General features: G+C 46.8%; 2 protein-coding genes across 3 annotated transcripts; both read left to right on the top strand.

The window, feature by feature from the left end:
* The first annotated feature begins 16,750 nt into the window (after positions 1-16,750).
* On the top strand, positions 16,751-45,406 carry PTDSS2 (phosphatidylserine synthase 2). Of its 2 annotated transcripts, XM_075280825.1 has the most exons (13): positions 16,871-16,981; positions 31,429-31,459; positions 32,725-32,826; positions 36,386-36,468; positions 36,681-36,748; positions 37,618-37,752; positions 38,627-38,677; positions 39,257-39,370; positions 40,620-40,738; positions 41,209-41,323; positions 41,785-41,930; positions 43,473-43,658; positions 43,947-45,406. In XM_075280825.1, the coding sequence occupies exons 1-13, from the start codon at positions 16,957-16,959 to the stop codon at positions 44,074-44,076; spliced, it is 1,305 nt and encodes a 434-aa protein (XP_075136926.1). In that variant the 5' UTR covers positions 16,871-16,956; the 3' UTR covers positions 44,077-45,406. The 2 variants fall into 2 exon arrangements, with proteins under 2 accessions (XP_075136925.1, XP_075136926.1); XM_075280824.1 differs by lacking the exon at positions 31,429-31,459 and having other exon boundaries at positions 16,751-16,981; positions 43,947-45,405.
* Positions 45,407-59,948: 14,542 nt separating this feature from the next.
* KCNQ1 (potassium voltage-gated channel subfamily Q member 1) lies at positions 59,949-104,852 on the top strand. Its single transcript, XM_075280831.1, has 16 exons — positions 59,949-60,468; positions 90,534-90,624; positions 93,973-94,099; positions 94,452-94,530; positions 96,372-96,468; positions 96,559-96,699; positions 98,223-98,333; positions 98,858-98,953; positions 99,322-99,444; positions 99,974-100,112; positions 100,547-100,670; positions 100,769-100,844; positions 101,505-101,599; positions 102,398-102,444; positions 102,957-103,018; positions 104,418-104,852. The coding sequence occupies exons 1-16, from the start codon at positions 60,086-60,088 to the stop codon at positions 104,619-104,621; spliced, it is 1,995 nt and encodes a 664-aa protein (XP_075136932.1). The 5' UTR covers positions 59,949-60,085; the 3' UTR covers positions 104,622-104,852.
* Positions 104,853-144,179: the final 39,327 nt, after the last annotated feature.

A 144,179-nucleotide genomic window follows, 5' to 3' on the forward strand; every position in this document is an offset into this window, starting at 1 on the left:
TAATGCAATATCTCACACCTTATATTATCAACCTCACATTCTGTGATCCGATCAATCATCAGTGGGGTTGAGCCGATCTTGAGATTTCAGGATCATTTTTAAAATCCGATTTTCCAGCCGATCCCGATCGTGATTGTAAAATTTACTCAATCGCGATCAGAATCCGATCTTTTCTGATCCCGATCACTCAACCCTAATCATCAGTTCTCTGCTAAATCTACTCTTGGCAACATCCAAAACCAGGAGTGGATTCAGGAGAAGGTAGAAGTATAAGAACAGTTAGGCTAGACGACCTCCTTAAGGATACTTTACAGAGAAGACAAGTATCTGCGGCCTGTAATAAGTCGCCACATTTCAATAAACCTCACAGCGTCGGCACAAACACATTATTGGCTGAAGGTTGATATAAATATTTGTTTCATCTTCTATCCAGCTGAGGCCTCATTACTGAAGATCCTGCACGTGTCTCTTGGGGTATAAGGAGCCTTGAGGTTTTCCTACAATGTTTCCAGAAGGCTATTGTTTACTCTGTAGGTAAGGTAAGGTAAGGTGCGGAGCGCCAAGGGCTTGTCCCATTAATTACATGATATTGTACTAACGGGATAAATCTGGGATTGCCGGGGGCCTGATGGCTGAGCCGGGGTCAGATCCAGGATTTGGCGGGTCCTTGAGTGATAGAGCACAACTTATATATGGTGACAGTGTGCGCCCCACAACATTGTATAAAGACCCCACATGATATAATAGGTCTCTTATGCCCCCCCACAGTATTATAGGCCTCTATGGCCAAATGCAGAATATTAACACCCTTACACCATATTAAGGCCTCTTACACCCTTCACGCAGTATAATAGGCCTCTTATACCCCATTTCAGTATAATAGGCCTCTTATGCCCCATTTCAGTATAATAGGCCTCTTACACCCTTCACGCAGTATAATAGGCCTCTTATGCCCCCATTGCAGTATAATAGGCCTCTTATGCCCCATTGCAGTATAATAGGTCTCTTATGCCCCCATTGCAGTATAATAGGCCTCTTATGCCCCATTGTAGTATAATAGGTCTCTTATGCCCCATTGCAGTATAATAGGCCTCTTATGCCCCATTGCATTATAATAGGTCTCTTATACCCCATTGCAGTATAATAGGCCTCTTATGCCCCATTGCATTATAATAGGTCTCTTATACCCCATTGTAGTATAATAGGCCTCTTATACCCCATTGTAGTATAATAGGCCTCTTATGCCCCATTGCAGTATAATAGGCCTCTTATGCCCCATTGTAGTATAATAGGCCTCTTATGCCCCATTGCAGTATAATAGGTCTCTTATACCCCATTGCAGTATAATAGGCCTCTTATGCCCCATTGTAGTATAATAGGTCTCTTATGCCCCATTGCAGTATAATAGGTCTCTTATACCCCATTGTAGTATAATAGGCCTCTTATGCCCCATTGCAGTATAATAGGCCTCTTACACCCTTCACGCAGTATAATAGGTCTCTTATACCCCATTGCAGTATAATAGGCCTCTTATACCCCATTGCATTATAATAGGCCTCTTATGCCCCATTGCAGTATAATAGGCCTCTTATACCCCATTGCATTATAATAGGTCTCTTATGCCCCATTGTAGTATAATAGGCCTCTTATACCCCATTGCAGTATAATAGGCCTCTTATGCCCCATTGCATTATAATAGGTCTCTTATACCCCATTGCAGTATAATAGGTCTCTTATACCCCATTGCAGTATAATAGGTCTCTTATGCCCCATTGCATTATAATAGGTCTCTTATACCCCATTGCAGTATAATAGGTCTCTTATACCCCATTGCAGTATAATAGGTCTCTTATGCCCCATTGCAGTATAATAGGCCTCTTATGCCCCATTGCATTATAATAGGTCTCTTATACCCCATTGCAGTATAATAGGTCTCTTATACCCCATTGCAGTATAATAGGCCTCTTATGCCCCATTGCAGTATAATAGGCCTCTTACACCCTTCACGCAGTATAATAGGTCTCTTATACCCCATTGCAGTATAATAGGCCTCTTATACCCCATTGCATTATAATAGGTCTCTTATGCCCCATTGTAGTATAATAGGCCTCTTATACCCCATTGCAGTATAATAGGCTTCTTATACCCCATTGCAGTATAATAGGTCTCTTATACCCCATTGCATTATAATAGGCCTCTTATGCCCCATTGTAGTATAATAGGCCTCTTATACCCCATTGCAGTATAATAGGTCTCTTATGCCCCATTGCAGTATAATAGGTCTCTTATGCCCCATTGCAGTATAATAGGTCTCTTATGCCCCATTGCAGTATAATAGGCCTCTTATGCCCCATTGCAGTATAATAGGCCTCTTATAACCCATTGCAGTATAATAGGTCTCTTATGCCCCATTGCAGTATAATAGGCCTCTTATGCCCCATTGCAGTATAATAGGTCTCTTATACCCCATTGCAGTATAATAGGTCTCTTATACCCCATTGCATTATAATAGGTCTCTTATGCCCCATTGTAGTATAATAGGCCTCTTATACCCCATTGCAGTATAATAGGTCTCTTATACCCCATTGCATTATAATAGGTCTCTTATGCCCCATTGTAGTATAATAGGCATCTTACACCCCATTGCATTATAATAGGCCTCTTATGCCCCATTGCATTATAATAGGTCTCTTATGCCCCATTGCAGTATAATAGGTCTCTTATACCCCATTGCAGTATAATAGGTCTCTTATGCCCCATTGTAGTATAATAGGTCTCTTATGCCCCATTGTAGTATAATAGGTCTCTTATGCCCCATTGTAGTATAATAGGTCTCTTATACCCCATTGCATTATAATAGGTCTCTTATGCCCCATTGCAGTATAATAGGCCTCTTATACCCCATTGCAGTATAATAGGTTTCTTATACCCCATTGTATTATAATAGGCCTCTTATGCCCCATTGCATTATAATAGGCCTCTTATGCCCCATTGCAGTATAATAGGCTTCTTATACCCCATTGCAGTATAATAGGCCTCTTATACCCCATTGTAGTATAATAGGCCTCTTATGCCCCATAGCAGTATAATAGGCCTCTTATGCCCCATTGCATTATAATAGGCCTCTTATGCCCCATTGCAGTATAACAGGCCTCTCATACCCCATTGCAGTATAATAGGCTTCTTATACCCCATTGCAGTATAATAGGCCTCTTATGCCCCATTGCAGTATAATAGGCCTCTTATACCCCATTGCAGTATAATAGGTTTCTTATACCCCATTGCATTATAATAGGCCTCTTATGCCCCATTGCATTATAATAGGCCTCTTATGCCCCATTGCAGTATAATAGGCCTCTTATACCCCATTGCAGTATAATAGGCCTCTTATACCCCATTGCAATATAATAGGCCTCTTATACCCCATTGCAGTATAATAGGCCTCTTATGCCCCATTGCAGTATAATAGGCCTCTTATGCCCCATTGCAGTATAATAGGCCTCTTATGCCCCATTGCAGTATAATAGTCTTCTTATACCCCATTGCAGTATAATAGGCCTCTTATGCCCCATTGCAGTATAATAGGCCTCTTATGCCCCATTGCAGTATAATAGGCCTCTTATGCCCCATTGCAGTATAATAGGCCTCTTATGCCTCACGCACTATAATGCTCACTTTCACCCTTCATTATAATGTTGTCTAGGCCCCGGCCAGCTAACCAGTAGTACCTATATCACCAGTGCCTGCTCACCGCCCTCAGCTTGTCCTATTTCATACCCATTCTCTCCTCTGTGGTATCCACAAATATCACCGTCAGTGCTGGAAGAGCTAAAATCAGTGAATAATAATGAAGTCTGTTACCACTCACATCCAATAACCAATGTGATAACCATTGTCATCGGTATTGATGGAACACCCATTGGATGCTCAGTAGCTGGTCCCCTCCAGCCGCTCTGAGCCCTGGCACTTGCCCGGGAGTTACGGGTGCTGACACTGAGCCTGGCCAGGCCTACGAAAGCCCAAGAAGAATGAGATTGGAAAGTTCCCTATGTGGCCACAGCTCCATTCACTTCTATGCCATTGTCTTGTTGCTGATCTCCACTAGCCCCATAGAAGTAAATGGATCAATGACCAAGCAATCACGGAGCACTGGGTGGAAGTTTCACATGGGGGGGCTATCGGAGAGCCAGGGGCCTTAGACTGGATTATTTTTGCAGGTGAGAAGGATCAGGGGAATGGACCATAATAGACGTCAATAGAAAGGATTGTACATTTTACACTTTTATGATGATTTCAGGGCAAAATGGTCCCAGGATTGTGTATTCAGACCCCTATTTGTGCCGCTTGTGCTTTAGCGTGGCGGTATTATACCGTACACGGGCTGTAAATGAATATATTCATCTCTAATAATACGGCTCCATTATTCCTTCTTCATTTTCAAAGCTTTAGTGATTTTACCTTGGAAAACCTTGTCAGATGAATTACGTGGCCTTCAGCTGACTGACTCCCACGCAGAGACCTGTCTGCACATCATCCTCAAAGAGAACACGATTATTCCTGGAACCTTCCGCCAATCGCTGCAGAGCATCTCGCAGGCAACAGAAAAATAAAAAAAAAATCCTCCTTTCTGGATTCTGCATTTTGCATGGATGTCATCTATCTGCAATTATTTAGATTCTGCAATTATAGCTTTTAGGATCTGATTCTATTGTGAAAAATCCCACTGGTAGAAAATGCAGCAGGCTCTGGAATGGGGTTTTCTTAAAGGGGCAATACATGATTTTTTTTCTCCCCACCATGAAGTTTTGGAAAATTTGGCTCAAATGTGACGCTAATATAGATTGCCCTATAGACTGATTCCAATGATCTGCCGTTCTGTGTTTACAGCTCCCATGCAGAGCTATGTACTCGCTGGTTACAAACCAACTTGGGATGAGACAACTGATCTGTCTGATGTTGTCTCATCCCAAGTTGGTTTGTAACCAGCGAGTACATAGCTCTGCATGGGAGCTGTAAACACAGAACGGCAGGTCATTGGAATCAGTCTATAGGGCAATCTATATTAGCGTTACAGTCCGATCTGTATCACAACTACCTGCAGCTTCTCCTCTAGGTCTCGGATCTTCCTACCCCTCATTCCTCTGCCTGTCAGACGTCAGCACAACTTCCATTTGTTTCTTATCCCAGACGATACAATAGAGCCGTCATCCTGACACCATTCCTCTGCTTACCAGCCGTAATGAGGCGATGACATTCAGCTTGTCTGTAAGTGCACCCGCTGCTTATCCGCCACATGTCAGCAGTTCTGAAAACACAATATTTCATATATTTATGGGAATCAACATGTCACAACGAAAGAATAAGCAATGTCAAAAAGAAAAACACAAGAGAAATGATACATAAATAATAACAATATCCCTGGTAATATTCCTATACTCATAACTATCATATCAGGGGGGCACAACAGGAACACAACCAGACCAGAAACAGGTGACTCTCCTTCCTCCTTACCTTGGCTGGACATGTCTTATAATATGTGTCACCGTATGACTTATATTGTGCTACAAGACACCGAATGTACATGAACCTACGTGCATTGCAGCAGTCAAGGGTTTTCTTAGGCTACAATCATCCTAATGTTATTAATGTCCATTGCTGTCACCTGTCATAGCATAACAGCAACGGACATTAATGGTGGCAGAGTAATAGACACAGACGGAGTCCCCCCACCTGTGTCCGGTCCCATTAACTCTATTGCAAACTACATTATGTCAGTCCAGTAAGAAACAGACTCTCCTTATACTCACTGTGAGTGCTGAGCAGTTGCAATCTCCTGTCTGAACAGCGCAGAGTCTGGGAGCACAGGGAAGCCGATCTATGTGCAAACATGCTGAGGCTGTGACAGGAGACCCATCACTCACTTTCTGTAGTCCATCTTGAGCCTCTTGGTTTCTAAAGACGGACCTTCCCTAGTAACATAGTGAAAAGAATGGAGACACCTAATGGCAGGAACACTAGTGAGGTTTTTAAAAGGATTCTACTATTAAAATACATTTTTTTCTAGTTAACACGTCGGAATAGCCTTAAGAAAGGTTATTCTTCTCCTACCTTTATAAGTCGTCTCCGGCCCGCCGTTCGGTAGAAATACCAGTTTTTATCGGTATGCAAATGAGTTCTCTCGCAGCACTGGGGGCGCACCTCAGCGCTCAAACAGTACTGGGGGCAGTACGCTCCTGTAGTTCTATGGAGAACAGGAGCGTACTGCACATGTGCGCATAAGCGGCCTTCAAAAAATGGCCACCAGACGGCCTGTGCACTCAGCTCTTGCCTGGGTCCTGATGGCAGAGCCGACTGCACAGGCGCCGGAGTGTGACCCCCAGTTGGAAGAAGACGGCAGAAGAGGCGGTTGCAGAAGAAGATGGAGGCGTCGCTGGAGAGAGTTCTCTGGCAGCATTGGGGACGCCCCCAGTGCTGTTTGAGTGCTGGGGCCCGCCCCCAGTGCTGCAACAGAACTCATTTGCATTCCGGTAAAAAACGGTATTTCTACTGAATGGCGACTGATAAAGGTATGAGACGAATAGGCTTTCTTAAGGCTATTCCAATGTGTTAACTAGAAAAAAACGTATTTTAATGGTACAATCCCTTTAAGGCAGAGATCAGAAACATGTCAAAATGAAGTATATGATATTGTGGCCCAAAATCACACGCTTTGTTAACCCTAAGACAGACCTAACCCCAGACTATAATTATTCAGTTTTTAAAGCTTTGTGGTCAGGCAGGAGAAGGTGACTTTAGAACTGCAAACTACTTAAAGGGCAGGCTCTTTGGCCCTTTAAGTAGCAGGATTGTGTATAATCCTACCCGACTGTCAGACTTGTCAGCAGTAGCCAAGGACGAGGATATATAGCAGAGGGGAGGAAGATGGTGGGAACAAGGATGAGTGGGGGAGGGGGCAGAGACCACCAGTATTACTTTAGGCTCCATTAAAGGTTTTTGCGAAAAAAGGAACGTACAGACATACTGGACATGCAGATATATTGTTGGTTCTGTATTGGAGGCGCTCCTAGTACTGGCTAAAATCTAAAGTCATACTATGTGATATATGCTGATAATATTATATTACAAGACGTAGCCTGGAGGTGCAAAAGTTATATATGAACATGAGTATTGGAAAAGGAATATTTGTTTTATATCAGAATATTCAGCGCATCTTCTAGGACAGAGGTTCTCATTCAACCCCTGAGGATACGCACCGCGGTAAGAAGCATCGCCCCCCACAAGTACAGATACGCACACCCTGCTGCAGGCGCTATCCTTACCTTACAAGCACAGTTCAGTACTTATCCAATCTGCTCCGGACCCCGAGTGCTGATGTCACAGCGAGACCCCCAGAGAAAGCATGGAGCAGGGTGCTGAGTATAGAATACTGCTCAGCACTCACTCCTTCATCATGGAGTGTGGCGGCACTGCGGGGGGCCATATCTTACATGTGGGGGCGTTGTGGAGGGCCATTTTATTACATGTAGGAGTGTGGTGGGGAACCATTATATTATATGTGGGGGCACAGATCTGACAAAGACATTATACTGAATATGGGGGCACTAAGGGGGCCATTACATAACTGTTGATCCCAAACAAAGGTTTCCTTTCTTAACATTTATAAGAGGGGCTTCTCGGTTGTGACATTTTCTGACACTAAAGCAGTTTCATCTGGGACATGAAAAACGGCCATAAATCTCTGTTTTTGATGATCGCCTTTACTGTGGTATGAATGAGTTCTGTCTCCCACCCCGGTCAGCTGGTTAAAGGGGCCATGGATCTCCTTTGCTGTCTACATCATCGCTCTGTGCTGAACGTACCGCAATACTATGCACAGCTGTTACTAAGGGTCCTGCACGGTGCACTAAAAGCAGGAGGTCACTGCACTCACAGGAGACTTATAGATTAACTTTGCAGTATCTTAAAGATTTTTCTCTAGCCATCTTAGTGGTGACCGTCTTTGGTCTTGATCAGTTGCCAACGGATATGACCATTAATTCATGAACTTTCTATAGTCTGGCACTTGCAGGAAACCCAGCCATGAAGTTCCGGAAGACTCCTTTAATGTTGATAAACCCCACTGATTTAATTGGGTCCATGGAACGTGTATGAGCGCCTCCTGACTCTTCTCCTACAGCCAATGTAAATAAAGGAAAGGATTGGGCAGATCAACTTAAACCTGCCTGATCCGTTTCTTCTCAGGAAGATGAGCCGCCATTGAATTTCGGACTGGACCACCAGAGTTCCCAGGGATCCTCTATTATGGTTTCATGTCTATGGGGGCATCTGATCCATTCTGTTCCTGATATCATCTGATACCTGATAATCGGATATAATCATCCATCTGGGGGTCTCCATGGACGTGAGCGGATAACAGAATGACCTTGGATGTCCCTCTGAGTGTCATTGAGTACATTCTGCTGCAAACTCGTCCCCACACCCGCTCATGTGCCTGGGGCCTCAGAACAATATTGTACAACATCACTTCACCTGTAATAACCTGCACTTTCTACCTGTAATCCATATGGCCTGAGTTGCAGATCTTGATATTGTCCAAGTCTTTATCTGATCTTTCTGTTCTGCACTGCCTGACCTGTATGTACCATATATCTATATGTATGTCTATCTATCTATATGTCTATCTATGTATATGTATATCTATATGTATGTATATCTATATAACTATATCTTTTATGTAAACTACCTGTAACAATCTCAGAACAGTAGCACATAGGAGATCATTGGTAGTCATCATTATATACAACGTGATCAGATCACCCCATCCTAAGTTATGAAGAAACTGATTGTTGGCGTCTAAAGTACACAATGATAAATCTTATCGTAAGGTCAATAGGGGAAGACAGTGAGATGACAAATGTCCTGATTTACAAGCTAAATGACGGTGATAAAACTACTTTATTACTCCATTATCAAGGTAAAAGCAAATAAATGTGGCACTTGGCATATCATGGACTGAGCTGATACAGCTGTAGGTAACACAGACACAGCGCTGCCCGGATCAGTACCAATACCCGGACCAATACCAGTGCCCGGACCAATACCAGTGCCCGGGTCAATATCAATGCCCGGACCTATACCAGTACCCGGTCGTGTCTTTTAACATGCAGATGGTGCCTGGACATATAATGTTAGCCTGAAGTGGCCTCATATCGTGTGGGATAATATGGGAACGAGAACAGAGGAGGGTTCATTTTAGGGATTTTAAATACAGTTCAGAAGGGGTTACATTAGGACATGTGATCGGCCGGTCTGATAAGATGTGTCTTTAGTTTGTACTTGAAGCTGTAGACATTGGGAGTTAATCTGATGGTAATATTAGTGACCTATCTTAAAGGGGTTTTCCAGGCTTTAGTACAAACTCATGGTGTATCAGGGTTTGCCAGTGCTTTGTTGTCCAGACCTGTTCCCCTTATTCCTTCTATATTGTAACTGAGGCCAGTGATCGGTCTTAGCAGTCATGTGACCCTCTATGAGTTTGGAGCAGCGATTTCCATCATGGAAGGGAAAGAGGGCCAGGAACTGGACAATGGAGAGCGGGGGCTGAACCTGATCTAAATGGCACGATAGGTGGAGCCCTGTTGTAAGATTTTGCACTGGAGTTTCACTTTACGCCTCTGAATGGAAGTCATCACACTGTTGTGCACAGAGCCTAAGCCTAGATTCACACAACTGAGTTTCAACAATGCAACCGAACGCAACTGCAAGCGATGTGCCATAGACTATAATGGGGTCCGTGTGCTTGCAGATCTCCGCAGGGATCATGTGGACAGGAAAGTAGTTCAACATCTAATTTGTTATCCGCATGATTTGTGTGGGCAGCGCGTGGCAAGCGCACGGACACCATTATAGTCGATGGGGTCCGTGTGCTTTTACTGTACAGCGCTTACAATTGCGTTCGGTATTCCTTTTGGGGGGTCCCCATGCAGCCTGCCGAACGCAGATGTGAACGAAGGGTAAAACCAAATCCTTATGATATGATATAATCTAGGGGCAACTGGAGAGGGACATTATACTGTGGGGACAGCTGGAGGGGACATTATACTGTGGGGACAGATGGAGGGGGACATTATACTGTGGGGGCAACTGGAGAGGGACATTATACTGTGGGGGCAGCTGGAGGGGGACATTATACTGTGGGGGCAGCTGGAGGGGGACATTATACTGTGGGGGCAGATAGAGGGGGACATTATACTGTGGGGACAGCTGGAGGGGACATTATACTGTGGGGGCAGATAGAGGGGGACATTATACTGTGGGGGCAGATAGAGGGGGACATTATACTGTGGGGGCAGCTGGAGGGGACATTATACTGTGGGGGCAGCTGGAGGGGACATTATACTGTGGGGGCAGCTGGAGGGGACATTATACTGTGGGGGCAGCTGGAGGGGGACATTATACTGTGGGGGCAGCTGGAGGGGGACATTATACTGTGGGGGCAGATAGAGGGGGACATTATACTGTGGGGGCAGATGGAGGGGGACATTATAATGTGGGGGCAGCTGGAGGGGACATTATACTGTGGGGGCAGATGGAGGGGACATTATACTGTGGGGACAGATAGAGGGGGATATTATACTGTGGGGGCAGATGGAGGGGGACATTATAATGTGGGGGCAGATGGAGGGGGACATTATACTGTGGGGGCAGATAGAGGGGGACATTATACTGTGGGGGCAGCTGGAGGGGACATTATACTGTGGGGGCAGATAGAGGGGGACATTATACTGTGGGGGCAGCTGGAGGGGACATTATACTGTGGGGGCAGATAGAGGGGGACATTATACTGTGGGGGCAGCTGGAGGGGACATTATACTGTGGGGGCAGCTGGAGGGGACATTATACTGTGGAGGCAGCTGGAGGGGACATTATACTGTGGGGACAGATAGAGGGGGACATTATACTGTGGGGGCAGATAGAGGGGGATATTATACTGTGGGGGCAGATAGAGGGGGACATTATACTGTGGGGGCAGCTGGAGGGGGACATTATACTGTGGGGGCAGATAGAGGGGGACATTATACTGTGGGGGCAGATGGAGGGGGACATTATACTGTGGGGGCAGCTGGAGGGGGACATTATACTGTGGGGGCAGATGGAGGGGGACATTATACTGTGGGGGCAGCTGGAGGGGGACATTATACTGTGGGGGCAGATAGAGGGGGACATTATACTGTGGGGGCAGATGGAGGGGGACATTATACTGTGGGGGCAGCTGGAGGGGACATTATACTGTGGGGGCAGATGGAGGGGGACATTATACTGTGGGGGCAGCTGGAGGGGACATTATACTGTGGGGGCAGCTGGAGGGGACATTATACTGTGGGGGCAGATAGAGGGGGATATTATACTGTGGGGGCAGCTGGAGGGGACATTATACTGTGGAGGCAGCTGGAGGGGACATTATACTGTGGGGACAGATAGAGGGGGACATTATACTGTGGGGGCAGATAGAGGGGGATATTATACTGTGGGGACAGATAGAGGGGGGCATTATACTGTGGGGACAGATAGAGGGGGACATTATAATGTGGGGACAGCTGGAGGGGACATTATACTGTGGGGGCAGATAGAGAGGGGACATTATAATGTGGGGACAGCTGGAGGGGACATTATACTGTGGGGGCAGATAGAGGGGGACATTATACTGTGGGGACAGATAGAGGGGGACATTATAATGTGGGGACAGCTGGAGGGGACATTATACTGTGGGGCAGCTGGAGGGGACATTATACTGTGGGGGCAGATAGAGGGGGACATTATACTGTGGGGGCAGATAGAGGGGGACATTATACTGTGGGGGCAGATAGAGGGGGACATTATACTGTGGGGGCAGATAGAGGGGGACATTATAATGTGGGGACAGCTGGAGGGGACATTATACTGTGGGGCAGCTGGAGGGGACATTATACTGTGGGGGCAGATAGAGGGGGACATTATACTGTGGGGGCAGATAGAGGGGGACATTATACTGTGGGGGCAGATAGAGGGGGACATTATACTGTGGGGACAGATAGAGGGGGACATTATAATGTGGGGACAGCTGGAGGGGGACATTATACTGTGGGGGCAGATAGAGAGGGGACATTATAATGTGGGGACAGCTGGAGGGGACATTATACTGTGGGGGCAGATAGAGGGGGACATTATACTGTGGGGCAGATAGAGGGGGACATTATACTGGGGGGCAGCTGGAGGGGACATTATACTGTGGGGGCAGCTGGAGGGGGACATTATACTGTGGGGGCAGCTGGAGGGGGGCATTATACTGTGGGAGCAGATAGAGGGGGACATTATACTGTGGGGACAGCCGGAGGGGACATTATACTGTGGGGGCAGATAGAGGGGTACATTATACTGTGGGGGCAGATAGAGGGGACATTATACTGTGGGGGCAACTGGAGGGGACATTATACTGTGGGGGCAGATAGAGGGGTACATTATACTGTGGGGGCAGATAGAGGGGACATTATACTGTGGGGGCAACTGGAGGGGACATTATACTGTGGGGGCAGCTGGAGGGGACATTATACTGTGGGGGCAGATAGAGAGGGGACATTATACTGTGGGGACAGCTGGAGGAGGGCATTATACTGTGGGAGCAGATAGAGGGGTACATTATACTGTGGGGGCAGATAGAGGGGGACATTATACTGTGGGGGCAGATAGAGAGGGGACATTATACTGTGGGGGCAGATAGAGGGGGACATTATACTGTGGGGGCAGATAGAGGGGGACATTATACTGTGGGGGCAGATAGAGAGGGGACATTATAATGTGGGGACAGCTGGAGGGGACATTATACTGTGGGGACAGCTGGAGGGGACATTATACTGTGGGGACAGCTGGAGGGGACATTATACTGTGGGGACAGCTGGAGGGGACATTATACTGTGGGGGCAGATAGAGGAGGACATTATACTGTGGGGGCAGCTGGAGGGGACATTATACTGTGGGGTCAGATAGAGGGGGACATTATACTGTGGGGACAGTTAGAGGGGGACATTATACTGTGGGGGCAGATAGAGGGGGACATTATACTGTGGGGACAGATAGAGGGGGACATTATACTGTGGGGACAGCTGGAGGGGACATTATACTGTGGGGACAGCTGGAGGGGACATTATACTGTGGGGGCAGATAGAGGGGGACATTATACTGTGGGGGCAGATGGAGGGGGACATTATACTGTGGGGACAGATAGAGGGGGACATTATAATGTGGGGACAGCTGGAGGGGACATTATACTGTGGGGGCAGATAGAGGGGGACATTATACTGTGGGGGCAGATGGAGGGGGACATTATACTGTGGGGACAGATAGAGGGGGACATTATAATGTGGGGACAGCCGGAGGGGACATTATACTGTGGGGGCAGATAGAGGGGACATTATACTGTGGGGACAGCTGGAGGGGACATTATAATGTGGGGGCAGATAAAGGGGGACATTATACTGTGGGGACAGATAGAGGAGGACATTATACTGTGGGGGCAGCTGGAGGGGACATTATACTGTGGGGACAGATAGAGGAGGACATTATACTGTGGGGGCAGCTGGAGGGGACATTATACTGTGGGGGCAGATAGAGGGGGACATTATACTGTGGGGGCAGATAGAGAGGGGACATTATACTGTGGGGGCAGATAGAGGGGGACATTATACTGTGGGGACAGCTGGAGGGGACATTATACTGTGGGGGCAGAGAGAGGGGGACATTATACTGTGGGGGCAGCTGGAGGGGACATTATACTGTGGGGGCAGATAGAGGGGGACATTATACTGTGGGGGCAGCTGGAGGGGACATTATACTGTGGGGACAGATAGAGGAGGACATTATACTGTGGGGGCAGCTGGAGGGGACATTATACTGTGGGGGCAGATAGAGGGGGACATTATACTGTGGGGGCAGATAGAGGGGGACATTATAATGTGGGGACAGCTGGAGGGGACATTATACTGTGGGGACAGCTGGAGGGGACATTATACTGTGGGGACAGCTGGAGGGGACATTATACTGTGGGGACAGCTGGAGGGGACATTATACTGTGGGGGCAGATAGAGGAGGACATTATACTGTGGGGGCAGCTGGAGGGGACATTATACTGTGGGGGCAGATAGAGGGGGACATTATACTGTGGGGACAGATAGAGGGGGACATTATACTGTGGGGGCAGATAGAGGGGGACATTATACTGTGGGGACAGATAGAGGGGGACATTATACTGTGGGGACAGCTGGAGGGGACATTATACTGTGGGGACAGCTGGAGGGGACATTATACTGTGGGGGCAGATAGAGGGGGACATTATACTGTGGGGACAGCTGGAGGGGACATTATACTGTGGGGACAGATAGAGGGGGACATTATAATGTGGGGACAGCTGGAGGGGACATTATACTGTGGGGACAGCTGGAGGGGACATTATACTGTGGGGGCAGATGGAGGGGGACATTATACTGTGGGGACAGATAGAGGGGGACATTATAATGTGGGGACAGCCGGAGGGGACATTATACTGTGGGGGCAGATAGAGGGGACATTATACTGTGGGGACAGCTGGAGGGGACATTATAATGTGGGGGCAGATAAAGGGGGACATTATACTGTGGGGACAGATAGAGGAGGACATTATACTGTGGGGGCAGCTGGAGGGGACATTATACTGTGGGGACAGATAGAGGAGGACATTATACTGTGGGGGCAGCTGGAGGGGACATTATACTGTGGGGGCAGATAGAGGGGGACATTATACTGTGGGGGCAGATAGAGAGGGGACATTATACTGTGGGGGCAGATAGAGGGGGACATTATACTGTGGGGACAGCTGGAGGGGACATTATCCTGTGGGGGCAGATAGAGGGGGACATTATACTGTGGGGGCAGCTGGAGGGGACATTATACTGTGGGGGCAGATAGAGGGGGACATTATACTGTGGGGGCAGCTGGAGGGGACATTATACTGTGGGGACAGATAGAGGAGGACATTATACTGTGGGGGCAGCTGGAGGGGACATTATACTGTGGGGGCAGATAGAGAGGGGACATTATACTGTGGGGGCAGATAGAGGGGGACATTATACTGTGGGGACAGCTGGAGGGGACATTATACTGTGGGGGCAGCTGGAGGGGACATTATACTGTGGGGGCAGATAGAGGGGGACATTATACTGTGGGGGCAGCTGGAGGGGACATTATACTGTGGGGACAGCTGGAGGGGACATTATACTGTGGGGACAGATAGAGGAGGACATTATACTGTGGGGACAGCTGGAGGGGACATTATACTGTGGGGGCAGATAGAGGGGGACATTATACTGTGGGGGCAGATAGAGGGGGACATTATACTGTGGGGGCAGCTGGAGGGGACATTATACTGTGGGGGCAGATGGAGGGGACATTATACTGTGGGGGCAGATAGAGGGGTACATTATACTGTGGGGGCAGATAGAGGGGGACATTATACTGTGGGGGCAGATAGAGGGGGACATTATAATGTGGGGACAGCTGGAGGGGACATTATACTGTGGGGACAGATAGAGGGGGACATTATACTGTGGGGGCAGCTGGAGGGGACATTATACTGTGGGGGCAGATAGAGGGGGACATTATACTGTGGGGGCAGCTGGAGGGGACATTATAATGTGGGGGCAGATAGAGGGGGACATTATACTGTGGGGGCAGCTGGAGGGGACATTATACTGTGGGGGCAGATAGAGGGGGACATTATACTGTGGGGACAGATAGAGGGGGACATTATAATGTGGGGACAGCTGGAGGGGGACATTATACTGTGGGGGCAGATAGAGAGGGGACATTATAATGTGGGGACAGCTGGAGGGGACATTATACTGTGGGGGCAGATAGAGGGGGACATTATACTGTGGGGCAGATAGAGGGGGACATTATACTGGGGGGGCAGCTGGAGGGGGACATTATACTGTGGGGGCAGCTGGAGGGGGGCATTATACTGTGGGGGCAGCTGGAGGGGACATTATACTGTGGGGGCAGATAGAGGGGGACATTATACTGTGGGGGCAGCTGGAGGGGACATTATAATGTGGGGGCAGATAGAGGGGGACATTATACTGTGGGGGCAGCTGGAGGGGACATTATACTGTGGGGGCAGATAGAGGGGGACATTATACTGTGGGGGCAGCTGGAGGGGACATTATACTGTGGGGGCAGATAGAGGGGGACATTATACTGTGGGGGGAATAGTCACCACATTCAGGTCCATGATTTGGGGTGACTGGAGGGGACACCCCACGACCTCTGGCCTTGTGACCTGTGTTGTAGCCAGGTCTAAGGTAACTTTCCTTTCTAATAAGCTCACAGTGGTGATTTGCAGTCACGTGGCCCCCTGGGCTGGCAGAGCTGTACTATGACCTGTGACCTCCTGTTTCCTGGTTACAGTCAGTGACCTCTGACCCCGTTCCTCAGAGGTCAGCTATCACTATCAGCCGCTTCAGCACCGCGGACAGCGCATGCGTGCCGGCCTCTCAGTCGCGCCTGGCGTGATCCCCCCCGAGCTCCGCCCCTTAGCAACGACTGAGCGGCCTCGTCCAGCCGCGGCTGTCAGGAGCGGTGACGTCGGGCAGTCACGTGAGGCCGACCCACGTGGTGAGGTGAGCGCGTGCGCCGCTGGCTCCTCCCCCTCCCCTCCTCCTCCTCCTCCTCCCGGGCACTGGCGGCTGAGGCGGACCGAGCTGCACATGACTAGTGGCGGCTGCTGCTGAGCCATGTCACGCCATGAAGGCAGGAAGGGAGCCGCGCACAGGAAGTCCTCCCTGGACGGACAGTGCTGGGAGGAGGAGGGCGCCAGGACCAGGATCGTGGCCGGCAAGTCCCTGCACCGGGGGGAGAGCAGCCGCGGCACCACCGAGTCCGAAGTCTTTGATGACGGCACCAACACTTTCTTCTGGTGAGCCCTGCTGAGTGCGCACCACAAGTCCCAGCACTGCTTAGGGGGAGGGGGCACTGCAGCCTGTTGCTTTGTCCTGGGTGGGGAACTACAACTCCCAGCATGCTCTAGACCAGGGTGCACTTCAGCCCTGCCCCTGGTCCTCTCCATTAGTGAGGGAACTACAACTCCCAGCATGCTCTAGACCAGGGTGCACTTCAGCCCTACACCCTGATCCTCTCCATTAGTGGGGGGAACTACAACTCCCAGCATGCTCTAGACCAGGGTGCACTTCAGCCCTGCCCCTGGTCCTCTCCATTAGTGAGGGAACTACAACTCCCAGCATGCTCTAGACCAGGGTGCACTTCAGCCCTACACCCTGATCCTCTCCATTAGTGGGGGGAACTACAACTCCCAGCATGCTCTAGACCAGGGTGCACTTCAGCCCTGCCCCTGGTCCTCTCCATTAGTGAGGGAACTACAACTCCCAGCATGCTCTAGACCAGGGTGCACTTCAGCCCTACACCCTGATCCTCTCCATTAGTGGGGGGAACTACAACTCCCAGCATGCTCTAGACCAGGGTGCACTTCAGCCCTGCCCCTGGTCCTCTCCATTAGTGAGGGAACTACAACTCCCAGCATGCTCTAGACCAGGGTGCACTTCAGCCCTATACCCTGATCCTCTCCATTAGTGGGGGGAACTACAACTCCCAGCATGCTCTAGACCAGGGTGCACTTCAGCCCTATACCCTGATCCTCTCCATTAGTGGGGGGAACTACAACTCCCAGCATGCTCTAGACCAGGGTGCACTTCAGCCCTATACCCTGATCCTCTCCATTAGTGGGGGGAACTACAACTCCCAGCATGCTCTAGACCAGGCAGCACTTCAGCCCTGGTCCTCTCCATTAGCCGGGGACTACAACTCCCAGCATGCTCTAGACCAGGCAGCACTTCAGCCCTGGTCCTCTCCATTAGCCGGGGACTACAACTCCCAGCATGCTCTAGACCAGGGTGCACTTCAGCCCTCTCCCTGTTCCTCTCCATTAGTGAGGGAACTACAACTCCCAGCATGCTCTAGACCAGGGTGCACTTCAGCCCTGCCACCTGGTCCTCTCCATTAGTGGGGGAACTACAAGTCCCAGCATTGCTTAGAGGGTTAGTCCTATTGGGCTGATGGATCGTGCAGGCACAGTCAGTGACTAAACCTATATTACATGGCTGCTTCCCAACCTTTCGCTTGTCGTGCTGGGAGTTGTAGTGCGGGCGAGGTTTAGGCTGAAGGGGACGCCATTTAACCCTTCACCCTGCTGCTTTGCAACCATTGGCTCTTCATTAGTCGGGGAACTACAACTCCCAGCGTGCTGAACGTCCGGTAATGCTCGGCGTTATAGTATCACTGTTGGCGGTGACCAGCTTGTTACCATAGCATCACACATCCTATACACAGGGGCTGGTGCTCGGGGCGGTCATCGGTATTTGTGGAGGGTCATTGTGTTACCCCGTCCCTCGGACGTCTTCTATATGGAGGGTCACTTGTGGTTTGGGCGGTCATTGTGACCCATTTATAGGGCGACATGGTGTCTACAAGTATACAGCAGAACTGAACATCCCCTTTAACTAAGACCAGTCTCCTGTCCTGCCTGTCAGTAAATACTCACATTCCTTCTATTCTGACAACTTTACGTTGTATTGCTCCTCTGTTATTCCTCCTGGAAATCCAGGAATAAATTGACAACTGGGTGTGACGTGTCCCTGCCCGCTCTGACGCTGTCCAATCAGGACTGACTGTCGGATCCATTTGACAAGGGGGACGGTAACACCCAGTTGTCAATAAATTTCCCGGAGGATTAATAGAGGAACAGTACAATGCAGAATGATGAACCCCATAATTGTCAGTGAGATCCGTCAGTCATTGTTAGTTTGGTCTGTGTGTCCGTTGTTCTGGTCTTCTGATGGGCACCTGGGTGCAGATGTGAATGTAGCCTGTAATGGCGGTATAATGGTTGTGTGTGTATATCCAGCTGTATACATTGTAGCAGGTCAGTAATCCATATGGCGGTTGGATCGGCGATACCCTTCCCTATAGCATTGTGCATACAGAGAGCGCTGTCAGTCATTGCCAGTGAGGGGCATTGTGTGCTGCCATATCGTGCACGCCTCCTTCTATATAGTGGTCTGACCTGGAGCCTTTCCCATCATCCGATGGGCGTCCTCTTGTGGTTCGCTCCCTGTACTTGCAGGGTCATCACTTTGCTGACATGGGATTGATCCGGCGTCCTCTGTAGCCTGCGGTTATTGCAGTAGCGCTCCGCCCGCCACGTGCAGCACTTTACTGACTGGTAATGGAACTCGCTGATAACATTGTATGACTGCAAATACAAGTGAGATAAACCCGCACCTTGAGGTCATCCATCGTGTCCTCCGGCCATGGCAGAATCTGCAAGGTCATGGGGTGGCGAGAAGGTGGCGTTCACGTGTGTGTGCTGAAATCGAGGGACGAATAAGTCCTGCCCACTTGACACTTTCATCGGCTGCTTTCAGTTAAAAAACAATGGACACCATTATAATCGTTGGGGTACATCGCCCTGCGCCCGTGACTGCTGCGCCCGTGACCACTTTCTTTTTAGTAGTCTGCTTGTCCTGCCAAAAATTGTACCGTAATTGTCTTCGTAACCTGTTTAACTATTCATTACATATTGTGGTTTGGTTTCTTGAGGCCTTCCTGCCAGGAGTGTAAGAAGCCTCCTTTATATTCAGCATTCCAAAATTTGCAACAAATCTGCAGCTGTTGTGCAATGTGTGACCACAGCCTAAAGCCATATATTGGAGGATAAGTTTATCTACTGCAGTGGTGGTGACTGTGACATTACTGGGACCCACACCTGTTACTAGAATGGGGGGTCTGGTCAGGGGGCACAGTATATGCTACTAGATGCACTTGTTGGATTTCATATTACACCTGTCTGAGACCCCCGGGTGCCCCTTGTTCGCCCCCATAGACATTACACACAGGTGATGATTCGCACCCGTCAGCTGGAGCAGATCTTCTCAATTCCATCAGCTACAAGTCCTTTGATTGCTGTGACTGATGGGCATTGTCAGCGGATTGTCTAGGAAGCTTCCGCCGTTCCCTGGGGATCGGTGTGTTGTATTATTCATGTGCACCATATACAGTAAATGCTCCGACCTGTGGGAATACGTTCTCCTAATGACAATGGATGCCTGTGTTCTCCTGCACATCGGGCGTCGCGCTATTGGGCTCTGTTTACCCTGCGGTCATGGATCCATGATGGGGCTGTCATCGTTTGTGGTCACCGTTGACATTTGGTTAAGTAGTTCTGCATGCTCTGCCCCTGTATACATAGTTGTATCCTATATACCTGAACATGTGGGCATGCTGTATCTCCTCTCTATTCTGACTATTGGAGGACTATTGGGGTATATGGCTAGGTGATGACTTTGTAAAATTGTATTATACCCACACTGTCAGGGTCAAGGGTTATACAGTGATAGAAAAACATGGCCGCTTTTATTTCCCAAATACAGCGCCACCCCATATGACAGGTTGCGTGTGGTATTGCAGCCCGTCCCCATCCGGTTTGATAGAGCTGATTGCAGTATCGGGCACAGTCCATGGACATATTTAGTGCCAATACTTCTCCTATCACGGACACCCCTCTCCCCGTCCACCCATTGTGACTTATGCAGAACGTCCGTTACCTCCACACAACAGACATTAGGGCTGATTTATTATACTTTTTATATAGGATAGACAATTTGGGGAACGTTTGTTTTATAGTCAAAATTTGCAAAAGTTTGCACCCCTATCTAGGCCAGAAATCAAGGTGTTTGGAGGTCAGAGGATGCACCTTAATGTATGTAACGGCAGGAGACGCCAGTGGAAAGAAAAGTCCTGCACGGAGGTCAGTTGTCTCCACCGCTTTCAGTTTTCAAATGTTGGACACCCAGCTGATCCCATAATAGTCCCCTGGTGGACCCGAGCGATGGAGACCACGGCACATCTGTGCTTTCCAGGGACCCATACACTTGCGCTAGTGAGCCTGGACAGGAATAGAACCTGCTGTGAGTTTTGTGACCCCCCTCCCCCCATTCAAACTCAATAGTCAATGGCCCTGCACACAAGGGCTTTATCTAGGTGAGGTAGAAGGTCATTCACACTTGAAGGTGTTGTGTATCTGTAATGGGCTCACACCTAGTGCGCAGGCCACTTCCAATGATCTGCTCCTGTAATACAGCCCTTGATACAGTCGAGATATCTTGGGGACATCTACGCTGCAAAACCTAAACTGGCAGACTCCCTGCACCCTCCCTGCCCGGGCCAAGTCTTGCAGAGAACGTGTGAATACTATCACCTTCTGCAGAACGCGCTGCGGCGCCGAGCCTCGCCAAACTTGTTCATATTCATGGTTAAAAATACCTTCACAGCTTCTTCTCGTCTTCACACAATTTTACTTTTTCTCAGGAACATAAAATTAGCTCCTCGTCTTTTTCTCCTTCTTCTTCCGCCAGTCACATGTTGTGGTTTCTTGCGCCTTGTAATTGCCTTCAGCTTCTCACTGTAGGTCCCCTCACCACTTTGTAGTTCTCCGTGGGGAATCCGCGCCTGGCGTGTCTCTGCTTCTCCCGGGAGATCTCACGACTGTTTTTAAAGATGACGTGGAATCGCGGGGTTAAAACTGCTTCCTAAAGGGGGCCACAAATTATATGTAAGTAGGTCAAGACTATAGAGAAGGAACCTGTAGAGCGGCCACCATGGCAGGTCATCTTGAAGATGGACGCTGAACTTCTGAGGCAGATTTAGCAACGATTTACACCCATTTTGTCGTGTTAGAAAGTTTCGGGTTTGCAACTTTCCAGTTGGCACTTGCGACAATTTTGTTGCAAGTTCTGTTTTGACGCTTCCACTTGGGCCGGTGGTCTGTGGGGCTCGGGGTCATCGTAGTCATGGACATACCTGTAATCTTGGCTAGCTATGAGCTGGCGTAGAGGTCAGTTGGGCGCACGACCCGTTGGTGGATGTGGCCGGCACTTCGTCATAGATCAGGCTCCTCCTCCAGCGGCACGGGGATCATCAACACCATTGACCCATGGCCAACAAGTGATCCTTTATAGTGTAATGGTAGACGCCTCCCCATAGCCCGCCATTTTATCCAGATCAGACCGTCATCTCCCCCATAATTTCTCCTCACCGGCCGTCATCTTGGAGTCGCCATCCCCTGAGGAGGTGTCAGTTTTGGGTGGTCGTCTTAGAAGTTTTACAGTCATTGGTAACTGGAAGGCTCACAAATCCCTTACACGCAGATTATCCCACAAAAGTTGCATTCTTGGCATCTACTTGAACAGTTCAGTGAACCCGATGAGGAAGGAACTGGCAGTCCTCACAAGTATCCCATGTGAACGCTGTCCAGATCTTAAGATATCGTGGCGTGTTTACTAGCTGAGCATTCAGATTGAGCCTGTAAGTATGTGAACCCCAGAGTATTGTATCTACTGTAGTGTTTGTGATACTGCTCAGTCTCCCGCTCCACCATGACACCAGCCGCACCACGTTCGATCGGGTAAATGTGGGCGATATACGTTCCGGTTTCTCGATGTCTCAGTTCGGTTAAAGCCTCCATCATCAAAGTCTTCTCTCCTCCCCGCCGGTTCATTAAGATCACTTTCCTCCTCAGGAAACCTACTCATAAATGAATTAGTAGGATGAGCGCATTGCTTTCAATAGCCTGGATTAAGTGGATTGAGATTAATGTTCTGGATAAACCCCATCATGTTAACATGCTGCGTCCTGCAGACGACCGTATTAGAGCAGCTCATAAACCCCCCACCCTAATATAATCTTACCTGCCGCACAGCGTGCGCGGTCTACAAACCGTACGTGGGCTTCTTACCCTATTGTATTGCTATTAATGCAGATACAGGCACAAGTAAAGGGGCTGAGCTCCCATGAGACGGCTTTATGTCTAATCCTTTCTATCTAGGGTGACCTGTAAGAGTCCTTGGGGGGTCTGACACCTGGGACCCCTGATGAATAGCTGTTTGTAGGGGCTGCATTCTTATTGCAAGTGGGTCTGGGTGTTGCACTCCAATGATCTTATTGATGACCTTTCCCGAATTGCCGACCCCTTGGGCTGGTCCTAAGTGAGCCCGTCCAATTGTGTAATGTATATAAGGTCTAAGAATCGGGCAGGGTGACCTCAGCATTGTCCACCATGTTATTCCAGAGCAGCCTCCTTATGTATAGCCAGCAGGTGAGCCCGCCCACTGGACTCCTGAGGGTCCGGTTATGTTCAGTCTTGTCCGTCTAGTAGATGCTGACTGCCAAGACAGACTTATAGAAGTGGGTAAAGCATACACGCTGGTGGGATGGATCATACAACAGGTCAGGCCTAAAACGTGCACACCGCTGGTCATTGTGTCACCCTACTGAACTAATGGTGACGTCTTAGGAACGTCAACGTCCCACAAAACCCTTTGTATAAGGGGTTTCCATCATGGGAAAATTTGGGACAATGGACTTGGAAGGGGTTAAAACAATGAAAGTAGTGATTGTCCCCTTATTGATCCCCCACCGCTCCCATTTTGACATTTCCCAGGTCCCTGCTGGTCTCTACTTCACCTGTCCAGTCACTGGAGAGGGGAATGGCTGCCGGTCAGTGGCTGGGCATGCATGTCCTGGTAATCCCTGCCGGGCAAAAATGGGACCCCAAAGAGCCCAGAATGGACCCATTAAGCATTGGAATGGCATGTAATGGGTGTATTCAATTTCTATTTTTTTTTTTTTTTTTTAACCCTTCCTGAATCCTGAAATGTTTTCTCCCCCGTAAACCCCTTTAATGGCGCCCTCCAGTCTCCGCTATTATCCGCCACTCCCAGTGATTTTCGTCCATCTTTGTCCCACTTTCCGCAGCTCTTATGACTTGTCCTATTTTTCTCCACGACACATCGATCCTCGCTGCGGCTTTCACAACGTTCCGTCACAGTGTGTCGGCGTCTTTTGTGGCTGCGTCCTCGCCGGCGCCCCATGCTGTTGGCTTGAGGAACGGCTTATTCATATTTAATGCGTCTTATTATGGCCACAGAGGACACGGAGCTCAGGGCAGGAGTGAATCCTAATAACCCCGGATTACGCCCGTCACTATCTTTAGACGACGATGTGCCAACGCTTATTTACGGTTATTGGTTTAGTTTTTTATTTCTTTGCTCAGCCGCATTGGGGTGAATAACCCCTTGGTGGATTCCCCTGTTAAAATTTCCACATGGACTTTGTCGTGACTTGTGTTCTTGCAGTCGGGTGCAGAATATTTTAGGATCCGTCCAGTTGTTCCATCCAACAGTGGAAATTTCCAGACCCGGGAGATGGAGTCAGGAGGAAAAAAAAGTTCAAAGTGAAATTGTTACTTTGTAATTGTTTTATATAATTTGTTACATAGTTACTGTCATAGGAATCGATCCCTGGATTATTAGTAATACATTGGGGGGTCTTTACTGTTTATGAAGGAGTCAGAGCCGGTATCTTTGGCCTAGAAAATGTTGTGCCCTTATGGGGGCAGCGTGGGGTTCCCTTTACCCGGGGGTCACATCAAATCCCCATTTGGTTGTCCATTCCCCCAATAGTACTAGATGCGGAGCTGCTTGTCCATCCTCAGTAGCCGGCAGCAGAATACTTCTTCACTTCTAGCTATTCCTTTCACTCGCACCATACACATGCATGCTTGGCTTCATCTCACTTGCATATGTTTCCATGGAAGGAGGAGATGAATAGCTGCAGACTTGTCTAGAAGCTGCTTATCTTTGGGAACAAGGAATAGAACATGTCCAGTCCTGGATCTTTTAGTGGGGAAGAGCCAGGAGCCCCCCATACCCCCCCCCCCCATACAATCAGGCGATTCCCCTGAAATCGTCAGGTTCTAACCTTTCCCTTATGTGTATGGGGGGGACCTCTATAATCTCGTCACCCTGTAGTAACCTCTTTGTTTTGTAATGCTTTTTGCGGTTTGCAAGGTAAAATTTAACCCCGGAGTGTTTCCAGCTGTATTATAAGACGGGCGCCACTTTCCCTGAACCGGTTCTGCCAGTTGTACTGGGCCCGGCCGTACAGGTCAGAGAACAGCAACGCAGGATCCGGAACGCAGATTGTAATTGACCTGCTTATCTGTTGTGAAATGTAAAGAATGCAATGAGTGTGTATATATGCAAATGTGTGTGTATATATAGGTGTGTGTGTGTGTATATGTATATAATATAGAATAAAATCACAGGTGGTCGTGAGCCTGTCTGTCCCCTTTAACCAGAGCGTTCCCCATTTCCAGGTCACAGACCTTTCTCTGGCCGCTGATTGCAAAATAAAGGTTCCCCCTCCCCTCCTCCATTACTACCGATCTGTTTGCAATATGAAAACAGCAAATAAACCCCGCCCCTCATGCCCCGCCCACTCATTCAGCTGAAAATGGAAGGGATCAGCCGGCAGGTTCCCTGTGTTCCCTGCAGGACTCTTACCAGACTGGTTATCCTAGGAGCATGCAGTGCACCCTGCAGACTGACTCGCACTCTGGGCAAGTTCTTCTCCTTTATCCTTTTATGTTGTCTCTATGTCGCGCTCCTTAAAGGCGCAGCTTCGCTGTTAGATAGGACGGTGACTTGTTTTGGAAGTTTTCTGATTGGCTGGAATAACTGACCAATGAAAACTGCCAAGACTGTATTTAAAGGGACCCTTGGCTGAGTCTCGTCTGCCGCTACGTATCTGGCGTTTACGCTTGTTTTTCGCATTGGTGGTTTATATTCATATACAGAGAATGGAGCAGGAATCAGACAGGGCTGTTTTCTCTGTAGTGGCCACACCTGGTATGGAAGCTAAGCTGCAGTGACTCAATCCAGCCACTAGGCAGAGAGCAGCGCTGTCTGCCTCCTGCTCCATTCTCTGTGTATTAGCTAATGGGTATGGCTGAAATTTATGATCTATCTGTAGGAAAAGTCATCAATGGTTTCAGCTTCAGAAATCCCCTTTGTTGTTGGGCTCCGGGCAATCCAGATTGAAAAATTCAGTCCATACATCGGCCCAATTTTTTGGCCCAAACCCAGTCTAGAGAGTGGGACCCCTTCCGTCAATGTGATCTATGGTGGTGGATCCTGTCTGTGTATAGTATGGACCGTGAAGGTGCGAGCGGGATCCTAGATCATTATGGTGCAGGGAGTCGCCATCTCCTGACCAGGGACAGACTGGAAAATCTGGCCGATATACGGAGTCCCAAATGAGTTTGGCCTAATTGATAAGACCTCATGCACACAACCCAATGTACAGGCTGGGGGGAGGGGAGTTGTACAAGTGTATGCTACTAAAAATTTGGGTCCCCCTTGTCTCACACAGCTCAGCTTCTCTCCTCTATCATATAACCCTATATATCACACAGCTCAGCTTCTCTCCTCTATCCTATACTCCTATATATCACACAGCTCAGCTTCTCCCCTCTATCCTATACCCCTATATATCACACAGCTCAGCTTCTCTCCTCTATCCTATACCCCTATATATCACACAGCTCAGCTTCTCTCCTCTATCATATACCCCTATATATCACACAGCTCAGCTTCTCTCCTCTATCCTATACCCCTATATATCACACAGCTCAGCTTCTCTCCTCTATCCTATACCCCTATATATCACACAGCTCAGCTTCTCTCCTCTATCCTATACCCCTATATCTCACACAGCTCAGCTTCTCTCCTCTATCCTATACCCCTATATATCACACAGCTCAGCTTCTCTCCTCTATCCTATACCCCTATATATCACACAGCTCAGCTCCTCTCCTCTATCCTATACCCCTATATCTCACACAGCTCAGCTTCTCTCCTCTATCCTATACTCCTATATATCACACAGCTCAGCTTCTCTCCTCTATCCTATACTCCTATATATCACACAGCTCAGCTTCTCTCCTCTATCCTATACCCCTATATATCACACAGCTCAGCTTCTCTCCTCTATCCTATACCCCTATATATCACACAGCTCAGCTTCTCTCCTCTATCCTATATATCACACAGCTCAGCTTCTCTCCTCTATCCTATACTCCTATATATCACACAGCTCAGCTTCTCTCCTCTATCCTATACTCCTATATATCACACAGCTCAGCTTCTCTCCTCTATCCTATACCCCTATATATCACACAGCTCAGCTTCTCTCCTCTATCCTATACCCCTATATATCCCACAGCTCAGCTTCTCTCCTCTATCCTATACCCCTATATATCACACAGCTCAGCTCCTCTCCTCTATCCTATACCCCTATATATCACACAGCTCAGCTTCTCTCCTCTATCCTATACCCCTATATATCACACAGCTCAGCTTCTCTCCTCTATCCTATACCCCTATATATCACACAGCTCAGCTTCTCTCCTCTATCCTATACCCCTATATATCACACAGCTCAGCTCCTCTCCTCTATCCTATACCCCTATATATCACACAGCTCAGCTTCTCTCCTCTATCATATATATCACACAGCTCAGCTTCTCTCCTCTATCCTATACCCCTATATATCACACAGCTCAGCTTCTCTCCTCTATCCTATACCCCTATATATTACACAGCTCAGCTTCTCTCCTCTATCCTATACTCCTATATATCACACAGCTCAGCTTCTCTCCTCTATCCTATATATCACACAGCTCAGCTTCTCTGCTCTATCCTATACCCCTATATATCACACAGCTCAGCTTCTCTCCTCCATCATATAACCCTATATATCACACAGCTCAGCTTCTCTCCTCTATCCTATACCCCTATATATCACACAGCTCAGCTTCTCTCCTCTATCCTATACCCCTATATATTACACAGCTCAGCTTCTCTCCTCTATCCTATACTCCTATATATCACACAGCTCAGCTTCTCTCCTCTATCCTATATATCACACAGCTCAGCTTCTCTGCTCTATCCTATACCCCTATATATCACACAGATCAGCTTCTCTCCTCTATCCTATACCCCTATATATCACACAGCTCAGCTTCTCTCCATTTCTGCTCCGGTTTCTCCTTATAGGTTCAGTGCTTCTCCCCTTATTACCTGTTTCTGTACTGACGAGGGGTAATAGTCAGTCTAGGTCAGTAATCTCTATTCCTTCTCTGTAAGTGCCCGGTTTCTGACTACACCTATAAGTCGCCTTATTTTGCAGGATTTTATCTGTAACCTAAAGGTAGGTGAGGAGTGGCCATAAGATAAGGTATATACATCTGGCCCGGTGACATGCCGCACTCCTTGTCCAGAGATCTAATCCTAATTTCTATAATATTTGTCTGTGACCTCTTTTCGCTGCAGTTTTCTCTTTGGCATAGACTTTTTGCCCAGTGCTTGTTTTTTGTGGGCCGCGTTGTATCTTTCAATGGCGCCCTATCCCGGGACTACAATTATGCGAGCGTTGATCCTCCCCTTGCTATAACATCACCCATCCTATATGAGCAGGAAAAGCTGTGCTGAAGGCCCGCCCCCACGGCTGAAGGCCCGCCCCCAGTGCACCAACTTCCTCATTTGCATAATACTTGTTGTTTTTCTCCAAATTTACAGAGGTTCCATAGACTTCACATGAGACAATGTCATTCTTTATAATGACCGTTCTCAGTCTGTAAAGCGACGCCAGCGAGGTGGGGGCGGGGCCGGACGTGAAATTAATGTCTTCATAGACCTCATTACTTATTGATGCTTGTTGGTTCCGGCCATGATGGATGACTTCTATCCCCTTGTAATACCGAGTGGCCTCGTCTCAAACCTTCTCTGTCCTCGTCGGTCAAACTCCATGGCTCATTGGGCTGGAGAAGGTTTACTCTACTGTTCCTTAATGTCCGTTGCTCTCCTCCGTCACAGGGCTGGGGAACATTGATTGCAGAGAGTGTGGAGCTCTGCACGTGACGGGGCCCCTCCTGGTCATCCACAAGGGCTACACCTGGGGTATTTCTCAATCACTGACCGGTTGGTGAAGGCTCAGCAATGACCTGCAGATCTGTCTGAGCTTAGTCCAGGCTGTAGCCCTGGATCCGTACTCTGCACTTACACGATGCTTTAGCTTTCTCTGTAGTTTTCCCAGAGTCGGTCAAGCAGGTACATTATGGGCTCGGGCTCCATGGTGATTGGGGCTTTTGCACAACCAAAGATCGCAGTACGATGGCCCTGACGCTCCTTCACTCATACTAGTGAATAGAGCTGCGTTACGAGCAGTGGTTTGACTTTGTTGCGACTAGAAGTCGCCATCAGAGTTGTAGTGTGACTCTATTCACTAACATGAATGTGTACGTTGCAAGGTGACACAGCTTGTGCAATGGGTTCATGGACAAAATTGTCCCATGCACCCTCCTGCTGACAACACCCTCCTCCTCCCCGCACACATGCACCCTCCTGCTGACAACACCCTCCTCCTCCCCGCACACATGCACCCTCCTGCAGACAACACCCTCCTCCCCGCACACATGCACCTTCCTGCAGACAACGCCCTCCTCCTCCCCGCACACATGCACCTTCCTGCAGACAACGCCCTCCTCCTCCCCGCACACATGCACCTTCCTGCAGACAACGCCCTCCTCCTCCCCGCACACATGCACCTTCCTGCAGACAACGCCCTCCTCCTCCCCGCACACATGCACCTTCCTGCAGACAACGCCCTCCTCCTCCCCGCACACATGCACCTTCCTGCAGACAACGCCCTCCTCCTCCCCGCACACATGCACCTTCCTGCAGACAACGCCCTCCTCCTCCCCGCACACATGCACCTTCCTGCAGACAACGCCCTCCTCCTCCCCGCACACATGCACCTTCCTGCAGACAACGCCCTCCTCCTCCCCGCACACATGCACCTTCCTGCAGACAACGCCCTCCTCCTCCCCGCACACATGCACCTTCCTGCAGACAACGCCCTCCTCCTCCCCGCACACATGCACCTTCCTGCAGACAACGCCCTCCTCCTCCCCGCACACATGCACCTTCCTGCAGACAACGCCCTCCTCCTCCCCGCACACATGCACCTTCCTGCAGACAACGCCCTCCTCCTCCCCGCACACATGCACCTTCCTGCAGACAACGCCCTCCTCCTCCCCGCACACATGCACCTTCCTGCAGACAACGCCCTCCTCCTCCCCGCACACATGCACCTTCCTGCAGACAACGCCCTCCTCCTCCCCGCACACATGCACCCTCCTGCAGACAACACCCTCCTCCCCGCACACATGCACCTTCCTGCAGACAACGCCCTCCTCCTCCCCGCACACATGCACCCTCTGTCCGCCAGTGCATGCAATGCAGTTCAATCCGCTGTCAGACGGCTCTTATATTCCAAGGGAACAGCAAAACGTACATGGGTCACTGTGCCCTCTCCACTACCCCTATAGTCATGTAGTCTGCTGGTCCGCAGTATGCGCTGGGTACGGCTGACTTTCCTATAATATGAGCGGAGCCCTGTCCGCCGGCCTTCTGCTGCTTGGACATTTCAGTTTCTGCACCTTATCAGCTGGAGTTCAGGATCAGGTTGTGCACCGGGGGCCGGGCGGTTATCTCTGGCTGTTTCTGGTTACGCTTGTCCGCTGCAGCTTTTCCGTTCAGGTTCATGTTCCTTAGATAACTTCTCTATCCCCCTCCTCCCATTACCTCCGGTTTAATAGCCATTTTGCCTCAAGATATTGCAGTTTCATTCAGTGGCTTCTCCTGTGTCAGGTCTCATAAAACTGGATCCGGCTCTGTATTCTGCTGCCAGCACTGCAGGGTTTGCCAAACCGTCCGTTGCAAGGGCACCTTGTAAGTGTTTGCAAGTCATACAGGTGAAGGCGGAAAGCGAGTATTATACGTGAAAACCGCTGCGTCCACATAAGCTACAGATATGAGCGGGGTATAGGAGCCTGATGTTGGGTAGAGTCAGTCCTGATATATGAATTACATTTGGAGGTGCAGCGCCATAGACGCTGCTGCAGGACCACCAGAGATGGACGAGCCCTGTCCAGCAGCCCCATAGACACAAAGGGATGGGCCACACGACTGCTGCTCCACTATAGCGCGGTATAAGGCAGCCTTGTTCTCGTGTGCGGCGGGGCTCCGACCTGTTGCTACAAGAGCAAACCCCTTTAAGCACGTGGCTGCACATAATGTGCATTGCAGAGAAAATAACTTTAATCACTCTGTAAATTAAATTCCTAGCGCCCCGAGGATATTTCCAATCTCTACAAGTCCTCCTGCTCTTGTCAGTACACCCTGCCCGACGCCTGGGGTGCATTCACATCTGCATCGCAGGAACACAGGTATGGGTTAAAGAATAAAGATGGATCTGCTTAGTGACAACTTGCTTAGTCCTACTTGTACTCCCCCCTCCCCCAAATGTCACATTTCTTCATTGTCTCTTGTCACCCCCAACTCACATTTTTCTCCCCCTGTATTATTTGATCCTGTAACGCTGCCATACTAGGAGCAGAGATTGGGAAATATAACCCTCCTAGGTAAGACTCTTCAGCGCTATATGCTAGATACTGCTGCATTAGATACCAGAGGCTATATGGCCTAGTCTGGCTGTATGGCGGTAGAAGGCTTTAGTTTGCTTTTCTCCTATGACGTTTGGGCACTGACACCCAATCTGGATGCTAAACTGAAGGGACAGGAGTCTTGCGCCCCTTTTTTTTCGGTTCAGCTCTGCCTGGGTCTCTGAGCAGCCGGTATATAGATTCATAGACTCTCTCAATCCGTATACACCTTGCCTGTGGGTGAATGGGGTGCAGCACTCCGGAGTGCTTCTATCCCTTTGGGTTGTGATCACTAATGGTCTCACCACCCAGACCTTCGCCAGCCCAAACTGATGACGTGTCGGAGATTAGTGGTGGGGGTGCTTTATTGGTGAGGAAGGTCAGAGCTGAGCGCAGTATATAGTGACTGGGGATATAGCGGTGCGCGAGGGCTCTGCACTATAGTTCCAGGCTGTGAAGGTGAGGAAATGTTGCAATGAACAAGGAGCGAATGTAATATTCTGCTGCAGATTTCATTCCCGGGGTTCTGTTCCTTTTCTTGGATTAGTGTGGAATATTTGTTTATGGTGTTATAATTGGTGTGTGTATTAAAGGGGAGGTCTAACTGCGTACAACCCCTCTGACATGGCTACTCCGGTGGTCACCGCCATCAGTGACTCAGTTGTACGGTAGTATAAGACGCAGCCTTGCAGATGAATGGCGGACCGTGTCATGTACGGTCAGGAGAGGTCCAGGCCTGTAGAGTCACAAGACCAAACCTCCGATGACTCCATTATTTTCCTATAGCCCTACTCCAACTCTTTCATAAATGACTCCACATTGGGGTGATGCAGACGGTCACCAAATGGGGCGGGGGCTCTATCTGCATCTCTCATTTAAGGTCCATTGCTGTCACCTTGTGACGGATGAGAGCAACAAACATCAAGTAACAGTAGTATGAACCTTGCCAAACTGATTTCCTGGGGGTCCTACTGCTGGGACCTCGCTGGCCGTGTGAATGACGACATCCAGATCCCCCGTATGAATGGTGTGGTAGCGTTCCTTCGCTCCTACAACTCAGTCCCCGGGATGTGACTGTAGCCCTGGTCACACGGGCACTAATGTCACATGGGGACCCTGGCGGACGTCTGAACAGTCAGACCCCAATAATGACCCTTCTATATCAGCAGGAGATTTGTTGACTTGTCCTATCACTTGCACATTGTAATCTGACTTCTCTTCTCCCCTCTGTGTCCTGTCTATAGGAGAGCGCACACGCTAACCGTTCTGTTCATCCTGACGTGTTCCTTGGTCTATGTCACGTTACTCGAAGAGACACCACAAGACACCGCCTATAACACCAAAAGGTAAAGTCAGAGCATCATGTATACCGTATATACTTGTCCTGTGTGTGTTCACACCAGGGTCACTGTTTTTATTATTTTTGATGGTAACAAAGTATCACACACTATTAAAATGACTGAAACCTGACCAGACCCAATTATATCATTGGTCATATTGGAAGCCATAAAACCAGCAGGGATTGTGTTTGTTTGCAGGCGATGTATTCCTTATCTATAGGATGGGGAGATCATTTGTGGATCGGTGCACATACTCCCTGACCCCCGCTCACTCACGAGCGCTGGACTTGGGCCCTTTATATCTTCAGCGCTCCCTTTGCGAAGATTGGAGGGGTTTTGTGCCTGACCACGGCTCCATTAAAGTTGCACTCATTGATCTGTAAGTTACCCTCTGCCCCCGCCACTATTGCCCCTTGTTTCAGAGGGTGCCCTCGTTATAATACACCTGCCCTATGGGCGGCGATACCTCTGGTATCTGTTCTCAAAGAGGCGAGGGGACACATTTGGGGGCAGATTATCTCCCATAGGAAGGAAGGATCGAGATTGTTTAAATACAACATGTCTGATCCTTCTTTGGGCTAGTTCACATGTGGGCAAAGGGGAGGTTTTTGACAGCGGAATTCGCTTCAAAAACCTCTCCTTTAACATGGTGGTCTATGTAGACCACTAGCTTTTTTTTTCCTCCTAGCGTTTTCCGCCTGAAGAAGCGACATGACCTTTCTTCAGGCGGAAAACGCCTGAAGAATTGCATAGAAGTGAATGGGAGGCGAAAACCGCGCGGTAAAAAACCGCGCGGTTTTTTGCACACAAAACCGCGCGGTTTTCGCCTGCAGTTTCTATAGCACATATAGGAAAAAAAAAAACCCTAGCGAAAACCGCTAGCGAAAACCGCGTCAAAAACCTCGTCAAAAACCGCGTGGAATGCAAAAAACAGCGTCAAAAAAACTCCCCGAGGTTTTTTACCTCGCACAAATAAGCTAGGCGGTTTTCACGTGTGAACTGACCCTTTCCCTTCCTTTCGAACCTTTGACTCTCCAGCTTTTGCAGAACTACAACTCCCAGCATGCATACTTGCTCTGCTGTTCTTGGAACTGTCGTGGAAGTGAATGGAGCATGCTGGGAGTTGTAGTTTCACAGCAGCTGGAGAGCCGGAGGTTCCCTACCCCTGATCTAGGGAGAGTCTGGCACCTCTGTACATGTTAGACGGTCCACCTGTCCTTCCTATATTATTGTAATGTGTAGGGTAAGATCTGTGTATTGGACTATAGGGGGCTCACCCTGCCATAGGTCCAGCCGAGGTCTCCCATAGTGTATACCCAGCAGTAGTGTGATGTCCCATTGTATAGAACAAATTCTTCATCGTATATGTGGTATATGCATGAACACACGCCTTTAGGCCGAGTGTGTGGGTCATGTGCATGCCATCCGGATGCCCGCCGTGCTACATGAATTTCTACGAGGGTCCGTCCTGATCCGATTCCACAGAGCAGGAAAGGACTTGCTCTATAATGATTGAGTAACCCATCACAGCGCTCCTCGGACAGCGCCCCCAATTGTGTGGGGCCTTCTACGCCGGGATCTGCCTCCACCTCTATTTGCTTACAAGGGAAGGAGTTCATATACAGCTGAAGGCGATGTCTAGCACCTCGGCAGGAGGGCCCAAGGACTTTCCTAGACTAGAGGCGAGGACCTCACGTGGTGGATTCAGATCCTGAGCCTCCGGTCTCGTCGCTAGGAGGTCACTTGCTCAAGGGCAGGAGCTCGGGGATTAGCTGTAACCTGGAATGTGGCCGGGCCGGGCGCCATCGCCATCACTTTGGATTGTCAGGTGTAGCCGTAGTTAACGTTCCGTTCTGAGGAGGCAACACCTGATAGCGATCACTACGGACAGCCGCTGTTTGTGACTCCTTACACTATGCACTATTACATTACTCACACTTGTGCACGGTATTATAGATTATAGGCAGGTGGGGTAATAGTCTGCAGCGAGGGTAGCGCGGTCTGCAGACTCACAGGTGACACAAAGGCTTTCTCTCAGACCTTGTCTGAATCTTCCTCCGATGGCTCCTACGGGAAATGACAGTCATTGTATTTTTAACTCCTTTGTGCCCGAGGAGCGCGCTGTGTCCCTCCGGTTCTCCTCAGATCTGCTTCACTTGTTCTTACCTTCCCCTGGCACAGATTTGTGAGATCAGTGTGAACACGTACGTGTGTGTGTCGGCTATTAATAACTCTATCACACTTGGATCTGGAGGTTTCCTGTTTATTCCTGGTGTTCGGGGAACAGGAGGAAGTTTTTGCTGGTGTCCCCTGCCAACCCTTCCTGACCCGTCGCTTGCTAGTCTTGTATCTGACAAGTTCACATGAATTGTGCAGCAAATACATTAATACTACAAGCCCGTCTCTTATCAAACATGGCCACCTTTGTTTGTGCCTATAACACATCACCCTAGACACTCGGTAATTCCCGGGTCCATATTGCAGTCGCTGTATTCCTCAGCCCTTTCTCCCCCGCGGGCTCGCTGTATTGTGACGGTTTTGTTGCGACACAAGCCGTCTCTTATTCTGACAGCCGCTCATTGTCCGTAACTTTTTTTGCGTTGTATGTCAATAAGAGCGGCCTAAACGCCGCCAGGATAGAAGGGACCGGACTTTCCAGTTTGTTACGTCAGAATATGGGATAAAAACAAAATAGGTAGACAAAAAGTTCAACCAAGGGGACCGGGGACTGCCATAACATTAAAACCAGGTCACGTGAACTTTCAGTCACACGGACGCCTGCCAAAGGGTGAGGGAAATATATCGGGGAACAAGCGGCCGTTTGTTCTTGACGTTAATGTGTTGTAAACAGGAAAAAACGGGCAAGTGAGGGGGACAAGGGCTAGACAACCGGGTCAGAACAAGATGTCAGGGCTTGTGAGATGTCCCTGGTGTGTAGTGGTTAGTATTTACTAAAAGTGGACTGGCTGCAGGGTCCTGGTGGCCGGGGGGGCTCAGGGTGTGTAAGTAGTGGAGATGGGTCCGTCTGATCCAGTCTCGGGGTGCCGAAAACCAGGTTATGTTGTATAAGGTGCTGGGACAGGGCATTGCAACTGGCAGGTATGGAGCTGCAACACTACAGACTAGTCGGGGGGCTCGTACTGACTCCTGTCCCCCACCGAAAGAGTCTTCCAGTGCCCTATGGCCTATAGGGTGTGCGCACCCCTTATGGCATCTGTATTCCCCAATGGCAGTCGCCTCTTTCAGCAGGTTATTGAAGGCGCCGGCCCGGTCCCCAAATTTCCAGATCTCAATCTGATTATCAAGGAAAGCCGGTCTGATCCATGGAGGCGACACCTCGCACCTTCTAAGGGACTGCTAACAATTTGGTGCAAGAGATCACTGAGGTTGTCGGGTCCTTGACTGTGGGTCAGAGCAGATTTGGTGCAGGAGGGGCTGTATTGGAGTGTATAATATATATGTGTATATAGAGATGAGATAGTAAAATAGAATGTATTTATATAACCTAGATACAATGTATCCAATAAATCTATATCCTGTATTGTCCTCCATTGTGTCTTTTCAGAGGGATTGTGGCCAGTATTCTGGTTTTCCTGTGTTTCGGGGTGACACAAGCTAAAGATGGACCATTCTCCAGACCTCATCCAGGTATTTTGGTGGGTTTTGGGTGTTTTAGGATTCCATTATTGTTAGCAATTTATTTTTATAATTTCACAAGTATTGTGGGAAACCAAAGAACGACGATCTGTTCTAAAAGCCAAAGTCACCGTCCTCTCTGTAATGTGTCCGTCCTATGGACATGCCCTCTAAGTGCAGTAAAGCAGCCGCACGTTAATATACAACGTATTGGTGTCTTTCAGCTTACTGGCGGTTCTGGCTGTGTGTCAGCGTGGTCTACGAGCTCTTCCTCATCTTCATCCTCTTTCAGGTAAGGAGCCTTATAAGACGTCTCATATCATGGGCATAACAACTATTATAAATTTCCCAGGTCAGGCCTTAAAGGGGTTTCTCAGACTAGTTGGGCTATAATCACATTGTGTTGTAGGGTCCATTAACCTCGTAGTCTATGGGGTTCTTCAGGCTACAATGATGTCCGTCATTCTTTCCCAGCTTGTATTCGGCTTTTCTCTTCCTATAAGGGAATGCCTGACTGATCCAGTATGGTGGTGATGTTCACGGTTTGCACCGCACCCTGCTGATCAGATTATGAAGGGTTAACGGCAATTCATTCATTAATACGAATGACTTATTTATATCAGTGAGAGTCCAATGCAGGACCCCTCACCAATCCTGTAACCTCTCGCACCAGGGGATGGAGTCCTCTATATACCGGCCATACTGGAGTATTGCAGCTCCTCCACGAGTTACCGCGCTCCAGCCTGGCTGCTGTACAGTGGACAGAGGCTTCTGCTCCATGATAGGTTTTGGCGACGCGTTTGGTGTCAGGTTCCAATGTTGGACCCCGATCGATCAGATACTTATGACCTAAACTAAGGATAGATCATTCGTTTAAAAAATAAAAACTACCCCCAACCCAGAAAACCCCTGTAACGTGTAGTGTATGGTCTCAGGGGTTAGTGGGATCAGCGGCTGCTTTTCTCCCTTGGCACCGCTTATCTTCTGTTCACTTTCTGTATTGCCTGACGGCCCCTATAGACATTAGATTGTTGGATTCTTCTGTAATTTGCAAGCCGCTAGGCTCCCATTATAATAGCCCCAGAACATGTAAGGTAAAGGGGCACTGACCCCTCTGTATGCCTGTGTCAATACTACATGATGTATTGGGTTTTTTTGCAGACTGTACATGATGGAAGACAATTCATGAAGTTTATTGACCCCAAATTGGGCGTTCCTTTACCCGAAAGAGATTATGGCGGAAACTGCCTTATATATGATCCGAACAACAAAACTGACCCTTACCACAACTTATGGGTAAGACTCTGCAACAAGAACCGCAGCTTTTCTGCATTTGGTCTAATACTGGAGCTTGAGGAGCCCTGATATTTTGCCACAGCCTACATTGTACCAGGCCTGTGATTACTTTGGATCCCGCACAGGCTGCTGTCATGTCCTCTGTATGCTTCTCCCCACTCGTGCAGCTATGTCTGCCCCCGGAGCTGGAATGTGCGTTGCTATTGCGTTGCTTCCTCGCTGTAGCATTCTTCTGACACTACAGCAGCGACCCTTCCCCCACTTATCTATTGTGCGTGCCCGCAGCCACTTAAGACACACAAATGACAGCGCCGATAGCCCGTGTGTGACATTCCACATCTGGAACCCGTAGCAGACAGTCCAAGCCCAGATTAGAAGGGATTGCAAAGGATTTGTCATCTCTCTGTCTAAACCACAGTAACAAAATGACAAGCAAAAAGTAGGGGAGGCAATTACCGTAAGCGGCATGTCCGTGCCGTGCGGTCAGAAGGCGGCGCTGCAGGACCCTCCGCTCACAACCTTTTCTTGCTGAAGCGGTTTAGACTCTGCTACCTCTGTCAGTTTACAGATTACCTGGCGTCGGACATTGTGTTCCCGACCTGTCTCAGATTATCAGATTAAAGCTCCGAAATGACACAGTGACTGCTAAACAGGGACCAGGGCCACAGATTGGGACAGCAGGAATACGGGTCCGTGTGGGAGATGTGACCTAATACTGTCGGCCCCCTGCGTACCAGAACGGCACAGACCCCTAATGTCATGGACAAGACTTGTGACGTGTCCTGTTCTCTCCCATGAAGAATAAGTGTCCTCACCCTGATATAACAATGTTGCACCCGGCCGCTCTGCTACTTGTAATGTTTTGCTTTTTTAGGACAAGATGGACGGCTTTGTACCTGCGCACTTCCTCGGCTGGTATATCAAAGTAAGTTGTGGCTTGCGGTTTGTGTTCCTGCACACGGCACCGTCACTGTGTCTCGGGTACATCAAAAAATAACCAAACCGACCGTCCATCCGGATACTCGTCAGACCCCAAAGTATAATAAGCAGAGGCCTATGGGAGGGGAGCAAACCTAAAAAACAGTGTCACTCCCCTCTGTGACCTGGGGTGCTGGTCTGTGTCCTCTTCTGGCCTCCTGAATTATATCGGGGACCGCTGAGACCTTCTGACCTTATTCAGGGGGTCTGAAGAGGATCCGGAGCCCAGGAGAGGTGAGTAACGCTGTGGGTTTTCTTTAGATTTGCTCCTCTCCATAGGCCGCCACTCATTATACTTTGGGATCTTCCAGTTTGGGCGTTTGGTCCACATATCCCCTAAATTTTACCCTACAAAAGCTCTGACTTCTACCTTTCGATAATTCCTATTAGTCATAATAAAGTGTCTGATTAATTGTGACCTTGGCTCGGGACGTAATCGCGCAGCCCTGATGTCGGGGTACGTTTCGGCACTGTGTAAGTCTTGTATCTCTGTCTGACCCCTCACCCCTGTCCTCTCGCCCCGCAGACACTAATGATAAGAGACTGGTGGATGTGTATGATCATCAGCGTCATGTTCGAGTTTCTGGAGTACAGCCTGGAGCACCAGCTGCCCAACTTCAGCGAATGCTGGTGGGATCACGTAAGTTTGGGCCCAGGAATCACATGATGGTATCTTTGGGATTTTCCACTGACCTTTGATCAGTTTAGGGTTTTAATGGCCAAGTCTGATTATTGCTTCACTTTATCCTCCCCCTGCTGCTGTACTCCTTGTGCTGGTGCAGTCCAAAGGCTTTCACCTCGGCATCAGTGCCCATGTGTCAGTGCTCTGGAACATGCACAGTGAAGTCGGGGTGCACGTCCTCGGCATCAGTGCCCATGTGTCAGTCCTCTGGAACATGCACAGTGAAGTCGGGGTGCACGTCCTCGGCATCAGTGCCCATGTGTCAGTCCTCTGGAACATGCACAGTGAAGTCGGGGTGCACGTCCTCGGCATCAGTGCCCATGTGTCAGTGCTCTGGATCATGGACAGTGAAGTCTGTGTGTACATCCTCCGCATCAGTGTCCATGTGTCAGTCCTCTGGTACATGCACAGTGAAGTTGGGGTGTACGTCCTCAGCATCAGTGCCCATGCGTCATTGCTCTGGAACATGCACAATGAATTCGGGGTGTACGTCCTTGGCATCAGTACCCATGCGTCAGTGCTCTGGATCATGGACATTGAAGTCGGGATGTACGTCCTCGGCATCAGTGCCCATGCGTCATTGCTCTGGATCATGCACAATGAATTTGAGGTGTACGTCCTTGGCATCAGTGCCCATGCGTCAGTGCTCTGGAACTTGCACAGTGAAGTCGGGGTGTACGTCCTCGGCCTCAGTGAGGATCGGCACCAGCACAAGGAACAACAAACAGGAGTCTGATGAGATAAGTAGCGCTTAGGACTATAAAACAGGGCAATCCGGGACACTAAACCCTCTGCCTGTACAGACCCGAGGACCCTTCTCTTTAACCTGAGAACTTGCTTGTATAGATGAATTGCATATCCTTATCCATAGTGTGCAGCCTGTATCCTGCGCATGGAGCTGCTGCTGCAGAACATCTTGTGTCTTACCAGGAAATGTCTGCGTTTCCTACATCTCCTCTGCACTATTTTTGGGCTGCTTTTCCTATACAGGAAGCTTAAATTAAGATAAGGGACTGTCCATGCAAAGTACTAGCAGGGAGGGGCAGGATCACCTGTACCCAAAATAAGGGTTCTGTCCGTCCCGGGCTCTTGGTCATCCTTGGCGTCCATCGTCAGCTATAAGACAAGATGTAGGACTACAGCCTGGAGAACCCATTGACATATAGTAAGAGGTTTAGTATTGATTCTCCGTTTTTGCGCTTTTTAGTGGATCATGGACGTGCTGCTGTGCAACGGATTTGGGATTTATTGTGGTATGAAGACCTTAAAGTGGCTCTCCATGAAACCGTACAAATGGCAGGGCCTGTGGAACATTCCTACATACAGGTAGGTACGAGCGACAGCCTGTGATAAGGTGACCCAGTGATGACCGGAATAGTGAAAACTTGTCATATGATGTGTGCAAAACCAATCCTCAGATCCAGTGAGTGACGGCCGTGGATCGGGCTCTACTCCATACTTTGTGTAAGGGCTATTAATGGTATGACACTTAAAGGGGATGTCTAGTCCCTCCTCTTTAATACTGCAGCTGCATGGCATATTACATTACACGCCGTGTATCAGCAATACCAAGCAATACAAATAGGAACGGGACCACCCCTTTAAATGGTAAGAAGCTGCAGTACTGCTTACAGCCACTACACCATGGACAGAGCTGTCCTCTTTCTGCAGACTTGTCAGTCAGCTGATCAGCAGGGGTCCCGGTAGTATTGTCCCCCTGGGATATTGGTGACTTATGCAAAGACCGTGGTACATACGTGATCCAAACCATGACCCGGACTCTTCTCCACTTCTAGAGGTAAAATGAAGCGAATCGCCTTCCAGTTCACTCCGTACAGCTGGGTGAAGTTCGAGTGGAAGCCGGCGTCCAATCTCCGCAGATGGTTAGCAGTGTGTGGCATTATATTTGTAGTAAGTATCTCCGCTATATACAGAGGGGTTATAGCTTAGAACAGCGCCACTCCTGTCCGCAGGTTGGTTATGGTATTGCAGCTCAATGCAATTTACTTCAATATCAGATTCAACCCAAGGACAGGACGGAGACTATTGGTAAGGAGGTGGCCATGTCTTGCTCATCCTGTGCCGTCATGTTCACACCTTCACTTTTGACCCCTGCTCCATTCACTTCTATGTGGCACTGGTGGAGATTACAGCCCGGGCAGCCCCATAGAAGTGAATAGAGTGTTGGTCTTACAAGTGCCCCAATCACAAGGCTTTAGGGGAACACTCGCTCCCCGTCCTCCTGATTCCTGGGGAACCCAGCCGTGATCGGACACTTATCCCCATTAATGACTTTTTTGGGGTCTTTTCTCGGTTCTTGTCCCTGTTTATTTGTGTCTTCCTGTGTAATGATCCCTGTTTTCCTCTTGCAGTTCTTACTGGCAGAACTCAACACCTTTTACCTCAAGTTCGTCCTGTGGATGCCCCCGGAGCATTACCTGGTGTTGCTGCGGTTGGTGTTTTTCGTAAACGTGGGCGGCGTGGCCATGAGGGAGATCTACGACTTCATGGACGACTTGTAAGTACATCCTCTGCTCAGGGGTCCCCGACTAATCCTCACAATGCCCCAATCTTGCTGCATTACTTATAGCTGACGTCTCCATTCGGGGTCACTATAAGGGCGAGGACCTCCTTCCCCCGACTCTACATCTTGCATTGCATATAGTAACCCTTTCCTGTGCAGACTACAGTGTTGCAGCCACAATTTTCCTGAGTATCCTGGACATGTAATCTGGATGTGTCAGTCCTCTTCTGTGCATTGTACTGGCACGACTATCTAGAGCAACAGGTTTGTGGGGGACTGTAAGACCGTGCTGGAGAGCTGTGCACCGTGCGCCGCCTTGTACCGCCATTGTAATGCTTGACCGTGATGATAGCAAAACCAATGCAAGATGCAAAGGATGGTTGTGGCTGCAGATTGAGCTAGAACATTGTAGCTGTATACTGTATACATACTATAGCCAACTTTGCCTCTGAGGCAGGAAGGGGTTAATTCTGCAGGAAGATCAGCACCATCTGCGCCCCTCTCCTGCCCCCACTTACTGGAGATGGCGCCCAGGCAGGAGAGCGAGGTATAGGGAAGGGGGACACCTAGTGGCCGGTGAGGTCATCGGTTATATGAGCACAGCAGCGACCGCTTATTATAATCCCCACCTTGTCATATTCATTTCATTGTAACTAGCGAACCCCCCCGACCTACGGCGCTGCTAAACATCATGGAAGGGGCCTATGCGGCGAGCAAGATTTATAATGGCCCAAAAAGGAACCTCAGATGACTTCTATGGCCTCGGAGTGCGGGACGTGGACTCTGCAGACTCTGATAACCTTCTTGTACTTCACTTGAGCGTCACTAGGTGGCAGAATTGAGCTTTGTATTTCGATGCCTGGGATCTCTGCCTGGGATCTCGCGCCTTCCCTTTGCATTTTGTGCAAACCTTTTTTCAAGACCCAATAGTGAAAAAGGAATCGCAACAAGGGCAGGGACACCTTCGTAATTGTTCCCTAAAGACCTCGGGGGAGGGGGGTTAATCTATGTTAACCCTATGAATACCGGTGTTCTGTACCGCAGACATTGATGCCTTTATAAAACTTTACATAGCGTAGCTTTAACCCCTTCCCGCCTGCTCTATATGCACACAGGGCGGGCAGTGAGCGGCTGCGGCTCTTCAGTATTTGTCACGGACTAGCGAGCACATATTATAGTGTCTTGCTATTGCAGCTCAGCCCCTTTCACTTGAATGAGACTGAGCTTCTGCTGTATTATGCCACCTATGATCGTGACCTCATTTGCACAGGGGGAGGCGCTTGTGAGCACTGCAGCTTCATCAAATAGCCAGTCAGCGGGGGTCCCAGGGGTCACACCCCATCCACGACCCATGACCTGTCTTAAGTATTTATTATTCCGAGGAACAAGCCTTTAATCTGCAGCTTCACCTCCCTCCTACCCCCAGCTCTGCTCTTGAATTGATGGATTACCAGGTGGTGACTGAGTTTGCAGTTAAGTTCATGTTTAGAATGTTGACCCCAACAAAACCTAATTTGTTCCCATTTTACTTTCCAGGAAGTTCCACAAGAAGTTGGGCCAGCAGGCGTGGATGGTGGCCGCCATCACCGTGACGGAGTTCCTCATTGTTGTAAAATACGACCCTTTAACTATAACACTACCGTTACCGTTCTATGTCACACAGTGCTGGTTTCTGGCAATTATCCTGGGCTTGGTGTGGACGGCGTGGCGATTCTTTATCAGGTGAGCGGACTCAGCCGGCGCCGGCTTTACCTGCCTATGAGGCCGGGATCCTAAAACTTGGGATCCTGCACAGAACAGCAGTCTGGTTCACCAGCTAGTGGCATCACATTCATGCAGCTAGTGTTTTGTTGGCAGCTCAGTCCCATTCAAGTGATGGGGCTGAACTTCGGAACTTTGCTCTCTCTGTTGTATGGGGGACCCCCACCGATCAGCTATGTAACACCCCAAAACCCCATTAATGTCCTATAGATTGACAATGTTGCTATTTTTCTTCTCCTCCCCCTACAGAGACATCACATTACGCTACAAAGAAATCCGCCGCCAGAAACAAGAATACAGCCGACCCGAGGACGACGCGTTACAAGTCAACGGGGGAACAAATTCCGACAGGAACTTAACCAAACAAAAAAACCTCTGAGCTTCTTCTCCGGAAGCTTCTGCTCCTTCCCGCCCGGCCCACCGCTACTGAACACGAATTGTACTTTTTTATATTTTAATGTATTGGATACTGTTCTGCTATTTAATAATGAAACCCATAAACCTCATGGCTCACTTTTTACTTTTTTGGAACGAGAACTGGAATTTTTGAAGGTCAAACCTGCTGATTTTGGCACCAGGGACAGACGCAAAAAAATAAAATCCCAATAACCTGCATCTTATGATTTGCAGCTTTGGCAGTGAAGAAAGCGATTGTTTTACATGTAGCAAATGATTCAGACGCGGCGTCACTTGTGGGATTCTGTCATTTATTTTGTTCCTAATTTTTTTTGCTTTTTTATATAATACTGGTGATCGATAGTTTGAGGATTTGCGTCACTAAGCGATTCATGTTTTACTAAGTGATCTGAACAAAAAAAAAGATTCAGTGTTTGTAAAGGAAACCATTTTAATGTCTGTAAAGATGGATAAATTTTCTAAAACCACGTTTGTTGCTTTGTATGGACTGAACCATTGGGGGTTGGGGGGTCCCTACCGCAGGGGTCCCCGCCTAGATCATTGGATCCTATACTGAATGGGTCAGGAGAAGACCTTGGAGCCCGGAGGTCAGACCAGGACCCTGTTTTTGTATAGTGAAGGGTTTTAAGGGGGTTATTACAGCAGATGTTCTCTTAAAGGGGTGTCCCATCATCGTACATTGTGTGATAAGAGTCTGGGGGTCTTGCTACATGGACACCGACCGATCATGACATGACTAATAGGAATGAATTGTAGTATGGCCGTGTTGTCCATCAGGTCAGCAGTTGGAGATCAGTGGGGCGTTTGACGCTCGGGAACCATCTTGCCTGAGGTTTTCCTCTGCTCTGTTAACAGCATTTAGTGATCTGCTTTACAGCGTGGTCATGCCCCTAGAGAGCAATAGTCTGGAGCCAAGTCATTGAGAGATTTGTCAGGGAAGGGGGAGAGAATTGTCATGTCTCAGTCTAGTATTAGGCTTGGTGGTCAGGATTAAGTGCTTTCTTAAAATACAGATGCAAATCTAGGGGCAGTGCAAGGTGACTGGTCCAATGGCCCATCATGCTAAACCCTGGTCAGCAGCCGTCCGGAAATATCCAACGTGAGCAGTCTACGTTTGGTTTGTTGCATTGATGTGACCATTCATCAGCCAAAACGGTAAAAGTCACACAATAAGGTCCAGCAGAAGATGCCAAATTTCGAGGGTTCAATGGTCTGTTTCCTTGGTGGTGCTGGAGGACCCCAAAAACCTCCACCTGACACTGTACAGTCAATCCTATGGGGATGATACGGAAAGAGGGTGTATAATAAAAGTTGCCTGATGGTGTATAGTGTTACATTGTTACATTGTGTTCCATTCTATTAACTCTTTGTTATATTTCCTAATCTTTGCTCCTCCTCCCCTTTACATCGGTCCATCATCCTTGTGAGTAACCGCCACAATAATCTGCGTTCGCCATGTAGCACGCGCTCACAGGAAACCTTACGCCATGTAATTTGTATCGAGATGAAAGGCGGGACATGCGGCTTTAATATTTTACGAGATACAACAAGACTCTAACAATGGCGATACGCCAGCGGCTCCAGAATTCCTAGCACGTCTATTATTACCTAACGGACTCTTCTAGGATTTCGTGTTGACGTCATGGCCGGCAGCCATCTTCCTGGCACTTGGGACGTCGGGGGGGCTCATCCTATGGAGTCAGTCAAGGAAAACAAGTAGAAATCAGTAGAAATGATCCTCAGCCATTAGGACAGGTTGTCGATATTGTTCAAGGGATTACCCAGTACTATGATATTAATTTCTATGGCCACTTCACGACATAGCACCACAGCGCCACCCATTGGATAGTGGTCAGGCTTGATATTGCAGTTTGGCCCCAATCATTTGAATGAGACTGAGCTGTAACATGTGACCAATGGATGTGATGTCATTGGCCTTAGAAAACAAAGTTGAGATGAATCCTCTAGTCCTTCATGGGCTGCTGTACAGATCGTAATGGGCGCAGTTTGTAAGCATCTTATGGAGCAGGCCAAAGAAAACTTAATCTTCCGTATGAATCCCCTTCAATGATAAGTTTGTATTTGTTTCGGGTGTCTGTATACAGAAGTGGTCTCGCCCGCCAATGGAAAGGGAACAAGTGGTCTGAGGTCTGTCTGCAGAGGGTTGTGCAGTCACGCGAGATGAATTTGTGCGGGTTCGGGGGCATCTTACAAAAGCTTTGTGCAAGGTCCCGACATCTTATGCGCCATTTATAGCTCCAGTGTCTGCAGACAGTATGTGGCCCCTAAAGGTCTAGGTGCGACTACTAAAACTACGCCCTGGCTTGTGGAGATCGCCGCGTCCAACCCCCGATCCTATACGGCCATGAATGCGACTAGAACATAAACCATGAGATTGTTTTTGTGATTCTCTGCTGCCGTCACATAAGATACAGGCGTATGTTCTCGCTATTTATACACCATAGATTTCGCCATTTGTACGGCTTCCGTTTTGTTATTTTCCGAGCTCGGTATTTCTAAACTTCGACGCCTCTCACGTAGGTGCTGGTGGATATCAGGAAAATTATTGTAACTAACTTTTTTTTTTCCTTGTCCGCGTTCCTTAGGGTTTGTGTATTTAATGGACGGCCTGAGACAAGTCTCCCAATGTGGCCCAGAGATCCCAAAGTCTGGACCCCCCTATTGTGCAGTCACCCTACATCAACCATCTTACTAGTCACCTGCTCAGGGCTAAAGAGTTTGTAGGGTGGCCATGAAGACATCATGACATTTGGCCATACAACGTGTTGTCGCAGCCAAAGACGCCATAGTCTATCCCGATAACAAGGTGATGCGGCCGCACCTGCTCCGTCATGGCCACTCGCTCGCATCGCTGAGAGTGTCCTAAATTATGTATGGCAAATCTATAAAGTAACTGTGACTTGTGTCCATGTAAGTGTAACCCTGCAGAGCTCTCAGAAGTCTCGTCCTATAATTACCCTCCAGCTTCAATATTTATCTCCGTGCCGGACTCCTAAAGCCCTTCCAGGCGGCCGATTGTGATCTGGTGTTAATGGGCGCTGGAAAGTCACGGAAATACCAATAACATTTATTCATGTTGATCCTCAATATTCATATAAAATAATTTAGATATCACAATGTTACCGAGGGTACGTAGTACAGTATATACACAGGTATCACAATGTTACCAAGGGTGTTGTATATACAGGTAACAAAATGGTACCACAGATATGTAGTATATGCAGGTATCACAACGTTCCCGGGGGTACTTGGTATATACAGGTATTGCAATGTTACCCAGGATACATAGTATATACAGGTATCACAACATCACTGAGTATACGTAGTATATAACATTTTTGTGTGCTTATACTTATAGACAGATATTTATATGAAAAATTGAAACTCTATGAGAAAGCCGAAGCCTCTCCATGAATCAGCCGAGTCCTGTCCCTCGTATTGTCCAAACATCAGTCCTAAAATATCTGCCCCATTATATTCAATAGGACACATTTAGTAACAGAGTCCGAGACATTGCAAACCTGGAGCCAAGTGAATGGGCCTAGTCGGGAGGGAGTGTCTTCAGGAGGACGTCTCGTGGCTGAATCGGCTGCGACATCCGCCTGAAGTATGAGCGTGTTGCTTCTTTCTTCCAGGAGCCGGAATAGAGCACTCGCGGTAAAAAGAACTGACCGGCTCCCATTGATTTCGGATTCCGCCTCGAAATCCTGACCAAAATACCCCGTGTGAACTCAGCCTAGGCCTCACGTTGCAGAAACGTTGCAGCTTTTTTGTTGTTGCAGATTTTGCTGCAGTTTCTTGAGCCAAAGCCCGGAGGAGTGGACTGAGCAGGAGGGAGGAGAATAAGAAGCTTCCTAAATAGTTTGGCTTTAGTTCAAAAACACACAACAAAATCTGCAACAAAAAAAAGCTGTGTTTCTGCAACGTGAGGCCTCTGCCTATAACCTCCCCCGCTGTGCGCTCACAATGGCCGTCCCAGGATGATTTTCCCCTTCATGTGAATCGTGCTTAAAGGGATTCTACCACTAAAACACTTTTTTTTCTAGTTACCACGTCGGAATATATTCGTCTCTTACCTGTGGAAGTGCTCTCCGCCGCGCCGTTCGTTCAAAATACCGGTTTGTACCGGTATGCTAATGAGTTCTCTCGCAGCGATGGGGGCGTCCCCATTGCAGCTCAAAAACTCACCGCAGCGCCGCCTCTCTGGTCTTCGGTGTCCTCCCCTTGCTTCTTCAGCGTCTGTCGGACGCCTGCGCAGTATGCTCTCTGTTCGGCGAAGATTGCCGAACGTACTGCGCATGCGCGAAATTGCGGTCCCAGCCATAGTGCGGGCACTGGACTTTTGCGCATGCGCAGTACGTTCGGCAATCTTCGCCGAACAGAGAGCATACTGCGCAGGCGTCCGACAGACGCTGAAGAAGCAAGGGGAGGACACCGAAGACCAGAGAGGCGGCGCTGCGGTGAGTTTTCGAGCTGCAATGGGGACGCCCCCATCGCTGCGAGAGAACTCATTAGCATACCGGTACAAACCGGTATTTTGAACGAACGGCGCGGCGGAGAGCACTTCCACAGGTAAGAGACGAATAGCCTTTTTAAAGGCTATTCCGACGTGGTAACTAGAAAAAAAAGTGTTTTAGTGGTAGAATCCCTTTAAATGAACAAATTGTCAAATTCCAATCTGTACTTCGTCTACTGAAGAATTGACAAGACTCTGAAGACTCCAGAACTAAAATCTCCTCACATTTCCTATAATATAAAGACCCAAAGGAGCCAATCAGTGACCGGACACCCACCAGCACCACCAGTAGAGGGCAGCACAGCTCAGTACAGTGCAGTAGCACCAGGGACAGGTGAGTGATCGATGGCCTCATAAGGGGCAGCTGGTTCACTGCTTACTAGAATACAATAGGGGTAATATATTACTTTCTGAAGGCCTGGTATTATATAGCAGACATTGTATCCTAGGGGAGTGGCCTACGTGCCCCAGGTGGGGGCTATATGGCTACATGTGAGGCTATAAACTTGGCATCCTGGGCCCTGTATTGTGCTGTAGGGGACAGGTCTGATAATATACATACATAGACATAATATGATGGTAACTGTATAGTACCCTGGAATCTGTATATACTATTATCCATATGTGCGGTAAACTGTGCACTGAGCAATGTATGTATTATGTGTCTGGGCGCTGCACAAAGCCCATGTATATATGTGTTGTAAGTGTATTGAGGGTGTTTGATGAACATTTTTTCACTATTCTTCATTAACCTATCTAACTTCCTTTGTAATAGAAAACAGACAGTCACATTCTCATTATAAGTCTGCAGACCTTTGTATCACCGGTACATATTTCCCCTCCTGCACTGAGCTCAGGTGCACGGCCGTAGTCTCCTGGCATTGCTTAGTTACATCATTACTAATGCGATCTTCACAGCCTGATTTCCATGAGCAGGAAGTTAGATAGGTTAATAAAGTAGATTACAAAAATGTTCATTTCCCTATTGACCTATTTCTTAAACAAAGTTTCAGAATTAAATATATGTAGATTTTTTTTTTTAATTTTCCATGTCACTATCTAAATGGAAAAAAAAAAAAAAAAACCTGCAACTTTCACTCTGACCACTAAGCCCAATAATGCACTGCTACTAATTCTGTAGGATTTTTCATTGGATCAGTCGCAGCTTACGTACTTCTCCCTTCACTGGGCTTGTCTAGAACATTCTTTGATAGACCCCAATGAGTCGGCTCCAGACTATTGCCGCCTATGGCAGGACTGTGCTGTAAAGCAGATCACTAAATGCTGTTAACAGAGCAGAGGAGGAGCCCAGACAAGATGGCCGCCCCCAGAATCCGGCACAGAAAACAGAATAAAAAAATCTACATTTGGAACAAATTTTTTTTTTTGAAAAACCTGCTAGATTTAATCTGGTTTTAATACATTTTTTTAAAAAAATGGATGGAAATCTGTTTTCTTTAATAGGGGTTTTGGGAGGCTGCAATATCCTTAGGATATCAGTTTAGGGGGTCTGGTTCTCCGCACCCCCGCTGATCAGCTTCTTTAAGGGCACTTGGTATTCCTAGTCGCATTCAGTTGCCCAGCGCCAATGTTTGGGTCTGAAAAAAACAAAATAAAAAAATCTGAAAAATTCCCATAGCGCTCTTAGCTCGGCCACATGGGGGCGCCATTTAGAGACCATGCTCATATACAGACATGTATACTGTCAGATTCCGAATTAAAGGGAATGTATCGCTTGTATTGTTACTAAGTTACTCAGAATTTGGATACTTTATTGCTGAGATTCTGAAGGAGCGCTGAGATCTCCAACAATCCCTGAACTTGCTGCCTCCAGGTCGGTAACTACAAGGCGGGGATTATTGGGTTAACAATGCAGTGAAGACAAGAAGTTGGGGAGGTTTTTTAACAAGAAGTCTCAGGTTACACTAATGTTAATGGCTGCCAGCAGCGGAGTCCTCTTGGTGTGAATGGGCAGCTTTCCTGGGTCAGTCCTCGCTCGCCAGTCTCAGTTTTAGACTCAAATTCCAGTTTGGAAGATTTTTTTTATTTTTATTTTTTCCTGCATTGAAACCAACGAGGAAGTGAAGCTCCAAGTAACTGGCATCAGAAAGTTTACAAGCTGCAGCAGCAGCAGCAGGCGTGAGATCCTGGAGGAAACCTCAGCACTTCCTCGATCTCTTTCCTCTTCTCTGCTCTGTGATCTTCAGGCAACATCTGCAGCAATGCTGGGAAAATAGGTAAGAACAATGTGAATGGGGCTGGGGTAGGAGAGACCCTCGGCCGGGCTCGCAACGCCGGCACATGCAAATCCTTCAGATCTGGGACAAGTCTTAGAATCTTTCTATGGATAGTTACTATTGTGCACCAGGAGGCTCCGCCGGCTGCTTTACTATGGACTTTGGGTAAGTTCATTGATGTTGCTGGGGCTGGCGGAGGTGGCGGCACGTTATGCACAGTCTGATTTATGCAACTTTATGGTTCTATTCCTATACTTGGACATACAGTGCTGTGGCTGCAATAGATGGCGGCACATTATGTACAGTCTATTATATGCAGCCTTATGGTTCTATTCCTATACTTGGACATACAGTGCTGTGGCTGCAATAGATGGCGGCACATTATGTACAATCTATTATATGCAGCCTTATGGTTCTATTCCTATACCTGGCCATACAGTGCTGAGGTTGCTATAGGTGGCGGCACATTATGCACAGTCTATTATATGCAGCCTTATGGTTCTATTCCTATACCTGGCCATACAGTGCTGTGGCTGCAATAGATGGCGGCACATTATGTACAGTCTATTATATGCAGCCTTATGGTTCTATTCCTATACTTGGACATACAGTGCTGTGGCTGCAATAGATGGTGGCACATTATGTACAGTCTATTATAAGCAGCCTTATGGTTCTATTCCTATACCTGGCCATACAGTGCTGAGGCCGTGCTGGGGTTCCTATAGTTGGCAGCACTTGGCTTATTTTGCATATTTTAAACATAATATTGTATTTTCTGCAACTAAAAATCTGTTCTGTGCAAATCTCTTCTTTGCATTTTCTCCCCCACACTCGGCCCCACAGCTCCGGGGGTGTCAGAGGTGACTGTACAGGACATAGTTTGCACATTTTCAGCATCAAATGATATTTCCTGCATCTAAAAAAACTGTTTTATAAGGCCCCAGGTAGCGAAGTTCGGTGAGACCCAGGTCACATCTGCGTTCAGGTTTTTGTTCCAATTGGGGACCCCCCAAACAGAAACCTATACACATTAAAAAGCAGGTACCTGGGAAACCCGCGGACACTATAGACCAGGGATAGGGAACCTTCGGCTCTCCAGCTGCTGTGAAACTACAACTCCCAGCATGCTCCATTCACTTCCATGGGAGTTCCAAGAACAGCAGAGCAAGTATGCATGCTGGGAGTTGTAGTTTTGCAACAGCTGGAGAGTCGTACGTTCCCTACCCCTGCTATAGACTATATTGGGGTCCGTGTGGTTTCCGCTCGGTTTCCTGCAAGCAGCACTATTCTCTCCGCATGTCTGTGCGGAAACCACAAGGACCCCATTATAGTCTATGTAATTTGCTTAGGTAGCTGCTTTTTTTTTCCGGAACGCAGATGTGAGCCGGGCCTCAGGCTGAGTTTGCACCATGTTGTGGAAATGTCGATCTTCTTTTTTTTTTGCATTTTTTTGAGCCAAAGTCAAAAATGGCTACAAAAGGAATAAGAAATATCTAGGACGCTTCTTCTATGTCTCCCTCCTGCTCAATCTCAAAAATCTGCAACAAAAACACTGCTTTTCCGTAACGTGGGGTCTTAGCCTGATGATGTGCTGCGTTTTTCACGGTATTTTTTTCTCCATATTAAATATTGGCGGCTAATTTGTAAATTTTCTGTTTTCAGACACGTAGATATTCCGCCGCACTTCTTTTCATGTTGAATTCTTATCTGACTGTTCTCCCATATTGATCTCTGCAGTCGGTCATTTTTGCCTAATTTCCCAGATTTTTTCTGGCTCCAGATTAGCGCCGGGGACTTGGCGTCTTTGGCCTCGCTCACATCTGCGTCGGTAATCCGTTCGGGAAAGCACTTTTTAGCTAATTTGCATACAAATAAAGTGTTGTCATTTGTTACAATGTAGCTTCAGTGCAGACTAATAAGAAGGGCAGAAGGCGCTCTACAAGGTGCAGCCCGTTAGTCTGATCCTGCATTACATGCTGACAGTCTCCCTGTATAGAGCTGGGGCCGCCTGTAATGCTGACTGTTTCCCTTTATGAATAGTCTTCTGGCATCGTGTGCAGATCCAGTCTGAGACTTGTCACACGTCACTATGGCATCTCCCAAATATGCCTAGAATGTAACCCCTTGTAGCCTGGAGCCAGCACTATAGTGACTGTGACTATACATTGGTTCCTATAAATCGATGGCCAAGATGAAACAAACGCCTTCTAGTAAACCTATTGTATGACCTTGGGTCACTGGCGCCCCCCATGGGTAGAGAGTTGGATGTTACTCGTGTAATACAGATTTTCTGTTCTCAATTCTTTTCTGCAGATGTTGTCATCGTTCACATTAGGTTTTCTCCCAGATCGGGGACATATGCGAACAATTAAAGGGATTGTGCCATCCATAGGACTGGGAATAAGTGTCTCATCCTAAACCTCACATCTACATAAAGGATCGGGCACTTGTCCTGTGTATAGAGAATAAACCCCATAACTGCACAAGCCCTTTATGTCACCTCAATGGCCTTGTATGGCCAACAATATGAGATCGGTGGTCCAGCTTTCAGTATCCCCCATGGTCATCTTATTGAAGGGGCTGCAGCTAGATAGGTTACTGTCACCAGACCCAGCATATCACCCCAGCCCTGCAGATAGATAGGTTACTGTCACCAGAACCAGCATATCACCCCAGCCCTGCAGATAGATAGGTTACTGTCACCAGACCCAGCATATCACCCCAGCCCTGCAGATAGATAGGTTACTGTCACCAGAACCAGCATATCACCCCAGCCCTGCAGATAGATAGGTTACTGTCACCAGAACCAGCATATCACCCCAGCCCTGCAGATAGATAGGTTACTGTCACCAGACCCAGCATATCACCCCAGCCCTGCAGATAGATAGGTTACTGTCACCAGAACCAGCATATCACCCCAGCCCTGCAGATAGATAGGTTACTGTCACCAGACCCAGCATATCACCCCAGCCCTGCAGATAGATAGGTTACTGTCACCAGAACCAGTATATCACCCCAGCCCTGCAGATAGATAGGTTACTGTCACCAGAACCAGCATATCACCCCAGCCCTGCAGATAGATAGGTTACTGTCACCAGAACCAGCATATCACCCCAGCCCTGCAGATAGATAGGTTACTGTCACCAGAACCAGCATATCACCCCAGCCCTGCAGATAGATAGGTTAGTGTCACCAGAACCAGTATATCACCCCAGCCCTGCAGATAGATAGGTTACTGTCACCAGAACCAGCATATCACCCCAACCCTTCAGATAGATAGGTTACTGTCACCAGAACCGGCTTATGATATTTAGTACACACATCAAAATCTTGATGCATTTTTGCTGCAGTTTTTTTTTAGCTGATTTTTGCTATGCGGAGCTGAAACCTAAAAGTAGAATAATAAAGTGATGTAATGATAAGCAGTACTAGGTATTAGGTTGTGCTATAAATTTGAAAAGCCATAACAAGCCCCTAAAATGTTATTACATCGAAGAAGGTTTTAGGAGACATAAAATACACAAAACATAAAGAACCTGCAGCATTTGTTAGGAGAAGCCGCCGCCTGATAATCCTCCTCCGCCTTATTACTGTAAGTCACTTCTGACTATTGTGGTTCCCTATGTAATAAAACAAAAAATCCCAAAAACCCACATCAATGGGACATGTGAGAACCTTCAGACAATAGTCCGACCGTATCACTTAGCATTGTGTCCGCTGATGTAGCAGAGCCGACTGTGCAGGGGACGCTGAACTCTGCTCCGCACAGACCAGTTTTATAGGAAACCTCTGAATGTTTTTGGATTGTTGGCGGAAACTGCAGGGAAGGAGGAAGCGAATAGAGGACGTCTATAAGGTACATTCTAGGTCAGACGCACAAACACAAAGTATCAAGGACAGTAAAACAAGGCTGCCCATTGAGTGGTCATACGGGTGCTGGACACGGGGGAGAAGACCCTCCAATGGGACCCATACTGCATGATTTAAGGGGGGGGGGGGGGTTATATAGGCCATCGGTATCAGATTGGTGGAGGTCACCCACTAAAACCACTTAAGACTGGTGTTGGGGTGAATTCACACATGGGGTGGGTGGGATTTATGAAGACTGGCGATTCTTACACCAGTCTTAATTCATTCCCAAGAGGTCCAAACGATCCAGAATTACTCCAAGGCTCTTACACATGTCGGTGCACCTGGACTCAAATCCAACCCACTCAGGAACTTGGTGTTATAACTCCTTACTGTCAGTCTGGCAGACCAAGGTGTTCACATGTGGCCGCCCAGATTCCCACCCAGCTCCACCCGCTGTCAAAAAAGTTGGCAAGTGGTACAGAAGCTGGAATTTGCCAAAAATTGTTCCAAGTTAAGACATATATATATATATATATATATATATATATATATATATATTTTTTTTTTTTTTTGCCCACTTTCAAGGGAGTTCCAGGTTGTAGATCTGGGTGACAATGTTTTTGATGTAGTTTTTGATCCAGAAGAAGTCATTGTATCTACCCCTCCTTTGCTCTTGAGACCTTTTTGATTTTGGCTGCATTACATGTCCTGTTCTTCCCATAAACCTTGCATGTGAAACTTTTTGTTTTTGTTACAATTCCCCCATCCGGACCGGTGAGTTCTGTAGGGATCTCCATATTGTGGTCCGTCCAGTTTACCTGCAGTGTAGTCTTCTCTCCTGTGCAGACAGATAATCCCTCCATTGTTCCTCGGTGCCATGTCCTGGGGCACTCTCAATGTTAGCTCTGTTTCTGCTGCTTAACACAATGTCTGTTCATCCTCAAACATTAAAGGGAATCTTCCAGGACAGACCCCTTTAAACGAGGCCGTCTGGACCGTGTCTGTGTAATGGCATCCATTTATTAGAAGTTTTTGTGTTGCCTCTTGATGTGCAGGATATTCCCGCTCATTGTTACCCAGAATCCATGACTGTGGGTCTGCAGTCCGGGAACTCGACAAATGTCTAATGCTGATTTGAAACAATGTCCATGAATGAGCAGGTTCACGTGTCTGGATTGTTTGAAACAGATTATTAAAAAAAACGGAACGTTCAATGGATTTGTCCAAGGCACGAACCCAATACAAACCAATGGGGCCAATAACATCTGAGATATGTCTGTAACATTGTAGTAACATTGTATCACTTGGTTTGGCCACAAATACCTCAATGAATTCCATCCACTTTTGTAGCCCTCTTGGTCAGTCCGTCGTGCCTGGTGGTCCTATGACCGGACCCTTCTGGTGTTGCTTTTTGTCCTATAAGTATTTGTGTTTTCTTTTTTTTTTTTTTTGCATTGGGTCAATGATACCCCCCTGCCCCGGAGAATGTAACGCACTTGTTTGAATAAGAGGAATAATCTCGATGACTTTGTAATGAGTGTTTTCTTCTCGTGACGGATCTGATGGATTACTTATTGTTTCTCCTGTCCCTATTCCAAAGTGATTGTCTCTCCGGTCTGTGGTGATTTATTCTTCTCCTCCCGGGTCCTTACAGATTAACCAACCTCTTATCTAACGGTGGAGACCGAAATCAATGACCGGAAATAAGGAGCACAAATCGCTTTCTCTATTGATATCATTTCATTCTATACCATTGGTGGGTGTTCTGGGCTCATGTCGTGTTATAGATCTACAACCTCCATTAAAGGGGTTTTCCACTTCTTGAGGCCCTTATTAAAGGGATATCCAGCCTCTCTACAACTGCCCAGAATAGGGTCCCCGGGAGGGATTTGTCTCGAGGAGACCACCCATTTCTACCTGTAGACTTTCAGCCGCCTCTCTGTGAAACCAAGGCCTCTAATAACATGATTGAATTGATGACAAGATCCGGCAAGTCCAAGAGTTTCATGAAAATGGAAAAAAACAAGTTGTTTACAGGACTTTCCAGAATCAAGAAAAACCTGAAAATCCAGGAGTGAGTCTATCCGCTCCTTCTATGGGTCCAGGCGGCTGCGCGTTGTGTGCCCACCTGTATGGAAATTAAAGGGGTTTTCCAGACCAAAAAAAAAAATTTTTTTTTTAAAACAATTATAAGGTTACCCAAGTACCTTTAGCAGGGTTCTGAGTGATTTCTGGGCTCTCTATGAGCATCTTCTGTATTAGTTTATATGGCCATATTCCTTGGGCTTGGCCTTGGGCTTCACTCAGAGCTGACTCCCACCCCCTCCCTCTCTCACTGACACCCCCTGCACTACTTCCCTCTCTCACCCCCACCACCCCATCATATGTGCCTGTCTTTCAGTCCAGACCTTCTAGGCACAGGACGGCACATCTGGGCGGCCGGCACTCCAGCTCTATGGCACAGGCGTGGACAGCCAGCAGATATCAAAAATCAAGGTGGCAGCCCTGAAGAAGGTCTGGAGCAGAAGACAGGTAAGTATGATGGGGGGTGGGGGTTAGTATAGGTGACGTTCCATTCCCCCCTTCCTTTTGGGAAAGTCCCTGGAAAGGCCATGCACTATAATCATCAGGATAGAAGGGAACATCAGACCCCCCCTTCCCCATTGGGAGAGACTCGACCTGCACACTCGGTCATGTGCATGAGGCCTAACACGTATGATGCTGCACATATTACCGCCGCAGCGCTGCAGTAAAGTGACACGTGGCCCCATGACTAGGTGCTGACAATTTAAAGCTACAGTCAAGGCCAAAGTCACTGCGTAACCTTATAGTACGATAAATATCAGAATATGGAGAGAGGACCCCATCTTATATGTGCATAAGACTTAGGCTGTTAGATTTTTGCTCACAATGTATTTTAATAGGCCTGAAGTAATAAAACCTGTCGCCGTGTGCAGCGTGCGGCTGTCGGTTATGGCTCCGCACCGGCCTGACAGTTGTGTTGTGTCGCCATGTACTATAAGGTAGGTAAGTGCGGCCTACAAGAGAGCTTTCTTTCCCTGTATATACAGTATGTCATCTATAAAGAAACCTCTTTATATACCGTTACATTGTAGGCTTAGAAAATATAATATATGGAGAGACCTTTCTATACCCGTCCCAGGAGAGCGGCAGCTTTGTATGTTTGTGGTTAAATAATCTCTCATTCACTTTGTATCAAACCACTTTGTTTCTACATGTATCATGGAGAACACTCCTAACACCACCCAAAGTCCTGTACATTGGATAGGCCACAAGGGGGCGATGTAAACCTGTCCCTTGTGGCCGGTGACTTTGCCAGGTCTGCGTTGCCTCTGTCATGACCAGGTAATGTGAGGTTGTTGTACAGTAACACGGTGATGATCTCTTAGAGACGACGACGACTCCTCGAGGCAAAAACTAAGAAAAAAATCTCAAATCTGTCTTTGAGAAGGTCTATAAAGCAGATAGCACTAAGCAGGCCTTGCCGAATTCCTGTAGACGGAGAACCATTTATTACCTCCGAGTGTCCGGTCATAGTAAGGCCATCATCACATCTGTGCCAGAAGTCACCAGGCCAAAATTCTGCGAGCCTAAGTTTTTGTCTGGCGATTGCAGATTTTACAAGAACTGTATGGGGTCTCCCGGGTCCTGTCTGTGTCCTTTATTTTTGGGGTCCCCGGGCCCTGTCTGTGTCTGTTATTTTTGGGGGGTTCTTGGTTGTCCATTTTTCTGTTCTTCTCTGGACCAGAAGAAGGGAAATAAAAGCGCCAGTGACTGGACCACGAGTGTTTATGAAATTGTGTAAAAGGTTGCTGGTCGTGGTCAGTGTTTCCTAACAGTACAAGCCTGGAGATACAACCATCTACTGAGGTCTAACATGTACTAGAACATGTCGCACAATTTGGTGCAGTGAACCCTTTGCCTGTCTTTCCTTTTTGAGTGAATCCACAGAATTTGACCAAAAACCAGATGTTCCAGATTTTTGTGCATTTTACAGCAAGGTCAATAGTGAGACTGTGGTGTCGTAGAATTTGTTTTTGAAATTTTTTATTTTTTTCCTTGCTGAGACCTGCGTAGCTAAGAGAGCGCCACCTGTCCTGTATGTTGTGTCCTGTCTTGTGTGCGCGCTGCCCATCCTCCATGTTGTCTTGTCCTGTCTGCGCTGCTTGTCCTCTGCCTGTCGTGTATGTTCTGCCTGTCGTGTATGTTCTGCCTGTCTGCGTTGCCTGTCCCTTCTGCGTTGCCTGTCCCTTCTGCGTTGCCTGTCTGCTGCCTGTCCCATCTGCGCTGCCTGTCCCGCCTGCTTTGCCTGTCCCGTCTGTGCTGTCTGTCCTGCCTGCATTGCCAGTCCTGTCTGTGTTGCCTGTCTGCTGCCTGTCCCGTCTGTCCTGTCTGTGTTGCCTGTCTGCTGCCTGTCCCGTCTGTCCTGTCTGTGTTGCCTGTCCCGCCTGCATTGCCTGTCTGCCGCCTGTCCCGTCTGCGCTGCCTGTCCCGTATGTTTTGCCTGTCCCTTCTGCGTTGCCTGTCCCGTCTTCGCTGCCTGTCCCGTCTGCGCTGCTTGTCCCGCCTGCTTTGCCTGTCCCGTATGCGTTGCCTGTCCCGTCTGTGCTGTCTGTCCTGCCTGCATTGCCTGTCCTGTCTGTGTTGCCTGTCTGCTGCCTGTCCCCTCTGTCCTGTCTGTGTTGCCTGCATTGCCTGTCTGCCGCCTGTCCCGTCTGCGCTGCTTGTCCCGTCTGCGTTGCCTGTCTGTTGCCTGTCCCGTTTGCATTGCCTGTCCCGCCTGTGTTGCCTGTCCCGTCTGCGCTGCCTGTCCCGTCTGCGTTGCCTGTCTGCTGCCTGTCCCGTCTGCACTGTCTTTCCCGCATGTTTTGCCCGTCCTGTAAGTAGTGAGCGTGAGGTTCTTAGTCTCAGTGGAATGAGAAGCATTTCATCCCCTCCAGGAGGTTGTAGACCATAGACACTTGTTATAAGGGTAGGGTGAAAGTTCCTTCAGAAAGTGAAGAGAAGGTGATGTCTCCGGAGAGAGCGCAGCATTAAGGCTCACACCTCTAAGATCAACAAGTCTAATAGACCTGTAAGAGAGCTGTGGTTAGGAAGGAACGGAGCCCAAACCACTCCTCCACCCCAGCAGCGAGGAGTCACCGGGAGGACTGGAGTAGGCAGGACCTCGCACTCCTGTCTCTTACTAACTACATTTCTCTTCTTATTGCTTTCCAGCCACTTTCGAGCTGCCGGGGTAGAAGAAGAACTTGGAATGAAACACTTTTTTAAAAAACTTTCACAGTCGTGAAGAAAAATTCCTCCCTTTCCTTGCAATCTCTTCCATGTCCTCGTCATCTCCTCCGACCACAGACAAAAGGAACTGGAACGTCGGAGTCTTCCCATCGAGTCGAAACCTTCACAACAAGCCGAGTCCTCTGGAGATGAATGAAAATCTGAACACGCATTACGAACATATCCCTCTCCCTCAGGGGTTAAACAGCAATGGGCAGCAAGGTCAGGAACGCGCCACCACCACCACCTTTGAACTGAAACGTGATGTCCTGATTACTACGGAGACCCCGCGGCCGGCCATCAATCTGGACCCCCGAGTATCTATCTACAGCACCAGGCGACCTCTGCTCACCAGAACCAACATCCAGGGGAGAGTTTATAACTTTCTGGAGCGGCCGACGGGATGGAAGTGTTTTGTTTATCACTTTACAGTGTGAGTAGACGACGGTTCAGTCTTATACAACTTCTTGCACATGAATGGTTTTCTGTAATTTCGCAATTCTGCACCTTCTTGAGTGTGATCTGGTTGGACGAGGGAGATGGTGACGTCTTCAGACACTTGTATTTGTTGAGTAACTCGTTCTGGAGACTCCGCTCTTAGGTCCATGTAGGTTTCTTTAGGTCTTGGACTTGGAATAAGATTATTTTTAGAATTCTGCAATGATATTCCATGAACACGTCCTGACCGAACGGATATGACCTTTATTAGACACATAGTATAAGCTTGGGGTGACCAATAATCCCCAAAGTTTCTAAAATCGAAGGGGCATAACAAAAGTGACGTCACTAGTCCAGGCCGATGTTGTAAGTCCTTGAGTTGTTCTATTATTTTATCTATACCCTTTGCCACATAAGACGACACCGGTGACGGACGACATATGTTAGGTGAAGGCCCGGCCAAGAAACCTCTACACATTCAGTCGGTCTAGACCCCGGGTTGTCCTATATGGAATTTGGGTAGATTTATTATGTCTTGGCTTACAAGGCATAAAAAGTTGCAAATATTTAGCACAAATCGGGTGATTCCAGGGACACAACTCAGTGGAGGTTGCACATAATTTGTATACAAGGCGCACCATGTGCTGGCCATGGGGTAATGAAGGGGCACCAGTCACTATGTATCTCCACCATTATATATAATACGTATACATTTTGTTGCATTATCATCAATCTTTTTGTTATTTTGTGTACACACACAGGTGGCGCTAGGGCCGGCCACACACCAATGGCCTCTATTTACTTGCCTCCTTCCCCTAGGGACCCGGACTTACTTTCAACCAAAAATCTGGTCAATGTTTATTATCTTAATAATTATCAAACTGTCTCGTTGTACGGTAAATCTGGAATCTTGGTATTGATTGGTTTATATAGATGTCAGGGCAGGGGTCAGGGCGCATATACAGTCCATGGTTTGATGATATTGGATGGCTGATGGGATTGTTCATATAAATGATTCCGCCATCCTTATTAACACCTAAGATGCTGAATCACAGGGCAGTGACATCTCACATATTGTATAGGAAGGTTTAGGGATTAGTCTAAAGTTTCTTGGTTGTGAATAACCTCTCCGGGGACTTTGGGTGATGATGGGGGCTAATGCTGAGACTTCTTATCTATGAAGATCTAGACTAATTATGAGTTCATAATGATTTGGTGGTTGGCATGTAAAGATATTGTCCTACCATAACCACAGTCTAGGACAGGGATCGGGAACCTTGGCTCTCCAGCTGCTGTGAAACTACAACTCCCAGCATGCTCCATTCACTTCCATGGGAGTTCCAAGAACAGCAGAGACAGTATGCATGCTGGGAGTTGTAGTTTTGCAACAGCTGGAGTGCCAAGGATCCCTACCCCCTGTTTAGGTGATCGCTGGCACCAGTGTTAGACAGATGTTTCTTGTTTCCACCAGGTAAGATCATTTCTGGGGTCCATCCACCCACCAAGTCCTAGGAAATAAATCCTAATACCATTCAAGTTTGGGCGTCTTCTGCTGGATCATTGCTGATCTTTATGCCTGAGCCCACCTGAAAATCCACTGATGGACCAGTCCCATGTCCACTGAAATCTCTCCAATAAGAGAACAGGGGTCCTGTGTCCATGTATTATGATGGTAGCTGAGAGCGTCCATTGTCCATCTCCATTATTCTTCAGACATTGAATGGAGCGGCAGTGCCCATGTGCAACAAAGAACTCCTGTTGACATGACCATGGGGGTCCTATTGGAGAGACCCCCGGTAATCTGAGGCCCATCACCTAGTCTATTGCTAAGTTATACTTCTATAGCACGCTTCTCCTTGGGTCCTTGGCAACTAGAGCCAACCATGAGATCTATAGATGTTCCTTTCTAGAGACGGGCGAACTACCCAAGATTTGTTTAGTTTTGAGTGACTCTGGTCCCTGGTTCCTTTTCAGATATTCTCCTACTCTTGGTTCATGCTCAGACCCCAGAGTATAATAGGTGGAGGCCCAGGGGGGAAAAAATCCTACTCTCCTTGGCTCATTTTGGGCTTCCTCATGGCGTCCGGCACTCTGTGTCCTCAGTGATGTCACAGACCTGTGATTAGGGCACGAAGCGTGTCATGACGGGTGCATGACCTCATCAGGAGAGCGCCAGACTTCACGAGGAGGCCTAAAAGAGGTGAGAAGGTTTTTTTTATAAATTTTTTTCACCTCGCATGGGCCTGCACCTATTATATGGGGTCAGGAGAGCCTTCAAGGGGGGGATATTTTACCATGACACAGACGTAACCCAAGTGATTGACTGAACCATTGGGATATTGGGGTGGCTCGCACCCTAGCAGGGCGTCCATCTCTACTCTTCTCCACTCCGGACGACGTGCACTCCTGCGTTTTGTGTCTCCCGAAATGTTTGCTTTCCTGATTCCCATTCACTTGCTGTGTATTTTGTGATGTCAGGGCTTTTGTGTCTTCTCCTCTTCTAGTTTTATGTAAATAGATGTTTCATTGTGTAAGAAACATTGTGTAACTTCTCGTATTCCTTGTGTCGAACCTCAATTCTATAAGGGTGGAGCTCATTGTGATTCTTTTCTCTTTATTGTTCTCTTGGTTTCGCCTTACAAGGACTTGTGTTTTGTAGAAGGAGTTGTATTTTTTTAATGGCAGCCGCTTACCTTTGTTGTTACCTTTGCATGTGAATACTGATTGGAGCCGCCCATTGAGAACCCACGTAGCGTCCTACAGCAAAAATTGCAATGGTTTTGGAGATCACCGTGTGTTCGCTGTGCGTAATTTTTATTGGGTGGGATTCGCTAGAATCTTATCCATCTTGCAGTGACGCTATAGCGCTGTGCTTTTTTCATAGCGTTTCTACCGTGGACAAACCATGGAGTTTATGCCACATGGGGCCCTGACCTAAGACAGAGGGCACTTGCAGGTCATTCGATTGCCTTCTATCGGAAAATCCTTGGGCTGTATCCTGGGTTGTGTGCAAGAAGCCTTAAAAAATTTAAAGTGAATAAAAAAAAAAAAAAATGCAGATGTGAACTTGCCCTAATAGCTCCCATTTTCTTGATGGCCGGCACTGGCAGGACTGTAATAGTCACAGATAAATGACCCTTCGTGTAGGTTCACACACTGCAAATGGAAGAGGATCAGGCTCTGAAGGGTCCTTATGAGCGGAGTCTCTACCGCAGCAGAATCCGCGGCAAGATCCAGCAGGAAACTTAGTTTTTCAGCGCCCTGCTTTAATCTCTTCCTCCCATTAGTATATAGAAGAAGAATCTCCTGTACTGTCCATGTATATGCCATATCTGTGCCACGTGTCTCCTCCTGTACTGTCCGTGTCTGTGCCATGTATGTGCCACGTGTCTCCTCCTGTAATATGTGCCATGTCTGTGCCATGTGTCTCCTCCTGTACTGTCCGTGTCTGTGCCATGTAGGTGCACGTGTCTCCTCCTGTACTTTCCATGTATATGCCATGTCTGTGCCATGTGTCTCCTCCTGTACTGTCCATGTATGTGCCATGTCTGTGCCACGTGTCTCCTCCTGTACTGTCTGTGTCATGTCTGTGCCACGTGTTTCCTCCTGTACTATGTGCCATGACTGTGCCATGTGTCTCCTCCTGTACTGTCCGTGTCTGTGCCACGTGTCTCCTCCTGTACTGTCCATGTATATGCCATGTATGTGCCACGTGTCTCCTCCTGTACTATGTTCCATGTCTGTGCCACGTGTCTCCTCCTGTACTATGTGCCATGTCTGTGCCACGTGTCTCCTCCTGTACTATGTGCCATGTCTGTGCCACGTGTCTCCTCCAGTACTATGTGCCATGTATGTGCCACGTGTCTCCTCCTGTACTGTCCGTGTCTGTGCCACGTGTCCCTCCTGGATTCTTCTTGCTACATTGTATACATTGGGGGATTCTTTGTCCACAGACTCTGGAATATTAGAATATAAATCGTAACCTTTTCATTGTAAATTCTCCATTCTGAGTTGGTTTGTGCGCAGACTTGGCTGCCGGCTCTGGTTTCGTGTCATAAAGTTCCTTTTATGTACTTTCCATATAATTTAATTTTCTGCCTCGTTCTTCTTCCTGTTGGCATTTCCTGGTTGATGCCACTTTGTACAATATGAAAATGACCTGGAAAGGAAATCCAGCGCTCGAGTCCTGCTCACGTCTTCTCCTAGACAGCTGATGTGTCACAGCCTTAAAGGGATGGTCTCGTATGAGGCACATGGCAGGCTGACTGATTGGTGGGGGATGGAGGTCATGCTCAGTGGATGGGGTAGGCGCCATATTCCTTTCCTGAGGGACCTAATGGTTATTTGGTCCTCCGACCACCATTATGTCATGGACGACCCCCACTCATATACAGTGCATGGCTGGACACATTGACAAAGCAGAAATAATCCAGATCTTGGGACTCCTCATAGTCACCCTATAGCCACATAGTCGCCCCATATAGAAGACGGGGGCAACAATGGGCCGCGGGGCTGTCATTATCCTTCCAGGTTTCTGGATTCTTCTTGCTTTTATCACTTGTGTTAGGAAATGCGAGAACTTTATTAACAGGAAGACAATGGTTTCTTCCCTAATAGAATATGCCCTATGTACATGAAGCTCTGGCTGGGACTTGTAGTGTCTTCTCAGAACCAATGTAACTTACAGCCCCCTCCATTTTTAGATCTACTGGTGGGGTCTCTGGCAATGTTAAGGATAAGTTCTGTAGCAGAGCATGCTGGGAGTTGTAGTTTCCAGAGATTGAGTGATCTATAAAGGGGCAGTCCATGACGGATATTGATAGCTGTGACCTCTTCACTGCTTGCCAAGCACAGCGCCGTACATTGCATAGTGGTTGTGCATGGGATTACAGCTCAGCCCCATTGCATTTCAGGTTGTTTTGCTGTTCCCCGTAACGCCGCGCTGTGCCTGGCCCCTGGTCTTTGGGTGGTTTGGCCCTGTTTAGATGTTCTTTGCCTCTTGGGTTCCAGGCTGGTGATCTATTGTTGGCGTTGGCTTGGTGCGCTCTTTGTAGTGGCTGTTGCTAAGTCTCTCTGTAAATGAAGCCGTCTTACTCCTGTTTACACGGTCTTAATCTAATCCTCATATAAACTTTTCTTTAGCAGTTTATTTGTAAGACGCCAAATGAGTGCAAGAGCCTGTGACACTGCGGAGACGCACGGCGGTGACACCGAGGTTTATGTATCTGCTCGCCGGCCTGGATCATTGCTGTGCGAGAGAGTGCAATCATTCTCCATAGATAAAGGTGGTTCTAGACCAGGGGTAGGGAACGTCCGGCTCTCCAGATGTTGCAAAACTACAACTCCCAGCATGAATATGTGATCTGCTGTTCTTGGAACTCCTATGGAAGTGAATGGAGCATGCTGGGAGTTGTAGTTTCACAGCAGCTGGAGAGCCGAAGGTCCTGTAAGAAGGGGGTGAAAAGACCCCCAAATGGGACCTTCAGGTTCCTGTCATTGGATGCACTTGAAAGTCCCTGGGTCATATAGATGGAACCTGGAATACAAGGTAGACCTGAAGACCATGGTGCAGACCCTGATAGTGAATCCGCATCTCCCAACATGTCCTAATAGTCGATGGCTGCAGGTTACACATCACTGCAACATTTGGTTGGTGACCTCTAAAATCAGGAACGTATCGGGCTGCTTTGGGTTCCGATGGGATCGCTTTGCTATTTCTGGTGCACGATTGACTACAGTGGCTGAGTTATGGGGTCTCCAATATAATAGTGGAGCCAACCAATGGTTAAGGAGTTTCTTTCCACCATTGTTTCTCCAATTAAAGGGGTTGTCCCACAATCACAACTCCAGTGGGTAGGTGATAAGACGCTGGGCTCCCCAATCGTAAGAGCAGGGTCATTGGTGCTTCATTGGTTTCAACATTTTGTGCAAAACAAATGCACCTTTTCATGCCTTGTATTCCAGATAACTGTTACATAGGACATCATGGTGCAGGTTCGTTGTGCCTTGTACACCAAAGGTACAGGATGGAGCCAAAGGTTTGTAGCAGGGATCGGGAACCATCGGCTCTCCAGCTGCTGTGAAACTACAACTCCCAACATGCTCCATTCACTTCCATTGGAGTTGCAAGAACAGCAGAGCAAGTATGCATGCTGGGAGTTGTAGTTTTGCAACAGCTGGAGAGCCGTACGTTCCCTACCCCTGGTTTGTAGGGTGGCTATCAAGCTCCAGGGGAAATACTCCTATATAGTGGAGTTAACCCATTGTCTACCATTGGTCAGACGACTGCAGCTTGAGATCTTCGATCTACATAACAGAATTCTCATATTAAAGTCTTAGATTTCTTTTTTCCTCCTCTTTGCTGTACACAGTTGGTATTTCTAGTGTCTTGGATTTCGCTAATTCCCATCTTACAATAACAGATCAGATAACTCGATAACCTGTGATTTATGGTCATTAACAAAGGCTTGAGCTCAGTTTAGTAAATACACAGGGGAGAAATCTGAACCGCTGGCGACAAAACCAGACTGAGCGAAATATTCATCTGTCTTACCTGGTATCACTTACTGGGAGAATTGCCTGCCTTGTGTCTTACCCCTGTGTCTTACCCCTGTGTCTTACCCCTGTGTCTTACCCCTGTGTCTTGTGTCTGGTTATTCCTACCTGTAACGTATAATCGGGGTGCACTGCTTATATATTTACATGGTATTATTAGCTTTCCTTCCTATATCATGGCTGGATTTTGCATCGAGCACTGGATAGTATAGGTGCCTGCACTGGCTGACTCTTCCTGATCAGTTCGGCCTCTGGAATGCAATCTCAATGGTTTTTTCAGGGTCCAGATGCATGTCTCATACCAATGTCTTATCCCCAGAATAGCTCATTAGTATCTGATCTGTGGGGGTCCAGCACCCAGATCCTGCACAGTTCTGTTGTTCCAGTAGGCCTCGGGGTGCTGGTTGTTGCAGTAGTGCATGGGAAGCAGATCCTATTCAAGTAAAGGGAGCAGAGGGGCAATACCCCGGTGTAGCTGTAATACCCCGGCGTAGCTGTAATACCCCGGCGTAGCTGCAATACCCCGGTGTAGCTGCAATACCCCGGTGTAGCTGTAATACCCCGGCGTAGCTGTAATACCCCGGCGTAGCTGCAATACCCCGGCGTAGCTGCAATACCCCGGCGTAGCTGCAATACCCCGGCGTAGCTGCAATACCCCGGCGTAGCTGCAATACCCCGGCGTAGCTGCAATACCCCGGCGTAGCTGCAATACCCCGGCGTAGCTGCAATACCCCGGCGTAGCTGCAATACCCCGGCGTAGCTGCAATACCCCGGCGTAGCTGCAATACCCCGGCGTAGCTGCAATACCCCGGCGTAGCTGCAATACCCCGGCGTAGCTGCAATACCCCGGCGTAGCTGCAATACCCCGGCGTAGCTGCAATACCCCGGCGTAGCTGCAATACCCCGGCGTAGCTGCAATACCCCGGCGTAGCTGCAATACCCCGGCGTAGCTGCAATACCCCGGCGTAGCTGCAATACCCCGGCGTAGCTGCAATACCCCGGCGTAGCTGCAATACCCCGGCGTAGCTGCAATACCCCGGCGTAGCTGCAATACCCCGGCGTAGCTGCAATACCCCGGCGTAGCTGCAATACCCCGGCGTAGCTGTAATACCCCGGCGTAGCTGTAATACCCCGGCGTAGCTGTAATACCCCGGTGTAGCTGTAATACCCCGGTGTAGCTGTAATACCCCGGTGTAGCTGTAATACTCCAGTGTAGTTGCCCCAGGACCACTGCTATATAGTGCACGGAGTTGCATCTCTGCTCTTCTTACTCAAATACAATGGAACTGCTTCAGGCCTCCGGTCACTGCTAAGACCTGTGATTGGGCCCTGACAGTCACGTGGGGGGCAGGGCTGCTTTAACCATAGGGCAAATTCTATATCTGTACTGAGTCTTATGGTAGAGCCATATATATAATCCATGTGTGCGTATACATTTTTAGTAATATTGATGGTGAGGGGGCCTTATGTGGGACTAGTTAAGGGGAAATTAAATTATGGGGTGGAGGGTCCTATCCTATGAAAATGGCCTCCCGTAGAGGTGCTGTCGACATCATCACACTTTGCACTGCATCTTACATGAGGATGGGATTCATTAGATCAATGGGGGTCAAACCCGCTGACTTCTAATGTGTATGGGGGGACCTGGTGTAAGATTTTGCAGGAAGGAAGGGGGGGTGGGGAAGTGGTATTATTGGGTTTCTCCTTTTGCATTATCTTCCCCTGCACATAGATGCATGGACTTATTGCAGTCTCAGATCTTTCTTTCTTTCTTTTGTAAATAATTTTAGATATTTTTTTTTTTTTGCCCCTTTTTTTTCTCCCACCTTTTAGATACCTTGCCAATAACATATACATGTAATTCCTTTTGTTTCTGCGTCTGGGCCCGCATGGCCAGCTGTACAAGTTAAGGTCAGGTACTAGCAGCGCTCCCAGCTTCACCACCGAGGCCCTTTTATCTTGGTCAAGATTTCCTCCTGTCTAAATTTAGGCCGGGCGCGCATATTTTTCTCTGCTGCTTCTATATATTCTCTTTCACAGCCAAGAGAGGCATCTGCTCCAATTCCAAGGCAGATAGACGTTTATCACACTTCCTCCAAGTCTACACCCCCGACAATTTAGAACGTCACACATCTTGTTTTGGAACTTTTATCCGGAAAATCCTTCCATCCTTTAGGATTCAGGTTCCTTGATGTTTTAAAGGTCTATCACATATCCTACTCTCTCCGCTTCCAGGGTGTACACAATGGAGTCATCCTCCTTCCTATTGCATATCCTCGCTTCCCTTTGGCTCCTTCTCTTATGGCTTTTAGAATCAACTGCAAGCAAAAGTTTCCTTGGAAATGGATCCTGTAGTATTGGTGTCATCTAAGAAGTGATCAGCGGCGCCGGGAGGTGTCAGACTACGGGGCCATAGGGAAGAGAATTGCTTTGCAGAAAGCAAACTGTAAGATTTTACTGCAAATTGTGCCAAGACTTGTATCTTTGACTGTATCGAAACGTTTCAATTGAAGGGGCGTGGCTAAAAAGTCAGAATTTTTATTCTCTTAGTGTGCTGTATATGTGTGCCAGAGAAGGTTGTCCAACATGGTTAGTAAGTTGCTGCAAATATATCATTGCAAACAGAAATGTCCTAAAATTCAGACTGAAAAGGGGGCAGAGTTTGCACAAAATGGGGGGTTTCTTGTCATTTTAAGGACCCGTCACCGACTCCAACTCATTGCATTCTTCTATAGGTGCCGCTTTACTGATGTTTATTGCACCCACCGTTCCTGAGCAATTTGCTACTGTCAGTTGGGAGAGCCCTGTGCGTCTACTCAAGTCTAGGACCGCCCACTTGACATTAGCATATTAGATTTAGGCAGTACCCGCACCAGTCGTTGCATTACTGCAATATAATAACAAGGTGACGTTTCTTGGCCTTGTAAATATTTTTCTGCAAAAACAATAGGAAGAGACGTCTAAATCCAGGGGCAGCGACGGCGATGAGTCCGCGACACTCCGGGCCGGGGCCCTGCAGGACATGAAGGCTTCCTGCTCTGTGATCAGCGACACCTCGGCCATAATTGCAGGATATCCTCCACCAATCAGGCGGCAGGGACGGGGGGTTTCGTTGCGCCTGTATACATTTCACTTATCGCTCATCTTCTTTGCGTGGCCTTTGATTTGGCCATTATGCTAATTGGTTTGGTCTGTGCCTATAGCCGTCCCCGTGCTTGCACTTAGTGTTTGTCTCCTCCATCCTAAAAGAATTTTGTTATTTTGTCCCTATTTTTAGACCACAAATCGCATGTAAGAAACCCGTAAACATGACTAAATATGTACATAGGGAGCGAGGCGATGTAAAGGGCGGACAAAGTGTCCTAAATACGTTCCCTTATATGTTTGCCTAACGCTCATTGGATACAAAGTATAAAAATAGTTTAGAACTCGACCTTTGACCTTTCCAGTGTATCAGCTTCTGCCTAATCCGAGGTGTCATGTGACGTTGCGGCGGTTTACAGTCACGGCAAGGCGAATCGCATCCTCACCTTGCGGAAAAATACATGCATTGACACAATGTGATTTCCAAAAACTTTGCAGTTTTGCATGGCATTGATACCTATGGAAACGTCAGTGGTTTCCCTAGAAGTATAATGGAAGCAGAAAGTCCACAGAGTAAACTTTTTGTGAAAAAACACGGTGTTGCCGTTGCGTTCTTTTCTGTTGCGGCCCGCTAGGTGGGGACTTAGACGCCCCTGGCTAGCAGCTGATGTCCACTGATGGGACTGAGGTCTATGGTCCACTTTAGACTCGGTCACGTGACGCGAGGATTGATAAGACCCCGGATATTTCTCTGTGTATCGTGTGTAACTCCCCTTCGCTGAGGCCTGTCTCACATTGAGGAGTGTTTCGGCATGTTGCGTTCCTGGCTTTCCTTGGCCTTGGCGTTACTTTCCCTCCTGCCTGTTTATAAGCTCCTTAAACAAAGTGTAATTGTTTTGCTCCTTGTGTATGTAATAAGTAACACTTACAGTCAGATCCTGTTACACTGCGCAGGGCTGCGCGCCGCTACCTAGACCGCATTCCTGTAGGATTTGGGGACACGCGCTCACGTACCGGGACTATAAGAGCTGTCAAGTTTTTGGATTTTTGTTTTTCCATGACGTTCCATAAGATAAGATTGACCCCCATGTTCCAACTCTGTTTTGGGGTGATGCTCTGTTCATAGTGTCCTAGTTACCATCGACAAGTGTTCAGTTGGATCTCGATGATTCCCATTGACCTACTGGAACCCTTTAGGTTACTTTTGGAGTTCTAATCTATTTGGCAGTAAAAATCGTTCCACACATTGCAATGTTTTTGCCATCAAATATTCTGGAACTCCTGGAAACAGGAACGTAGCAAATTTACTGGGCCCTGGAGCCTCAGGGGGCCCAAAGAGGAAGAGGATCCTCATTATTTATTCTGCCCTGGAGCTTCATGTTATATCCGTGGATGGAAAACCGTGCAATGCAAGTGCGGGCAGAGCAGTAATAATCCGGGTTATACTATCAGGTCGCCCTATGTAACAGCAGCAAGAGATGGGGACAGGTCTGCTCTCCTATTAGCTAAAATTGCAAAGCTTCCCATCTCCTAGTGATTGGTGGTCTGTGGTATATGCAGATGGGTGGATGGGGAAGGGAGCATTTTCCTCATCAGTACACGACCAGATGCTTTGCAGCAACTATGGCTGTGACTCCTGAACAGGTCACCCTGCAACTAACGGAGGTGAATGCAAATGTAGTGCAGCCCCGGGAGCGCTGTGTCTGCAACCTCTAGTTGCAAAAAGATTGGGCAGTGGTTTATTGATTTACTAGTAGTTGCAGGATCCTCAGTGTCAGTGAGTGAAGGAGTTGCAGGGCGACGAGGCAGAAGTTGTCACCGAAGACGCCGTGTACCCCCAGCCCGATAGGAGAGCAGATCTGTCCCCATATTATTGAACGCTGATATTCCAGGCCTTGGGCATTTGTCCAGGTGACCTTGTGCTCTATCCAGACCTATCTAAAGATGTCCCCTCTAGATCTCAGGAAGAATCCGATACCTGAGCCTGTGAACTCGCTCCTTGTCCTCAGCAAGTCTCATCCTGGTGGTTCCTGTTTTACGAGTTGGTTTTGGAAGACGTTGAGATTCTATATAAAGTTGGCGAAGGTGAAGCCGCTGTCTTGGCCAAGTCGGGCTGAATTTACAGTTTCGTATAAAGTCACTTTCTGTAAAGGCACAATGAGCCCTCAGAAGGAGACGTCCTGATGTAAGACGTTGCGGAGACTTCTTGAATGGAGTCCAGTCATCTGCACTTTTATCAAGGTTATCTCTCGTGCAAATAAATCCTGTAATTAAAATCACTGCTTGAATGTAACCTACAAGACTTGTCAAGGAGATTCCGGTTAACCCAATGCTTGCCAAGAGAAAGCCTCGGAAATGATTCAGTCCAGGAATGTGCAAATGTTTCTGGTCACTTTGCACAACCTGCCGGGGCTGCAACGATGCACTGACGTAACAGATATCAAAAAGATCAAATCCCTTTAGTGCTAGATTTATTTATATTCAATTTTACTTCTCCTTGAGGCTCATTCCAGAGCTCTGAGAAAGTCTGCAATACTGTGCAAAAGTTTTAGGCAGACTTGATCCAGCCACCACAGATTTATCCTTGATCCTCAACATCATCCAGTCTGTCTGAGATGATATGGAGAGCCAGACGGATTGGAGCAAGCAACAACCACAGCAGATCTAGCCTTGGTTCTCCAAGATGGCGGCGGGAACAACCTCCCTGCGGGAAAAACTGATGGAAGGCAAAGGGCAAAGGTCACACCAAATATTGATGAAATTTACATTTCTCTCTCCTTCATTCCATTCATTTTGCTAATTGGCAAAATAATCTATTAACCCTTTGATTTTTGAAAGCTTTCTTACTGCGCTGCATCCCCCCCCCCCATGCCTGCCTAAAACTTTTGCACAGTACTGTATATTTGATGTCTGATCATTTTCAGTTTGGTGCAGCCCAAAAAACCTCCAAACCTTATATTTTTGTTCTGATGTATAAATTCGGTGCAAATCACAAGCGAACCACTAAAATCAATGAAAACCTCTCGGGGGAAGGGGGGGGGGGATATTTATTTATTTTTTCTTTTTTTTTTTCTTTCTTGCTACAATGTATTTGCTCTTTAGCATTTGACGGTTGTCGGAGGACACGGCGCATAGTTTTCAGGGGCGAATGATGGAAATAGCTGGAAACTTTTGATAAGGTTCCAAGAAATGTTGAGATTCCCCCGTCCGTGAAGGTTAAAGGACAATTTGATAGGATGAAAATTCTACATCACAGGACAAGGTGGGAATGGGAAGTTGCGATAAGAAATGGCAAAGGGCAAGGCTATCAACGTGAAAGAGGGCAGATATGCCAGGCCGACCTCAACGGTTCGCCTTCAAGTTTTTCCAGCAGAAGCGGCTCGGACAAGGCCGCGGCCGGCAAAGTATTCTAGAAGTTCTTACTAGTATATTGTCATACAAGGCCTAAATAATATGGAGACGCTCTCCTGACTGGCCCTCTACTCTAGTTTATCAGTGTCCCTCGGGTTGGCGGACCCCTATGTATGATGTCTATGAAGACCCTAATAGGACAATGCAGAACGATATACAATCCCCACTACAGTCCTGAGCAATATCTTCAGCAGTTCGTCTCTCTATTGGATTCCTCTGCAACAATGTTCGTAGACCTGTAACCAAATATAATCTGAGACATCTTGACTTGCAGTCTAGTCCTGTAGACCTTGGTTGGTGCCATATTGTGCTTCTATGAGGTGTAACCGAGCTGGGCCTAAGACTTTCGCTTCCAATTTTACCCCATTACATTGAAAGGAGTAAAATTTGTAGTGAAAATTAAAATTTGTAGTGAAAATTTGCTTCAGAAATTGACCTTGTGCAGGTCAGAAGAATCACACCTGAGGTCCGTCCACCTGCCCCGTGATGCAGGAATGGACCAGATCTGCAGCGTTTCCTCCCTCTTTAGTGCTGCTGAAGACTTGGAAGTGGGTGAAACTTTTTCTTATACTTTGTGAATAATGGTTTATAAGAAGTAAAGTTACTCAAGATTCCGATTTGTTTTTTTGTTTCAATTCCTTAATTTTTGAGATCTTCATATTAAAGGAACTGAAAATGGATACATCAGACTGTCAATGTATATTGGCCTATTGCTCACAGCTGGGGACTTGCTACAATTGTATCCAGTCTAGTATTCTGGTGTTGGCTTCCTGGAGACGAATGCGAAGAGCAGTAAAAATGTTTTTAGGTGAGGCAAGGCCTCTTTTAGTGATGTGGGCAAGCCACTGTGTTGGGCAAGCAAATGTGCTGGGCAAGCCACTGTGTTGGGCAAGCAAATGTGCTGGGCAAGCCAATGTGTTGGGTAAGCCACTGTGTTGGGCAAGCCAATGTGCTGGGGATGCCAATGTGTTGGGTAAGCCACTGTGTTGGGCAAGCCAATGTGCTGGGGATGCCACTGTGTTGGGCAAGCGAATGTATTGGGTAAGCCACTGTGTTGGGCAAGCCACTGTGTTGGACAAGCGAATGTGTTGGGTAAGTCACTGTGCCGGGCAAGCCAATGTGTTGGGCAAGCCACTGTGCTATCCTCACTTGTTTCTGAGTTCAGACTGGAAGTGCCTACATCATATGTAACATGAGAGGGAGCCCGGCCGATGTAGGGACATTGCACCCGGCCAGAGAGGCTCGTCCACAGTTATAGGACTATGGGACATCATCCTTGTTTTCTCTGCAGCCTCTTGGAAGTTCTCAGAGAGTTTTCCTTTGTCCTCCAGGCTGATGCATAAGAGCTGTTGGTCTGACTATTTCACTGTTGTCTGTCAGGCCTTGCTATAGGACATGTTGGACAATATATAATAAGAGTCTCCATTCCCAGAAGTTCCAATCTCTGTAACCACGATGGTGCTCGGTGCAGTCATTGCTTCCTTCAATGCCTCCTTCTAACTTCAAAGCTAATCTCTCCCTAATATTTAGCTTGGTGCGGGCTGTATTACTGTATTATCTGCGCAGCTTGTCCCTCTCAGCTGTCAGTATACACAATATACAAATGAATGGCTTAGATTGTGGCCGCGTCTGTTCCAAGCTCCGCTGTAGAGCGCCTGCCATTGGAAGTGTTGGAATGTCTCTCGCTCACGTTGTCCTTGTGGTTTTCATTGGGTGTCTTTTTCCAAATGATTTTCCTGTCAACAGCGAAGTCCCTGGACAAATGGCGAATGGGAATACAGAAGCGGTTATCAGCCCGAGCGCAAGAAAAACAATGTCATTAAAATGCTGCGGGATTGGCCGCCGCGTACAAGTTTTCCAGGCGAGACGAGGCCGCCTTTCATGTCCGACTCGGTTTATCTGAGTTTGGGTTCAAGTTATAAAATGAAACCTAAGTTCTATCTAATTGTATCTGGAATTCAGTAGCCTGTATGTGTGGATATAGATGTATATTCGTCTATAGCAGGACTGGTAAACAATGTTTTATGTATTTACGAGGATCTGGCGCCATATAATGGTTAATCCCCTCCCCCTCCTCCTTGTGTGGACATGTGCATGTATTCCTGGGTTCTTGTATTTGTTGGTGTCCCCACCGGGGCCCCTGTATTTATGCCCCTACTTGCATTGCGCGCCTGTTCCACACTATTGCAGTTCCGTAGTCTGGGGACTGTATTATATACCCGCTGGGCAGGAGAAGGTCTTGTCGGCCATACAGTAGAAATCGAACAATCAAAGGTTGGGGGTTGACACTGGGCAGGAAGAGGCAATGCTGAAAATTTAGCCCATCGAGGCCCGGTCTCCTTCATTGCACACATTTCCCTTTCAGACCAGCATCAATCTGCAATTTCTCATTCCAATTGAATCCACCCCTGGCTTTGGCTGAGAAACTGCTGCAAAATCTGCAAACTCCCCCCCCCCCCCCAACATGTGTTTAGCCTCAGGGTGGGGCGAATAACCTCGTCCCTGGTGGGCTAGAGTAGTTTGGTGGAACAGCTGGACTAATGGGGGTGATATCTATGTATTATGGGAAACCCATTGTGTGTGTGAGCAGAGAAGGACAGTTGTGGGCCCCCCTCCTGCACATGGCCCCCCCTCCTGCACATGGCCCCCCCTCCTGCACATGGGCCCCCTCTCCTGCACATGGGCCCCCATGGGCCCCCTCTCCTGCACATGGGCCCCCTCTCCTGCACATGGGCCCCCTCTCCTGCACATGGGCCCCCCTCCTGCACATGGGCCCCCCTTCTGCACATGGGCCCCCCTCCTGCACATGGGCCCCCCTCCTGCACATGGACCCCCCTCCTGCACATGGACCCCCCTCCTGCACATGGCCCCCCTCCTGCACATGGGCCCCCCTCCTGCACATGGGCCCCCCTCCTGCACATGGCCCCCCTCCTGCACATGGCCCCCCTCCTGCACATGGGCCCCCCTCCTGCACATGGGCCCCCTCTCCTGCACATGGGCCCCCCTCCTGCACATGGGCCCCCCTCCTGCACATGGGCCCCCCTCCTGCACATGGGCCCCCCTCCTGCACATGGGCCCCCCTCCTGCACATGGGCCCCCCTCCTGCACATGGGCCCCCCTCCTGCACATGGGCCCCCCTCCTGCACATGGGCCCCCCTCCTGCACATGGGCCCCCCTCCTGCACATGGGCCCCCCTCCTGCACATGGGCCCCCCTCCTGCACATGGGCCCCCCTCCTGCACATGGGCCCCCCTCCTGCACATGGGCCCCCCTCCTGCACATGGGCCCCCCTCCTGCACATGGGCCCCCCTCCTGCACATGGGCCCCCCTCCTGCACATGGGCCCCCCTCCTGCACATGGGCCCCCCTCCTGCACATGGCCCCCCTCCTGCACATGGGCCCCCCTCCTGCACATGGGCCCCCCTCCTGCACATGGGCCCCCCTCCTGCACATGGGCCCCCCTCCTGCACATAGCCCCCCGCCCTGCACATGGGCCCCCCTCCTGCACATGGCCCCCCCTCCTGCACATGGGCCCTCTCCTGCACATGGCCCCCCTCCTGCACATGGCCCCCCCTCCTGCACATGGCCCCCCCTCCTGCACATGGCCCCCCCTCCTGCACATGGGCCCCCCTCCTGCACATGGCCCCCGCCCTGCACATGGCCCCCCTCCTGCACATGGCCCCCCCTCCTGCACATGGGCCCTCTCCTGCACATGGCCCCCCTCCTGCACATGGCCCCCCCTCCTGCACATGGCCCCCCCTCCTGCACATGGCCCCCCCTCCTGCACATGGCCCCCCCCTCCTGCACATGGGCCCCCCTCCTGCACATGGCCCCCCTCCTGCACATGGGCCCCCGCCTTGCACATGGCCCCCCTCCTGCACATGGGCCCCCCTCCTGCACATGGCCCCCCCTCCTGCACATGGCCCCCCCTCCTGCACATGGCCCCCCCTCCTGCACATGGCCCCCCCTCCTGCACATGGGCCCCCCTCCTGCACATGGGCCCCCCTCCTGCACATGGCCCCCCCTCCTGCACATGGCCCCCCCTCCTGCACATGGCCCCCCCTCCTGCACATGGCCCCCCCTCCTGCACATGGCCCCCCCTCCTGCACATGGGCCCCCCTCCTGCACATGGCCCCCCTCCTGCACATGGGCCCCCGCCTTGCACATGGCCCCCCTCCTGCACATGGGCCCCCCTCCTGCACATGGCCCCCCCTCCTGCACATGGCCCCCCCTCCTGCACATGGCCCCCCCTCCTGCACATGGCCCCCCCTCCTGCACATGGGCCCCCCTCCTGCACATGGCCCCCCTCCTGCACATGGCCCCCCCTCCTGCACATGGCCCCCCTCCTGCACATGGCCCCCCTCCTGCACATGGCCCCCCTCCTGCACATGGCCCCCCTCCTGCACATGGCCCCCCCTCCTGCACATGGGCCCTCTCCTGCACATGGGCCCCCCTCCTGCACATGGGCCCCCCTCCTGCACATGGGCCCCCGCCTTGCACATGGCCCCCCCCTCCTGCACATGGCCCCCCTCCTGCACATGGGCCCCCCTCCTGCACATGGCCCCCCCTCCTGCACATGGCCCCCCCTCCTGCACATGGCCCCCCCTCCTGCACATGGGCCCCCCTCCTGCACATGGGCCCCCCTCCTGCACATGGCCCCCGCCTTGCACATGGCCCCCCCTCCTGCACATGGGCCCCCCTCCTGCACATGGGCCCTCTCCTGCACATGGCCCCCCTCCTGCACATGGCCCCCCCTCCTGCACATGGGCCCCCCTCCTGCACATGGGCCCCCCTCCTGCACATGGGCCCCCTCCTGCACATGGGCCCCCCTCCTGCACATGGGCCCCCTCCTGCACATGGCCCCCCTCCTGCACATGGCCCCCCCTCCTGCACATGGCCCCCCCTCCTGCACATGGCCCCCCCTCCTGCACATGGCCCTCGCCTTGCACATGGCCCCCCCTCCTGCACATGGCCCCCCCTCCTGCACATGGGCCCCCCTCCTGCACATGGCCCCCCCTCCTGCACATGGCCCCCGCCTTGCACATGGCCCCCCCTCCTGCACATGGCCCCCCCTCCTGCACATGGGCTCCCTCCTGCTCAGGGGCCTTGCACTGGCTTTATATTGCAGTCGCCTTACTGTAACTCATCATTTTTAGACTTTTGATGAATTCTATACTAGGGCAAATCACACAAACTGCCCAGCACAGATACATTCACATGTTGGTCAGGTGATAGGTTCAGGTGTAGCCTTAATATTGGGTGGCTGGAGCTTCAATCTACTCTGTGGAACTTGATGCTGTTTTTGAGGCTGATTCTGTCCTGAATCTGCTTCCTATTGAATAACAAAGACACTAAAAAGTAACTTTCATTTTTCGTATTTCATGCTGTACCCCCTCCCCCCCCCCCCAAAAAAAAAGAACAAAAAGCACTATTTTGCCCCCCTCTGTGTAATGGGGGCCTATAGGTGTGTAATGTATGTGCCGGGAGCTTTCCTAGTGTATCTGGTAAGTGAACACTATCAAGGTGTCTAAGATGTCGCCCCCCAATGGTAATGCAGTGCAGGTAGTGTAAGAAGCCATCACAACAGATTACAACATCCCACAACCCTGTGTCACTTGCCGTCCTATAGACAGAACAGTGTTGTAAGTGGGAACAGAGAAGTGGCCGAGGAGCTCGGGGTGTTTATTTTCGGCTTTGCAGTTTTATGGCTCTTCTATACGAGTTTCCGTCTTGAACAGAGTCTGATTGTTACTTGCGCCTGTCGTATGTATCCCATACAGTAATTTAGTGTTACACGCTGTAACGGTTCCTTATGTGTTACATTCCTTTAGGGCTCCGGTAAATGTTTTCCACATATTTTAGGTGTGTGATCACATTTGGGGGCCATTACTGGGGTTCCTGGACTGATATTTGTGTTCTAGGTGTCCCCTCCAACACTTTGTATCCTATACAGCTCCGTATAGAACGTGTAGATACAATGTACGTGTAGACAAGCAGATGTCTCCAGTGTCCTGATATTACAGGGATTGTTGCTCGGCTGTTTTGTGTATTGTCTTGGATGTGACATGTAAAGTAAAAGAAATCTGATCATCTCCTAATTGTCCAGACGTCACTACGTGATTGGGATGGGAGAAGATCTGTAACCAAAGCCAGACGTTCTGATGTAAGTTTGGACGGGAGACGACGGGTTTGACCTTTTTTATTTTATGTGTAATAGCAAAAAAACGTAGTGAAGTCACAAACCCTGAAAGGAACGTTCTGGTGGAGACCGACCTGCTGCGGCCTGCCTAGGGCGGATTGTGCAAGACTAACACAAGGTGGTGAAGATCCCCAGAATACGTAAAGGGAATGGCGGCCGGTGACTGCTGTCAAGATATGATCCAGGGCAAGAATATGTAAATGGGGGGCAATACATGTTCCTCTAGCGCCACCTTTTGAAGGAAACTTCCTATAGATCAATACCTGTATCCATGAAGCCTACTGCCATGACTATGCATTATATACATACCAGAATATCTCCTCCAAAAGGATAATAGACCCCCTTAAGTGTCAAGCAGGGTACGGGTGACTAGTTGAGAGGCCACAGATGTGAGTCAGGAGGGGTACTATGTCTCCTAAAGGATATGTGAGAGAAGAAAAGCCGAGCTATGTCATCAGCCTCGGACTGATCCACAGAGGAACAAGCCCCATAGATCAGGTTAGGCCCCTCGGCCCCCGAGTGGTCCACAACATAATGGACTGACTGTGCTACCGATATACGGGGGGCATCTAAGACAACCTGTGTGTGCCTGTAATAAAGTGGGTAGACTGGATCTCCAGGCAGAGGCTGGAGGTGCCGCCTTGGTGTCACTGCCAGGCCCCACTACCAATCTTCCTGCACCATTGCACAGAGGGCCCCCAATCTAAGATCCAATCTTTAGGCTCCCAAGTAGTCCGGCTGCACAAAGTGTGTTGACTTCGTTTTACAAACTTGGATTGGGAGATGGCTAAAATCTTCATATAACTGGACAATGGCCCCCAGAGTAAATTTTACTAGTGGGCTCTTGGCACCATAGTCTGTCATTGATGCCAATAAGCGGAGCAGAAAGCAGAGTAAACCCTGGCAGGACTCCTAGGAGAGGTAATGAGTCCTGGTTACCCTGTCCAAATAGACCGTGTAGATGTCAATCAATGTGTATGGGCAGGGTAAGTAGGACTCTCATGGGCTCTCCTAGGAGTCCTGTCAGATTACTCAGGGTTCCTTTAAGTAAAAAGCAATGAGGTGAACGTTGGACACTAAAACCACCATCAGGTTCTTCATATTCACCGAGAGGAGTCTGCCGGGGAAGTGGATTACTAGAATGGATGGGCCTTGGTGATCTTCTCAGTGACATATTCCTTCATAAGTCTAAGATTTGCTGGTTATGTCATCATTGAATGGAAGTAACTGTATATTGGGGAGATCCTGGAATCTATAAGGTGAAACCTGAAGACCCTGGTGGTCCGTAGTGATCCTCTGGTGGTCCGTGTGATCCTCTGGTGGTCCGTGTGATCCTCTGGTGGTCCATGTGATCCTCTGGTGGACTTAGTGTTTGGGCCACCTCTTAGTGAAGTCCTCTCTGACCTAGATGGAACACAGTCACCATAGGAGTAAGGTTGAGTCATTCACTTCATGGGGATTTTACTTGGTGACTTGTGGAAATTCCAGAACTAAAAAATGACAATAATTTTAGACCCAAAAAATTTGTAGACAATTTCTACGTTCCAAGAAAAACCTTTTACGATCGCCTCGAGCTTCTGAGCAGCTGTGACAATCCTGACGTGCTGGACATGAAGGCTTAGAAGTTTTTTTTTGGTTTCTTCTTCATTTCATTGCCAGTACATAATTTCATCAGTATTCACCAGAGGGAATTAGTCAGTTATTCCGCAGCCGGACACGTGTGACATTTCAGAGAGCGTCCGCACCGCGCGGCCCAGAATAGCTTCCTGCCACTTCATAACTGCTCGCTCTCTGCCAAGCGGGTTGCAGAGGTTGTCTGTCTGTACATTGCAAACAGACGATAACTTGTTGAGAAACATGTAAGCCAAGGGCGGGGACACTAAAAAGTCATAGGGTGACTGATCCCCCACCGGGAGGGAGTGCAATGGGAAGGAGGGATTGTGGGGGGGCACCGAGGCTGTCCTTCAATCTGTTACCACCAGAATGTGTTATGTAACATTCCAAATGATTGGAAACAATGGAAGAAACAATGTATATAATGGAATACAACCCAATATAAAATACTACCCTAGGACATAATATGACAGGACACCGGACACTCTGAGAGTCTACAGGACTATTCTCTTATGGGCATGGGGAACATCAACTCTCCTTGACCGATGATGATGGTGGAAAGAAGTTCTGAGCGAGTTGAATCTCAACACCTGATCCTATGGATATGTTTCATGTATATGCCAGTGTAGACATCAAGTACAGTGTATGAGTAGCCTAACCTATGTACCGGCATATGAGGATAGGATCTTAGCAGGTTGTTTCCACCATCTTGGACAACTAAGCCCAGATCTTCTGCTCGGGTAAGCTTGCTCCAATCCTTCTCTCTCTTCATTCTTACTTTGCAGCATTTTCCCTACACCTGCCTAAAACTTTTGCCCAGTACTATACATTTATGTCCTAGCTTCTGAGATTTACAACTTACTTTTTCGGCAGGCTCAGGTGGCTTCAGTGGAGGACCATGGGTGGTCTCTGGGTGAAGCGTCCAAAAGGTCCTGCAGAAGTCAACCCCATTTGGCGATTTTGTTGTAGCCATTGACTTGCCGTCAGGCTCTGCTGCTATATACTGTGTATACAAGGATTGGGTGGTTGTTGCTAGTATACATCTTCTCCATAAGTGGATGGTGGACTCTCAGAATTGTTTCCTCTGGTCGGTCGGAGCCCCTCCGCATCCTTGAGCCACATTCCTACTTTCTCGAGTTTCCGAGACCTCATTCAGCCGCTTTATTAAACATTTACTCATCGCAACACCGCACAAGGGACTTTGTTTACTTGGAACTTTTGTCGATTCAACATATTTCCAGGATCAACATTAAAGCGGGATTAAGTTCTTAAGTCAGATGTTTATAAACTATTAGTAGTAAACGCCATTGTTGTTGTGTGGGGGGAGGGAATCTTTAGCCCCTTTTGTTATGTAAAATGTAACGACGTTCCTACCCGAGATGGATACATTTGTAACACTCTATGAAATATATATATGGCACCATCTTCATGTACCGATCCTGAAGTCTATGAACAACATTCTGACAATGACCCTCTCACCCCCTCCCCCTTCACGTCTCCTTGCCAAAATATTTGTGCATTAATCCAACAGTGTAAATGTATTCATTGGCCGTTCTCCAAACCTGGCCGGGGCTTGACCATAGAGCGAGGGAGTGGAGGAACAGACTACGCAAGGTTGGAACTAGTATCATTATTTTGCAAAGTTGTTACATTTTTTATTTTTTTTAAACAACTTGATGTTCCCATTACAAGTCCTGTAGGAATTACATCGGGCAATTATTGCTACTGAACCTGTAATCTATGGCCCTTATAATTAATGTTTGGATGAATCGAGTACAAAATAATTACTAAGATTATTCATTATTATTCAGGGGCGGAAGTGCAACAGTAACATTCGCTTAACGAAACGATATAAATCATTAACATAATTACTTGTTACGCCCCTTCTAAGGTTTACCTGGTCTGTTGTGTCTTTACATGACTTGTCTTCATTGCAGTGTTGGTGCTGAGCCGCGTACATGTAGGCAACTGGCGTTGGTTTTGGTTTGCTGGGCCTAGGCCACCCCTTTCTCCCGGGGCACCCAGTTCCGGTGGCACACCCTTCTCCCCCTCTCATGGTGGCCCCCGCACCCATCTCCGGCCCCCCCTCCACAGCAACCCCTGTCCACCCTCGGCCTCAACACTGACCTCCGCCCCCCCTCACATGGCACCCCCCCTTACCCACCTCCAGCCCCCCCACCCACAGCAACCCCCGTCCGCCCTCGGCCTCGACACCAACCTCCGCTTCCCCCCTACCCACCTGGCCTCCCTTCCCACGGTGACCCCTGCGCCTACCTCCAGGCCCCCCTCCTGTGGACCCCTCCCCCCCATGGTGGCCACCACCAATACATCAGGCGTGCAGCTGGAAACTCAGGCAGTATGTGCGGTCCTTTCCTGAGTGAGTGAGCGCCGCCATCTTCTTTAGCTTGCAGCCCGACCGATAGCTCCGCCCACACTGCAGCGTGAACCAATACGGTGACTTCTTAAGGGCCTGGGATGACGTCATCTCAGGTCCTCAAGTGGAAACCAGAGTGAATATCGGCGTAATTTACCGTGAATTGTGGTGGGGTAGGGCTCTACAAAGTAGCCTATGTTTCAATCCGGGACCCAAGGTAAGTATATGCAAAATTTCACGCAAATCGGTTTGGTCGTTTAGGCGTGATTAGGGAACAAACATCCAAACACCCATGATGGGCTCACAAGCCACTTTAAAGCCCTTGACTATCTATGGGTCTATTGACATGAAGCCTGATTGATAAGACTTGAGTGGCCTCCTCCATGGTGCAGGGATCATCAGACTGGCATACTAAGCGCTGGTCTTCATACCCCCCTTGTTGCATAGCCATGTCTCGCCATCCACAGAGATGTTCTTCTTTCTCCCAGACTGATGGAGGTCTCGGGGTGTCCCTCCATTATCTCAGAATACCTTCATCTGGTAGTTCACCAATATAACAACATCTTGGACGTATCTTCTCGTGTCTCGTATCCGCTCTTCCTGCTGAGTTACTCTTAGTTACAGTAATGGTCTTGCTTGTGGCTTTTGATCTTCTCTTTGTTCAGGGTTGTTACATGGATGACGGATGTTATGTCCATTATGGTGACTTCATGGATACCAGATGTCGCCAACAAAAGACCTAGAATGTGCTAATTCCCTGCCATCTGTGGCCTGACACATTATTGTAGGAGCATCAGAAGCTTCATGTTTGATTTATGGCTCTTTGTCACGTTATTCCTTTCAACACCTGAAATGAGGATTATGTCACATGACGCTGCCGGGGCTCAACGTAGCGAGTGATATAATAGGGAATTGTGTAACAAGTCACTTTCACCTCCCTCTAATACAGCCATGTAATGCTCTATATACTCTCACATAGTAACCTCCTCATGGGATAGTAAATGGGATTTACCATGAACAGAAACCAGATTCTCATTTGTAGACAATTAAAAGTTGACATTTTTGCAAATATAAATAACTTAAACATTTGTAGAGTTTTAAAGATTTTCTTGATCATTTCAGTGGCGACATCTTGTTTGGTTGATTGTGGATACGACCATGAATGCATGATGTCCTTATTGTGGTCAGGTTATCTTCTCATACATGTAGTGTCCTCCTGATAACCAGCCATGATGTCCTTATTGTGGTCAGATTATCTTCTCATACATGTAGTGTCCTCCTGATAACCAGCCATGATGTCCTTATTGTGGTCAGGTTATCTTCTCATACATGTAGTGTCCTCCTGATAACCAGCCATGATGTCCTTATTGTGGTCAGGTTATCTTCTCATACATGTAGTGTCCTCCTGATAACCAGCCATGATGTCCTTATTGTGGTCGGGTTATCTTCTCATACATGTAGTGTCCTCCTGATAACCAGCCATGATGTCCTTATTGTGGTCGGGTTATCTTCTCATACATGTAGTGTCCTCCTGATAACCAGCCATGATGTCCTTATTGTGGTCGGGTTATCTTCTCATACATGTAGTGTCCTCCTGATAACCAGCCATGATGTCCTTATTGTGGTCAGGTTATCTTCTCATACATGTAGTGTCCTCCTGATAACCAGCCATGATGTCCTTATTGTGGTCAGGTTATCTTCTCATACATGTAGTGTCCTCCTGATAACCAGCCATGATGTCCTTATTGTGGTCAGGTTATCTTCTCATACATGTAGTGTCCTCCTGATAACCAGCCATGATGTCCTTATTGTGGTCAGGTTATCTTCTCATACATGTAGTGTCCTCCTGATAACCATCCATGATCATGGTCAGTACATCACACATGATGGTCATTGGGACTCCTCTGATCCTATAGATGTTTATGGCAGTAATACCAGAACTCTCCATCTCCATTGTAGTAATAGACGCGGTTTTCCAGTCTACATTTCATGAGTTATCTGTTCAATGTTCTTGGTAGTTTTGATGTAACTTCATTCATTCACTTCTTAGGAAACGCGGAGACGTCAGCAGGCCGGGGGTTTAATCTTATTTTTCAGATAGTGAAAAAATGTGATTTGAGATTCCACATGCGGCTTGAGTCAGATTAAAGTTTGCAAACAAAAATGTTCTAGATGTGACCTTGGAATAAAAACTTGTTATTAAGGATATTTTGGCCGCCAGAAGTTTTCTTCTATCCACAGCACTGGGGGCTGCTTTCTTATTGTGGGGTCCGACCACTGGGAGCCTCCGTGGTCACAAGAATGGGGGATCCTGTGTTGAATGGGCCGAGTGGTCAGAAGTGGGAGGGCTAATGCCAACTAGAGACGGGCGGACAGGTTTGTCCTGAGCCAGGTTTTGACCAGAATATTCCAATTTGTTAATATCTGTAGCAATTGTGCAATGAAATGTAGAGGCTGCAGAAATGGATCCCTGTCGGGGTAACCGGATAGGACACCGTTACGTTCTAGTTCTGATTGCTTTATTCTGGTTTTTGGTAACAGGATGGTGAGAACTGAAGACACAAAACCTGTCGCCTGGGGAAAGATTAAGTGGAATTATTTAGTATTTGCTTGCGACAGTGTTTAAACCTGTTCGGCAAGAAATAAGTGGAGTTTCCAGAGCCCTTATGTGTGTAGATGTGTCTGGAAAAACTCACGTTTTTTTTCTTAAATGTTTTTCATGACCCCTCCATATGATTGTAATGCCCTCATGACCGATTTATTTGGGCTCATACAAGGTCCATACGGTACCACCTTATGCCTCCAGAATGATATGACTATATTGGGTGAGTTCATGGTGGAATCCATGAGAACGAAGATATCGGGGCAGATTTACTGATGTGTTTGCAGTGAGCACACGGCATCATGGATTTGTTGCATTTCTTGTGCACAATGTTGCATCTGGTTTTAGATTAGGTGGACAAGGGGACAATGATTGGGATTAGAAGGTGCATGGCTTAGAATATGATGGATCTGGAATGAGTTGGGGAGAAGACTCAGAATCCACGTCAGGAAACATTTGTCACTTTTCGTTGGCGCAAACATTTAGCCCCATAAACTCTTTGTTTGGAACACTGTGTCGTGTGACTCTAGCCCAAGCGTGCGATTCTACGTGTTGACTCCCCCCGCTACTACGTATACAATCTTTGCATCCTGAGGTTCCCTTACAGACCTCCGCCTTCCATATCGATGTCCTCCTTTCCGAATATGTCATCATTACTGGACACATGCGATTTCTCTCGGAAAGACACTCAGCAGAGAGACCTGTTCTTTCCACAAGCCATTTAGTGGATGTTACAGACACCTTCTAAATATGTTTGATCAAGTGGCTTCTTAATCTCAAGGGATTTGGACTGTTCCAGAAGTGAGCATTTTATAATTGCTAACAGGTTATCTCCATGTTTTTGGCATCTGAGTTCCCTTCACTTCTTGACCTGATGAAGAGCGCGGTTGCGTTGCACCGTATTCAAAAGTGACAAAAATTTGACACTTGTAGCAATTGGTTCATTCCATTCTATTATTGGTAACGGGTTTATTTATGCAAGAAAGTATTGGAGCCGATCGTCTGTGAGAGGGTAAAAGATGAGGCTAAACCTACTTATCTATATGCCAGGGAACCCATGGGGAAGATGGAGATTAGGCTAGAGTCACATCTGAGTCTTTGCCCAATGTGCGGATGTGAATGTAGTTATTGGTTGTCCTAATTTGTTATAAAGAGAACTTCAAGCTCACAAGGGGCTCACAAACAACACTGTCCCATAGAGCTCACACTCTACATCTGTCTTTAGTAGTGTCCCGTGTCCGCTCGGTACTTGCCTATTATTTTTGCATTCTTTGCTATGTCTGGATTTCTTTCTATATTTTTAGTAGTTCACATGAAACGGACATAAATCTAAAACTAGTTCTCGCTGCCCGAAACTTGATCTTTTGCAATCTGCGAGTCTGATTTATTACCGAGTTGTCTGAATGGTTGTCGTCCTATATATATTCTTTACTGCACAACCTATGAATAGATGAGGTGTGTGCCATGCCGAGCTTGTCCAGCAATGGCTTATGGACTGGGGAAGGGTCTCGGAGCCCCCTTATAGATAACATGCAGAGGCTCCGCCCCCATAGAAACCACAGTGTTACCGCCCACTTGGCTAATAGTAGACTCTAATTTGCTTCCACACAAAGGGCTTATAACGTTGGAATGGCTGAACGGATTTGGATTAACAAAAACCATAATGTTCTGGGTGACGCCGCCGATCACGTGACATGTATGACATTGGGCTTTTCAGACCGTGTGATGATCAATTTTGAGTTAATAGAGTATATACAATAGGTTCTCTACACAGGACAGCCATGCAGGGGTTAATACGGTTACTCATCATCGGAGGGGTTGCAGAAGTCGTCTCACAAAACGGTGAACGGGAACGAAGAAGCCTAAGCCCCCAATGTGTCCCCTCGTCATCAGATACTTTGTTGCCACTCTGAGGAAGACTTTTCCAGATCCGTCTCTGGTTTTTATGTTCTCCCTGTAAATACAGTAATTTGGGAAGAGATGGACATTAGACACGTCCATGCGTCACCCCGCACCACCCGGCGCCTGAAACAATACGGATGTGACCGCCTTCGACATCTTATGACCCCCAAAGCAAAGTGACTCGATCCTGACGATGGTTGTGAAACGCTTGTGCAGAATATGACGGCGTGTCTGACTCTTACAAGGAAGCGCGAGCAGAGAGGGGTGTCCAACGCCAACTGAACGTATCCAAATCCCAGCAGCGACCCTGCCAAAATAAACATCCTAAGGCAACGCTGCAGGTCTAATGGCATCAATTGTGCAAGAGGAGGTCACAGCTGCTGCAGAACAGCTCAGGCGTAAAAATAGAAGCCGGTCGCTCCGTGGAAATGGAAATGACCTTTTTGGCGACTTTTGAGTGTTTAGTTAAACGTGTAACGTGATATTTGTCGACATGTAATGTTGTGTCGCCATGGGGAGTCTGCAAGGACTCGAGGGCTCTAAACAGGTCTCTTGACACGACACAATGCAAATTTTGGAATTTCCTAATCTCACTTAAGAAGGTTCTTTGCCAGGTGGGTGAATGCAAAGCAATGGAGGAATGTAACCGAGAATGTATCAGGCTGCAAGTGAGAATGGGAGCCAAAGGTGAGTGATCAAACTAGTCAGTCGCTAAGATGTAGAAAACCTTGGTTATACAGAGGTGCAGCTCTAGGTGATGACATGTCATGTGCCCGGGGGGAAGGAGACGGATTTGACACCTACAGACCTTCTACCTTGGTCAGGGTATTTGGATATTGAGCAAGTGCACGGAGAACCTAGCGAGGAGTCTGGGCTATAGTCAGGCCTTCTGCTGCTGCATGCTTGATCCAGTTGTTGTGATTGCTTAAAGGGAACTATACAATGCAGTGCAAAAGTTTTAGGCAGGCGTGCTGCAGAAGTGGTCATAGTTTATTTTTGTACAGGAGGAAGTAAATGAATAAAACAAAAAAATGTAAACACCATAAATATCTGGTACTGTATGTTCTATAATGTAGAAGTGAAATACAAGGGCTATAAAGGGCGGAGTGCAGGGAGGATGGGAGTAGTGGTCTCGTTGGCCTGGCTCGGAGGCCTGCAGTGTGGAAGATGGTGGTAGCAGTGTCCCCCGGGGTACTCCCTGTACTGAGCCTGATGGTGGTAGCAGTGTCCCCTGTGGTACTCCCTGTACTGAGCCTGATGGTGGTAGCAGTGTCCCCCGGGGTACTCCCTGTACTGAGCCTGATGGTGGTAGCAGTGTCCCCCGGGGTACTCCCTGTACTGAGCCTGATGGTGGTAGCAGTGTCCCCTGTGGTACTCCCTGTACTGAGCCTGATGGTGGTAGCAGTGTCCCCCGGGGTACTCCCTGTACTGAGCCTGATGGTGGTAGCAGTGTCCCCCGGGGTACTCCCTGTACTGAGCCTGATGGTGGTAGCAGTGTCCCCCGGGGTACTCCCTGTACTGAGCCTGATGGTGGTAGCAGTGTCCCCTGTGGTACTCCCTGTACTGAGCCTGATGGTGGTAGCAGTGTCCCCCGGGGTACTCCCTGTACTGAGCCTGATGGTGGTAGCAGTGTCCACCGGGGTACTCCCTGTACTGAGCCTGATGGTGGTAGCAGTGTCCCCCGGGTTTCTCCCTGTAGTGATGTAACGATGGGTCAGTGGTGTTATCTATATAGGTGTTATCTTCTATTGTAATCCTGTCTGTGCTGTAAAGGAGGTGACTGCTTGGCCAGTTATAAGGCTTAGTGATTAATGTGAAAATTACTGTATTTAGGATAAGGCCCCTCATAGCCAACAAACACTGCAGAAAAAACCCACTGAAATCAGATTCGTGTTTTTTCCTGCAGCATTTCTCATAGTTTGTGCTACTTTTTTCCCCTCTGCTGTTTTTCTTCCCTTATTACATCTATAACCTCTATCTATATCTAGAAATACATTAGGACTTTTCCATCTTTACTACAGAAACGACATCTTAGGTTGTTTTTGGCGCAGAGAACATACATGGTAAATATTACACGTCATCCAACTCGATAGGAAACGTCCGATATAGAAGTGCGGTCACATAAGACTCTTGTAAGAATTGCTGCTGTAACTCGTGAGAAGTAAATGAGACGTAAAGTTACATTTTATGTCTTTGGTATTTTCTCAAGGTCTTGATGATATAAATGTTTGTTTTATGTCCTTATTAGTTACAGAGTAACGGAGAAGGATCTTGGTTCTCGTTTGTTACTTCTGACTTATAGAATTTTCTTCTTCTTGCAGATTCCTTATTGTGCTGATCTGTCTGATCTTCAGTGTCCTGTCTACAATCCAGCAGTATTCCAACCTCGCCACAGAGACCTTGTTTTGGATGGTCGGTAACACGTAAAAGTCATTTATCTGATGCAGATTTCTGAATGTTGTATTGTTAGGAGGTGTTCACACTACTGTTAGACGTCCCGTATTACAGGTTCCATTAAAAGCCGATCAAAAACGGACACATGAACATCCGTCATCAGCCCTGCACTCTGCAGCATTATCTCATTGCCAAAATAACGGATCTGTGACTGATTTGGTGCAAATGGACGTGAACAGACAACAGATCAAATCTCATTGACCTCACTGGGATCTTTGATGGATCCTTTAGTGTCCCCTGATAACATTTTCTCACTGATGCCAACTATGGACAGTAACACCAGTAGTGTGAACACCTTCCTAACCTGTAATTCTTACCTAGTTCTTAGTGTTTGCCAGTCTGAGTCTTGCGTTACATTGTTTCTTTTGATCTCTGAGAATACCGCCGCTAATGAATATCCCCCAAATCGGTGTCACACTCACGAATGCACATGGTGGGTCTGTAATACACGGAATAGATGGCACCCGTGTGCAGTCTGAGATTTCCACGGACTCTATCAATAGAGATGGACCGAGCTGCAAAAACAGAACCGGCTCCTTTTTTTTATGACTTTATGATACAGCCATGTACATCGGGTCATAGACCAAACATACTGACGGGTTCACTCTGAGACTATGCCCCTAGATTAAGATTAATGTTGTGATATAAGAGTTGTCAGATGATGCTTTAGTTGGATTCTATGTGACACAGAATGTTTTTTGTTTGTGTGGACCAGACCATCCCGTGGTCGTCTCCATCTCCTTCCATCACGATCATCCTCTGCCTCATATTTGCCAAATCCACTGGCACCATGCACAGTGATGGTCATTGTATCCGAAAGCTTCTCAGAGCCCTGTAGATGTGACAAGTTTGTCTAAACTCCAGAGGTCTCCTCTTAGTTTCTGGGTCCTCCAAAGCTCTTGGACGAGTTGTCCCATTTCCCCGGCACCACAGAGGACTTCTGGATTGTTGTGCGCCATTACTTATTCTGTGTATGATCACATTCAGACTTGGTAATAAAAATTTAGGAAAACTGCTTGAATGTGGGGTAAGTGGCGGGTTCGTTATAACATTCACTTGCACAAACAACAAAGTAACGTCGTAGATTTCTGTGGGCAAAACTTTTATTTCTGTTTTGAGCTTTTCACGGCATTTACGACGTGTCAAATTTTATTACCACTTTTACATTTACAGCTGAAATTTTCTGAGAAAGATTTTCAATATTCTCCGTATTCTCCAAGCATTGTCTAAGGAACTGACTTCACCATGTCCGGTCTGCTTAGGTTGTGTCATAGCCATCTTTGGAGGATAGAAGGGGGAAGAATTGGGTCTGGACGTGACTTGAGCAATCTGTAGTCCATTGTCTCATCGCTTCTAGTGTCTACAATGTAACAATTCTATCAATAACCTTCTTGGTGTCCCTTGGGAAAGTCTAGGATCTTCACAAATTCCGAGCTTCTCGAGATTGGACATTTTGAGTTAACCGAGCCGAGATTTACTGATCATGGTCGAGAGGAACATCTATCAGCCATTGTCAGGGCAGGTTCTGTAGGAGGGTGGCGATGCCCAAGATGGGGCCTTCCTAGAACCTGCTTGCCATCACGATTCCTATATCATTACTTGACATGGTTTTGGCCGCCGATGGAGTCTCTGTCAGAATAGTAAATGTGACTAGTGAACCGAAGCTTTGTTGAGTTTTGCTTGGTGGTGGATCCTGGACTCATCTGGGACATGTCAGGTCACACCAGCATTTCATCAATGTTTCCTTCAGCCTGCGGAGGTCAGCAGAAAGTGACTACGGCCTGATAAGCCGAGCCGTGACGGAGAGGTTGGCGATCGGTCTTTATTTACATCATGAGGTGTCATTTACATCTCATGTCACAGAAGTCACTAAATTAGGAACCCAAAATAATTTCATGTGGACATTGGCCCTTGATGTCACATTTAATGGTTGTAAAAGAAAAAATATGTTGCTGACGAATTTTTCTGCTACAAAATTGAATTTTATGTTACGAATTTTGTTAATATGGCACATAATGATAAACATTGGCCACCAATGGGGCAACAATTGTTAGAAAATCTGTGCAATCTCTCAACCACTGATTTTGCACAAAAATTGTATCAGAAAGCTTCCTGCTGGAGACACTATTGAGCATTCTATGGCCAATAAGTTGGCCCTTGACTTTGATCGCTGTTGGCCAAGCACTAGATCGGCTGATCTCCTATAAATATACGCGCTCAGTTTGGGATAAGTGTACTTATATTTTCAGTAGTGAGAGGGGAACCAAAGTGGATGTGCCACTAATAAAACCTCTTCCCTATCCACAAGATAGGACGATAAGTCGCGGGTGGTGAATGTGAGACTGGTGGGCAGCCATGGTCAACGCTCCATTCACTTCTAGGGGACTTGTGAGACTGATGTAAATGGAGACCTGGCCATACAAGCACTACAGTACTCCATGCACATGGGGCGATCAGAGGAACTTTCTCTGTTCTGTCTGTTGGTGGTACAACCCCTTTTTAGTGAGTTGTTCAAGACTTACCTTAGGCTGGGGCAATAGTTTGAGATTGTTCGGAGTCAAATGAATGGCAACTGACTAGAATAGCAGTGCGGAGTCGTCTACTTCCGGGTCCCCAGAAGTCAAATTGGACAATCCCTTTAAGCTGCTGTCGGACTCCTCAGCCGGTGGCTTATCTGTCTTGGGAACAAAGTGTTCGGCGTTTTGAAATCCATTGAAATCCATTATAATCAATTCTTCCACCCCTAAACGTCATCCGACGTGAGTAGAGTCGGCTCACGTCCATACACATGAGATAATCTTGGATATCGGCTGGTTTCACTTCCCTTATATGTCCCTGGGCACTTTCAGATGGGTTCGGCCAAGGAATCTTACCTGGGGGACCTGTAAATGTAATCGCTATAAGAGAATAAGAGCCTCCTAATAGTTCGATGACTTTTATGTATAATGGTATGACCAAGTCTGGAAATTCTTACCTTTAGTCTTTAGATTGGTCCATTGTAGGTAATAGGAGTTGGCCAGGATTTTTAGTTTTATGGCCTGTCCTTGGGGTAGGTCATAAAGATCTGATTAATGGCAGGACCCCATGTGGTCTTTGGGTGTTCATGGCCATGTCTGATGCCTTTACTATACACCGCACAGAGGCGGCAGTAGTTGGCTCCATGCCCATGTAGTGACCAGATGTCTCCCATTGACTGAAAAACAAAAAATTCCTGGCCAACCCCTTTGTTACTGGTTCCTGTATTGTGGGATGGCCCGGATCTGTTCCTCTTCTATCTGACTACTAACCTATTTGTCTGACTTACAGGAGATTGTGCTGGTGGTTTTCTTTGGAGCAGAATATGTTGTCAGATTGTGGTCGGCCGGTTGTCGAAGCAAATACGTGGGAATCTGGGGAAGACTGCGCTTCGCTAGGAAACCTATATCCGTTATAGGTACGTGGGCACATTATTCTTTCGTCAAAGGGGTTTTCCAGGAGTTGAACAAATTAAGGAAAAGGTCCAAAATTTGGAAGATCATTCGCGTCAATGAGACAGATTTTCAAAAGCAGAAAATTCTGCAGGGTGTGAAGGCAAAAAAAAAAGCCTGGACCATGCCTTTAAAGATCAGCAGGGATCGGACACCTCGGCCCCCAACTGATCAGGTGTTTGCAGGGAGCGCAATGTCTTCAGTGTCCCAGTTCAATTTAATAGGACTGGGTTGCGATCAGGCCCGGTGACCAAACATTGTGACGTTCTGTAAAGTGTAACATTGTATCCTTAATAAGAACTTGTTTTCTTGTTGCAGATTTAATTGTTGTCGTGGCGTCCGTCATAGTCCTTTGCGTGGGATCCAATGGACAGGTGTTCGCAACATCAGCAATAAGGTAACGTCTGGTCTGTAAGCATCTTCTATAAGGTGAACCTACATCTGTGGACTTTACTAGGTTATAGAAGACATTGCACTTTATAGCCATGTCTTACACTGCAGCTCCTCTTGATAAGAATGGCCGCCATGTACAAGCACAAGCCCAGCACCATATTACCCAGATCTCCATTACAGTAGAACCGTATATGTGTGTATATATATATATATACAGTCCTATGAAAAAGTTTGGGCACCCCTATTAATCTTAATCATTTTTAGTTCTAAATATTTTGGTGTTTGCAGCAGCCATTTCAGTTTGATATATCTAATAACTGATGGACACAGTAATATTTCAGGATTGAAATGAGGTTTATTGTACTAACAGAAAATGCGCAGTATGCATTAAACCAAAGTTTGACCGGTGCAAAAGTATGGGCACCTCAACAGAAAAGTGCCAGTAATATTTAGTAGATCCTCCTTTTGCAAAGATAACAGCCTCTAGTCGCTTCCTGTAGCTTTTAATCAGTTCCTGGATCCTGGATAAAGGTATTTTGGACAAACAATTCAAGTTCAGTTAAGTTAGATGGTCGCCGAGCATGGACAGCCCGCTTCCAATCATCCCACAGATGTTCAATGATATTCAGGTCTGGGGACTGGGATGGCCATTCCAGAACATTGTAATTGTTCCTCTGCATGAATGCCTGAGGATTTGGAGCGGTGTTTTGGATCATTGTCTTGCTGAAATATCCATCCCCGGCGTAACTTCAACTTCGTCACTGATTCTTGAACATTATTCTCAAGAATCTGCTGATACTGAGTGGAATCCATGCGACCCTCAACTTTAACAAGATTCCCGGTGCCGGCATTGGCCACACAGCCCCAAAGCATGATGGAACCTCCACCAAATTTTACAGTGGGTAGCATGTGTTTTTCTTGGAATGCTGTTTCTTTTTGGACGCCATGCATAACGCCTTTTTTTATAACCAAACAACTCAATTTTTGTTTCCAAAATGAAGCTGCCTTGTCCAAATGTGCTTTTTCATACCTCAGGCAACTCTATTTGTGGCGTACGTGCAGAAACGGCTTCTTTCTCATCACTCTCCCATACAGCTTCTATTTGTGCAATGTGCGCTGTATAGTTGACCGATGCACAGTGACACCATCTGCAGCAAGATGATGCTGCAGCTCTTTGGAGGTGGTCTGTGGATTGTCCTTGACTGTTCTCACCATTCTTCTTCTCTGCCTTTCTGATATTTTTCTTGGCCTGCCACTTCTGGGCTTAACAAGAACTGTCCCTGTGGTCTTCCATTTCCTTACTATGTTCCTCACAGTGGAAACTGACAGGTTAAATCTCTGAGACAACGTTTTGTATCCTTCCCCTGAACAACTATGTTGAACAATCTTTGTTTTCAGATCATTTGAGAGCGGGCTGTCCATGCTCGGCGACCATCAAACTTAACTGAACTTGAATTGTTTTGTAGAAAGAAATGGTCCAAAATCCCTTCATCCAGGATCCAGGAACTGATTAAAAGCTACAGGAAGCGACTAGAGGCTGTTATCTTTGCAAAAGGAGGATCTACTAAATATTAATGTCACTTTTCTGTTGAGGTGCCCATACTTTTGCACCGGTCAAATTTTGGTTTAATGCATATTGCGCATTTTCTGTTAGTACAATAAACCTCATTTCAATCCTGAAATATTACTGTGTCCATCAGTTATTAGATATATCAAACTGAAATGGCTGTTGCAAACACCAAAATATTTAGAACTAAAAATGATTAAGATTAATAGGGGTGCCCAAACTTTTTCATAGGACTGTATATATATATATAATGTAATGTGTATCTTTGATTCCTCCAGGGGAATCCGATTTTTGCAGATCTTACGTATGTTACATGTGGACCGTCAAGGAGGAACGTGGCGATTACTTGGGTCGGTGGTTTTCATCCATAGACAGGTAGGTTTGTACATAAATAGGATGAATTCTGTAGAATATATAAGTGTATTGGCGATGAATGTCGTGTCTAATGTGCGGCTTCTCTTCCAGGAATTGATCACCACTCTGTACATCGGATTCCTTGGCTTAATTTTCTCTTCCTACTTTGTGTACTTGGCTGAGAAAGACGCCGTTGATGGATCTGGAGAATATCAGTTTGGCAGCTATGCCGATGCCCTGTGGTGGGGAGTCGTAAGTAAAGATGATGGCAAATACTTTAGTGATGACGTCTAAATATTCATCTTCTTCTACCTATGGGGGTGCGAAGCTGCTTTAGATCCGAGGTCCTAATACAACACGAAATCTCTCCAGAAGACTCTTCACCATCTTATCCAGACCAAATTTCCAGTTCTGCTCTATAATATATACTGGCCATCTTCTTTGAGACAATCACCCACCTAGAAGATAACTTTATAAGAGAATCTCGGGGGGGTTGTTACAAAAAGGCTCAAAAGTACTAATATAGAGGGTTGTCCGAGCCTCAGGTATGATGGATACTGATGAGGTCTCCACAGGATGGGTGATACATTGTTACCCCAGGATAGGTGATACATTGTTACCCCAGGATAGGTGATACGCTGATACCCCAGGATAGGTGATACGCTGATACCCCAGGATAGGTGATACGCTGATACCCCAGGATAGGTGATACGCTGATACCCCAGGATAGGTGATACGCTGATACCCCAGGATAGGTGATACGCTGATACCCCAGGATAGGTGATACGCTGATACCCCAGGATAGGTGATACGCTGATACCCCAGGATAGGTGATACACTGATACCCCAGGATAGGTGATACGCTGATACCCCAGGATAGGTGATACACTGATACCCCAGGATAGGTGATACACTGATACCCCAGGATAGGCGATACATTGATACCCCAGGATAGGTGACACATTGATACCTCAGGATAGGTGATACCCCAGGATAGGTTATACACTGATACCCCAGGATTGGTGATACATTGTTACCCCAGGATAGGTGATACACTGATACCCCAGGATAGGCGATACATTGATACCCCAGGATAGGTGACACATTGATACCTCAGGATAGGTGATACCCCAGGATAGGTTATACACTGATACCCCAGGATTGGTGATACATTGTTACCCCAGGATAGGTGATACACTGATACCCCAGGATAGGTGATACACTGATACCCCAGGATAGGTGATACACTGATACCCCAGGACAGGTGATACATTGATACCCCAGGATAGGCGATACATTGTTACCCCAGGATAGGTGATACACTGATACCCCAGGACAGGTGATACATTGATACCCCAGGATAGGTGATATACTGTTACCCCAGGACAGGTGATACATTGATACCCCAGGATAGGTGATACATTGTACAGAGAGCTAGTACCAGGGATCAGGCATCAATTATGGCTTCCAGCAGTGGAATCAGCTGATCGGTGGGGTTGTGATGTCCCTCCGATATGGATCTGATGGCCTATGACATGGGTGGGTCATCCATATACGTTACCCTTGAGTCTTGGGCAACACCTTTAACATTTGGTTTTAAGAGAAATAGTTTCCTTGACTTAAGGTATTGGGCCAGATGACCCCCATAACAATGTGGTCCTCTGTTACGGAGCACTCATCAGTGGTATAGACAAGACGTCTGATGGTCCATCTATGGGTTATCTGGCTTTGTCCGTTGCGTAGATCCCATATAACCACATTTGTCTTCTCTCTAGGTCACGGTAACAACCATTGGTTATGGAGACAAAGTCCCTCAGACATGGATTGGGAAGACAATCGCGTCCTGCTTCTCGGTCTTCGCCATCTCGTTCTTCGCGTTGCCAGCGGTATGAGGTTTTACTTCTTTCAGTACTTACCTGAGAAGTGTACGGCAGATTGAGGTCATGTGGAAATCCTCCTATTTCTTTGCCCAGCTCCAGATCTTTGAGTCTGCAATGCCCAACCCTCTACCAGTGAGCCTAGTCTTCTGCTCCATTTGCCTCTCTGGGGGTAACTAATAGAGGGATGTTACTTCTATCATAGACAAATACCCAACTATGAGAGTGCCCTTATGTGGCCAACCAGGCTCTGCCCCAGACACCTTGGTCATCTTGGACTTGCACATACTAATCTTCCATTATAGACCTGAGACCTGCGGTGGATATTGGGTCCTGCACGCTATTTCCCCTTCATGGTACTTGATCACCTCAGCTCGCCTTGAGCCGATCTAATGATCTGGCATCTTGCTATGATATGAATCCAAGATACGGCTGAGGACCTTCTCTTGTGATACAAGAACTACAATGGTGGCTGCTATATGAAGAGGAGCCAGTTTACCATTCCGCTCATTCTGCTGATTCTTCTTTTCCAGGGTATTCTGGGTTCGGGTTTTGCCTTAAAAGTGCAACAGAAGCAAAGACAGAAACATTTTAACCGTCAGATTCCGGCAGCCGCTTCTCTCATTCAGGTAGCAAATATATGGCGGGTGGTCCATGGTGGATGCGAGGGCTAAAGAAGTCCATTAGTTACAATGAGACCCGTATCGTACAATATCATGTTGGCTTTACATGCAGCAGACTGACCCCACATGCTGTCATTTTGTAGACTTGCCCTTAAATTATTCTCCACCAAAAGTTACCCAACTGTTAAACAAGCCCGAACTGACCTGAGTAGCAGAAAATATTCGGGGTCTTCAATCCCCCACCGATCCTGACAATATTTAGGGGTCTGCTCTGTTTTTGGGATTCCCCATTATTTTTGCTCCATTGGGGAATTGTGTTGACAGATCCGACCTGATGTCTCTGAGATGACTGATGTTGCGTCTTCTGTCTACAGACAGCCTGGAGGTGTTATGCCACGGAAAATCCAGAATCTGTAACGTGGAAAATGTATATCAGGAAGGCGCCGCGAAGTCACCACGTCATGTCCCCAAGCCCAAAACCAAAGAAAACTGTCATGGTAAAGTAACCCGGTTCCTGGTCATTGTATGGATTGCTCAGATTTCATCTAAACGATAAGGAATTGTATTTGATGTATCAGGAATTACTGAGGGATTAAAGGGAGTGCACAAGACCAACATGTCCTGGTATCTCTGGCCAGACTGACGGACAAGGCGGCCATGTAGATACAGATCTGTCCTCTTGGCTACTATATATACCACATAGTGCTTGTGTGTGAACTGCAGCCTTTCCGGATTTTTGCACAATAATATATTGAATTTGTTTATATCCACTGTAATAAAATTGGTGGCCCTTGAATTTTAGATGGTTGTACTGTTGGGACCCCTGTTTTTGCTCACCAGAATCTTTCATAGCAGCGGTTAAAGGGGTTGTCCAGTCTCAGACAAAGTATCCAGAGACAAATGGGATTCATTGTACATTGAAAACTTCTGCAATTTTCCAGTATACATTCTCTATCAAATCCTTCTGGTGTTTTAGATCCCGGCTTGCTCTCCTTCCAATGTTTATATGTATGACTATATTTCTAGGTCAAGAGGAAGAAAATCAGAACTGAGAAGGAGGAAGGAACCACCGAGAAGATGCTAAACATTCCACATATCACATACGACCATGTTACAGATGACCGGAAGAATGATGGCTATTCGGTGGAGGCATATGAGAATACAGGTAATGTGCTAGATATATATATACAGTGCAAACTGCAAATCTGTGATGCATGCAAAGCAGAAATCCCAGGACTGAGGTGTGAGCGAAGCCTTGCCAAATGTTACAATGTTGCAGTTGGTGTTTCCCGGAATCCAGTGCACAATCCAGAATGCAAATCCACAAAGCTAATAAGGAATGCTGGGAGATTTCAGCTCCGAATTTTGGGTCCAGCTCTTGACTATAATATAATCTACAGCACAAGATAAACTTGGTTTGCTTTTTCTGTAAATTAAAGGGGTGGTCACATGACATTCTTGGTTACTTTGCTTATTCGCGCCTATTGCTTAAAAATGTAACCCATTCTATTGGCTTAGAAACAGAAGGGAGGGGGATGGTGACCTGACTACAAAATCATTGTAAAATCTATTAACCCTGTCATGCGTTAACCCTTACAGTAACCAAAAAGACCTTTGGGCTGTTAGATGTCGGCTCGGGACCCTTCATCAGGACAAGCAGTTTCACGGATGATCTTGATATGGAAGGAGATACGTTGTTGACGCCAATCACTCACATATCAGAGTAAGAACTTGTATGTTGGTTTACGGCACACCATTGTAAATGTTTTATCGCCAGCTTTATGGCCATGGATTATAAACCGTCCACTCGTCTTGTCGCAGGCTAAGAGAGCATCACCGAGCGGCAATAAAAGTCATCCGACGAATGCAATATTTTGTGGCGAAGAAAAAGTTCCAGGTGCGTTCCTTCACGTTACGAGAGGATCTGCGGTAAATCAGTAAGGCTTAGACTGGCCAGATGGCTCCTTCAGATGTCTCTTCTGACCCCCTATAAAGAAGTGTCCTCAACTTGGCCTAACATGTGTATTCTACAAAGTGGAGAGGAGTAAGACACTGGCAGATCTCTCTAGAACTGCTCGATCCCGATCTTCTCCAATATCTGTCTTCAAGAGAACAGTGGGTAGACCACTGAATTTTGCAAGTTGGCCAAGATTTATCTAATGTGTATGGCCAATTGGTGGGTCTTCTACTTGGATATCTGTAGAGTTCTCATTCCGTGTTCTTGAGCCTTGACACAAAGTATCTGGATACCCCATCATAGGCTGTAACCATATGTAACGTTGCACAATCGCTCTCGTCTATACGGCCACACATTAGATAACGGATCGCTACAGTCAGAGTCGATCTTTGTAAAGTTATAGATCTAATTTTGTAAGACTTTATTTCTCCGACTCCCTCACCCAGCCTCTGCTTAGAAGTTCTTGTCCTGCGATTTCCCGCCGTTATCTCTTGTGGTTTTAATTACAGACCGGCTCTGATTTTTTACAAGAATTTCCCCATTTCCTCCCCTGACCCTCGTCGCATTGATCACGCCTTGTTTCCTCTTTCTTATTTGCAGCAAGCCAGGAAGCCCTATGATGTACGCGATGTCATTGAGCAATACTCGCAAGGTCATCTTAATCTGATGGTCAGGATCAAGGAGCTGCAGAGAAGGTGCTCAGCAAGTTTCTTCCGTTTTATTAACAGAAGACGTTTCTACTTCTTACAGGGTCACCTTGGTATAAGGTCCTTTCCTGCTGGGAGGGGGGAGGGGAGGGGTGAGAGGTTTTATATACCACGTGTCCTTTTTATATTACACCATTATTAGGATTTTATTTAGTGTGCAGAATATTTTTGGTTCCGTTCACTTGAACAAGGGACATATGGCATTAAAGAGGTTTCACCGGGGGTCTGAATGTCATGTTCCTTAGTGATCAGGAGGTCGGAGAACAAAGTCTGCAGTGTCCTTGTGTGACTCCTATGTGACTCCTGGGATTGTAGTCTCCGTCCACATTGACAACCCCATAAAATGAATGGAGTACCGGTCACACAACGCACTGAGCTCCAGTCACTAAGAGGCTTAGGGGGATTTTTGGTGGGGACCTATCTCCATCAATCAATATCCGTATGTTTCCACCCATATACTGTATATCTCAAAGGTCATGTCCACAGTTTGCCGATTCTGTTGCCTTGACCGTTTTTGCAATCGTGACAACAGGACCAGCGGCCATATTGGTTGTCAATCCACCTTTGCATCGGCTTCTCGTAATCTGATGATCGTTTTCTCTGCATCATCTAATCCATTTGTCATTAGTAGTGAATGTGGAGGTGACAACCAATATGGCCACCCTTCCTGTTAACCATTGCTGGGGCTCTGACCTTGCTGATAGGTGACCAGTCTTCTGAATGCCAATACTGTAACCGGTATTTTATGGAATATTTACTGATTTTATCTCTTCTCCTTTTCTACAGACTGGACCAGTCCTTGGGGAAGCCCTCGCTGTTTCTTTCTGGATCAGGTAACAGACTGAGCTCCGTCCTGTAACGTGGATGTTATAACATTATAAAATCATGGGGGTTATATTATAGACATTACCATTGGCCACAAGTACAGAAGACCAACCCATCACATGCTCCTCTTACCTCTGTATATGGGACTTCTTTCATGTCCGACAAGGCGCAGTTTCCATATTGGATGGCCGATGATGGGATCGGTCGGGCTCTGTTGGCCCTTCCTTAGATGTCTCCATCATTTTGGCAGCGCCTTGTATATCCTTTGAGAGTCTCTGGAATTGCTCCTCGATAGGGCAGAACCTGCGATACCCAACACAGCCTATGGCCCGATGGACGAAAATTCTCACCAGATTCCCACTTTGACTCTTCGCCAAACACTTTGCACTTCCCTGTCCTCCCTGGACACATCGGATGACTCTTTCTGCTTCAGATTTGTTTTGGTGAATGGCAAATGTAAATTGGAACAAATTTTCTCTTTCCTGTTTGTAAACTCTATATCTTTATTGTTATTATCCAGATAAGGTGAAAGATCGAGGAAATAACACGATTGGGTCGAGGCTGAACCGTGTAGAGGACAAGGTAAGAGAAGCAGATAAGGCCGCCGAGTAGATAAGCCGAGATACCAGGCGCTAGTTCACCTTTTAGGACGGAAAAGGAAATCGGATTTCAGCACATTTGTTACATTGAAAGTCATATTGTGTTAGATTTGTTTTACAAAGAGTCTGTTACAATGTTGTTTATTCTATGGCATCTATAAGGTGCACCAATAATACCAAGGTGCCAATGCCAAGGTGCACCAATAATACCAAGGTGCCAATACCAAGGTGCACCAATAATACCAAGGTGCCAATAACAAGGTGCACCAATAATACCAAGGTGCCAATACCAAGGTGCACCAATAATACCAAGGTGCCAATACCAAGGTGCACCAATAATACCAAGGTGCCAATAACAAGGTGCACCAATAATACCTAGGTGCCAATACCAAGGTGTTCCAATAATACCTAGGTGCCAATACCAAGGTGCACCAATAATACCAATGTGCCAATACCAAGGTGCACCAATAATACCTAGGTGCCAATACCAAGGTGCACCAATAATACCAAGGTGAACCAATAATACCAAGGTGCCAATACCAAGGTGCACCAATAATACCAAGGTGCCAATACCAAGGTGCACCAATAATACCAAGGTGCCAATACCAAGGTGCACCAATAATACCAAGGTGCCAATACCAAGGTGCACCAATAATACCAAGGTGCCAATGCCAAGGTGCACCAATAATACCAAGGTGCCAATACCAAGGTGCACCAATAATACCAAGGTGCCAATGCCAAGGTGCACCAATAATACCAAGGTGCCAATGCCAAGGTGCACCAATAATACCAAGGTGCCAATACCAAGGTGCTCCAATAATACCAAGGTGCCAATACCAAGGTGCATCAATAATACCAAGGTGCCAATACCAATACCAAGGTGCACCAATAATAGTAAGAGGTGGAAGAGCCCCAAGACCTCATTGGGAGAGTCTACATTTAGGATCTGATTAGGGGACTATGAACCTGTGTTGTTCAGAAAGTGCGGGGTCTTCTCTAAAGAGAAGTATAAAGGATTGGCTACAGATACAATGTAACTTCTTGACACCCACTGGTTCCACTCTATATAGTATATCTGTCTGTATAACGTGCACGCTCTGTTTACACATATATCCGTTCTCACGACACGCTCTTCTCTCCCTTTCGTCTTTTCTGTTTTTGTTTTTCATTCTTTTCCCCCGTTTTCTCTCTTTTTTTTGGCTCTTGGTTTCTCTCCTTCTCTCTTGTATTCTTCCAGTCCACCCATTTCCAGGATTACGATATTAGATCCCGCTCATGGACAATAGCGGCGCCATATCGTTCTCCTCTTTTGTCCTATATGACACTTGTACAGTATGGAGTAAGATCTTCCCCCGCCTTTAATGGTTTTCTTGTGTTCCTAGGTGACCCAGATGGACCATAAACTCAATCTCATCACCGATATGCTTCACCATCTTGTCTCAAACCAGCAAGGCGTTCAGTCTGCCAGCCGGACCCCTCACCGGAGCAACTCCCTGAACAACGGGAACAACAACCTCTCTAGCAGCACGCTCCCCACCTACGAACAGCTAACCGTGCCAAGACGAAACCAAGACAACATCTCTTGATGAACAGACACATAAAAGTTAAACTGTGGAAATTTTTGGAATTGGTTACCAAAGACACTGGTTCTCAACGCAGATATTCATTACTGTAATGAATGCATTTCTAAGCGGAAAGTAAAATGAATGACGACATATCGTGACTATCCAGTAAGTTTGTGACCCTGTAGGGGGCGCCTTGTCTGTAGATCCTACCAGGGTTCATAGAAGGTTACATGGGACATTGAATCTATATGTATGGGCCATATAGAACCTGGCAGAAAGCCTCTGATACATTGTTATACGTCTCCCCCATTGCGGAGCAGGATCGGCCGCGGGGAGTCTAAGTCATTGGGGTCTTGCTGGAAAGCTGTCAATACGTCCGAACAATTATCCTGATTTTTTTAAAAATTCTATTAAATCCACTTTTTATGTTAATTTTTTTTAATTCAGGACATACGATGATGGTCTTGAGTGAGATAGAAATGAATATTAGACTGTAGACACTTTTTTATACAATGTTGCTTATTTTCCATTTCTCTTTGATTTGTGATCACTTCATGGAATTCTTTTCGACAACAGATACAATGTATCTTCTCGATAACGTTGATCTCCTCTGCACGTCGATCGATTTAAAGCTTAGGTTCACCTTCCACACCATTTTCCAGTCCTATTCTGTCCATGGGCCGATCTGTCCGCGTGTCGATCATTGATCTAGCAGGGCGATCGCTGCTCATTACTGTAAGTAGCCATTGAGTACGTTCAGACATTGAGTCGTTCTTCACTGTACGGTCTGTCTTGTTGTCGGCAGATCCCCAGTTTACATAAGATGTGTAAAAAAAAAATTGTATCGATGATCATTGTCCTGTATAATTGGATTTAATGAATAAGTTACCGGTCCGGAGTTACCGCTGTGGCTGTGCCAATACAATTTGGTGCATTTGGTTTTGGATAAAATGTATTGACTTGCTAGACAGGTGGGCGTGGACGCTTGTAAAAAGGGGGCGTGGTTTATTTGTGCCACAATGTATCAAATGTGTGCCATAAAATTCTGGCCAACTAAAAGGTGATATAAACCTAGGCAGTATAATCTATAATCCAGCATCAGTCACTGTGATAAACCTGGTGTAGTATCAGACTCTCTGCCTAAGTTTCCATTTGCTAACTATTAGTAATTCTGCATAAATTTACATCCAGAGCTTCACTCACAATTCTGCTGGCTGGTACTTGAAATCTGTCGACAGGGCTTTACTGAGGGACGTTCCCTTAACTCCTCTAATGCAATGCACTTTACTGCACTACAGTAAAACCATGATGTGCCTTATGGACCCTGAACCAGCAGAATATCTAATTGTATGCCTGCATGTGAATAAACTGGAAGGACAGATTTGTGACCTTGTTTTGCAGAAAGTTCTGTAAGCTTTCAAAAATTAAAATATAAAAAAAGACCTTATTAATGGGGACCCTTCACCACCGACTCCAGCTCCTTGGATCCTGTAATGGGCCACTCGATGGACTTTGCTCAGGCAGGGCGGGGGCTAGAGAAAATTCACTGCGGTTAGTTCTGTTGTCAGGTAGAAGCTGGACAAGTGGGCGTTACTCTGGGCTCTCTGTTTGGACAATGCTTGAGCGCTCCGAAACCTGCCCCCTTGTCTAGTCCAACCCACTTGCCCTAGAAGAGCATAAGTGGGTACTGAAGATACTCCTCATGAATGGTGGGAGCTAGAGAAAAAAAAATCTCATCTACACCAGAATCAATGGGGCAGCAGGTAACAGAGGATGACGAGCTGGGGAAGGGATGAGAGGTCTGCTGTAGATGTGGAATAAGTTTCGTCTGCGTCGACTGAATTGACCCCAAAACATGACGCACTTCCAGATAAGAAAAGCAAAGTATTGCAAAAAAACATTCTTGTATCTAGATATAAGCGAGACACGTGCGTGAAGGTGACCCTATAGCTGTCTCATATATAAGATTAACGGCAAGAGTCAACCTACAGCAAAGACCTCGGTGACCCTTGGCCAGCTCATGGTTAAAGGGGTTGTGCACCGCCGGTTCCTTCCACTGTGTAGGTGACGTAACCGGCCTCGGCTATCTCAGAATTCATTGCTACGTCCTTCCTAAGCTTTCCTAGGGTATATAGTAGGGGCGTCACTTTGTATTCTTTAGGGTGGTTTTACACACAGCAATTTTTGGAAAACGCCACTGCAGTTTTTGATGCAATTTTTTGCATTTATTTTTCCAGCTTTGGGTCAAGATCTCTGGTTGCATTTGTTCCAAAAATTGCTGTGTGTAAAATCACCTTTATGGGCCCACCTACTCCATATATCCAAGAGAGACCCAATTACATATCCGAATAACAAGGACATGTCGCTCAGCAGAGATCCCCTATAACGCACTTGTGCTATTACAGACGTTTAGTCCTGATCACGTCAGTGGTGAAGGGAACGGGGACACAAAACTCCCCCTCAAGTCCCCTTGTGAATGACTAACATGACTGCTGCTCCATTTGGTCGGAGATTGTAGTCCTGGCAGTGCCATTGGAGGGATGGACACAAATTTAGGGGGACCCCTTTATCCTGATCCCTGGGGGTCCCACTGGTTAGATCCCCAATGACCTGACACTTATCACATGATGGGGGATGCAATGCCACAATCCCTTTAAGACTAGTCCTCACAAGTAGTTCTATGGGGTAGTGATAGTGAATCTAAAATCCAAAGTGACTGCACAAGTGCAACAAACTAATAAAAATACATAAAAAAATGAAACAATGTTGCAACTAAGACCACATTGTATCTCCCGCTTCTCCATGGTAACAGACTACAGAACAAACTTTATTCTTCAGTCGTTCCCCTGCGTCATCCATGGACACTCCGCTCCTCACAGTGACTGTAGACACACGATGGGTTATTGGATCTGGAACGGTCACTTCCTAAATTAAAGCATGAGGCCATAATAAGCCTAAATCAGATTCTATCTCTAGTTTTGTCTTTATTGAAGACCTTTCACCACCTCCAAATCTTTACATCAATTAATAGTCATTGCCGCACTGATTCTGGCGCAGTTGGGATTTTCTCTCTAGCCCCCGCCGTTCCTGAGCAATCAATGCTGTTAGTTTTGGTGTCTAATGTACTATTTAGTCTCTGTACTGTTATGAGGACGGGGTCAGGCAGGACCAGACAAGGGGGTGTGACGGAGCTCTGACACTGCCTCTGATTGGAGCTCTGAGTCACTCCCCCTGCTTGACCCCGCCCACCTGACATTACAGAGCTTAAATAGTAAATCAGGCACCAAAACTAACTGCGCTTGTTGCTCAGGAATGGTGAGGGCGAGAAAGAAAATTCCAATTGTGCTGGAATCAGTGGAAGGAAGACTATTCACAGATGAGAACTAGATCTGGTGGAGGGGATGAAAAGTCCTCTAAGTACAGTTCAGTGAGTCAGGTGTGAAATGCAGCCTAGAAATACAATGTCTGCCTTGTGAATGCTACAGACCGGGCTGCAGAGGTTGGTTCTTGCAGAGCTCAGGCTTCACCTTTAGCAGGTCGTCCCTGTGCAGGCTCCGGGTCTAATGCTCATTTGTTCCTGAGCTTGTGCCTGGTGACTGCTGCTATAATGTCTCCCAGACACGGAGACCACAGAAGATTCTGGTCCATAACTCTCTTATTACTCACTCAGGGGATGCAGCAGCACCGTATAGGATACGGGTTATATAAATATCTAATCAGTGTTGTGCTGACAGCCGGCCCCTGCATAAATCACTGCCGGTGGGCGTCTGGTCCCTGCATTATACAGTGCATGGAGCTGCATAGTGACCGGGTGCCTTTACTGCAGCTTGGCTCCCATTGGTTTCAATAGCTCTGTGCACTGTATAGTACATAGCCAGGATGCTCCTCCGTACAGCTGATCCGTGCAGGGACAACACCATGTGAATAAAGCACTTGGGGTGTGATAGAAAACTTACTAGGTAGCTGCACGTCTCTGCTTCTCTCTCCTGCCGCCTCGCCCCCTGTTTCCATAGACTTTTATAGATGTTGATCCTTCAACAGATTTCATAAGTGAAGAGTTTAGGATGAAGGGAGAAGAGTAAAAGAGCCAGAAAACTGGAGAAGAGAGCATTTTTCTCCAATAAGAGAGAAGACATTAATTCTATTCACTTGTGCTATTGATTTGATTTACAGTTTGTTGAGGCTGTAGTGCAGGTGTGAACAGAGTCTTCACCACATTGTAGAGCTGTAATCTGTGTAAGAAGATGCCGCACGATCTTAAGATTCTGATACAGCCGGGCTCATTGGCTTTAGGTTCTCTAGGTTGGCGAGTCCCAGAGATGGCTAGATCATAAACGGCTCTGGGTGGAGCGCCTCTGAGGAAATACATAGGTCAATATTTTAGTAAATTATAATTTTTTTAGACTTCAGGCTCCTGGCCCAAGCCCAGTGTTACAGAATTCCTAATAATTTAAGAAGGATCTTTCACCAATCCCAGCACAATTAGATTTTTTTTCTCTAGCCCCCACCATTCCCGAGCAATCAGTGCAGTTAGTTTTGGTGCCTGATATGCCAACTAGACTCCCTCATGGCAAGGAGGCGTGACTCAGAGCTCACACTGAGCTGACACTGTCCAATCAGAGGCAGGCAGAGCCACACCCCCTTTCTTATTCCTGCATCCACTTGTCATTAGGGAGTCTAGTTATCCGGCACCAAAACTAACTGCACTAATTGCTCAGGAATGGGGAGGGGTAAAGAAAAAAATTCCAACTGCACCAGAATCAGTGGAGATGAGCCAAAATTGGTGAAATATTCTCTGTAAGCTTTGTCTGTATAAGCAGTATGCTAATGGGAAGTGTTCAGCCGCGGCCGCTTTCTACTTTCTTCTACCTAAGATTACAACAGATCTAAGTGCCATTGAGGCTCCTGCTAGACAACCCGTGCCACATCATATTGGTGGTTACATCTGCAATGGCTTTACCAATGGGGGAAATTTCAAGGTTAGATTGGAGTATGAGCCCAGTCCTGAACATCTAAAAGGATCCTTGTGCTGCTTTGTGTAACCGCATCGGCTCAGTTGGGCACAGAAGGTCCCAGAGATCTAATCCTGCTGCTGTTTAGGTTGTGGCGGGTCAGACAGGGGCCACAATAACCTGGTGCTCCCCATTCTCCAGCGCTGTCTGGTCATTAATCATTCACAAGTGACCTGCGCTGGACAAACGCTGCGCAAGTCCAGGGAAATCCTATATTTTTCTCTTAACTCCTTGCAAAAGTTTGATGCAAAAGTTTGCAAAGCTCCGTAGATCCCATAGTGAGATTTATATACAGACGGCCCATCCTGACATGTGGAGCAGGAGAACCATCGTTCTAAAAAAACAACATGATTTTGTGATACTCTGTCACACGATATCTATCTTATATGTCTGTGCGGGGCCACCTAGTGGTTGTTTTATAAACTGCAAACCTGTCAGGGATTTTTCTACCATGTTGCCTTATTATATTGCTTTTCATTTAGTAGACGTTGCTCAGATTTGGTGGCCACATCTGGATATAAAGGTCTTTCTGGTGCTGGTTGTGGCCTTTGCTCAGCCCCCGCAGCACTGCCAGCCCCGGCTATCAACCAGCTTTACTAGCTCAGCCTTCAAGGGCTACAAGGAATTACAATGTGAGACTAGGTGTGGAGTCAAGGGAGAGTAGGGGGCGGGGAGCGGACCTGCACCAGATGAAGGTTCTGCACCACCATTGTTGTGTCCATCAGTTCAGTTATTGCTATTGCATTAATTCTTCCATGTAAATAATCTGCAGTCTATAATGCGCCGTATCAATAATATTCGCTGCTCAGAAATGATCGAGTTGTAAGAGAATGGTCACTTTGACAATATCCTGTGCTGGGATTGCAGTACTTGTACCTCAGCACTAGGTGGCAGTATAGCAGTGTATGTGAGTGTATGGGATTGTGATGGGATTGCAGTACCTGTAGCTCAGCACTAGATGGCGTATAGCAGTGTAGGTGAGTGTATGGGATTGCAGTACTTGTACCTCAGCACTAGATGGCAGTATAGCAGTATATGTGGGCGTATGGGATCGATGGGTTTGCAGTACCTGTAGTTCAGTACTGGATGGCAGTATATGTGAGTGTATGGGATCGTGAGGGTTTGCAGTACCTGTAGTTCAGCACTGGATGGCAGTATAGCAGTATATGTGCGTGTATGAGATTGTGACGGGTTTGCAGTACCTGTAGCTCAGCACTAGATGGCAGTATAGCAGTGTATGTGAGTGTATGGGATTGCAGTACCTGTAGCTCAGCACTACCGGTAGATGGCGGTATAGCAGTGTATGGGATTGCAGTACCTGTAGCTCAGCACTAGATGGCAGTGTATGTGAGTGTATGGGATTGCAGTACCTGTAGCTCAGCACTAGATGGCAGTATAGCAGTGTATGTGAATGTATGGGATTGCAATACCTGTAGCTCAGCACTAGATGGCAGTATAGCAGTGTATGTGAGTGTATGGGATTGCAGTACCTGTAGCTCAGCACTAGGAGGCAGTATAGCAGTGTATGTGAGTGTATGGGATTGCAGTACCTGTAGCTCAGCACTAGATGGCGGTATAGCAGTGTATGTGAGTGTATGGGATTGCAGTACCTGTAGCTCAGCACTAGGTGGCAGTATAGCAGTGTATGTGAGTGTATGGGATTGCAGTACCTGTAGCTCAGCACTAGATGGCGGTATAGCAGTGTATGTGAGTGTATGGGATTGCAGTACCTGTAGCTCAGCACTAGGTGGCAGTATAGCAGTGTATGTGAGTGTATGGGATTGCAGTACCTGTAGCTCAGCACTAGGTGGCAGTATAGCAGTGTATGTGAGTGTATGGGATTGCAGTACCTGTAGCTCAGCACTAGATGGCAGTATAGCAGTGTATGTGAGTGTATGGGATTGCAGTACCTGTAGCTCGGCACTAGATGGCGGTATAGCAGTGTATGTGAGTGTATGGGATTGCAGTACCTGTAGCTCAGCACTAGGTGGCAGTATAGCAGTGTATGTGAGTGTATGGGATTGCAGTACCTGTAGCTCAGCACTAGGTGGCGGTATAGCAGTGTATGTGAGTGTATGGGATTGCAGTACCTGTAGCTCAGCACTAGGTGGCAGTATAGCAGTGTATGTGAATGTATGGGATTGCAGTACCTGTAGCTCAGCACTAGGTGGCAGTATAGCAGTGTATGTGAATGTATGGGATTGCAGTACCTGTAGCTCAGCACTAGATGGCAGTATAGCAGTATATGTGAGTGTATGGGATTGCAGTACCTGTAGCTTGACACTAGATGGCGGTATAGCAGTGTATGTGGGCGTATGGAATCGATGGGTTTGCAGTACCTGTAGTTCAGCACTGGATGGCAGTATATGTGAGTGCATGAGATTGTGATGGGATTGCAGCACTTTTAGTTCAGCACTATATGGCGGTATAGCAGTGTGAGTGAGTGTATGGGATCGATGGCTTTGCATTTTCTCTCTTCCTGGGTATACTGGAGCTCGACCTCAGTCTCTCGTCAGCAGATATAAGATTTAATATATTTGCCATATTGATTAATTTGCACATAGTTTTCCTGTTTACAGTTTAGACGCCCGGACGCCGGAGGCCGCCATGGACACGTGCGGACGCCTCGGCCTTCCAGGACACGTCATATCTATAGATCTTGTTTTTACACTGCAAAGTCCGCGATTCCCCGCACATAACGCAGATCCTTCACTTGGTGGAATTTTACTTTGTTAATATTATTGTGTAATCGTGAATAAATGCTCCAAATAATGGAACAGTCGGGAATTTGGGCATTATGGAAGACAATCAGGACTTGACTATTTTTTTTATTTTATCGGTAAATCACAGTGTAATTCAGGTAAATGATTATTATGATTTTTGTTAATAAAAACACTAGTGCATTGTACACGTGTCCTTATTTCCATCAGTCTCCGGTGATCACAGAAGTGTCGCGCCAAACTTAGATTGAGAGATTCCAAGGTGTGTGATGCAAATTCACCGGCTTTTCAAGACAACATGAATTAGTGATGCTCTGTCTCGAGATGATCTGCTATTATGTGTGTGCGTCGCCATCCAGTGGTTGTCATGTTAATTGCAGCCTATCAAGGATCACCAGGCCCCTCTCCATTTAGCAGTATGTATAAGAGTCGGGGAAATCAGACATTTCCTGATTGCTAACATGGTGGTCCAGGGCTCCGGCCATGTCCAGCTAGCCATGGGCCCCGTACTCTACACCACTGCCTTGTTGGGCACCCCATGATCTCACTGTCATGTTTGACCATCGTATCCATGCTTCTGTGTAGGTGCAGTAATGTGCTGGAACCTGGAGCCGGAGTTACTCTGGTAGTTGGAGTCTCTAGAATGAATCAAAACTAGTACGGAGTTACCTGGAAATTGATAGGACTGATGAGCGCTCCCGAAATGATTCATTCATTTATTGTTTAACAGACACAAGAGGGTCTTTCTGTTGTTTAAAATGAGTTATTACATTGTTTAAAGAATTCCTTAAAGAAAAAAAATTAAAAATAGATTCCAAGGTAGGGAATGATTGGATGTTGTGCTGGCTGCCTTCTCTAAAGTGTCCACTAGATGGCAGCGGCTTCACTTAGAATCTTCCATTGAGCTGCAGAATGTTGTCCTTGGAATCTTCTGCCACTGGAGGGCGCACAATCTCTGGTGTAAGGTGCAGGTCACTCTGCTGCCTCTCATAGATAGAAAGCTGTGCACAATGTGCAAGGGCTGCAAAGCTTCAGTTTAATGCATTTACCAATGTGCTTTGGCTGCAGAGCAGTAAAAAAACAGCCTAAAACAGTAGTGAAGAGGAGAACAAGTCTCAGGAGAGTTCTGTGATAGTGTTAGGACAAGGTGAGAAGTTTATAAAGAATGTAAAGTGAATCTGATCGCTGCAGGAATAGTCTGATATAAGGTCAAGGCTGCAGACAGTCCCCTATAGATGTCCCAGTCACTGCCAGCTCTACCATTTGGGATTGGTTATGGGATGGATCACACGGCAGGTTTCACTATCATATTACATAGAGAAGGGCGATCATTATCTAATATATGATGAGAAAATACACAAATACGTTCCATGAGAGTCTTCAGGTCTTTAAAGTCACATGACAAGGACAGAAACCGGGGGAAATCTGCAAATATGTGTATGATATATAGTATGATACCTGCACCCATAACCCTATAGGACACCGACCCCCTGTACTCCATATAGTAATAGGGTCCTTTGTGTAACACACAGCGATGGCGCCTCCTAAGTGCCCTCACACAGTATAATATATAGGGGGCAATATACCATGGCTGGGGTCACCACCCAATATAATGCCCCTGTAGTGACCCCCATAGTATAATATATAGGGGGCATTATACTCTTCCCTAAGGTCGGGGTCACACCTGCGCCAGAGTCTACAGAGGACTTTTCTCTCTACTACTTTGTTTGAATATGGGGGGACGCCTGGTGGACCCCATTATAGCCAGCAGGGGCTGCCAGTGTCAGTGTGTGTCTGCGATTTGGCGTCCGAACAATAACCTGGGGGCAGATTTGAACCTAATGCAATTCCCCACCACCCAATATAATGCCCCTTCAGTGACCCCCATGGTATAATGCCCCATATACATTATATTGTTCCCCAACTCCCCCACATAGTAAAATGCAAACAGATGAGTGACGCTCACCTCGTCCCTTTACCCCTGAGCGGTCTACATGTCCTCGTGTACTGATAGTCAGGGCGCACAGTGGGACAGGACCCAAAATCCAGGACTGTCCCGCTGACCCTGGGATGGTTGGGTTGTCTCATTAGCTGGAGATGACACTCGGCGCCGGGGATCGGCATGGACTGTACATCAATAAGCCACAGAGTCCGCTGCAGAATATTACACCACCCCTTTAAGATCCTGTTGGGTGTAATATTAGGGAATTCTCGGCTATTCGAGCCCGGACAGCGCGGCCATAGTGTGACTAGGTCCAGTCTTCGTTTTCTCTGGTCTATTACCATGTGATTGCGATATATCGGCCGTCGCTCGGACTGATGGTCGTGATTCTTATGGATTCGGCATTGCATCTTCTTTATTACCAGCCCGGATTTTGCTTCACCCATCAGGACCCGCTATTACCTTTAAGGCTGCGGCCGGTGCCGTCCATGTCAAGCTTTAATCTTTTTTGTCTTCAGACTTTCAATAGAACAAATTATTATCAATCAGAGCCGGCAGCGACTTATGTGACCAGGGAGCGGAATCGCTGAAACGTTTCATTGGCTTTCCTCTAAGGTTGTAGCAATACACACGATGGCATGTATACTATATCACCGGCTGTGGTAGTATACAGCTGCGGCTTACTGCACGGGGTTATCTGAAATTGCAAAAGAAACAGCGCCACCCATGTCCAGAGGCCGTGTCTGGTATTGCAGCTCAGCTCTATTGAATAGGGTAGGGCTACATGGCAACAAATCCTACCTGCAACCAAATATTGCCGGGCCACAAAGAGTTGAAAATTCCTTAAAGGGGTTTCAAGGAAATGGATAAATCCCAGAGGGGTTGGGGAAGGTGAAGCATGAAAAAAAGAAAGCCCTCGCCTGTCTCCAGCGCTGCAGGGTTTGGTGCCGCAGTCAGTTTGGGCATGCATCACTCCTTGGCATCACCAGGTCCTGCAGCTGCTGTGGTCACTTATTGGCCTCGGTGGTCACACACGGCACCCAAAGGGACAGCAATGGCAGTCACAGGAGCCCCAGGGATTTGTCCAATGCCTAGACAACCCCATTGAGACCAAGGCCCCACGTAGCGAACCACAGCCAAAAAGCGCTGCAGGGAAAACTGCAGCAAAAACGCACCCTGGTTATTCCTGCAACACTTCACAGAAGGTTTGCAGAGCTTTATACCTATAGGGAAACCGTCAGCATTTCCGTGCATATAATGGACACGCTGCAATCTTCAAAAATTTAGCATTTCCGCTGCAGATTTTTTTCCTGCAATGTGTAGATGGGATTAGATGGGATTAGCAAATCTCATCCACACATTGCAGAAAAATGTGCACAACTGAAATGCTGCAATGTCCAAACCCGCTGTGTATTTGGAATATTCCATCATGGCAATTATTCCTACAGAAATGCTGGCGGTTTCCTATAGGTATAAAACTCTGTGGATCTTCGGTGCCAGGACACTACATGATGTGTTTCTGCAAGGAATGGGAATATCTAGGAAGCTTCTTAGACTTCTCCCTCCTGCTCAATTGATTCTGGGCTTTGGCTCAACAAACCGCAGCAAAATCGGCAAGAAAAAAAGTTGGGTTTCTGCAATGTGAGACCTCGGCCTTAGGATCGCAGCAATGCCAATGAGATCTGTGATATAATAAAGGGTCTGAGACATCCCGACCTCTTATCCATTTGTCCTACATTTTATATCTGATTAATCCCATATTGGTTTGTACTTGAACACCTCGCACTTACACTCTGACACTGCAGCCGTTACATGTCCTGAACTACAGGGATAGAGGACAAGTCTTACAGGATAAAAGTCTCCCGGTTCTTTGAGGTACCGAGGAGGTGGAGATGTGCGGCTCTCTGGTCTTCAGACCTTCCCACAGTACAATGATCCAGTGATTCACAGCAAGTGCCTATTAAACCTGAGAAATCACCTGCATTATGTGTATTCACCACCGGATGGAGCCACGGACACAGGCTTGTTCAGAAATGTTCCCTTTTATTTGTAACTTTGTATCTCTTTAAATGGAGGAGAAAAAAATAAGAAACACAAAAGCAAAGGAAGAAAAACAGACACAAAAATATCAGAAGTCCTAAGTAAGAGGCGAAGAGATACTTAAAGATATTTACCAGTGAATTAAAGGAAAATAATGGTAATTCTAGGAAACAGATATTTACAAACAACAATTTGAAAAGGAAGCGAATCCCACCCGGAACTAGTCATTCTATTGTATAGTGTAATGTATCGTATAGTATAATAATAATGTATCGTATAATATAACAATGTATCATATAGGGTAATAGCAATGTATTATATAGTGTAATGTATCGTATAGTGTAACAATGTATCGTATAATGTAATAACAATGTGTTATATAGTGTAACAATGTATGATATAGTGTAATAACAATGTGTCATATAGTGTAATAACAATGTGTCATATAATGTAACAATGTATGATATAGTGTAATAACAATGTGTCATATAGTGTAATAACAATGTGTCATATAATGTAACAATGTATGATATAGTGTAATAATGTATCGTATAGCGTAATAATGTGTCATATAATGTAACAATGTATCGTATAGTGTAACAATTTATCGTATAGTGTAATAATGTATCATATAATACTCAGCTGTGAGGGCCGTCTACTACCAAAGACTCTCTGCCCACATCCCAGACTTCATATCTGCAGACGAGAAGAGGAAACTCTACATCCTACTGGGAGAAGAAGAGGCCACTGTGGAGATCGCTGCCCAATACGTGTCCAGCTGTCACCAAATAAGAGGAAGATGAGACTCCACGGACTGTTATAACCCAAACCACCCCCCCCACCCCCACCACTCACCCACCGGAATCCAACTCCCCCCCCCCCCACTTTACTAGCTTTGGCAATGCCAAATATCTATTCGGACGTGCCAATAAAGCTTTTTTGATTTGATTTGATTTGATTAGTGTAACAATGTATCATACAGTGTAATGTATCATATAGTGTAACAAAGTGTCATATTGGGCTTGTGTGAGGAGTTACAATGCATTTTATGTCACAGCTTGGACCTAACTGAACTGTACAGTAGATAATGATGATGCATAAAGATGGCCACACTTAAAGGAATCGTCCAGTCTGAAACGAATATTGAGACAAATGTTATGGTTTGTATAATATAAAGTTCTACAATGTTTCAGTACACTTTCTGCATCAATTCCTCACAGATTTCTAGATCTAGATGCCCCTGAATGTTCATCACTTGATCATGGACTAGAAAAAGAAGAATAAGTGGCAGCAAGCTGAGATCTAGAAAACCATGAGGAACAGATATGTATTGTGATGACTTGTAGCATTTACAAGACATCAAAACCAGCTAATTTTACTATAATCACCATCTGTGTCTAAAAAACCTCACAGACAAAAAGAGGAAATTTTTTGATCATTTTAAATGTTAACATGCAAAAAAGAGAGTGTCAGTGCAGTGAAGGGTTAAACTCAGAGTTTGGAAAAACAAATTGTAAGTAGGGGATACAAAGACATTCATGTCACTGTCACTGGCGGTGTTTGCCTTAGAGAAATGAGATAGAGAGGAATCCTGGGAGCCCTGACAGTGTCATACACTATGTATTATAGATATATATAGTCCTAGGAGTCCTGACAGTGTCATACACTATGTAGTATAGATATATATAGTCCTAGGAGCCCTGACAGTGTCATACACTATGTATTATAGATATATATAGTCCTAGGAGCCCTGACAGTGTCATACACTATGTATTATAGATATATATAGTCCTAGGAGCCCTGACAGTGTCATACACTATGTATTATAGATATATATAGTCCTAGGAGACCTGACAGTGTCATACACTATGTATTATAGATATATATAGTCCTAGGAGCCCTGACAGTGTCATACACTATGTATTATAGATATATATAGCCCTAGGAGCCCTGACAGTGTCATACACTATGTATTATAGATATATAGTCCTAGGAGCCCTGACAGTGTCATACACTATGTAGTATAAATATATATAGTCCTAGGAGTCCTGACAGTGTCATACACTATGTATTATAGATATATATGTCCTAGGAGCCCTGACAGTGTCATACACTATGTATTATAGATATATATAGTCCTAGGAGTCCTGACAGTGTCATACACTATGTATTATAGATATATATGTCCTAGGAGCCCTGACAGTGTCATACACTATGTATTATAGATATATATAGTCCTAGGAGCCCTGACAGTGTCATACACTATGTATTATAGATATATATGTCCTAGGAGCCCTGACAGTGTCATACACTATGTATTATAGATATATAGTCCTATTTAGCGAATAGAAAATCTCTAACAAAGTTCAGTAAAGCTGGAAATCCTCATTCAGTTTGCGGTTAAGGTTTTAGGTTTTTGATGCATATTTTAAGCCAATTCTGGACAAAGATCCAACGGGGAAGAGACATTTACGTTCTCGCTTTGTATAAACCATTCTCTTTGAATCCTCTCCCGGCTTTGGCTCAAAAATGCATCGAGAACTGAATTTAGCTCGAGCCTAAGCTTTAGCCATTTTCTGATTATAAATTCCCTTTAAACATCGTATCCCCTATTAAATCCCCCGAACCGGGATCAACCAATTAAGAAGGTGCCCAAACCGCAGCGCCCTGTACTGTGCACCAAATACTGGTGGACGGGCCCTGCACTACTACACTTATATCATCTGACAAGGGGCTGCAGGGAAAGGGGACATTTTTTGGCACAAAGTCAGCAGAGCTGGGGTCTACAAGGCGTGCATTGCTCTTCAAAAAAGTGAATAAAAAGGGATTAAAAATTCTAAATCCCCTCCAAGACAGTCAAGGACACGTGATCCTCCCCTAGTGCCTCCTGGTCCTGTGAATGGGGCACATGGGAGAGGGAGTTTTGCCCATACACGTAGGCTGGTAAGTTGGATAAAGGTCGAAGCCATGGGCTCCATAACATTGCAAAAATAATCAGCCCCTCCATTATCAACCAAGGGCACCATTGATATAGTCTCTCCTCTAGGGTCCAGCAGAGGACTGCAGCCCGCCATAAGTAATCTGATGGCTTCTATGGAGAGAAATATAATGTCCTCAGTGGCATTGGCACATCTGGTGTGGAGCCCATCAGGGCCAGGGGTAGGCGAGTGCCCATAGAGCCAATGAGTAAATGGGGCATAAATGGAATTGACACATATTATTCACACTAGTTGGTAAATCTGTCATCCACACCCTTGCAACGAGACAAGTGGGGGGCACAGAAGGAACAATGGGCTGTGTATTTAATGCAAAGCACCAAGCACAGGTCACATTTACGCCCAGATGGGTGACGTTCCCCAGTGCCGTATCTTATACATGACTTTGTACAGCCGGTGGGATCTGGTGTCCAAGCTGTAGGAGCCGAAATACAATGAACACCTCCTTTTCTTACATTGGTGGAAGGTCCCTGGGGGTGGGTAAGGCCATTAAGACATTTCCAACCCTCCGAATTAATTATAATACCCTTAACCCCTTCCTCCTCAGCACAGTATCATAAAGGGTTAATTGTTCCAGTTTCCTCTATAGCTGCTGCAGCCAAACCCTTTATAATGGGCATGACTATGGGGGGCGCCGTCACTACCAGGTCAGGACCTTGAGTGGGCACCCGGCATCTCACCTACCTCTATAATATAACATACTAATAGGGGCCCCATTACAGATTCAGGGGCCCGGACTCTCGCGCTTCTCTGTACAACATTCAGTAGATTTTCGCCTTCTCTCCCCCGCAATAACATTTACTTTCCCTCGCGCCGGCGAATCAATTCCTCATCTCATCTGAGATTTAATATTCAATGTTCGCTGCCCCTGAAACATAAGTAAAATCTGTTTTATATTTGGCTTTTATTAAATGCAACTAAAAACAAGCACTTTTATAAGCGGCGCCGGAATCGTATTCCACCCTGGCCGAGGCGCTGGGCTATGAGCCTTGGTAAAAGGGCTTCAATTATGCAAGAAAGTGACTTGTAATGATTTAGCATCTGCAGAGGTCGGATGTGGGAACGGCTGTGAGGTGCCAAGGCGCAGCCTAATGCCGGCAATAAATCGACAAAATCACCTGCGCTAAAAAAGAAGGTAGCGAGATTAAATCAGGGCAGAAATGACAATTAATGATGGCGAGGATACCCAATGGCTTTCTCTGCAATAGACTCAGGTTTATGGGTCTGATTCTTCATTATCCGACGCAGAACATCGCACCGGCCGTGAAGGGAATTAACAGAGAAATGACAGAAACTGAAGCTACTTTTTATTTTCCAGAATTTTACGTTGGGTTTATGCAGGACTCCAACCACAGGACCCTCACCCATCAGCAGAAGGGCCACACATTGTACACTGCCATGCATGTGTGTGTGGCCAGGTCTGGTATTGCAGCTCAGACACATCTGCCTCAACCACGGTCCCCGCACCAAATACTATAGTGAAAGCATTGCAGGATGAGGCCGCCCTTTTATTTTGCTACCAATAAATACGATTATAATATTTTGTGCTACTCTATTTGTCATTCACCCCTAGTGGTTGGGATGTGAAGTGCAGTCTGCTAAGGGATTTGTTAGTGTATCATAAAGATGTATCTAATGGGTTTAGCTCAGTCACATATTAGATTACAGGGAGGGGGACGAGGAGGAGCCCAGTGAGGGAGAAGCAAGCACAGAGAGAAGCTGCTACAGGAACTAAGGTGAAATATGCAAATCTATTCTCCAGGATGGAATTAGGAGAACAGCGCCTCTAGGGGCAGCCCCCTTAACATCATGCATGACTTGTTTAATGAGCCTAATAACATAATGCAGGGATTATTGTCAAACTAGTATTTCTATTCCAAAAGGAACAGATTGAGTAAGACTTCCAACAAGGGGGGAGCAGTGTAAGTGTGAATAAAGCTCTGGTCAGAGAGATCTACCTGTTACTTGCTCCAGGACGCTGTTTCTGTCGGCTTCTCACTCACTCCTCTTCCTGCTCCCCCTCCGCCTTCCATAGAGTTCTATGACCTGGAGTCTGTATACAGTGACGATGGAGCCTTCTCAGTGAGATGAGCAGTTTAGCAGGCAGGAGAGGAGCAGATAACAGCAGATAGGAGAACGTTCCTCTGATAACAGATATAACGTTTCTTACAGTCACCTGATCAGCTCATTCACAGGAAATATCTGAAACAATGTTTAATCCTTAAGAGCTCCTAGAAAGGAACAGAAGGTTCTATAGTGGGAACAAAAAGTTGCAACATTTTTGAACTTGAACCTCAAATTGGACACTTAAACCCCTTCAGTAAACTCTAAATGGATAGAGGTCACGTCTCAGACGCCTAAACACAAAAAAACTGAGGCTCAACCCTAAAAACAAGACCTCAAATACTGACCCAAGACTATACTCAGTTACAGATCCCAGGCTAGACCCTGCCCCATATACAGAACTCAGACCTGCTCGAGTGTGGACGCCAGATCAGACCTCCTTATACACCAAGGAGATTGAGGTATATATATATATATATACAGGTGATCAAACTCCTTCATCACAGGCCTCAGATCAGACAGACAATAAGACAATAAGACAAGCTTCATTACCCAGGTGCCAGTGTGCAGTGGTGCCAGGGATATAATGCAGTGATGTATGGTCTGTATATTATATCACCAGCACCAGCGCACCAGTCTGCAGGTCTATGCCTATAGTGATGTATGGTCTGTATACTATACCACCAGCACCAGCGCACCGGTGTGCAGGTCCCCACAGGTCTATGCCTATAGTGATGTATGGTCTGTATACTATACCACCAGCACCAGCGCACCGGTGTGCAGGTCTCCACAGGTCTATGCCTATAGTGATGTATAGTCTGTATACTATACCACCAGCACCAGTGCACCGGTGTGCAGGTCTCCACAGGTCTATGCCTATAGTGATGTATGGTCTGTATATTATATCACCAGCACCAGCGCACCAGTCTGCAGGTCTCCACAGGTCTATGCCTATAGTGATGTATGGTCTGTATACTATACCACCAGCACCAGTGCACCGGTGTGCAGGTCTCCACAGGTCTATGCCTATAGTGATGTATGGTCTGTATACTATATCACCAGCACCAGTGCACCGGTGTGCAGGTCTCCACAGGTCTATGCCTATAGTCATATATGGTCTGAATACTATATCACCAGCACCAGTGCACCAGTCTGCAGGTCTATGCCTATAGTGATGTATGGTCTGTATATTATATCACCAGCACCAGCGCACCAGTCTGCAGGTCTCCACAGGTCTATGCCTATAGTGATGTATGGTCTGTATACTATACCACCAGCACCAGTGCACCGGTGTGCAGGTCTCCACAGGTCTATGCCTATAGTGATGTATGGTCTGTATACTATATCACCAGCACCAGTGCACCGGTGTGCAGGTCTCCACAGGTCTATGCCTATAGTCATATATGGTCTGAATACTATATCACCAGCACCAGTGCACCAGTCTGCAGGTCTATGCACCGGTGTGCAGGTCCCCACAGGTCTATGCCTATAGTGATGTATGGTCTGTATACTATACCACCAGCACCAGTGCACCGGTGTGCAGGTCTCCACAGGTCTATGCCTATAGTGATGTATGGTCTGTATACTATACCACCAGCACCAGTGCACCGGTGTGCAGGTCCCCACAGGTCTATGCCTATAGTGATGTATAGTCTGTATACTATACCACCAGCACCAGCGCACCGGTGTGCAGGTCTCCACAGGTCTATGCCTATAGTGATGTATGGTCTGTATATTATATCACCAGCACCAGCGCACCGGTCTGCAGGTCTATGCCTATAGTGATGTATGGTCTGTATACTATACCACCAGCACCAGTGCACCGGTGTGCAGGTCTCCACAGGTCTATGCCTATAGTGATGTATGGTCTGTATACTATACCACCAGCACCAGTGCACCGGTGTGCAGGTCTCCACAGGTCTATGCCTATAGTGATGTATGGTCTGTATACTATACCACCAGCACCAGCGCACCAGTCTGCAGGTCTCCACAGGTCTATGCCTATAGTGATGTATGGTCTTTATACTATACCACCAGCACCAGCGCACCGGTGTGCAGGTCTCCACAGGTCTATGCCTATAGTGATGTATGGTCTGTATACTATACCACCAGCACACCGGTGTGCAGGTCTCCACAGGTCTATGCCTATAGTGATGTATGGTCTGTATACTATATCACCAGCACCAGTGCACCGGTGTGCAGGTCTCCACAGGTCTATGACTATAGTGATGTATGGTCTGTATACTATACCACCAGCACCAGTGCACCGGTGTGCAGGTCTCCACAGGTCTATGACTATAGTGATGTATGGTCTGTATACTATACCACCAGCACCAGTGCACCGGTGTGCAGGTCTCCACAGGTCTATGACTATAGTGATGTATGGTCTGTATACTATACCACCGGCACCAGTGCACCGGTGTGCAGGTCTCCACAGGTCTATGCCTATAGTGATGTATAGTCTGTATACTATACCACCAGCACCAGTGCACCGGTGTGCAGGTCCCCACAGGTCTATGCCTATAGTGATGTATAGTCTGTATACTATACCACCAGCACCAGTGCACCGGTGTGCAGGTCCCCACAGGTCTATGCCTATAGTCATATATGGTCTGTATACTATACCACCAGCACCAGCGCACCGGTTTGCAGGTCCCCACAGGTCTATGCCTATAGTCATATATGGTCTGTATACTATACCACCAGCACCAGCGCACCAGTCTGCAGGTCTATGCCTATAGTGATGTATGGTCTGTATACTATACCACCAGCACCAGCGCACCAGTCTGCAGGTCTATGCCTATAGTGATGTATGGTCTGTATACTATACCACCGGCACCAGTGCACCGGTGTGCAGGTCTCCACAGGTCTATGCCTATAGTGATGTATGGTCTGTATACTATACCACCAGCACCAGTGCACCGGTGTGCAGGTCTCCACAGGTCTATGCCTATAGTGATGTATAGTCTGTATACTATACCACCAGCACCAGTGCACCGGTGTGCAGGTCTCCACAGGTCTATGCCTATAGTGATGTATGGTCTGTATACTATACCACCAGCACCAGTGCACCGGTGTGCAGGTCTCCACAGGTCTATGCCTATAGTGATGTATGGTCTTTATACTATACCACCGAACACAGCGCACCGGTGTGCAGGTCTCCACAGGTCTATGCCTATAGTGATGTATGGTCTGTATACTATACCACCAGCACCAGTGCACCGGTGTGCAGGTCTCCACAGGTCTATGCCTATAGTGATGTATAGTCTGTATACTATACCACCAGCACCAGTGCACCGGTGTGCAGGTCTCCACAGGTCTATGCCTATAGTCATATATGGTCTGTATACTATACCACCAGCACCAGTGCACCAGTCTGCAGGTCTCCACAGGTCTATGCCTATAGTGATGTATAGTCTGTATACTATACCACCAGCACCAGTGCACCGGTGTGCAGGTCCCCACAGGTCTATGCCTATAGTGATGTATAGTCTGTATACTATACCACCAGCACCAGTGCACCGGTGTGCAGGTCTCCACAGGTCTATGCCTATAGTGATGTATAGTCTGTATACTATACCACCAGCACCAGTGCACCGGTGTGCAGGTCTCCACAGGTCTATGCCTATAGTGATGTATAGTCTGTATACTATACCACCAGCACCAGCGCACCAGTCTGCAGGTCTATGCCTATAGTGATGTATGGTCTGTATACTATACCACCGGCACCAGTGCACCGGTGTGCAGGTCTCCACAGGTCTATGCCTATAGTGATGTATGGTCTGTATACTATACCACCAGCACCAGTGCACCGGTGTGCAGGTCTCCACAGGTCTATGCCTATAGTGATGTATAGTCTGTATACTATACCACCAGCACCAGCGCACCAGTCTGCAGGTCTATGCCTATAGTGATGTATGGTCTGTATACTATACCACCGGCACCAGTGCACCGGTGTGCAGGTCTCCACAGGTCTATGCCTATAGTGATGTATGGTCTGTATACTATACCACCAGCACCAGTGCACCGGTGTGCAGGTCTCCACAGGTCTATGCCTATAGTGATGTATGGTCTGTATACTATACCACCAGCACCAGTGCACCGGTGTGCAGGTCTCCACAGGTCTATGCCTATAGTGATGTATGGTCTGTATACTATACCACCAGCACCAGTGCACCGGTGTGCAGGTCTCCACAGGTCTATGCCTATAGTGATGTATGGTCTGTATACTATACCACCAGCACCAGTGCACCAGTCTGCAGGTCTGTACAGGTCTATGCCTATATTGATGTATGGTCTGTATACTATACCACCAGTGCATCGGTGTGCAGGTCTCCACAGGTCTATGCCTATAGTGATGTCTGTATTTTGTGAACAAGAAACCAATTACATAGGCGACTGTTACATGGCCACTTGTATGCGGTTTATATCTGATAATCCAGGCACTGAAATACGTGACTGTCATTGCCGAGGTGAAAATAGGCGATTTTTTCCTTTTGCATGAAGACGGATGCCTGCTGCTCCAGCTTTATTTCTCCATTAAGAGCATTTTATGGCTTTCGTCTGATGAGGGCTCATTTTATAGCGGCCGTCATGATAAGGAATATTCTAGAAAGGCTCGAGCGGAATCAGATATGGGAGATTGGCTGCACATGCTTGTTAGTACTAGGCAGTAGGTGTTATATTATATTAGTATTGTGCACCAAGTATCATATACAGTATATATTATTAGTACTGTGCAGTGTTATATACATTATTAGTACTGCTCAGTTAGATAGATAGAGAGATAATACATAATCTATCTCCTATCTATCTATCTATCTATCTATCTATCTATCTATCTATCTATCTATCTATCTATCTATCTATCTATCTATCTTATATTCTCAGGTGACTAATGGTTCCTTAGTGATAACTCACTGAATCACAGTTTTTGTGCAAAAATGAAAATAAAGTGGTATTTTGGCACATACAGTGTACATCTCTGCTCAGCTGCATGGACCCTGGAGGATGTGCCCAATTGATGAGGAGGCACCTTGTTATATATTAGGTGCAGACTCTGGCAGAACAAGGATTATCAAGATCATCCAATCTTGATAAATTACTTCCAAAGTTAATTAAGATGTGCAATTACCAACCTGCTAGAGATGCTATGTGAAAATATTTGCTAAGATATTCCTGGGTGACTGTATGGGAGGAGAGGGAGACTCCTAGGTGGTCGGAGAGGGAGACTCCTAGGTGGGCAGAGAGGGAGACTCCTAGGTGGGAGGAGACTGCTAGGTGGGCGGAGAGGGAGACTCCTAGGTGGGAGGAGACTCCTAGGTGGGAGGAGACTCCTAGGTGGGAGGAGAGGGAGACTCCTAGGTGGGAGGAGACTCCTAGGTGGGAGGAGAGGGAGACTCCTAGGTGGGAGGAGACTCCTAGGTGGGAGGAGACTCCTAGGTGGGAGGAGAGGGAGACTCCTAGGTGGGAGGAGACTCCTAGGTGGGAGGAGAGGGAGACTCCTAGGTGGGAGGAGACTCCTAGGTGGGAGGAGAGGGAGACTCCTAGGTGGGAGGAGACTCCTAGGTGGGAGGAGAGGGAGACTCCTAGGTGGGAGGAGACTCCTAGGTGGGAGGAGAGGGAGACTCCTAGGTGGGCGGAGAGGGAGACTCCATCTCAACAGGCGTGCCACCAAAGACGGGTGATTTAGTGGAGTTAACCCGTTTTTGTATTTGCTGCTTAGAAGTCCTGTGTTTCTTGAAAGACTATTAAGTATCCAGTTATAAACAACAACTAAGGATCCCCAAAGTCTTCATTACATAGTTAGGAGTCACAGATTGATCCCCCATACATACGTATTACATAGGGACATCATTTGTGTAGCTGCGAGCCGCCATATACTGGAGCCGATCTGTATGCATTAGGCACAATTTGCTTATGGGAGCGCTTGTGTCTTATGTAGATTTATGGGAACGGTTCATGCTGAACAGACAAATAAAGAAAGCACATAATACCCGGCGATCATGGGGGATTAATAAATTTCTGCACTGAACTTTAAGATGATAAAATCAATACATTACATAGTGCTAAAGATGTATTCGCTTCTTGTGCAGAACGAATGAGTGGAACAGGCGAGATAAATGTATGTTCGCTCCGCTTTTCTGGGTGGGAGATTTCAATGAGAGGCAGTTTTTAATATTTGCTGATTGAAGTCCTATACTGGCCGCGGAGGATTAGACTTACTATGGATCATGGCGGCTGAAAAGGGAAAGGAAATTGGTTTAATTTATAGATTTGTAGCTTTGGGATTAAACAGGATGAAATGAGATCACGTGTCCAAGAAATCCTGTCCTGAATGTCAGAGCAATGTAATAGGGTAAGCGAAGCTTCAATCGCCATCGGAAGGTCAACGACTTGTATGTCAGGTAAAGGAACACCTGGCTTAACCCCTTAAGGACGCAGCTACACCGGGGGTTAAGGCTCGCCAAATTTTTTCCATCTCCGGCTTCAAGAATTGATACATTTTTACCTTATTGTCAATGTAACCGTTTGCAGGTTTATTGCTTGATCACGGAGTTGGGGGTGAGGCGAGGAGTCCAAAACCCATGAAACTGAGCTGCAGTTTAAAAGAATGGACACACGACGGATCCCTTTCTAGTTAATCGGGTCCATCGGGCTCTGTATGTGACCACTGTAGAGGTCCGACTAACCGTTGTTCTGGTAAGGGGACCAAGCAGAACTTTATATTATTTATTATGAAAGTTGAACTTGATCTCGTGTACAATATACTACAATACTTCTGTACTGCAGTATATTGTACATAGGCTGTCTATGTGCCATAGGGCCAGGCAGCTAGGAGGCCATTCATTGATCACAATCTCATAACTGTTGGGCTGAGAAGGGGAAGGAGAAGGGGAAGGAGAAGGAGAAGGGGAGCCCTCACCCCCCGACCACCCAGATGCCATGATGACTATTGATCACAGCATCTGAGGGATTCATCTGTAAGACTCAGTATATTTTCCAATTCTTTCAGGTCCCGGGTCCTGGCTATAGGATACATCTGGCAGCTCCCTCTGTATTCTCAAAGACAAGACTGTCAGAGCGAAACCTCCCACTGGACTCCTACGCCCAGAAGAAACAAAGCAGCTTCATTTTTCTTGCAAAATAGTTAATGGCACAGAAAGTTTCTTATTTTTTGTAATAAGTTCCTTGACCCATGTACAATATGTAGAAATAGCCATTTAGTAGTGCATTGGACCTGCTTTGGCCTTTAGCTCTGCAGCGATTCATTGAACCCTGTACAGAAATCATCCACAGATATCAGAGAATCCTCCTGGATGTGCCAAGAACCACCAAACGGCAGCAGAAAATGGCTAATAAAGTGGTCGCTCAATGGAAGTCTCTTCTTTTGATGGTTGGTCCATGTCATTTTTATTTCTTTTTGAAAAATGAAGCTCGGCCCATGCAAAGTGTTTTCATTTCGTAATACGATCCTTGGTCAATGTAAAGGGCCCTTTGCACGGTCCTAATATTTGACCAGTTATGACCATTTACGTTAATGATACCCAAAATCCACACCAGATATGAGCAGGCATAGATTTAAGTGCAAATGCATGACCTGGCGAAGGCTGTGCACGATTTATGAGGAGGTATGAGCCTTGTCCTAAATGAGGTGCATCCTCCAATGGCACAGGAGATACGAAGACCATTAGTGCAAGCGTCAGTCTTCATAAATCTTCCCCATTGAGTTTTATGCCCCATATGCTATTTTGCTCAAAGGAGGCATGGAGGGGCCAGTTTACGAAAAGGATGTCAGAAATTCTATGCCCAGAGTGAGCTCAGACCCCGGAGGATGCAACTAATTGAGGACAACACATGCACCTCTGGAAGGACAGAAATTGGTACAGAAAATACTGGTTATATTAAATCAGCCGCCATGTTTTTTCATCCATCACTGGATCACTAGCCACGAGGCGTCTAATCCTCTTTTTCTTTGGGTTTATGGATTTTCTTCTGTGTTGTTTTACATTTAGGCTTTAAATCCGCCAGACCTTTATATTTTCTATATTTTTGCATGCCTATTGGTGGAAACCTATTTCCCACATGACTCCGTCCAATGGATTCCGGCTTGAGCTGCAAAGTCCCTGACAGTCGGCATAAGACCTTCTCACGGCAAAGCATTGCATTTATGGCGACAAACCCCGAAACGCAGCACTTACTTTAATTAACTCCGCTGACAATCCCTGACCAGTGGAATTCAATGGCAAAGGCTCGGGGGCAAATCTATTCTACACACAGGTGGGCACATCCATGAGGATAATGGTCTTCAGAGGAAACATCTCAGAATATTTAGAGAATTTCTTATGACAATTTCTAAATATACTTCCCTCATTGTCTAAATAGTTTTTACTTGCAGGAATCTTTGCTGTGTATCATAATAACTCGTCTGTATAGTTTGTGTCTGTTAAAGTTCTAAAATCCGGGGTATTTTGCAGACCTACGAGGGCAGATTTACTGTATCATGCATTGACTGCCAGTGATCTGGTGTACAAGCCATAAAGTTGCAAATTTTTTGGCACAAAAATGTTGCAGTTTTTTCAGATTTGTGCCGACCCTATTACTAGAAAATTTGATGTTGGCCCCTGGATAGATTCTTTGGGCTTGGCTTCGAGAGAGTGAATTAGATATAGACTGGGGATGTTGTAATATTATAATGGGTCCCCCGTGGAGGAAGCGGGGTGGTGAGAGTCACTGGTCACTGGTCGATTTTTGTATAACTTAATCGCTTTGCCTTGTAGGTGTTGCCTGAAACTACACTGGATCGCTCTTTTATATATGGAAATTAGAGACATCATATGGGTACACTAGGTTTACCTGGGATAGACATTTGGGTGGAATTGGGTCTTAGCATTGAGAAACTTCTTGGAATTGTAACCACCGTGCTAGTTGCCATTTGTAAGACTCTTGTAACCATTACTTGACTACTTTGTAACCATATTGAGTAAATCTATAATCGGAGTTCCGCTGCCACTTATTACACCATCCTAGAGTGTGGCCCCAGATATATCACTCTCGGGGCCAGTGATCTTAGTAATCCTAATGAGTCAGAACCCCTGCCATAACAAACCGTGAGGTTTTCTGGAAGAGCAAGTAGCTGAAAGGGTTAAACAACTCCCTGGCCGCAGCAAAGCCGCCGCGTGAAATGAAGAAAATACCAATCCAAATGCAATATCTCAACCCTGACCCGCTCTGCATCTTCCTACATGAAATATTAGATTCAGAATCCTCAAATTTCATGCTCCCGCTGTTAAAGCCGAGAGTTCCTTAAAATGCACAATCGCTGGGGTCCTAGAAATTTAAGACAATCCTGGAAATCTCATTATTATTAATAGCACAGAATCCCCTAAATTACATTAATGGGATATTAATCTACATTCGACTTAAAAATAGAGTGGCGACCTGTCTATGCTTTCAATTACACGCTTGATCTAGTCCTTTCTGTCACTATGGATTTTCTATTTGGATTTGAGTAAGCTGAAAAATCAGTCACTCGGCTCGGGGTGATCAGAGCGCTGCTAAGGGTCGGGAACTCGGGCTGTTTGGTTTAAGATATTCCTGGATTTAAAGCATACCTGTCGTCTCAGGTGAATTGTCAGGTTGAGCCACCACGTGGAGTAAATGTCTGGTCCTTATGATATATTTTCTGCAGGCTCTATCTGCAGTTTGATGTTCTTCTAGGACTAGTTTGTAGAGAGTCTCTGCCATACAATGCACATAGTAAGCAAAAGAGAATCAGCTCAATAGCCTTCTATCACTGTGAAACAGATTCAGTATCATTCAGGGTATTATAGAGAAGTACTGACCTGGACTGGTGCAAATAGAAGTACTTGGGCTACAATAGAAACTTACTATTTAGCTGCAGCATTGTCTTTTCTCTTCCTCAGCTTTTGCTTACCCCTGCCCGTTCCCTCTCCATAGGAGTCTACCGACATGTAATCTGATGTGTGACCTGCAGTTTGACTTAAGAAGGATATAGCAGAGATTTTATGAGTAGAAGTCGTCCACAGCTGCTGGCGTTTTGCTGTTTTTTGCATACATAGATGAGATCACAGAATCACTACACCTCAATGTATCCATCAACTCAGGTCAAGGATGGCCCTATGGTGCACACGCCAACAATCAGCCCCATTGGATGCTCTAATGGACAAAAAGCAAGGACCTAGAGGTCTGTAGCAGGAGATTCGTACTCACTGGTGATGACAAGGGAGAGGTACAAGCCCAAATTTTCAAAGCAAACTTTTTATTGACGATGCGTTTCGGGCCTAAACTAGGCCCTTTTTCAAGTCACGTTGAGCCGGATGCGTCCATTTGATGCGGTCAGGTCTGATATAGGGGTCAGTGATTGTCTGGCGTGATGACATTTATGCAGAGACTGCGGGGTTATCACTGGAGAGACAGGCGAGTTACAAGAGAGGGAACAGTTACATTTTATTCTATCACTTTCCTTGTCTTCATAAATTGTTTAAAATTCTCAATAAGATTGTTGCTCATCTTTCCGCTGAAGTTTTCAACCATCCAACGATCGAGAACTTGTTACAGCCTGAGCTTAATGGATACAAATGTTGCCCTACCGAATCCTCCTGAAGTAGTAAAGGAATGGAAGTCTTTCTTTTACGAATCTTTTACAAAAACTTCCCTTCGAACACGGCCGTAATGGTTTGGATGAAGCCACCGCGCCACCGACTCTGCAGGATGGAGCACATTCTGATGTTTTGCTGTTATGTCATGGCGGCCAGTTACGACTTTGTCCCGGACATTTTTCTACAGAATGACCAATTTACAGACGTTTCATTTTCTCGGCGGAAAAGTTCAGCTGTAGCGCTAATGGCCGAGCGGTTCTCCAAGGGAAAATCTAATCTGAATAATCATTCTGGCTTTTTGGTTGGGCTTGTACAGTATTGATAGCGATGCTCTCTGACATTACCATTACTGTAATAACTCGGCAGATGAAGAAGGAAGGTGACACAAAATCAATTTTTCCTAAATATTCCACCTTGTAGAGCTGACACCAAGACTGAAAGTAGGACTAAGTACGTGTAATGAAAAGTGAAGTGTACAGATAAAAATATGGCTGAGAGATGAAGGATTTCTATTCTGCAGCTGGAAATGGAATCCGCTTTATAGAAATGTTATTCTATCTGCCGACCACACAGAAATATATTAGATGTTCTATCACGTTCCATATGGCGACACTGCAGCTTTCTAGATGGAAAAGTAACGCAATGACTCAGTTCACACTTCTCGCTTTATATCAGGTCTGTCTTAGTAAATAATTGTATTCCCCCCAAAATATATTTCCTATAATTCTATACTGAACCGTTTCTCAGTTCTTCTTCTAAGACTTGTTTGAATAAATTGACAGATGGCCGTAACCAAAGAAGACCGAACTGGTTCGCAATGAACTGAGTTTGTTGCAAAATTTTGTAAAATTTTAAGTTTGTTTTAACCTGGAATTTTTGGAATTTGCCACCCACAAATCATACTCACCTTCTTTCACCTATCCTAGATGTTATTGCAACATTTGAGGTGTCTTTGGTGACATCAGCATAGTTAGGTGACATTAACCTACCCCATATAGCCACAGAGTTCAGCAGTGACCTGGGCTGCTGACTTCACCCAGGACACCAGATGTGACCGTGAATTAAGATTCCTAGATCCTGAATTGTGGAACTCAGTAGCTTTTGCTTCTTCCCTTCCTTAATTATATAATCTTTTTTTAAAGTTTTTTGATAAATATTGACCCTACCGACCACTTCCTCCCCAATGCTTCTATGTTCCCCACCCATGTCTCATCTCCTCCCTCATTCCAAGGCTTGTCTGTTTCCCACTCATGTCTCATCTCCTCCTCCATTCCATTCTGTTCCCAATCCGTATCTCATTTCCCCCCTTCCACCACTTCTCTGTTCCCCACCTGTGTCTCGTCTCCTCCCCCGTTCCAAAACTTCTATGTTCCCCATCCATGTCTTGTCTCCTCTCCTCTCCCATTCCACCACTTCTATGTTCCCCATCCGTGTCTCGTCTCCTCTCCCCTTCCACCACTTCTATGTTCCCCATCCGTGTCTCATCTCCTCTCCCCTTCCCCCACCCGTGTCTACTTCCTTCTGCCTCCCGACGCCCCAGATTGGACAATCCCTTTAATCAGGATTCTCGCCCTACTGCAGTTTTATTCTTCTGGCTTTGTCTCTCTTTGTCCATATCCATCGTATTAAAGGCCCCCAAGGCTCAATCATCACTTGTTTCTGTTTTGCGAGACTTTCGCTTTAAGACCCCAACAAACGCCTTTCCCAAGTAAAACCCCAAATAACAGCACAGGACTGAGCCATAAACAGTTAAACCTGAAAATTATTTTCATTAATGAAACATTATAAAATTCTTCTGTTCAGCTTTTTGTGTTGCTAAAACTTTTTTATGTAGATTTCGTTCCCTTTGGCTTTATGCAGTTGACATAAAAATATGCTGGGCAAGGCGAAAGCGGCGTCCGAAAGTCACCCCGCTGACACCTATGAAAGGCATCCGTCTTAAGAAGCTTCTTTATTATAACCTACAGCAAGAGATGCCAGATATTAATACCGTTACTATGCTAATGTACAACCATTATACAGAGACAAGGGAAAATGTAAACTATTATACAGATCCGAGGGCAGAACAGACAGACATTCATCTGCGTGCAAGTCGTGCGCACATTTACTGACCCGATACAGTAACGGAAAATACATCTATAAGGTTTAGTCCTTGTGCACATGGGGCAGTCTGGGCTGGAACGTCTACACCGACAGGATCACATTCAAGGGTTCAGGACTCCTAGCCCCATAGAGATTTATAATGTTAGGAGTCCCTGCCTGTATGTAGCGAGGCCACAGGTCTCCTAGCCCCATACATCACAAGGATTCAAGGAGCCCTGGTCTCCAGACTGGGAAATCCCAATGGTGTACAGACCAATGGACCAATAGGCAAGATCAATAGGCAAGGCTTCCATCTCCAGGCCATGTATTTTTGGCCCACAATGCTTCATTATTGTAAATGGACCAGTGAGTGATGGACTCCACTTTATTTCTTGGTCTGCACATTGGTTCCTTGACCTGTTAAAAATAGGAGAAGTCTATACCGGCGGCCTTAATCCCTCACCAGACAATGGTCAATCCCAAGCCGCTCGTCGTCACATGAAGCTTTCATTTCAGTTCTATAGCCTGGGTGTCATCTGGGTATACAATATTTGTTTTTCCAGTTTATTTGCTTTACAAACAGATTTGTATTAGAAGTTGAAATATTCATGGACTAGAAGTAAAGAAGGTTTACCTGGCCTTCACCACATCCCCCATCTTGCCCTCCATCCTCCCTGTAGATTGTATAAATAGTGTAAAAAAACATGGAGATGTCATTTTTTATCCTCCCTGTCTCTTGTCACCGGTTCTAGAAAACATGGAGATATCCTACCCCATTCTACATGACTGTCATAGGGAGGATAGAGGAAGGGCAGGTCCATGTTTTCTATGACAGTCATGTAGAATGGGCTAAGAGGTCTCCGTGATCCCTAAGACTAGTAACACAAGAAATGAGGAGGATGGGGACAGAATAGCTCCATGTTTACTAGGACTACTTAGACAACATACATGGCGGACGATGAAGGACGTCTCCTTGTTTTCCTGCCTAATGACACAAGAGACTCATGGTGGACAGAGGATAGGTCCAAGTTTTCTATGACTACTTCTATGACAACCATGTAGAATGGGGTAGGATGTCTCCATGTTTTTGAGAACCAGTGACCAAGGAGACCAAGAGAATAGAGGAAGAACAATCCATGTTTTCTGTCTCTTGTCACTAGTTCTAGAAAACATGGTGACATCCCACCCAATCCTCCATGTCTGTCATAGAAGTAATCCTGGAAAACATGGAGCCATCTTCTTTCCTATCCATCTTGTCTCTTATGTAATTAGTCATTGAACACATGTAGACATCCTACTTCACTCTCCATGTATGTTGTATAAGTAGTCCTAGTAAACATGGGGCTGTCCTTTCTCCATCTTCTCCATTTCTTTTCTTGTGTCTGTAGTCCTAGAAAATATGGAAACAGTCTACGCAACCCTCCATGTATGTTTAAGGAGCAGTCCTAGAAGACATGGAGCTGTTCTTCCTCCTTCCTACTAGATTTTTGTGTCCGTAGTTCTAGAAATCATGGAGACGTTCCACCCCCTTCATACATGCTGGATATGTAGTCTTAGACAACATGGAGCCATCCATTGCCATCCCGTTTCTTGTAGTAAGTCTTAGATGACTTGGAGCCGTCCATTGCCATCATCAGTCTCTTGTAGTAAGTCTTTGACAACATTGAGCCATCCATTGCCATTCCCTGTCTCTTGTAGTAAGTCTTAAACAACATTGAGCCATCCATTGCCATTCCCTGTCTCTTGTAGTAAGTCTTAAACAACATGGAGCCATCCATTGCCATCCCTTGTTTCTTGTAGTAAGTCTTAGATGACTTTGGAGCCGTCCATTGCCATCTCCTGTCTCTTGTAGTAAGTCTTAGATGACTTTGGAGCCGTCCATTGCCATCTCCTGTCTCTTGTAGTAAGTCTTAGATGACTTGGAGCCGTCCATTGCCATCCTCGGTCTCTTGTATTAGTCTTAGACAACATGGAGCCGTCTTCCCATCCTCCCGATTTATAGTGAGATTTGTTTATTTCAGTCTATGGACTTTTTATAGGTTACATCAACTACATGGAGATAATGAAAGGTTTCGTTGCGCTCTTGATAGTGGATACACACTTATAATGGGGTTGCGTGTAGAGACAATGGGCGCGCTCCCCTGGAAGCTTCATTAGTTGTTGCTTGTTTTTCCAGTCTTTACGTGAAATGCCCTTTTTGGTTTTACATTTCTTAAATTGTGCACCCTGAGGTCTGACACGGGGAAAAAAACGGAGCGGCTTTGCTAAATATTCTTGTTTTTTTTTCTAAAACAATAGAAACACTTAAAGTCACCTATAAAAAGAAACTAATAGAGAAGGCAGCGCAACGGGAAGAAGGGAACAAACTGCCAAAAAGAGCCAAAAATACATCAACTCAATGAAAGGGAAGGAACAAGAAAATGGGAGAACATACAAAAACAGAATATACAAAAAAAATTGTAAAAAACCCATAAAATCTATTTATTGCTTTTCTTTAAGGTAATGTGAGGCTGCATAATACAATGTATCAATGTTGCGATGCTACGTTGTGTCTTATGATCGTACAATGTGACCACGAGAGTGACCATGACAGTCGGCAAAAACACAACCCAGCTGGATTTCATCAGATCGATATACAGAGCTCAGACACATCGAGCGGTTGTCCGCCTTCATTCACATTACAGATCTTGACATTCACATAGGTTCAGACTACAGAGCTGACAGTTATAGAGAACCATACCTGAACTCCAGTATACGCGAGACGTGGCGCTATATACCTTCTTCTATAAACACAGACAGGTCTTGGTATTTTTATCACTTTTGCAGACTCTGGGCCAGGACATAAAAGTGCTCAGAGCTGATCACAGAACCCATCTTACTATGCATTGACTCGCCTTTCGATGCCGGCGCAGCACTTTCCTGTCAGAGGACCTCAGGCTGAACACACAAATTAGACTTGAGAACCTATTTCAAGACCTGTTTGGCTGAAGAGATCCAATCTGTCAGCTCAGACAACGCTCGGTGGTGTTGGGGGGATAAATGGGCTGACATGAAACTGATTGTCAGCACATAAGTCAGATCAAAGGCTTCCATGGCGGTTAGACCTTAGGAGAAGCGCTGCCCTTTCGCCGTAGATTGCCTGCTCTGCTTAACTAGAGAAAGTGTCCATGTACAACTCATCATTCATATTACTTGAGAAATCAAGAATAGATTTATCCGTCTGCCTGTGAGCCGGCACCGAGACGCAATACTTTCAATTAGAGAGATGCAATATCCTATGGCCGTTCTCTTTCTCCATCTGAGCTGGGATCTCCTGGAGCGTGACTTCCCTCTTACTTCCCTTTGGGAAATCTCTCTCCTCACTCTTCATTTCTCTGCCATGGTGGCCGCCCAGGACGACATCTTGACAAATTCAATCAATACATGTATCGTCAGAAGAAGGATCAAGCCCGGGGCGTGTAAATACTTTGCGCCTGTAGCTTCCTTGGACTTGAGTCTTAAAGCCAATTGAGGAAAACCTGCGGTTATATGTTCTGGTAAGGAACAGGTTAAATACACTGGATACAATATATTTACAAATGTGTCTATAAAGAATTTATTGTAACAAAAACGTTACAATATTAGGCTACATTCACACCCGTATCAATGGATGGTATGGTCTCCTGCTCGCACTGCTTTGATGTCCGTCCATCCATAAGGAGGCGTCTGCTGGGGTTTACCAACTACTGAATATGAATACATTTCGGTTTTCTATTCTGCCGCGGGTGTCCAAATACTTATTGGTAGATGGTGTGGATCAAGTCCTAGTCCTAAGAGCGTTTTATACCATGTTTTAAGCCAATTTAAGTTGTGGGTGGTACCAAACTTGTTTGACCCCAAATGAATCCTGGACCCAACCCAAACCATCACAATCTGAAACGAAACAAATTCTAAGGGTTCAGCCATCTCTAGACTGAATACTGTGTGTGCACCAGGAGAGGGACTGAATACTGTGGGGCGCCCCAGTTTGGGACATTATAAAGTGGGGTTATACTATATTAGGGCGGACTGTAGGGGTATTATACTATGTAAGGGCACAAATGGAAGGTAATGGGTGGAGTCAAAGTGAAAATGGGGCTAAATGTATCAGTTATAAGTTGGGAGGTATTCTATTTCCCAAGAGTCATTGTAACATTCTGGGGTGTCCTTGGCTGGGCCTCAACTTTCGTTGATCGCATAGAGTAGTAATTCATAGGGTATTAGACTATGTGGATGTCCATGTGCCAAAGAGGTGCTGCAGCAGCTAGCCTGCCTGTGGATGGTTTCCAGGTTAGCTGCAGTAACTTATTGGCACACTGACTTGGTTTCTCTGCACCGTGCAAGGGAAAGAAAAAAACAAAGTAAATTCTGAAGTTTTGCAATGAGGTTGGGTTTGGGTTTTATTGCTGACTCTGTAGCCAAAATTTTTCAAAGGTGGCGCCTGACAGTCCCAGACGAGGTCGCCATCACAATTAGGAGGACGCGGCAGTCGTACTTTGTATATTATCGGATCTTTCTCCCTTTACCGCTCTGAATGGTAGAATTGCTTAATAGGAATTTTCTGCCGACATGTTCTGTCATAAGAGCGAATTAAAGACCTAAAAAACCAGTAACATAAATAAGAGGCGTAAAAAGCGGCAACACGCGCCTGCCACATCCGTCCCCCTCTAATCTCTGCAGCTCTTCTGCTAAAGAGCCTTAGAAGTGAGATCTGCAGTTATTAGACTTCCAGCGAGCGGACGCCGCCAGACATCTCCCCATATCATGAATATTAATCAGCTACAAGGTTGTAGTAATAATTCCTGAGATGAGAGAAGATGATTTACCGATAGCGGAGAGATTCGTATCAGGCAGGTAGAGCCAATGACTTCTTATACAGGATCTCAGGGATTAGGGAACTTTCCTGGAATAGCATTTGTCCATGGGCTGGAGAATGGAAGCTCAGGTGACTATTACATGTAGGACCAACGTCATGAAACGTCTTACCTAAAGGTCCAATGTATTCTATGGGAGTCAGGAACAGGAGAAGGGGCTTAGCTGTAGGGGATGATACAGAACACCAGTGACTGGGTCTCTGCCGTCTCAAATATTGTGTCTTCGCTCTAAGATTTTTCTAAAGAGGACTTTTAGTACTACTAATAGGTTAATAAATGCACCCATATACTTTTATCAGGGTTTCTCTGGGAGTTCCTGGCATCTTCTGCATTTGTTTACCTGTTGCAGCTTCCTGTTCTGTTTACCTACAACTACCATGATGCATTGCGCTTCGCTCAGAGCCGACACACTATGTCCCCCTCTCCTTCTCTCTCTCACACCCCCTCCTGGTCTCCCTAGCTAGCCCGCCCCCTACTATCCCTTCCCAACTAATTCATTCCACCCCAAACCCCATCATAATTGTGCTCTGGTTCTCTTTACATTAACCAAATGCAAGGATAGGGCTTATAAACAAAAAATTGCTTGCAGCAGTGGTATGGCCTATGACATGCAAGCCTGGGCCACTACTGTACTCATTTTAAAAAAGTTTGGTTTTGGACCAATGGGCTCAAAACAATTGGCATCAAGAGCAGTCATTTTTATCTCTTCTGCTCTGCCTAGGTGAAAACATCAGCGCTTGGCTTCACGAGGTCTCTGCATTTATCACAGGTCCTGCAGGGCTACCTTAAGCCAGCCCAAACACCGAGCCAACCCCTGTCAGACATGATTCCCTGGGCCAAACATCCAAGCAGCATAGGCAATGCAACAAACTACAGAAGTCCTTGGCTGGAATAAAAACGGGCAGACATTGGACATAGTAATGTGAAGGGGAAACCAGTCACCTTCACCATAGGGGAAGAATTGCACGGTCCTTGTCTGCACAGTCACTTAGAAATAACAGTGTTGGGCGGTGGACACAAGAGAAGGACGCAGTAAATATGGAACGTGATGACACAATTATTGTCACAGTGTTGTAATTCACTTAGCGAGGAGCGGCCATTACATCATAGGTGCTGCGATTGAAATGCAAGCCCTGCGCCCTGTGTACATTATATGTAGTCCTCTGGATTATTAATGGGAATGTTCTCCTGGCTGACCTATAGCAAGGTTACCTGCCGCTTTAGTTTAAAAGGCTTTTTCATGGAATACAATGCATTCTAAACACATTGTAACTTTCCTGAGAATTATTCATCAAAGCCGCGGTGACTGATAAATAAATGATCAAAACTTTGAAGTGATGGAGAGAACCTGAGACATATCAGAAGGGTGAAGCAGAGCTAAGTCAGTGCCTCGCCTGCTTTCATGAGCGTATAAATATACCCCAAAATGGCCAATAACTAAAGTTTGAAGCTTTATAGAGAGTCAACACTTTTATCAGTTGTCTTGTAAAAGTGATAAAAGAAAGTGCCGCCATGTTGGTTGTGGCTTGTTTTTTGATCATTTTGTAGCAACCACAGCAATCTCTCTAATGTGTTAGGTGCCAAATGGAATACCGGTCTTACAGAACTGTAGACATTGCATAAGATAAGATAAGAGATAAGATAATCCTTGACTTGTCCCACCATGTGGTTCCTGGGCTTTGTGTCGGTGTCCTGTGTTCATTCCTGGGCATCTTCCAGCCTCTTGGGTGATGTCAACAGCCCTGGTGATCACTGAAAGGCTTGTGGGGTGACATTTTGACCACTAAGGTCCATCGACAAACCCAATGACCTCCAGTGGCGACCTGCATGGGAGTAGAGTGGTGTGACTTGGTGGCCGCTGTCATACAGGCTGATGAAGACTACCCTACTGTCCATCGCCCCACCAATGTATGGTCATACTGCGAGTGCACTGGTTACCTTGAGTGTTGACTCAATGGCTTTGGGAGTCTTTTGTTGTATCATACTGCAGAAAGCAAACTTAACTCTTCTACATCGGTACCTACAGCTTTCCAGCAAAACTTAAAACTAAAATTCTAGTTCCAATACAATACATTACATTCAACTCTATCAACAGAATATTTTTCGACTGCCAAGTCTGCATAGGAATGTGAAAAAGGTCAATAACCCGCGGCAATGCCAAGTGCAAGATTTTGCCAGTATTTCCAGGGAGGATATGAAAGGATCTTACGTGATTTTCTGTTCTCTCTGATTTTTAGCTGGCAGCTTAGTGTAGTAATAATTCTGCCATCGGTGCGCGGCTTAACGGGAGCGTCGACGAGTCAACAGATTTGTAAAAGCAATACAAAACGTATTTCCTATTTGTGCAATTCACTAACAAAAGTCTGTGAAATAAAATGGTGAAGTCATTACATTGCCGGAATTGGATTCACATCCGCGCCCCGTTTACATTCGGGTTCCCCAATGAAATATGCAGAGAGTACAGTCCTGCAAAAATAACGCGTGAGCTTCAATGTTGCAACTTTATTTACACATCAGTTGCAACAATAATTGCAACAACTGGTGGTTTCACTGGTGGTGGAGCCATCATGTGACCCCAGCCTCTGCGCAAAGGACCAAAAAACGGACACTTTGGCAACTTTTTGTTTTATTTAAAGGGGCCATGTACAGAAATAATGTGCTGTATGGAAACTACCCAATCTGCATTTAGTCACATTGTAATATTAAGGCTATCGGACCCCATTGAGATTCCTCTTTGGCTCACCAAGGGGTCGTCACATCCATCATCTTTCTATAAAAACAAGTAAATATAAAATAATGTGAATATTATCTCTTCCCGGTACAAAGAAAATCCCCATCATTAAATTCTATGGGCTTAAACCTGAACCTTTGGAGATGATAAAAGAAAGGGATTAATAAAATATAATGGGAGTCATTATACATCTCCTGGATGCCGGGGAGACGCGTCGCACGCTATATACGGTTTCATTAGACGACTCGGGAAAGCCATTCCACATTAAATTAGCCCTGGCTGCTCAGATCTATGGACTATCTACATTAAGAAAAGATTAAAGTCCTGCTCACGCCTAAAAATGAAAATGGGTCATAGAAATTTAAAGATCCCTTTCACTCAGCGTGGGATTATTCTGCGTACGGAACTCAAGTTTATTAGCCAAGAAATGTGACCATTAAAACGGTCTGGGGTCGTGCGGGATCATTCCAGCAATGTTTATTGTAACAAGGAGATCGCGTCTACTAATAAGGAAGGAAGGGTTTATTTACGTGACTTGGTTCCGCCATGTTGGCGCCAATGCCGGATATAGAATTCATATATACAAGCAGAGCATAAGGGTGATGGGACCCCTATTTGTATAGTAGGATCCAAACCTATCACTGAAGATATTCTAGGAATAGGTCATTTGTGAACCCCAGTTTAAAACGTTATTTGCATGGATAAGCATTGGCAAAACGATAAGGGGTCACGGTGGTCGCCAACAGGTCACCCTCACTACACTAGGGCTAAGTAATCTTCTTTGATCTCCATTGATGTTTTGTTCATCTTACATGTCTTACCCCTGCCCTCTGGTGCACTGCAGTGAGACAGGTAAAGGAGATTTATAATACATAGTCTTCCACTGTCAGAAGAGAGAAATTAACTTTTTATTGCCAAAAGTAGAAATTGTCCAGCAGATGGTCCAGGAGGGATTCTGTGCTAGGAGATTGCATCTAGGAGTGGGCAACCCTCGTGCAATTCATGTTGCAACTATTCATGAGGGTTGTCTGCCCTTTAATTTTGAGTTGGAAGTTGTCTTATACTCGGGGGTGGTAGGAACCGTAAGGTGCAATACATTTTAATTTAGAGATGTGTCAACTTAGCTCACTTTTAGTTAAGGCCTTCAACCAAAAGTGTTGAGCGACTGCAGAATGCCATCAGTGTACCCAGGGCTCCATGAAATGGGGAGGGGTGGAGAATGACGATGACTAGGGACCCGGTTTTTGTGATCAATTTGGGTTCCAGAGGTCAGACCCCCACCCACTAGACACTTTCCATCTATTGTATGACTAGAGGAGAAGTGAAGCTTGTTGGACAATGTCTTTAAGCTTTGTCTACATAAGACTAGGTGATCCCTTTAAGAAAATAGGAGCCATATTTGGCCGATTGTCCCTCTTTACATGAACTCACATCGCCATACAATTAGAGAACAGAGAATGGACCTTCCTGTGTCAAAACATTTCTGCAATGAAGATCATAAAATCACCAATGACATGAAAATTTTGGTCCCAAGAGGGAATTTTAAATCCAGGAAGAACAGACGGATTTAGGAGTACAAGCTGATGACCTGATTTAACACTTTGGAGAATAGGATGAATCTCTCACATGGGTTCATGGCATCCTACAGAAATCACTGAACTGAGCCAGCCATAAATCCACTCTGTAAACTGATAAGAACCTGGGAACTGTGGAATTGTTTACGTGTACATACCAATAAGCCTCTTCCCCTCTCCCTCCTAAAATTCTATTCCTAGTGTCCTGTTGTACATATACAACCTTCAGACTCAAGTTTTTTGTTTTTTACATCCCCTTTACATGGCCATTCGGGTCTATGGCACTAAAGGCAAGAGCTGAACACAGTTGGAATCCCTCACTTGCGATCGATGAGGGTCCTAGTCGTGAGACCCGGACAGATCCGGTCCCTGAAATAAATAGGACATCGGCCCTTTAAAATACAAAGTTACAAATATCAGAATTTTCTTCTTCTACGCGGCCCCTTGGAATCTGAAGCGTTAACCCTGCCGCTAATGTTCTAGCTCTGCTACATGTTAATTTGCTCTTTCCTCGGAACAGATTTTAAGTTGGGTCGTAAGAAAGATAGATTTTGTTTCAGGTGAGCCGATTTGATCAACTATTTTATAGAGTCATAGAAAGTTTGAGAACATCGAGTCATTTACATAGGCATTAAAAAGTGACAGTGTTAGCAGTTCTGTGTTTATTTCGCCTCGGATTGTGCTTATGTCCCACCTGACAGTAAAATCACTTTTCACTCCAGAACCAGCCTCTTATTTTTTATTGAGCTCTCGTCAGAACCTCTTAATGTGCATTTCTTAAGCATTTTCGCGTGAAGTATCGCATTGGGAGAGACTCGCTGTTTATTCTTTATGGAAATTACAGAATCCCATTATAAATTTCATAGTACAGAATTAAAGGGATACTACAGCACGTTTTGCCACA

The sequence above is a fragment of the Leptodactylus fuscus genome, chromosome 7, assembly GCF_031893055.1.
Source record: "Leptodactylus fuscus isolate aLepFus1 chromosome 7, aLepFus1.hap2, whole genome shotgun sequence".
Taxonomy (NCBI): domain Eukaryota; kingdom Metazoa; phylum Chordata; class Amphibia; order Anura; family Leptodactylidae; genus Leptodactylus; species Leptodactylus fuscus.

Bases quoted from the DNA above. Each gene is read 5' to 3' on its own strand.
- PTDSS2 (XM_075280824.1), top strand. From the start codon at position 16,800: ATGTCACGCCATGAAGGCAGGAAGGGAGCCGCGCACAGGAAGTCCTCC. The intron at 36,749-37,617 runs GTAAGGAGCCTT...GTTTTTTTGCAG, and splicing joins TCATCTTCATCCTCTTTCAG to ACTGTACATGATGGAAGACA. The intron at 41,931-43,472 runs GTAAGTACATCC...TTTACTTTCCAG, and splicing joins TACGACTTCATGGACGACTT to GAAGTTCCACAAGAAGTTGG.
- KCNQ1 (XM_075280831.1), top strand. From the start codon at position 60,086: ATGTCCTCGTCATCTCCTCCGACCACAGACAAAAGGAACTGGAACGTC. The intron at 96,700-98,222 runs GTAAGTAAAGAT...TCTTCTCTCTAG, and splicing joins ATGCCCTGTGGTGGGGAGTC to GTCACGGTAACAACCATTGG. The intron at 101,600-102,397 runs GTGCTCAGCAAG...CCTTTTCTACAG, and splicing joins ATCAAGGAGCTGCAGAGAAG to ACTGGACCAGTCCTTGGGGA.